General features: G+C 35.3%; 16 protein-coding genes, 1 long non-coding RNA gene and 3 pseudogenes across 33 annotated transcripts in view; 9 read left to right on the top strand and 11 right to left on the bottom strand.

Annotated features, from left to right (window-relative positions):
* Positions 1–12,239: 12,239 nt before the first annotated feature.
* Positions 12,240–16,436, bottom strand: LOC121782091 (RNA polymerase sigma factor sigC-like). 2 transcript variants are annotated; one of them, XM_042179801.1, is made up of 7 exons: positions 16,178–16,436; positions 14,874–15,031; positions 14,196–14,748; positions 13,860–14,080; positions 13,085–13,225; positions 12,800–13,000; positions 12,240–12,609 (listed from the first exon to the last, which is right to left on the bottom strand). In XM_042179801.1, exons 1-7 carry the CDS (start codon positions 16,266–16,268, stop codon positions 12,322–12,324), a joined length of 1,653 nt encoding a protein of 550 aa, XP_042035735.1. In that variant the 5' UTR covers positions 16,269–16,436; the 3' UTR covers positions 12,240–12,321. The 2 variants fall into 2 exon arrangements, with proteins under 2 accessions (XP_042035735.1, XP_042035734.1); XM_042179800.1 differs by having other exon boundaries at positions 13,860–14,090; positions 14,185–14,748; positions 16,178–16,435.
* A 1,492-nt stretch (positions 16,437–17,928) lies between these two features.
* On the bottom strand, positions 17,929–18,675 carry LOC121782109 (leucine-rich repeat receptor-like kinase protein SUNN). The gene has a single exon (XM_042179825.1). It carries the CDS (start codon positions 18,673–18,675, stop codon positions 17,929–17,931), a length of 747 nt encoding a protein of 248 aa, XP_042035759.1.
* Positions 18,676–18,801: 126 nt separating this feature from the next.
* LOC121781642 (receptor-like protein 46) lies at positions 18,802–19,710 on the bottom strand. The gene is made up of 4 exons (XM_042179360.1): positions 19,702–19,710; positions 19,455–19,595; positions 19,234–19,377; positions 18,802–19,146 (listed from the first exon to the last, which is right to left on the bottom strand). The coding sequence occupies exons 1-4, from the start codon at positions 19,708–19,710 to the stop codon at positions 18,802–18,804; spliced, it is 639 nt and encodes a 212-aa protein (XP_042035294.1).
* Positions 19,711–20,300: 590 nt separating this feature from the next.
* LOC121782095 (amino acid permease 8-like) lies at positions 20,301–24,199 on the bottom strand. Its single transcript, XM_042179803.1, has 7 exons — positions 23,857–24,199; positions 22,095–22,322; positions 21,904–21,997; positions 21,597–21,814; positions 21,348–21,487; positions 21,032–21,259; positions 20,301–20,922 (listed from the first exon to the last, which is right to left on the bottom strand). The coding sequence occupies exons 1-7, from the start codon at positions 23,966–23,968 to the stop codon at positions 20,491–20,493; spliced, it is 1,452 nt and encodes a 483-aa protein (XP_042035737.1). The 5' UTR covers positions 23,969–24,199; the 3' UTR covers positions 20,301–20,490.
* A 1,313-nt stretch (positions 24,200–25,512) lies between these two features.
* Positions 25,513–28,087, top strand: LOC121782086 (putative pentatricopeptide repeat-containing protein At1g69350, mitochondrial). Its single transcript, XM_042179794.1, has one exon. It carries the CDS (start codon positions 25,757–25,759, stop codon positions 28,028–28,030), a length of 2,274 nt encoding a protein of 757 aa, XP_042035728.1. The 5' UTR covers positions 25,513–25,756; the 3' UTR covers positions 28,031–28,087.
* Positions 28,088–28,682: 595 nt separating this feature from the next.
* Positions 28,683–29,397, bottom strand: LOC121782114 (annotated as a pseudogene).
* A 2,199-nt stretch (positions 29,398–31,596) lies between these two features.
* LOC121782119 (signal recognition particle 19 kDa protein-like) lies at positions 31,597–33,726 on the bottom strand. 4 transcript variants are annotated; one of them, XR_006046248.1, is made up of 3 exons: positions 33,622–33,726; positions 32,790–32,957; positions 31,597–31,933 (listed from the first exon to the last, which is right to left on the bottom strand). XR_006046248.1 is itself a non-coding variant. In XM_042179839.1 (3 exons), exons 1-3 carry the CDS (start codon positions 33,282–33,284, stop codon positions 31,806–31,808), a joined length of 528 nt encoding a protein of 175 aa, XP_042035773.1. In that variant the 5' UTR covers positions 33,285–33,720; the 3' UTR covers positions 31,597–31,805. The 4 variants fall into 4 exon arrangements, 1 of the variants encoding a protein (XP_042035773.1); XR_006046247.1 differs by having other exon boundaries at positions 32,790–33,125; positions 33,622–33,720; XR_006046246.1 differs by having other exon boundaries at positions 32,790–32,887; positions 32,976–33,720.
* Positions 33,727–42,444: 8,718 nt separating this feature from the next.
* On the top strand, positions 42,445–46,008 carry LOC121782102 (cell division control protein 2 homolog A-like). Of its 3 annotated transcripts, none has more exons than XM_042179812.1 (9): positions 42,445–42,559; positions 43,282–43,290; positions 43,371–43,555; positions 43,814–43,934; positions 44,161–44,334; positions 44,700–44,863; positions 44,991–45,078; positions 45,158–45,211; positions 45,619–46,008. In XM_042179812.1, exons 1-9 carry the CDS (start codon positions 42,452–42,454, stop codon positions 45,706–45,708), a joined length of 993 nt encoding a protein of 330 aa, XP_042035746.1. In that variant the 5' UTR covers positions 42,445–42,451; the 3' UTR covers positions 45,709–46,008. The 3 variants fall into 3 exon arrangements, with proteins under 3 accessions (XP_042035746.1, XP_042035748.1, XP_042035747.1); XM_042179814.1 differs by lacking the exon at positions 42,445–42,559 and adding an exon at positions 42,589–42,798; XM_042179813.1 differs by lacking the exon at positions 42,445–42,559 and having other exon boundaries at positions 42,589–43,290.
* Positions 46,009–47,227: 1,219 nt separating this feature from the next.
* LOC121782118 (histidine-containing phosphotransfer protein 4-like) lies at positions 47,228–52,421 on the bottom strand. Of its 3 annotated transcripts, XM_042179838.1 has the most exons (8): positions 52,215–52,421; positions 49,546–51,387; positions 48,659–48,712; positions 48,017–48,147; positions 47,860–47,928; positions 47,709–47,780; positions 47,479–47,551; positions 47,228–47,406 (listed from the first exon to the last, which is right to left on the bottom strand). In XM_042179838.1, the coding sequence occupies exons 3-8, from the start codon at positions 48,680–48,682 to the stop codon at positions 47,386–47,388; spliced, it is 390 nt and encodes a 129-aa protein (XP_042035772.1). In that variant the 5' UTR covers positions 48,683–48,712; positions 49,546–51,387; positions 52,215–52,421; the 3' UTR covers positions 47,228–47,385. The 3 variants fall into 3 exon arrangements, with proteins under 3 accessions (XP_042035772.1, XP_042035771.1, XP_042035769.1); XM_042179837.1 differs by having other exon boundaries at positions 47,530–47,551; positions 48,659–51,387; XM_042179835.1 differs by having other exon boundaries at positions 48,659–51,387; positions 52,215–52,420.
* Positions 52,422–63,454: 11,033 nt separating this feature from the next.
* On the top strand, positions 63,455–66,480 carry LOC121782108 (protein SAWADEE HOMEODOMAIN HOMOLOG 1-like). Of its 4 annotated transcripts, none has more exons than XM_042179823.1 (9): positions 63,455–63,562; positions 64,144–64,229; positions 64,318–64,363; positions 64,463–64,598; positions 64,683–64,746; positions 65,108–65,159; positions 65,375–65,518; positions 65,966–66,085; positions 66,168–66,480. In XM_042179823.1, exons 1-9 carry the CDS (start codon positions 63,509–63,511, stop codon positions 66,219–66,221), a joined length of 756 nt encoding a protein of 251 aa, XP_042035757.1. In that variant the 5' UTR covers positions 63,455–63,508; the 3' UTR covers positions 66,222–66,480. The 4 variants fall into 4 exon arrangements, with proteins under 4 accessions (XP_042035757.1, XP_042035755.1, XP_042035756.1 ...); XM_042179824.1 differs by adding an exon at positions 63,665–63,731 and having other exon boundaries at positions 63,485–63,562; positions 65,966–66,480; XM_042179821.1 differs by having other exon boundaries at positions 65,966–66,480.
* Positions 66,481–66,894: 414 nt separating this feature from the next.
* On the top strand, positions 66,895–68,165 carry LOC121781643 (annotated as a pseudogene).
* A 3,231-nt stretch (positions 68,166–71,396) lies between these two features.
* Positions 71,397–80,384, top strand: LOC121782082 (ribosome biogenesis protein bms1-like). Of its 4 annotated transcripts, none has more exons than XM_042179786.1 (20): positions 71,397–71,523; positions 71,642–71,820; positions 71,923–72,069; positions 72,151–72,241; positions 72,350–72,468; positions 72,912–73,102; positions 73,196–73,406; positions 73,965–74,205; positions 74,334–74,585; positions 74,897–75,003; positions 76,107–76,209; positions 76,360–76,544; positions 76,695–77,038; positions 77,151–77,247; positions 77,317–77,535; positions 77,634–77,873; positions 78,561–78,770; positions 79,023–79,292; positions 79,420–79,623; positions 79,812–80,384. In XM_042179786.1, the coding sequence occupies exons 2-20, from the start codon at positions 71,674–71,676 to the stop codon at positions 79,974–79,976; spliced, it is 3,543 nt and encodes a 1,180-aa protein (XP_042035720.1). In that variant the 5' UTR covers positions 71,397–71,523; positions 71,642–71,673; the 3' UTR covers positions 79,977–80,384. The 4 variants fall into 4 exon arrangements, with proteins under 4 accessions (XP_042035720.1, XP_042035719.1, XP_042035721.1 ...); XM_042179785.1 differs by having other exon boundaries at positions 71,422–71,523; positions 71,627–71,820; XM_042179787.1 differs by having other exon boundaries at positions 71,426–71,526.
* A 7,720-nt stretch (positions 80,385–88,104) lies between these two features.
* On the top strand, positions 88,105–88,884 carry LOC121782117. Its single transcript, XM_042179834.1, has one exon. It carries the CDS (start codon positions 88,201–88,203, stop codon positions 88,786–88,788), a length of 588 nt encoding a protein of 195 aa, XP_042035768.1. The 5' UTR covers positions 88,105–88,200; the 3' UTR covers positions 88,789–88,884.
* A 12,174-nt stretch (positions 88,885–101,058) lies between these two features.
* LOC121782120 lies at positions 101,059–102,163 on the top strand. Its single transcript, XM_042179840.1, has 2 exons — positions 101,059–101,116; positions 101,635–102,163. Exons 1-2 carry the CDS (start codon positions 101,060–101,062, stop codon positions 102,082–102,084), a joined length of 507 nt encoding a protein of 168 aa, XP_042035774.1. The 5' UTR covers position 101,059; the 3' UTR covers positions 102,085–102,163.
* Positions 102,164–107,665: 5,502 nt separating this feature from the next.
* LOC121782107 (thioredoxin-related transmembrane protein 2 homolog) lies at positions 107,666–110,913 on the bottom strand. Of its 3 annotated transcripts, none has more exons than XM_042179820.1 (11): positions 110,704–110,913; positions 110,577–110,621; positions 110,053–110,109; positions 109,695–109,764; positions 109,569–109,610; positions 109,316–109,389; positions 108,645–108,715; positions 108,478–108,560; positions 108,209–108,318; positions 107,984–108,046; positions 107,666–107,873 (listed from the first exon to the last, which is right to left on the bottom strand). In XM_042179820.1, exons 1-10 carry the CDS (start codon positions 110,866–110,868, stop codon positions 107,984–107,986), a joined length of 780 nt encoding a protein of 259 aa, XP_042035754.1. In that variant the 5' UTR covers positions 110,869–110,913; the 3' UTR covers positions 107,666–107,873. The 3 variants fall into 3 exon arrangements, with proteins under 3 accessions (XP_042035754.1, XP_042035753.1, XP_042035752.1); XM_042179819.1 differs by having other exon boundaries at positions 107,666–107,887; XM_042179818.1 differs by having other exon boundaries at positions 107,666–108,046.
* A 3,182-nt stretch (positions 110,914–114,095) lies between these two features.
* Positions 114,096–115,831, top strand: LOC121782104 (GATA transcription factor 12-like). The gene is made up of 2 exons (XM_042179815.1): positions 114,096–114,396; positions 114,676–115,831. The coding sequence occupies exons 1-2, from the start codon at positions 114,151–114,153 to the stop codon at positions 115,357–115,359; spliced, it is 930 nt and encodes a 309-aa protein (XP_042035749.1). The 5' UTR covers positions 114,096–114,150; the 3' UTR covers positions 115,360–115,831.
* A 5,240-nt stretch (positions 115,832–121,071) lies between these two features.
* LOC121782113 (mitogen-activated protein kinase kinase kinase 1) lies at positions 121,072–122,201 on the top strand. The gene has a single exon (XM_042179828.1). The coding sequence runs from the start codon at positions 121,364–121,366 to the stop codon at positions 122,069–122,071; it is 708 nt and encodes a 235-aa protein (XP_042035762.1). The 5' UTR covers positions 121,072–121,363; the 3' UTR covers positions 122,072–122,201.
* Positions 122,202–122,257: 56 nt separating this feature from the next.
* LOC121782125 lies at positions 122,258–126,907 on the bottom strand (annotated as a pseudogene).
* Positions 126,908–128,062: 1,155 nt separating this feature from the next.
* On the bottom strand, positions 128,063–130,297 carry LOC121782127. The gene is made up of 2 exons (XR_006046251.1): positions 130,055–130,297; positions 128,063–128,643 (listed from the first exon to the last, which is right to left on the bottom strand). It is a non-coding gene; the product is annotated as an uncharacterized LOC121782127 (long non-coding RNA).
* Positions 130,298–141,749: 11,452 nt separating this feature from the next.
* LOC121781645 (carotenoid cleavage dioxygenase 8 homolog B, chloroplastic-like) overlaps positions 141,750–142,492 on the bottom strand; it is a 2,212-nt gene continuing 1,469 nt past the window's right edge. Inside the window, exons 3-6 of the mRNA XM_042179361.1 lie at positions 142,451–142,492; positions 142,173–142,362; positions 141,977–142,079; positions 141,750–141,895 (exon numbers count right to left, since the gene is read on the bottom strand). The exon at positions 142,451–142,492 is cut by the window's right edge and continues 152 nt beyond it. Of these exons, the coding sequence (XP_042035295.1) occupies positions 141,750–141,895; positions 141,977–142,079; positions 142,173–142,362; positions 142,451–142,492 (481 nt within the window). The remainder of the gene's footprint in view (positions 141,896–141,976; positions 142,080–142,172; positions 142,363–142,450) is intronic.

The raw sequence follows: 142,492 nt of genomic DNA on the forward strand, positions 1-142,492 counted from the left end.
AACAAAATGGGGTAGCCGAACGGAAAAATAGGACAATCCTAGAAATAGCCCGAGCATTAATGATCGAATCCAAAGTTCCACAATATTTTTGGCCAGAAGCAATCGCAACATCTGTCTACCTCATGAATCGCCTACCAACAAAAATCCTGAACAAAAAAACCCCTCTAGATATTTTATCCTCCTTATCCAAAATCCCTCCACACCTTAACCTTCAGCCTAGAGTCTTTGGTTGCACCGTCTATGTCCACATTGCCAAACACGAAAGAACCAAACTATCCCCATGCGCTACCAAATGTGTCTTTGTCGGGTACGGTATTAACCAGAAGGGCTATCGATGCTATGATCCGATCACCAAAAAGGTCACCACCACCATGAACTGTAATTTCCTAGAAACCGAATTCTTCTACCATACCCACCTTAGTAGTCAGGGGGAGAGTGATCCCGGAAATACTTCCGTGGACTATCTAAGTTGGGTCGTGCCACTTCCAAACTCTTCGATTGAGGATCTAACAGAACCAGTTGTCACTACCGCCGAGCATGTCTCGCCGCAAAGTGAGTCATCTCACCCACATTCCGACGATCCTCTTCCACCGATATCCGAGGTAACTACTGAACCCATCCTTCATACAGTTTCTACTGACCCAGTAGATGCAGAATCATCGGAAGAGATCAATACGATAGACAGTGACACTGGGAGATACATTCTACCACCCGGAGCACAAGAGGAATCCCTCCGAAGAGGTACTCCCCCAAGAAGATTGGAAGAAAGAGCAGGTATGGATAGGGCTGGCAAATCGTGCGGATTGGGTCATTATCGGGTCAACCTGATAATGACCCAACCCAATAAGGCCTAACCTGAACCCGACCTGTTAAGGAAACTGTAAATCCGAACACGAACCCGACCTGCTACCTTCAAATCCGAACACGACCCGCACCCGACACGAACCCGTCATCGACACGATATAATATGGGTTGACATGACACGATAACAACCCGAACCTGATATTACACGATTAAAACCTAATATTACACGATTAAACCTTAATTTTAAACCTAATTTACACAATTAAAATTCATTTTATACTATTTAAACCTAATTTATAAGAAATTAAAAAATTAAAGTAATATATATTTCTTTAAATAATAATAAAAATAATAATATTATTTCTTAATGGGTTACTTGTATCCGACCCGCATCCGACCCGAACCCAACCCGAAATTATCGGGTTCTTAATGGGTCAACCCGATAAGGACACGGATCCAATAAGACTTGACCCCAACCCAATAATTTCGTGCGGATTCGTGTCGGATTATCGTGTCGTGTCGAAAATTGCCGGCCCTAGGTATGGAGTAGCAAACTTTGTACAGGGAAATCTATCAAAGATGGCAAGAGCATTTGAAGCTGCTCTATATGAAGAAGAAGAGATCCCGCAATCAGCCGAGGAGGCAATGAAATACAAACACTGGAAGGAGGCTATGCTCACCGAAATGAAAGCACTATTGAGGAACAACACTTGGGTCAAAGACAAGCTGCCCGAAGGGGTAAGGACTGTTGGGTGTAGATGGGTGTTCACGATAAAGAGAAGACCAGACGGGACGATTGAGAGATATAAAGCCAGGCTGGTGGCGAAGGGATATACCCAAACCTATGGGGTCGATTATGCGGAGACTTTTTCACCCGTCGCAAAGATTAACACTGTAAGGGTGCTGTTCTCAATTGCTGCAAACAAGGATTGGCCGCTTCACCAATTCGATGTTACGAATGCCTTCCTACATGGAGAATTACCGAAACCAGTCTTCATGGAGGCTCCACCTGGATTCACCGACGAGTTTCAAGAAGGTGAGGTATGCAAATTGCAGAAGACTTTGTATGGACTGAAGCAGTCTCCTAGAGCTTGGTTCTGAAGGTTCAAAGAGGTAATGAAGAAGTATGGATACATGCAGAGTAATTCAGACCACACGCTATTCATCAAAAGGAGAGGAGATAAAATTACGTGTCTGATCATATATGTGGATGACATGATTCTTACGGGAGATGATACAGAAGAAATGGCTGAATTAAGGAAGAATTTATTTAGTGAGTTCGAGATGAAAGACTTGGGACCATTAAAGTATTTCTTGGGAATCGAAGTACTACGATCGAAAAAGGGAATCTTCATTAATCAGAAAAAGTATGTGCTTGATTTGCTAGCTGAAGTCGGGATGGTAGATTGTAAGCCAGCAGACACTCCAATGATCCAAAATCATGGGCTGCAGATGAAGGAAGAAGGGAAGCAGACCGACAGAGGCAGGTACCAGCGATTAGTCGGGAAGTTGATTTACCTATCGCATACAAGGCCAGATATTGCATATGCTGTAGGGATTGTAAGCCAGTTTATGCACGCTCCCCAAGAAGAGTATTGGGAGGCAGTTTTGCGAATTGTGAGATATTTGAAGGGAACAGTTGAACATGGGCTTCTATTTGAGAGTCATGGGCATCTACAGATACATGGGTTCACTGACGTCGATTGGGCTGGCAACCCAAATGATAGAAAGTCCACAGCAGGATACTTTACCTTCGTGGGAGGCAATCTTGTGACTTGGAGAAGCAAGAAACAGAAGGTAGTAGCCCTTTCAAGTGCAGAAGCAGAGTTCCGGGGGATTAAGAGTGGACTCACAGAACTTCTATGGCTACGGAAGCTTATGAGGGAACTAGGACTCTCTTCGTCCCAAACATGTAAGCTATTTTGTGATAATAAGGCAGCTATAAGCATTTCAGAGAATCCAGTTCAACACGATCGAACTAAGCATGTGGAGGTGGATAGGCACTTCATAAAAGTCAATATTGAGGCAAAGATAGTCGAGATGCCCTATGTCAAATCTGAGGATCAGCTGGCAGATATTTTGACCAAGGCAGTAAACTCGAAGTCATTCCGGGAAGTCTTATGCAAGTTAAATATCGGGAATCCCGTTACTTAACTTGAGGGGGAGTGTTGGAGAAGATTGAGGAGATCACGAGATATTCTCCTAATTACACAAGAGATATGCTCAAGATTATACCTTACCATACATAGGAGATAGCAATCAATTAGAGTAATTAGAGAATATTTACCTTGTATATTCCTTATACTATAAAGTGGTGCCTAATGTGTAATGAAAATTAATCCAGTGAATAAGAAATTCCCTTACTATTCAATTCAGCCGTGTTTAACACTTTACAACCAAAAAATGACAACAAAAATTCATTAATTGTTCTCGGCTCTCAACATGATGTTCTTGGTGTTCGAAACAACAATGTTTTAACTAATAATGAATCGAAGAAGACAAACAGAAACTTGAAGAAAGTAACTTAATCGAGCTGGACCTACCTCGCAAAATATGCCATAAAGCCATTTTGGGCAAGCTTTACCACTGATACTGCCATTTTCTCCCATGTGACCTTGTACGCCACCTAATCCACCCCTACGGAAAAGACATCCATTTGAACATTACTGGAAATAAGAAACCATACAACCGATGGTAGATGTGAAACCATATGCCTAGAGATGCAATGCGCATAAGTGAAAATACACATGGAAGATACTTTTAACACATTTAAATTAATATACATCTGGGAATCATTAAACTATGGACTAGTAGCAGGAGGAACACCAATTCTGGACTCAACATGGATACCAGAACCCCAGTGAGCATATATCCGGGGGGTAAAAATTGAAAACCTGTTGGTCTAGAGCACTAAAGCAAACCTACAGTGTCCAAACATCATAAAGAGCTAGTGAGAATAATAAAAGGGGTCTGTGTTAAGGATATAGTTCCTCAACGATAGGAAATTGCGTCGAACGTCGCGGGAGCTTTGCCCGTCGATCAATCCGGCGTCGAATTCTAGGGTTCGTGCTTTTGTGCACAAGAGAAAAAGATAAATTGCGTAAAAAGTAGTATTTTATTTCTTGAATGAATAATATGAATAACAATGTCCACTATTTATAATAGTGGATACTAACTTAATGGGCAAGACAAAAGATATGAAAAGGTATGCAAATTCATAATTAACTAACTAACTAAATAATAATAATAATAATAATAATAATAATAATAATAATAATAATAATAATAATAATAATAATAATAATAATAATCGTATCAACTTCCTCACAGTTGAAATCCACCTTGTCCTCAAGGTGGGAACCATGAAGCAACGATGAGCGTCGAGGAATCCTCCTGGGTCAAACATACACCGAATAGTTGGGCGTCTCCCTGCATCATCTCCATCAAAAATCACAAAGGGATGACCCTTATGGACATGATAATTCAGTTCTAAAATCTTGTGAATGTGTCCATGAATGCTCAAGCATAGAGTGTCATTTTGCGGAGGAATCAAACGGGCATCGACATCGAGTGATGTTAATCGATGATTCATATTTGCAATATTCTTAGCATGTGATGAATCACTCAATAATTCCATTGACGCGTTGCACCTCATGGAATTACCAAAATCAACCTTAGCTTGAAGAACCTTGATTGGAAAAGCATTCAGTTGCATCGAGCACTGAAACTGCCCTTGAACTTGTTCCTCCTCGCACTTGTGATCCTGACTGGGTTTCGTCTCATTCTCAGCCTTTTCAACACCACAAAAACCAGTAGAAGAATCAAGAATCTTCTCGGTGGAATAATCAAATCCATCCTCAATGGAGCAATCATCCTCGTCTATCACCTCAATCGGAGGCAATTCTTCTGTCCAAACCTCTTCCATGATCGGCATCTCTACGTCACTGGAATCGGAGATAGGTTCAGCGAAAATCTGAAATTGGGCATGCTCCGACGGACGCGGCAAATGTTGGATTTCAACAAACCCATTGGCAGGGGTTGAGATCGGGACAGCAGCAGTGGGCAGCGGCGTGGCTTTCGGCGGACACCAGCAGGATGGTGAGTGTTGCGGGGGTAGCTGTGGCCGCTGAGGCGGTTGATAAGGCTGATCATATGGTGAGTATCCCTGCTGCGTGCGCAACCTTGGCGGGTCCCAACAAGAGGGCGGTGGTGGCGAGTACAAATCTGGCTCGTAGGACGATGGTTGCTGATACGCAGTTTCCTGGCGCAGCCATGGCGGGTCCCAGGAAGTGGGCTGAGGGGCTTGGTAGGGATGGTGTGGTGGGTGGAGTCGCCAATCCTGTGGATATGGATATGATGGTTGTTGATCTAACGCTCTGATCGGATGGTACGGGGGTTGATATACGGGCTGCAACGGTGGCTGGTAGGGCGCGTGAGGTGGTTGTGCGGCGGTGTACAGCCGGGGTTGGTCGGGTGGATCAGGTTCGGGTTGCAACGGAGGGAGCGTTGCTGCCACCCTGCGCTTATGCTCAACCAATCGGGTCTCGAGCCGGGCGAGCCTAGCGAGAATATTCTCCCACGTTGCTGCTGTTGAATTCAATTGCAAGCCTTCAGATGCTTGCGATATCTCCCACCATGAACGAAGATTGACTTCGGCCATGAGTTTGAGAATGAAAGCACCACTTGTTAAGGATATAGTTCCTCAACGATAGGAAATCGCGTCGAACGTCGCGGGAGCTTTGCCCGTCGATCAATCCGGCGTCGAATTCTAGGGTTTGTGCTTTTGTGCACAAGAGAAAAAGATAAATTGCGTAAAAAGTAGTATTTTATTTAGAATTGCAAAAGAAAGTAAAACATGATAAAAGGAAAATAAGATAATTTGATATTTCTTGAATGATGGAAAGGAATAACAATGTCCTTATTTATAATGCTAATACCTAACTTAGGGAATAAGAAATTAATTATATGGGAAAGATATGCTAATCAATAACTAAATAAATACTAGGGTAGAGGGAATATTTAGAGATATGCTCGTATCAGTCTGTCCGACATATTTTAGATCCAAAATTCTGGGTTGGTGAGTTCAAAGCTGAAATATACTTGAGTTAATTCACAGTTTTAACAATGTTCACACATTATGCATAATCGCCACAAAATCTCATTCACTGTCATGAGCAAATTCATCTGTTATTAACATCGACTATAATGCTCACTTTATTCTCAAGTTTCCACAAATCATGATTTATATAAAATACCAAGTCGAGTATTTATCTCAAATATCAAATACATGGAGTATTACAAGTCAAACAAATGTTAAAATAATGAACATTACTAATACTCTAAAGAATGACTGGCATGATGATCCCAGCCTAGATATATCATATACATATAGAAACATAATAAGATGTTTCAGTGTTATTGCTCCAAAGAATGTACATAATACATTCCCACCTTTATTTACCCAGGACAGCAGTTTCCTGGACTATTTTGCCATATATAAAGATAATATTACTTATATTGCGATTTGCAAAGTATTTTCAATTTATGTCCCAAACTTTGACAGATAATAAAAATTGACAATAATTAGTATGGCACTATGGCTGATCTGATAATGTGACATCAGTGGTACATTTAACGCAAGGAGAAACAAAATTAAGGCACACTGCATACAGATCACGATAGTCAAATAGAGAATTGAACATGTAAGATGGGCCACCAACCAAAACATTTTTCTTTCCTTCACACAAAATATCAGAAACTAAAAAACAATAAAAGTGCAAAGAATGCAAAACATGGAACATTGGAAGCAAGACATCACACGAAAAAGTTTTGTTTGTACTAACATTGTATGTATTGTTCCATTTACTGTAGCTATTGGCCAATAAACATCTCAAGTAGAAATATCTGACCAATGAAAATGAATCCTTCCACCACCACCGGTAAGGCTACCATGACCTCCAGCACTAGATAAATTGCCAGATTCGCGAAGATCCAAATTGTGCAAAAATAACAATATAGTGCAAGCAGAACCACCTCTGGGACCAACAAACTTATCAATAGAAGCACTATTCTTTTGGAGCCCCATGAAGCTGTCTCCATCTGCACCTTCAACATATAAATTTATCAAGGGGTGCTCCAAGGAACCCATCACTGCATAAGACAGGAAACTGAATTCAGAAGCATCCTACTTAAATATGGACGCTAGCAAATAATCAGATTTTCATGATAGGTGCCAATCGGAAAGGTTAGTTTAGAAAATGAGAGCATTGAAGAACATCAAAACAACACAATGTGCACTGACTCAATAATGCAATATCTAATCTAATGTCAAGAACACAAAGGTAAAAATGTCTTGACGTGCAATTGATTCTTAAGCCCTAAACAGAGAAAGAACATTAATTTATGTGGTTCAATAATCGGTTCTCACCTAAAGTACCGCCACCAGCAGTTGATATTTCCAAGCTATCATTTCCACTTCCACGGCCCATATGATATGCCACCATCAACACAGATGTCATCGTAACAGCCCATTCCACCCCTACCACCATGTCCACCACCACTACCAAGACCATTGCTCAAGACATCTCCTTGACCTAAACCACCATGGCAGCCTACAGAAATATCAAATCCTGGAATGTTAAGATAGATGGGTAGCCTGGCTTAATCACATGCATCTTAATGCAATTCTTCAAGCACAATAATTTATTAACTCCAGAATGGTGAAGAACATCAAATATTTTGTATATGGAGAGAATTTCCTCGGGCGCTCGTGATATAGAGGACATTTTGCATGACAGTAAGAATATTACCCATTTCGGATGTGCTTATAACTCCACTAGGCTGGACGTTGATGGTTCTGGCTCTATGGAAATGGACAACAGAGCCTTCAACAAATCCCTCAACAAGGATATCCTCAACACGACATATCTAAGTAACAATACAAAATCATTAAAAAAATCTATACCAGCAGAAAAATAACCTCATGACACCAAAGCAGAAGATAATGCAGTGGGTTTCAAAGTTCAAACTAATAGTATTAAAATCTTTTTACGCTCTTATCGGTAAAGATCAAAGAAGAGTTCAGGTTACAATCTTCAGGTGGATAAAGCAGCTCACTGGGACAATCTTGTGAGTGACAATAAAGTTTTGGCGCCCTGAAGAACAAAAGCTTTTATTTTTCAATCAAAATGTAACACCATGCCTAATGTTACTTGAATAGGAAGAGCCAGAACTTACACGGCCTCATCTGAGGAATTCTTCATGGGACCACGCGGAACAGATCCAGGTCCAATCTTCATCACAACATGAGAGAAAGGTTAGTTTGCATTACAAGTGAAGGATAAAGATTATCAAGCAATGTTATAGCGTCAAACAGCATAGAGGACAACTTTTTTATATTTCTATTGAGACAGTCTCATACTAAGAATCAGGACGACAACCCATCTAGACCATTAGCTTTTCGAGTTCAGAACATGAGTAACAAAATGAGTAGATGAATAAAATACTCCATACATTGATGCTATAAAATAGTGATAAAACTAGCCGTTGAGCTTCTATGCAGTCACCTGGTCCAGTCAAATTCAATAAACCTTGGCCATGAACTCCTAAGTTTGCATTTGAATGAATAACAGATGAGTTCTGTCAAACAAAGAGTAGAAAAGTAATCCATGCATGGATATCAAGACCATGACACTATAAGTAATGGACAGAGTACTCACCCTGAGGACTATGAGATTACTAGCCTCAAGTGACGATGTCTCGACAGTCTCATCCCCACCACCATCTATTAACATCTTTGAGTTCCACATTAGAAACATTTTAACTGACATGCGAAGAGCCCCATAAACCTAGAAAGGAGTTAGACATTCAAGTATACATTTAATATCAAATGTAGAAACTCAATTACAAGAGAATGAAAATTTTCACCATAAGCTATGCATTCCTCCATGATATGGTGGTAGAGGTGGCTGCTAAATATTTCAAAAACTTTTATCTCGGAAATACATGGAAGCAGCAGCACCTGCATTTTCAGGGCAACCAACACTGCTTCCACCTGCACCATAAGATATTAAAGAGAAATTAAACAGGATCGATTCTCAGTGCTTAAAGACAAATATGGTTGTAGAGCATACCATATACAGAAATGACAGGGTCATCATGCCTGCTAAAAATATCTACAGAAATTCTGCCACCACCACCTCCAGCAAAACCACTACCCCCACAAGCACTTATGATGCCACTTCCGGTCCTGCACTTTCCAAGGAATAACATGGTTAAGTCGACTGAGATCCAGGTCTTCCTGTTAGCCTGAGACAAAGCATAAAGCTATCTAAAGTAGAGAAGACTACAGGTTCATGAATATTTTTTTGATTTCCTTCCATTATAAGACTATTAATATTATTAAATTATTACAAAACTTAAGGACAGAAAGAATGCAGTATTTGCAACAGCTAGATGGAAAATATTAGGCTTGTGATAAACAATCTTGAATAACCACCCAGGTGCGTGATCCGTTGCTAACTTTTCTTAACTCATCAATGCAATCTATTAAAAATGTAAACACGATGATAGTGAAATGTCAGCATAAACTTAAGTTGATATTTTAATACATTATGTTGACATTGATATTAAAATATCAACATAGTTTATTAAAATGTCAATACAAATATGTGTTGATATTTTAATGTGATCTTGTTTACATTTTTAATACATTACATTGATAAGTTAACAATTTAAGAAAAGTTAGCATTTTAACACACTCCTAAACACTCATCATCTATCTTCTACGTCTGGGCATTTAACTTTCACAAATAAAGAAAAAAAGGGTGGAAAGAAAATGGATCTTGTACAAACTTAGTAGAACGGATATCGTATAAACTTAGTAATATATGTTACCCCATTCACCCATAAAAAACAATCTAATAAATGATTGATAAAGATTTTAATTAAAATTGGTAAAAATATGAGAAAGAAAACCATAAAAAAAAGTTCAATAGATGGAAGGTAAAGATTTTAATTAAATTTGATAAATATATGAGAGAAAAATAGATTAAGTAGGTAAGTATGAGTGAGAAATATAATATATGAATAAAAATGAGTAATTAATTAGAGATAATTTTTTATTTTTATTATGAGACTAATTTCGGTGGACGGAAGAAGAAGTATTACACTATACTGCTTCTGTCAACCATGTAAGGGTGTCCACAATAAGAAGACCATGCCCAAACCCAAGCCACAAAAACTTGTCTACGGTCACAAAAACTTATCCATTGCCACAAAAAAACTTGTCCACCCTAATAGTGGACAAGCTACAACCACAAATCTAATTATTTTTTCAATTGTTGGTATATTTTAATTTAATTAGAATAAAAATTATCGGACTATAATAATTAGAAAAGACGCATAATTTATAAAAAAAAATATACAAAGTGAAAATTAGGGTGTAAAATGTGTGTGAGGTGAAAATGTATTTATAAAATTTTTTCAAAAATATTAAAAAAAATTAAATTAAAACTTGGGCAGAGCTGTGGGTCTCGACCGCCACAATAGGGCGCCGCCCTCGCCAGCCGAGTCCGAGCCAACTAGTTGGCGCGCCCATGGTCGCCCCCCCCCCCCACGCGGCCCTCCGTGTCCTCAGCTATAGGGAGTCGCTGCCCGGCCAAGCCCCCGCGGCTCCCTATTGTGGACACTCTAAAGAGTAATTTTGTCATTTTGAGTTGTCTACGATTTAAAAAATTATATTGTACTGTTTTTTTTACTTTTGGTATGCAGACCTCATATTCCATTTTTTTTTATTCACAGTCCATTATAAAACTAATACTATTAAAAATGGGTACCACATTTCACTTATTTTCTTCATTTACTTTTTATTTTTATAAAGTTAAACAATTTCTAAAAACTCATACCAAGTTAAAGTAACTCTTTAAATGGTGAACATAGGGAAGAGAGTATATAATATCAAAATGAAGGTCGAGATTAAACAAAAACAAATGGATAGTGTAGATCTAGGTTTTTATGTGTTCATTATACACGTTTGGGGATGTGATCAATTGCTAACTCTCCCTAAATTGCTAACTACAACTAATTAGAGATCATATGATGAGACAGAGGGAGTATTTGAGGGACGGAGGGAGTATATGTTATGTTGACATATTATGAAAGCTATATTGACATTTACTTTTTTATGAAAAATATGGAAATTCAAGAATTTTTTTCAAATTTTGACATCAAAACATATGCAAGTGAGATCTCGCTAGATCCTTATAAAATTATCTTTAATTTAATATATGTTGTGTGAAAAATAATTTAAATTGAGATAGTTATATGCATTGAAAATTGTGAGATATTTTTTAAAGGTTAGTTACAACTATTTTGTTGTTAATTGACATAAATACCCTAATTGACATTTTTTGTTCGCTATTTTGATATCTGGAATTGAATGATCAAACTCTTGATTTGAGGATCTAATGTCTATCATTTAGTTGCAGTTAGCAATTTATGGGTGAGTTAGCAATATAACACACCCCTATACGCATGAATATGGCATTGAGAGTATATGATGATCCGACTAACAATTACTAGTACTATATTAGTATTAATTATATATACACTTAAAAATCTCAAAAAAATTCAAAAAACAAAAATCTTATATAACTCTCTCGATTTTAATAATTTTTTCACATACTATAGTATCAAATTTCAATTGCATACATTCGGAGAAAGAAATTTCTATGAAATGTAGTTTGCATATACTAATAACGACATTCGGTATAATGTTCTTCATCGCATTGTCAATGTGCACAATGACCTAAATGCAATGTGTATAATACAAAAAATGTGAAGTGTTTTCGAATCTGCAAGCAATTGTGATTTAATAAAATTTGTTGTAATAAAAAAATTTAAAAAATTTAAAAAATAAAATAAAATTTGTTGTAATAGTGTAATGAACCAAATGCATGTCATGAGTATATGCCCAAAAAAATTTGTATTTTCGAATTGAAAGTGACATGTGTCATTAAAGATTTGAAAAATCAACATCATTAACAATGTATCGAACTCATTATCTATAGGCTCCGATATGTAGATCCATATACAATTTGAAAAGGTTTGCATTTTGAATGGGCCCATAGCTAAAAAAATTGTGTTTGGTCGATTTCAGTCTGGCTTAATCTGATTTGGTCACTGGAAGAAGATACAAGTAGAAGTAAGAAGGGACTTAAATTTCATGTTATCATGTTTTTGGACCATATTTGGTAGTAGTATAAATTTTATTTGTAGATCGCAAGTCATGGTGGAAACAAAGAGAAAATAGTTATTCCTTTCCTTTTCAAACACGAAATAGAACAAAAAACCATAGAATCCCCTCTGTCATTAAGAATGGTTATGTGGTGGTGGAGTTTCTATTATTAGAATGGCAGCAAACAAAACACCCACCATAAACATAATTTCTTCTATAATCATCCTTTTTATACAAGAAATATATAAATCTTCAACAAACTCATATATTTATGACAAGAACTAACTACTAAGATATACATAGTAGTCCAAAATTTTGAGAGATTCCTCATTCCTCAGCTTTGTAAGAGCAGCCCTCTCTATTCTTCTTATCCACTCTTTGCTCACACTGAAACGCCTCCCTATTTCCTCCAGAGATTTGCATTGACTCTTACCTAGTCCGAATCTTAGGATTATTACCTCTCTCTCTCTTGAATCCAACCCATGGAGAAGTGTGTGCACATCCTTGATCATATGCTGTCTGAAAACCGCTTCTTCGGGGGTCATTGTCGATGTATCTGGTATGATCTCCTGCAAGATAGCCACGAAAAGATGTCAGAGAACCAATAATCGATGTCAACTGAGCCAATTGGGTTCTTTTCTTCGAGCCAACTTTGTCTGGCTAGATCGATATCGTTAAAAGTAACAAACTGGCTCATCCACGAATGAAATGTATGGCGATAAACATGAACGAACCAAGATTACGAGCTTTGGCCATTACCATATACTTAGTGCTGGTGGATTCCCCTATTTTTTCATTGATTGATCCCACAACCCTGAGGCATTTGCTAGCTGAGACGATTTTAGCTACGGTGAGACCAGTGAACTTGGCGATTTCACAGTCATCTGGATACTTTCCATTGCTCGTACGAAGGGACTTCCTTGCTTTCTGTACTTGATTTATGGCCTTGCTCAAAGTGCACTGCAACAGAAATATAAAGAAGTGAAATTATGGATTCTGCTCAACATAGAATGGATGAAAACGTAGTCAACTAACGGGACATACAGGGATACGGACTCCTCTAGCATGTCTCGCCACCAATGTTGACATCGATTTCCTGATCCAATACTGGACGTAGGTCGAGAATTTGTAGCCTCTTGATTGATCAAATCTCTCTGCACCTTGCAAGACACCTATTCTCCCTGCCTGTAGACCAACACGATTACAGAGTCAAAGTTGGATACGACAATGAAAACCAATTCCATGACCTAGCATTCGCTATATGTTTCTCATCAGCATATCAGATAAAGCACAAAAAAATTGAATTCTACAAGTAGTTATAGCATGTATACTTTCAAGGTGCAACAAAGCCTTGACATTAACAGAGAAGATAGTAATCCATCACCAATAATAATCACATTCAATAGCAATGGTTTACATATCGGTAAATAAGTCTGACAACCTTTCCTTATGTTCGGTTTCTTGTGTTATACACGAATGTTCTCTGATAAAAATAAGGATAAATAGTCAAATCTATCCCAAACGATCACATTTATTTTCAAATCTATCAACCAATCATCGACTTTGGCCCATTAATACCCAAACTATGAGAAAAGAAATTATGCAGATCTATCTTCGAACAATTATTCTACTTCCAAGCTAAGTAGGATCATTGAGCATATTCGCCACCACAGCAAGAATTTCGGATAACTTTTGTGCAACTATTAATCCATACTCAGTTCGCGAAGATTCCACTTGGCTTTCAAGTACATCGGCATAGTTTCCCATAGATTCGACTATTTACCTAAAAATTATAAAGAAGAAAGTGAAAAGGAGGAACCTGAATCAGATCTTCAAATGCTACTCCAAGTCCCCAGTAATTTCTTGCAATAAACAAAACCAAGGAGCGCGTGCTTCTTAAAAGCTCGTCTCTACAAAGCCATCCATAATGCAACTGACGTTGCAGCTCGCTCTTCTCAACTCCGGCAGCTTCGGCCCAGCTACTCATGCTAGGGATTTTACCGGTATCCTTTTCCAGTATCACCCTCAGCTTTTCCAATTCTGCAACCATCTATAATATAATAACATTAACTTAACTATGAGACAAATATTTTTTTTCTCAAATGAGCCGAAAGCGCTTCTTGCAAAACAGAAATTGAAACAACCTTAACTCCACCTGACATCTCTGCCTCGTTCCTAGCAATCTTGAGCTTTTTGTTTTTGGATCTCGAGTTTCTTCTAGCAGGGGCAAATTTAGCTTTATGGAGATCATTTGAAGGCAATTCTTGCAAAATAGCACTTTCCTTCTCCAACGATCTGTTTCTTCTCAATTTTCTGAGTTCTTTTTTCCCAGATTGAACAATCACCTTCCCTGTACGATTCTCCACAGAGTCATTTACCTTGGACTCGTCAACATTCTCAGTTGGAGCCTTAGACAAATCAAAAGAGGTTGAGGATTTTATGGTCCTTGATAGAAACGAACTGAATAATCTTAGAGCACCGAGTCTTTCTAATTGCTCCAGAATATCTCGTTCCAACCTTACCACGTCAGAATCAGCAAACATGTACTCCAACACATCGAGATTCTTCATCAACAATCTGTACTGTGATGTTTGCATTGCTCGTGCGGTGGTAAGGGAGACAGACTCATCCTCTTTCCTAGAAATCTGAGTGTCGTTATCAAGTAACCTGTATACACTACTATCTCCGGAGCCCTTTCCAAGTCCCACCTGAGTGAATAGATACGAAAGTGAGCAAAAGAGTGTTAAAGACAACAATGGACACAAATCTGTAAAAACATGTGTAAGATATTGCTTGGTTATGCAAAAAGGACTAAAAGCAAACAAAAAACAACCTTTAATTCTCTAGTTTCCAAGAAATACTTCTCCAAGAGCTGATGGGAAGACAAGGAAGCTTGTGCCTTGGAAGTATCGTTTTGAGTTTCGGCCTCGCCATATAGGACAGAAGCTGCAGACACTCTCGCCATAATATATGAATTATCCCTGCCTCTAACTGCATTATAGGACAAGGAGAAGAGTTTAGAACTTCATGATTATTGTGTGTTTATGCATGCTGGCATGTAACGCCCTCAGTAAAAAGAGAGGGGAGAAAAATAGGAAAGCGAAACGAGTTTTAGATGCATAGATTTAAGCCTGTCGTGAAAAGTGTAAATGATACTATTTCAGCCCCAAGAAAGTGACAGATTTATTCTGCTCTAAACAACCCAAACCAAAGTAGTTCGGGTTCCCTCTTACTATTATAAAGGGTAGAATTACTCAGGTGTTATGTCTAAAGTAATTTAATTTCAGGAAAAAAATAATAACTTAGTGATAATATTGACATCACTTGAAGTTTCTTTCCATTTCTTCTACTTTTATGAGGTGATTAAAGTGAGCCTTATCAGCTCAGAGAGTCATAAACATTAACAGAAGAAAGAAATGCTTCTTGCAGCATAGAATCAAAACAAAAGCATGAGAGCAGAGCAGCTTATCAGAATCTCAGGGATAAACCCTCACTGAATGACTAAGGGATAGAAAACAGACTATTTTTCAGGATACGGGATACACATTTTGAGAAAACAAGATGTCTCCTATATAAGAGCGTTGGAACTAGAAAATCACGTTGGAAGGGCTCCACTGTCCTTCTAAACTGAGACGGCAGTTATTGCAAAATAGTTCGACACCCCTACATGAATATATAACAGTTTTTGTGTTTAGGGAGCTTCAGCCTGCCCTACCATTGTCATAACCACTACAAGCTATGACCTGAATAGCCCTTTGCCGAGTCGAAAACAAGAAGTTCAGCTAATGTCACAATCTTGTCATCACAATTCACAAAGAGGTAAAGCCTTCTTCATACACAATCTTGAACCTAGAATGCAGTGCATTAGTCTATGAATCAATCTTAACCCAACAAAATTATTTCAGTTTATAGCCTTGATCCTCTTGGAAATATTACTTGTGTTTTTCTCATTAATCATGTCATAAATGAACAATTTATCCCAAGCCGTCGCATAAACTACCTAAGCTCATCTTTTCCAATTATAATAATAAAAACATTTGTTGAAGCAGAATCACTAAACATAAGACAAACCAAACCAATATAAATCAATAGTAATATATAAAAATAAATCTAAATTGGAGAAGTGATGAGACTCACAAGAATATGAAGAAGGCAAAGATGAAGAACTTGTGGAGAGAGGCGACTGAACTGAGAGACCGCCCCATTTGATGTTTAGCCTAAAACCCATCAGCACAAATCGTTTCTTGAAAGCAAGAAACAGAGGGGAAATAGAGTAAGCATCAAATATTTATTTATTGATAATGAAAAATGATGAGTAGCAGAGAGAGAGATCAGAGATGTCTCAGCCACTGGTTCCCCATCTCAAGCATGGGGCAGTTCCATTTCACACGTTTACTTCCGCTTTTACAAAAAATAGTCAGAATTTAAATAATACTCGTACTCACAAAAGAATAACGTTTGATATTTAATTTAGGGATTTGGGCGATCAAATTTTAAGTGTTTCGGTTATTTTGGTTAAAGCAGCTCGAAGGTCTGACCAAATTATTTTTATACAATGGAGTTAAAGTAAATTTAAAGTTATGAGAGGAACGAGAGATATTTTGTAGAGCAAATGGATTAATTAATATGCTAACAAAAATATATTCGCAGAAATTATAAATTGATTATAAAGATATAGAGCATAGATATAAGATACCATCCCTTTCACTAGAGCCAGAGGTATCAAAGTCATTGGAATGAGTACTAACCCACCCCTCCTATTATTTTTTTGCCGGCCTATTTTCTTTCCAGTTACTCGCAATTCTATTTTCCGATCCCTCCCAAATTATTCATACTATTTCATTGTAAATACTACTCTCCCGTCCCCAAAGAATATACACTTTGAGTTCAGCATGAGTTTTAATACAAAACTCTTTGCATGTGCTTGAATTGATGCTCTTGTTTTGGGATGTCAATAGATGAGGAATTGGGATTTCAATTTCAACATCAAGCATTCATTCATATGGAATTTGATCGCATCAACAGCAGTTCTCTTCGCGTGTGCTTGAATTGGTGCTCTTGATTTGGGATGTCGATGGATGAGGAATGGGGATTTCAATTTCAACATCAAGCATTCATTCATAGGCACAAACAACATCATCAACTAATTCTTCTTTCAGGTAAATTTTCACAATACTTCATCTGGTCCTGTTACTACTACAAGTTTGACGCTTCATTAAACAATGCTCAAGTTCAGGTATAGGCATGATTTGATACATATGACCTAGAATCTTTTACAATTAGATAGCTAGAAATTATTTGGACTAGAAGATCAAGAATATGTAGATTTGATACATTTATGCAATTATGTAGATTGTAGAATATGCTGGCAATCCTTCATGGATGGCCTATTTGAAGGTGACTTAGCAGTGTACAAAACAACCCTAGACGAAAAACAGTTATGATTTGGTTCAAGTAGGTGGAGTCCTTGATCTCATCATCCAGTGCTTCAATAATGGCGTTTGTATCTCTTGACTGCAGGTGTGCCCTTTGTGCTAGGTTCATATGATCTCCATAAGTAACAGCCTCTCTTCTTGTAGTCAGTTCGAGTAGAACCACTCCGAAGCTATAAACATCTGTCTTTCTGTTCACTTTTGTTGTGTAGGAATACTCTGCGAATAATGGTTCACAAGTTTTGTCAATGTGTTTAAAACAAGAAGTCACATAAGGGACAGTTTGGTAGAGAAGAGAAATAAACGAAACATGGTTTACAAGTTTTGTCAATGTATTAAGAGCATGGTTTACAAGTTGGTAGGGAAGATAAATAAACAAGAAATCACTTACGGGGCAGTTTGTCAATGTATAGATATGTTATCTGTCTTACCAAACTGTCCTAAAGATAATGAGGGTTAGTAAGTATAATTCATGCCGGGGGCAATGTAGCCAAATGTTCCTGCTATACTTGATGCTATTTCTGTATCTCCGTGCCTGCTAAGCAATTTTGATAGTCCGAAATCTGCTATTTTTGCATTGAATTCTGAGTCCAGTAGTATATTCCTCGACTTGATATCCCGGTGAATGATAGTTGTGGAACAATCATGGTGCATATAGGAAAGTCCTTGTGCCACTCCAATGGCAATATGCAGCCGCATCGGCCATTCCAGTTTCGTGACTGAACTAGTACCAACTGGTGATATTTCCCTGTTTTTTCCATGCAGCCAGTGATGAAGGCTCTTGTTCTCGACATATTGGTACACAAGAAGCTTCAAGTCGTTGCTCGAGAGATAGCAGAAAAGCTTTACTATATTGTTGTGCCATATAGTCCCCAGTGTCTTGATCTCTGCCAGGAATTCCTTCTCAAGCCCACAGTCTGATTTTCTGGGATTTACAATACTCTCGACAGCAACGTGATTGCTTCCTTCGTTCATGGACACTCGATACACTTTTCCTGCTCCCCCATACCCGATGAGATTTTCATCTGTCAAACTTGACAATATTTCTGTTTTATTGAACTTCAGCCTATCAAATATAATCATCTTCCATTCGTCTTCTTCATTCGTCTCCCATTCGTACCCTTTCTTAGGCCAACATTTTCTTACCAAGTAGTAAAGTATTGCAAATCCTACAACCACACAACAAACTACCATTGCTATCATTATTGCAAATTGGCTCTTTGATGGACATTGCAGATATTCCCGAATTTGATTACCAGAGCACAAGCTTGGAGTGCAACTTGGTAGACCCTCGATCCGGTTATCAGAACATAGATTGAAAGAGTCAAATCAATTCTCATGAAAGAACTCATTCACAATCTCATATCCCACCTTCCCAGAGAATTTGTTAGAGCAGAGGCGGACTGCTGTCATGGACCTCAGATGAACCACGCTTTCCACATCTCCAGATAACTCGTTATCAGACAAATCAAAGGTATGTATCCTCGTTAGATCAGTTATACTTTTCGGAACTGTGCCATGTAGGTTGTTGTGAGTAAGATTTAGCACTTCCAGTCTGTAAACTTGCACTTGTTCTGGCAGTTTCCCAGAGAGGGCATTGTAACCAAGAGACAAATACTCAAGCAAACGCAATTGGAACAAATCTGTTGGGATTGTCCCATTTAGAAAATTCTCCTAAAAATCCAAGAATTTGAGCCTGGACAACTTTATTATATCATCAGGGATCGATCCATTCAAGTTATTGTGAGAGAGATCAAGAACCTCTAACCTTAATGCTTCTATTTGTGTTGGTATCGTCCCGACCAATCTGTTTCCATGCAGCCATAATGGCTGAGCAGCTCGACTGGGATTATCCCAGACAGTTCTTTCATGGACAAGTCCAAGCTCACTAGTTTTGAGCAGTTGCTGAGGCAGACAGGTATGTCTCCATACAAGAAATTTCGAGAAATATCGAATGAAACGATGTTTTTGAGCAAACAAACCTTAGGTGGAATTGTTCCTCTAATGTTCTTCTCTGCTAATGTCAGACCGGTGACTGAACCAAACACACAATCAACTTCAGGCCAGGCGCACATAAATGAAGTCGAATTCCACAGTTGAAGTGATGGGGGACTGCCCCAATGCTGTTTCAATCAACTTTAATGTGTTAAGATCATTGTAACCACTTGCTTAAGTTTAAGTAAAGAACTCAAGTCAATGAAAAAAGAAGCAATGCAAGTGCAGTCCTACCCCAGTCATCAGTTAAGATTTTTTTTCTTTCTTATTCATATTCAAATGGTTTTAATTTTCTTCATATTTTTTTCAAAATTCTACCACTCCTCTCAATTTGTTATATCCCCCCAAATTCAAATACTATGGATGTGAACAACTAAGTACTAACTCAGAGAAGTTGAGTATCGTAAACAATCCACCCTTCTTTAAAGTGTCTATTGACTAGGCCCACTTGACGTTTGTCAGTTCTAATAGTTGATTGCGAATTACGCGCACAATACACCAAAGAAGAAATCATACAGATATTCAGAGTCTATATGGATATCAACAAAGTTCTGATCATCGTCGACAACCAACAAAATCGAAGATGTTTTGTGAAAAAATTGATAATGGGTACAACAAGGTACGCCTAAAAATTGAAGGTATCCATCGTGATTTATGAACAAAATATCGTCTTTTAGTACTGTTAAAAAATAATAATATTTTAATAAAATAAGAAAATAAAAGAATTTAAAGGATAATACTAAATTTATTTTAATAAAATAGTCATTTTGAACATAATTAAAAGACACATTTTGTAAATCGATGAGACTACCGAGAAAAATTAAACTTCATGATTTAATATTCTAATTTTAAAGGTCATCATGAGATAATCAAAATTTGACCAAACTTCGTTATTTAAATGACTATTATCCCCAATCTAGATTACAAAATTAAGGATAGAGCAAAGTTACCTAAAGTTGGTCAAGTACCATCTCAGCTAACGATAGTTCTTAAAAATCCATCACAATTCACAAGATGGACTTCCTAGTCCTTAACCTTGAAAGGCTCGTAGGTCATGAGCGCCTTACCGAGCCCTTGTAGCGAGCCACAGGTCGCGGCCACGGCAACGAGAAAGCACATTGAGTTGATGAGTTGGAGGCCGAGCCACCTCCGGGTCCACCTCCCAACCCTATTCTTGGCAATGTACATTTCTATGGGGAAATACACTGTCAAAGGCCAATACCCTAATGCTCCTAGCAAAGCTAATACATCATTGAAAAAGGGCATTAACAACGCAATAAACGTTGCAAATATCACAAACAAACTTCTCCATATCAATCTAAAAAGGTTGAGGCTAATCACAAGCCTTTGCTTTTTGTCAAGGCTTATGGTGTACTCTCTCGTCACCACCTCCGACTCCGGCCACTTCCTCCTCGCCCACGACTCCACAACGCTGTAAATCGGTTGAGCAAATACCTAACATGAAAAGGGATAAATATGCGTAAATGAAAAACCATTATTAATCCTCTTTGAAAAAAAATAAACATTTTAGAAAGGAGAATGATCATATTTCATATTATTGTACCTGATATGCTCCAATTAGGTGTAGCACAATGCAGGCGTTGGCGATGTCTACGAGCCAGAAGGGCTCGTAGAATCCGAAGCCCGTTAGTAGATTCCCGGGTGCATCGGTGCCAAATGCAGCGTAACCGAAGCAGCCACACATCATGTAGAAAGCTGTAGTAGTTGCCACAGCAACAAGATTGGCCTTCTTCATCACTTGGTTTTCAGGAGGGCTTTCTTTTAGTGTATCCTATATAATTAATTATGCAAACATTTTTATTTCAATGTTGAGTTGTCTTAATCTCTGATATAATGAAACATATCCTTTTCTAATATACCTGAATTTCAACCAAGATTTGTGAATAAGTGTAAGCAAAAGCAATATCACCAAAGGCTCTAAACATCCTCCAAATCTTCTCAGCTGCTGTTAGACCGGCCCCGATTTCTACACCAGTGAGCAAGGTTCTTCCCCCATGCCCTGCTCGTGCCAAGAAACTCCATTAACATAATATTTTCAAATAAACGAGGCGCTAATCAACGATCAATATCAAAGTTTTAGTTCATTCACTAGAAAACAGAACTATCACCTGAAACAACTTTTGCAAAGGCGAGGCCAGCGCCTATAGACGCGTAAGCAAAGGACATGACAGCTGCAACGACAGAGAGCATCGACAGCTTATGGAAGTTGGGGATTTGAGACAAGAAAATCTCAAGAACTCCCATTCCTATCATGTATGGATTGTGAGAAACACTGCAAGAAGCCTCATGGCCTCGGCTATGAAAGCAATCCGATTTCTGGATAGCACTGAAACACGCCAAAACATTAAAACATCGTCTAATGAAGATCAACACCATCTCACGACAGATTTTAGATGAACTTTTAAGCATACTTACGCCATGCTTATCGATGCAGTGATGGTGTATCCGACCACCATCCCCATTAAGTTCACATATTGAACCGTTGCACAAAACATATACATCACCCGGCCTAAAAAATCATCAAACATAATGTAAGTTTGAAGAGTTTCAAAATAAAACAAGAATTAAACTATATATAGTGTTGTGATTATCGTTGTTTTCGTTACCAAGGTTGTTCTTGACGACTTCCTTGTAAGTATAGTTGCGTTTCCCGGTAAGTGGGGATCGATAGCAATCTGCAAGGAGGCTAGAGGTGTATATTGTGATACCGGAGAAGATGACAAGAGTCGCAACGCCGATAATCCACCCAAGCTGTGCAACACCCCATGCTAGTGACAGAACTCCAGAACCTATGATTCCTGTAATAATATGTGCACTTGCAGTCCAAACGTTTCCTATTTCGACATCACAAAGGTATGTTATTCCAACTGTTATGTATAAAGCATATGTAATAATATGTGTACTTACAGTCCAAGTTATTCCTATTTAGACAACACAAAAGTGTAATTTCAAGTCTTATGCATTTGCAAACTTCTTTTTGAATCTTGAATCTTGAATCTTGAATTTTGAGTAAAATTCAAAATTAGTCAATGGAAAATGAGGTTCGCAAGTTTTAAGTCTATGAATTTAGAAAAAATATCACGAAGTCTCTGGAAAATCATTAAACACATTAGGTCCTTTTTCACTTATTTTTCCCATTTTACCCCTGAACTCCAATAGGGCATACTTTATCTTACTTTTTTGATATTTTAGGAATTCAAATATACCATTATATATTATTTTTAGTTTTAATTTATATAAAAATACAATGTGCATATAAAAAGATAATAAGTAAAAAATAAGCATTACATTTTTAAAGAATACTACTACATATATTTATATATTATATATTATGTACATAATATTTCTATAATATAGAAAACATAATTTCTTTAAAATTGTATAACAGACTAAAATTTTAAAAAAAAATTATAATATTATTTTAATAGACTAAAAATTAAGTTATTTATTGGTTAAAATATTAAAAAATTACATATAATACTATTATTGTAGTATTTTATATATGTCCAAATAATAATAATAAAAATAAATATATTGCATTAATTGTGTATATATATCAATATATTAGCAAAAGTAACAATTATAATATAATAATAACAACAACAACACTACTACTAATAATTTCTTATTATTAGTATAAATTTGTTGTTTATACGCCTAAAAATATGTAAATAAATATAGGAATAGTTTCTAAAAATGTAATGTGTATTATCTATGTATATTATATTTTATATAAATTATAAATTTAAAAAATAATATGTACTGTGAGATTTGAATTCTTAAAATATCAATGAATTTAGATTAAATAAGCTCTCAAGGAATTAGGAACAAATTGAGAAAAAATAAGTTTAGAAGGACCTAAAATGTGATTAATGATTTTGAAGAGATATGCGGTGATATATTTTTCAAATTCAAAGACCTAAAACGTGCGAACCTCATTTTCTAGGGACCAATTTTGAAGTTCACTCTTAAATCTTTCATAATTTACAGGCATCATGGATTAGTAGACTTCTTTTTTATTCTTGCATTTTATGGAAGACTTTGAGGCATGCAGTCTGAATTTTGAGATTTAACACACAGCAGAAAATAAATACACTACTAAATTTGCAATCTAATCTACTGATATGTCACATTACATAAAAATTAGGCAGCCATCTTCACTTATCCTAAATAAACATATGAATCTAAAAAAATGTGCTGAAAGCCAATAAATGAAGAAAGTAACAACATAAACTCAAACAGATATAGCAACATATCAAACTATTCCCACTTTTTCTTACTATCATTAATTCATTTAAATGTGAAGATCTTCATGAAAACAGTTCAAGCAAGCAAGCAAATGTAATTCATTTTGATAATGATTTTGACCTGTTCTCTTAGGCTTCCCATCATCATCAAACTCTTTATTTCCATCTTTCTGAATTCCCAAACCAGATTCAGAGCTCTCAACTTGAAAAATCTGATCTCCAAATCCCTGCATTATAAACTTCTAACCTGCACTAAATTAACTAAGCTTTTTTAGTATGCTTTTGCTATAAATTTGGATACAAGATCACTAAATCATGCTGGTTTAAATCTGAATGAAGGCAAGAGTTAAAGAGGTGGCTTTCTTATTATAAACTTCACTTTGTTTTACAAGGGGAAGCTCAATAGTTGACTAACTTCTCTGCTGTTGTTTGATTATAATTTATGACTGCAGAGTCAAAGGTGTGGTGAGACAAGTGTGAAAAGCACATATGATATTTACTGATCATTTCCTTATTTTAAAAGAGGAAAAGAGTTTTAAATGTACTCCAACTACCTATATTTATTAACTAACTCCAGAGAAAAGAAGTGGACTATATATTTTAATAATTACCTGCATTAAATACTGCATAATGACATTCTTTTCTTATATATTTTCAGCCATACAAGTTTAATATTCGTATAGGTGCAACTGTAAACCATTTCCAAGAAAGCTAATGAAAATAAATGCTAAATTTTGATTCTCAGTATATCTAGAGCAAATATTATATTTCCTGGTTTCCTAAATATAAAAATTCTTTTTTTAAGTCTTTTTTTTAAATAGATTTTTAAAAAAAAAAATTCTTTCTATTTAATAACGTGAGAATACTCTCTAATAATACACTTTTTTTCTATCTCTCATACTTTATTAATTTTATATTAGAACTTATACAGTATTACTTTTAAAAAATTCTATTTTTAAGAAATGAAAAGAGTGACTGAGTAAAACTATCTTTACACCTGTGGATGTTCCTTCCTTGGATTTCTTGCATTATTTTTTCTTATTCTTCTGTAATTTTTTGGTTCATCCATCTTTTGCACCCAAAGGACTATTTACTTTCTTTCAGACAGTGAAAATACCTTAAAATGTGGATATGAGATCATAAAAAAACTTCCAAGGGGAAGCAACAAAATAACCTTATCAAACACTAATCTCATATAAACTATTTTACTAATCAAAAAGTTAGATGAGAATAACTCAATAATTGATTAATCTATTTTGTGATATTAGAATGTAACTACATTAAAATTGTTTTTCAGTCAAGCACTAATGTAATTTGAATTTTTTCCTAATCAAATAGTTGGACGAGGACAATTAAATATTGGTCTATCTAATTTATGATATTAGAACTTAACCACAATCAAATATTTATACTCAAACACTATCTCTCGTTAGAAATTTTTTATCAATAAAATAATTGGATGAGAATATTTAAGCGATTGATCTATCTATTTTGTGATATTAGAAATTAACCACATTCAAATGATTGTGAAATACTAATGTCATTAGATACTTTCTCCATCTTAATATAATTATTAAGTCGTATTCATTTTTGGATCGTCCAAAAGTAGCCGAGCTGTTTCTTTTTTTGACATAAATTTTGTTCTGTTTTTCTCTCTTATACAATTAATTCATTTGGCATATCTCATATTTGGAAATTTTAATACTGAAAGCATATTTTTAAAAAGATTATTAGCCCAACTATGACTTGGTTAGTGAAGCCCATTTACACCTTCAGCCCGATTTCCAGCCCGATTCACCAACGACGGATCTTCATCCTTCCCGCTTCAACTCTAAAATCAGACAACTCTCCTCCTTTCTTCTCCATGTTTTCTCGCCGGTTCACAGCGCTGCCGTCGCCGCTGCCTCGCTGAAAGCGGTCGCCGGTGTTCTCTCATGCTTGACTTCCATTGGGAAACGTATTGTTATTTTTTGGCTTTTCTGGAATGAGCCAGCAACTCTCTTTTTCGACTCTAATCGAGAATGACTCAGTACATGCCCCTTTTCAAGGCTTGCACCAGCTTAAGATCACTCACACAATTGCACGCACATCTAATCGTGACGGGTCTCCACAGGGATGTTCTCGCGTCGACTAAACTCATTGAGGCATATTCACAAACAGGTTCGATGCAGCCTTCAACGCTGCTATTCGACTCCTTCCCTAACCCGGATGCGTTCATGTGGGGAGTTATGATCAAATGCAATGTGTGGAACGGTTTATTTCGAGAAGCTATTTATGTCTATCAGCGTATGCTGGATAGTTGGGTGAAGCTGAACCACTTCATTTTCCCTTCCGTTTTGAGGGCTTGCTCGGGTATGAATGATTTGAGAACGGGGGAGAAGGTCCATGGAAGGATCTTGAAATCAGGGTGTGAGTCTGATCCTGTGATTGAGACCTCACTATTGAGTGTTTACGGTGAATTGGGGTGTTTGTCCAGTGCAAGGAAGGTGTTTGATGAAATGCCGATTAGAGATTCGGTGTCGTGGAGCTCGATTATGTCTAACCACGTACGTAATGGGGAGGCAAGTGAGGGACTGGGGATTTTTAGGGAGATGGTGAGTGAGGGCGTGGAGATTGATTCTGTGACCATGCTAAGTGTAGTTGAGGCTTGTGGTGAGTTGGGATTATGGAGATTCGGTAAATCATGTCATAGTTTTGTGGTGAGAAGGGATATAGGAAGTGATCGTGAAGCATTGTGGAGCTCCCTGGTTTCAATGTATGGGAAATTCGGGGACTTATATAGCGCTGACAGGTTGTTCTTTTGCAGTGAATTTCATCGAGGTGTTATTCAGTGGACGGCTCTGATGTCGTGCTACAATCAGAACGGATACTATTTGGAAGCATTGTGGACTTTTGTTCAAATGTTGCAGTCTGGAGTGGACGGTAACCATGTTTCTTTCATGAATGCCGTGTGTTCTTGTTCTCGACTAGGATGGCTTAGAGAAGGGAAATCAGTTCATGGATATGTTTTGAGGAATAATATTGAGCTTGATAGAGATTTTCTTAGGTCCTCAGTGATTGATCTGTATGCTAGCTGTGGCAACTTAGCTTATGCTTGTCGGGTCTTTGATACTGCTCGATATAAGCATTTGGTCTTGTGGAATATTCTCATATCAGGTTTTGTCAGGGAGCACAAGGCAGAGAAGGCTCTATCACTTTTTGTTGGAATGTTGGTTCAAGGAATATTACCAGATTCGTTTTCCTTGTCCCCTGCTCTGTCGGCTTGTGGAATGATCGAGCTCTCAGAAATGGGATGTCAGATTCATTGTCTTATCATCAAGAGTTACCTCCCAGATGAGTTTGTTGAGAATGCCTTGATTGACATGTATTCCAAATGTGGGTTCATAAACTCCGCATTTAAAATATTCTGCGACGTTCAACAAGAAAGTGTTGTAGCTTGGAATTCTATGATGTGTGGGTTCTCTCAAAATGGTTGCTCTAATGAGGCTCTAACTCTCTTTGATGAAATGTATGCAACGTATCATGACATGGATGAAGTGACCTTTTTGAGCGCGGTTCAAGCTTGCTCGAATCTTGGTTACATTGATAAGGGGAGATGGATTCATCATAAGCTCATTACTTTTGGTGTTGATAAAGATATGTATGTTGATACGGCATTGGTGAACATGTATGCTCGCTGTGGAGACCTTCATATGGCTCGGAGAGTTTTTGATAGCATGACTGAGTGGAGTGTTGTGTCTTGGAGTTCCATGATCGGGGGTTATGCAATGCACGGCCATGTTGATGATTCGATACTGTTGGTTAATAGAATGGTGGAATTGGGAATAAAACCAAATGAAATCACTTTTATGAATATTCTCTCAGCTTGCAGTCACGCTGGATATGTCGAAAAGGGGAAGTTTTACTTTAACTCAATGGTTAGGGATTTTGGAATCACGCCTAGTTCTGAGCATTACGGTGTTTTGGTTGATCTGCTGAGTCGAGGTGGCGATCTTAGTGGAGCGTATGAGGTCATTCGCTCCATGCCCTTCCCTGCAGATGCTAGCATTTGGGGTGCGTTGGTGAACGGGTGTAGGATCCATCGACGGATGGATTTTCTGGATAGCATTAAAGAAGACGTTTTGGAGATGGATTCGGATGATTCGGGGTTTTACACACTGTTGTCTAATGTATGTCAAGAAGAGGGTAAATGGGATGATAGCTCAATGGTGAAGGCAAAAATGAGAAATCTAGCTGTTAAAAAGGTCCATGGCTATAGCATGATTGAGATTGATCCTCGCTTGTACAGTACTTGAGAAATTTTAATTCTTATAGGTTGCAACTGTAAACCATTTCCAAGAAAGCTAATGAAAATAAAATCCCAATTTTGATTGTTAGTAGTAGGGGTGGCGAAATGGGTTACCCGTACCCGATTTCAGCTAAATTTGTTGTCCCAATGCCCGCCCTGCAATATAACGGGATTACCCGATACCCGTGTCGGGTTTCCCGTATCCGACATTGCGGGTACCCGTACCCAACCCGAAACTAGTGCTTCTAACTATAATCATGCAGAAAGTGTTTCGAACCAAAAGTTGAGTTCATAAAATTAATTTTATATTTATGCTTCAAGTTTTCGTCAGTACTTGCTGCGTCAATGCAACTCCGTAAGTCTTCTTCTACTATTGCAATTTTATACAAGTGGATGAATTTTGAGATTGTTGGTGACTTGCTGTAATGTGATTTAATTTGCTCTTCAATCTTCAATTCTTGATGTAAAATTTCTAACTATGAACTATTCAAAAGAAGGTGATTTCTAATCTCTCTTGAAAATGTTTCAAAAGAATTCTTAAATTCTATAAAGTATTAAAAGACGGGTATTATCGGGACTAACGGGTATACCCGTGCGGGTAGCGGGGCGGGATACCCTGCGGGTATCAGATCGAGATGGAAATTACCCATTACCCGCTACCCATTTTGCCACCCCTAGTTAGTAGCATATACATTATACAGTATCTCTTTTGCCAAATCCCTTCATCATTTGTACTCGAAGGATGGAGGAGTTGGAGAATCAAAGCTCTCCAACACCTTCGTCTTACTTGCATCGCTAGGCGCCGTCTCTTCCTTCTTACTTCCAAGCCATGAAGAAGAAGATGGTTATGACGACGACGAAGAAGATCCCTCACCCAAGCCACCAACGCTCACTGAAGGTCGACCAGGCGTTTTCCCGGGGTATCCAGCCAAAATCGGAACAGGCTCCTCCATGGGAGGTAAGTTCTGCGGTGCACTCATCACCTTGTTCAAGCTCCCACAATCAAAGCAAGTAAACAATGCTGACCGAGAGGCAGCACCCATTCCCTGGCGCATCTGCAGGAATCCCCCCGTTGCTGCACCTGCTATGATCGAGTTCCAAGGATCCTCCTTCTGCCGCATGTACACCACTGTGCAGTCGAAGGTGGAAAAGAGCCCACCCCACACTTCGAAACTGCCACCAACACGAGGAGCATTCATGCGAACTTCTTGAGAGCCCCCGGCCAGACGCTCGCCTTTAGGAGAGTTGTAGGCTCCCTTCAAGAAATGGAAGGCTGCGCCACCAACCGCCCCCATCCCAAATGCCCCACCTATGTCATCCAGGTCCCAGGATATGATCCGGACAAGGCTCTCTAGATGTTTCCGGCGTTCCCATGGATCAAACCTCGTGGGGCAAAGGCACACAAATAAACTATTCCTGGTGAATCAAATGAACTTGATCACATCCCCTAACACAAATTAACAACTCCCAAGAATAATGCATATATGCTTGATTCAATAATTGAATTATATGTAAATATCAATTCTACACAACAAAGATCCAGCTACTATTCCATTAAAATTCATTAATCACCATTCACCACACACATACACAGATTATGGTATAAATTACTTGAGTTACAATTCAATTGGTGATCGATTGAGTGAATCCCCAAACAAAGTACTCCCTCCGTCCCCGATTAATTGTCACTCTTTTCCATTTCGGTCTGTCCCTCAACTTCATTTTTACCATAAATGGTAAGTAGGTCTCATATTCCACTAACTACCTCCACTCACATTTTATTATAAAGCCAATATAAAAAAGTGGGTCCACATTCCATTAATTTTTTCAACCAACTTTGCTTTACATTTCTTAAAACCCGTGACCGGTCAAAGAGTGATAATTAATCGGGGGACGGAGGGAGTAATACATATCCAGTTCGGTAAAATCATGGCATTCAAAGTAGTATGGTATCCATTTCTCTCGAAATCTTTCAGCAATATTGAAACACATAACGAGCTGAAGAAACAACTACATAAGAAAAACCTAAACACTAATATTGTGGAGTGAAGAAATCCAACATATTTGATAGTATCACAGAGAAATTCCAGTCTACCGATTAATTCTCCGAGAATTTATTCTAAAAAAATGCAGCAAAAGATAAATAACACGTCGTGAACTAAAACAGAATGCATTTGTTAAATTCTCTAAATTCTGTCTCACGTCGACTTGGTGAAGATCTCATTATCTACCTCACGAGTGGAAGACCGATGTCCTTTCCGGCCCGCACGTGAGGGGGCGTGTTAAATTCTTAAATTCTGTCCCACATCAACTTGGTGAAGATCCCATTTAATCTATATAAGTGTGGATAACCCTCCCCTTATGAGACCTTTTAAGGGGTGAGTGGTCCATTTCTAATATGGTATTAGAGCGGACCCAAGTCGATGATAGATTATATCTCTTTATATCCTAGCTCACCTATATAAGTGTGGACCGATGTCCTTTCCGGCCTGTCTCTTCTGTCTCACATCGACTTGGTGAAGATCTCATCTAATCTTCACCTAATCTATATAAGTGTGGACAGATGTCCTTTTCGGCCCACATCGATGATGGGGCGTGTTAAATTCTCTAAATTCTGTTATCACATCTAATCTATATAAGTGTGGATAACCCTCCCCCTCTGTCATCCCATCTAATTTATATAAGTGTGGATAACCCTCCCTCTGTCATTCCATTTAATTTAAATAAGTGTGGATAACCCTCCCCATTTAAGGGGTGTGTGACTCATTTCTAATAGTATTTTTAAATTATGCACCGGTGATTGAAGAGCGAGAAAAACAAAAGAAAGAGCTGGAACTATGATTTACCTTCGTTTCCTGGGTTTTTGTGGATGACACTAGAAAGAGGGAAATCCGATGTGACTTGTCAGTTGCGAGAGAGGAGATTTTGTAACTAATTTCTTTTAAATAATTGGGTTTAACTGTAATTGGAATTGGGCTCTACAAATAATAATTGAGTTATTATTGTGCTTCTCCATCCCTTTTAAGTTGCTTTGTTTATTTATTTAGGCGGTGTTCGGTTTCTTAGATAAAATAGTACTAAGATACTAGGATAGGGTTAGTGATATTATTTTAATCATATAGGGTTAGCTATGACTAATTATCTCATGATTATCATCTACGAATGAGTTGTAGTATTGAATCTCATTAACCAAACACACTACATATTTAATCTCGGGATACAATTTTACAAACCGAACATTAGCGTCAGTAAATACTGATTTTAAGCGTTAAGTCAGTAATACAAACCTTATTACTTAAGAGTTAAGACTATAAAATACTATGTTGAGTACACAAGGAAAAAATAATACTATCAATGATTATTAAACTTATAGCATATTTATGTAATTGGTTGGCTTAAAAACATCTTGTGACAAAATGTGAATAATAAATCATAATCATTGGTTATATGTTATGAATAATATAAAGTCAATATTTTAGGTACTAAAATGGCCAAGATAATACAGGGAGTAGTATTTTAGGTCAGTATGAAAGCCAAAAAGAAAGACAGTAAAATGAGAGACAAAATAATCTGTTGGCGCTCATAAATATATTTGGAAACATATCAAAAGTCAAAATATTGGCAATGTACAAGTGCAACAATTACTATATATTTTTAGAAAAAAAAATGTACTAATAAACAACTACTTTAGTTAGAGCAGCTACAAATTCACATTTCAACAATCCACCATTAAGATGTACAAGATCATCTCCAACAATGTCTCGTAACAGCCATACCACGTCCTACCGCTTCTTCTTTCCACCCTTTCCATATTTAGAACCGGCGGCAGCAGACGTGGCGGGCTCCTGTTTCTTCGTCCGACCCGGATGTTGGCGAACCAGCTCGGCAACGTGAAGCATTAGTTGCTTCCCTACAACACATCAAATGACTGATTAGCAAGTCAAGGACTGAGCAGATCAAGGTAGCAATGCAAGTAATCAATCACCCAGAAATAAACACACTCATTGACAACATAATTCGAGGCATTAATTCGAAATTCCACTAGATGGAAACCTAAGGCAAGTACTCTGCACAACAGTGGTTGAATACGCACACGAGCAAGAACAAACACCAATCATCTATTCATAAAGGGGAGAAACTGCTTTTGCATTTAAAATCGCTTTAAAATTATGTTGAAAACTTGAAATAGCTGTGGTTGATTAAGAATTTTCACAGCAACTACTTTGGATTATGAAGAAAATTGGTTTGTCAATTTCACTAACTCAATCAAGCACCAGTCAGTCATGGGTAAAATAATACTCCAAACACGCAACTACATATTCCAAATGAAAACAGGTAGCCACATAAACCTCAAAAAAGCAATTCATCGTTAGAGCTAGATAAACAATACAATCCCTGTAAACATGTCTAGCATCCTTTTCATTGTCTGCCTGAGACAAGCACTATCAGCAAGAGTTTTCTGTCTCAAAAGCAACTGAACACAATCAACCCTGTTGTGCTGAGCACACACATGATCAGTGAGCTAGTGACACGCTAAATTCCCCGTGAATGGTAATGAAGTAGGGCCGACTGAAAGATTACTCCCAAGTCCTTTAATATACAGTTCCAAGTTCATAATTATCGAACGTATCATAGACCTCTACCATGCTATCATTAATCACTGACAAATGAACTCGAAATCTAAAAGAGACAGCCATACCAAATCCATATTAGACAGAAAACACGAGATTGCTGCAAACACACAGCATACTGAAGGGGCTACTTACTCGAAGAAATAGCTGGATTGTAGAAGCTCCCGTCTTCCTTTTTCAACATCACTCTCACTCTACCTCTTTGCATAAAATCTCGAGGGTATGCCTTCTCACTCCAATGTGAAAATAAAATCCATTTAAACCATCTCGAAACCAATCCAATTTAAATCCCAATACAACAGCCTAAACATATCAAGATACCTCAATCACACGGGGAATTTTCAAGTGAGCACAGCAATCATAAACCTCGGTGCATGTAGGATTTTCACATGCTTTGCTGGCATTGATTCTCCGTCCCTCGGCTAGGGTTTTTTTCGAATTTATGTAAATTGGGTACACGATCACCCATTTCTTTATATTCGACAAATCGACATCCATAATGTTGCCATAAAATAAATGAAAGTAAATCAATTCAATATACCCCTTACAATTTTGTATAGATGACAATCCAAACTGATCAACGGCAGTTGCTAAATATAGTATGCCTCTTTGATGTAGGATAAAATGCATGTCGATTCTGAGCTTTTTATATCCCCCATCAAAATCTAAGTAGATTTAAAAAATCGAGTTCTACACAACTGAATAACAGATCAACCAATCAAATCCACGTTCAACGGTTTCTAAATCATCTCAACTATGTGGTGTAAATTGCCAGAAATTTCGACAGCGCGATACTCCACTCAATTATTATTAATCACACCTTATTGATTTAATGTCGCGAGATAGAACGGAAAACGAAAAATTCGAAGATCAAAGAAATAATTTTTTGAAGAATGCAATAATAAAATCGTAGATTGTTCACTGATCGGTCCTTAAAAAACAAGGATAAAATGAATTGGTATTTTACCTCAGGCGGCGGCGCAACGGTGCAATTTGAGAAATCTGGGGAGGAACTCTAAGAAGATTACAGAGAGAATTGGTAGTCTTTTGCGTTGATGGGCCTCGGCCATTTATCTTGAAATCACTCGTTCTTATTTTTGGTAATGAACTCACTAATTAGAGCATCCACAATGGCTTTCGCTCAGCAATAGCTCAGTCATAGCCCAGCCACAAACTCCTCCTACAACATTATCACCACTAAAAATCCTCATGCCACATCATCACGACAACCAAATAGCCCAGCAATAGCCTAGCAATAACACTCAAAATTATATAAGTTGACAATCACACAAAATACGGAATTAAATTGACAACACAGATACGGGAAAATCCAATAATTTTATTTAAATTTAAAAAAAAGTACATTTAAAAAAATTACATAATAAAAAAAAAACTAACGTCGTGCAGTCCTCCGCGCCCACAACTCTTCAATTAAATCCTTTTGGAGTCGAATATGAGCATCCGTTTGGCGCATGTCGGCATGTGCTTGGAGGACGTCGGCTTCATCGTGCGGGACCCCATGTCGTACGTTGGGGGCGGCTATGTCGTGGCTTGGACCGGCTTCATTATCGTCGTTGGCCCAACTAGTCAGTCGTACACCTTCATCTTCGACAATCATGTTGTGCATGATAATACAGACGTACATTATATCAGCTATGCAGTCGATATGCCACAAACGCGTTGGACCCCTAATTGCCGCCCATCGAGACTGTAGCATACCAGATGCGCGCTCCACGTCCTTGCGCGCCGACTCCAGGCGTTCCGCAAAGTAGGCCTTCCTCTCATCCGATGCGCATCTGATCGTCTTCACAAAGACGGGCCACCTAGGGTATATCTCATCCGCTAAGTAGTAGCCCATATCATGCTGGGTCCCGTTGGCGACAAAACTGATGGCCGGACCGACGCCCTGGCACTGCTCGTTGAAAAGGGGCGACGAGTTGAGGACGTTGAGGTCGTTGTTCGACCCGGCTATCCCAAAATAAGCGGTGCGAATGAAAATGACGTGCAAAACGCGTATATATAGTGTTTTGAAAATTAAAAAAAAATTGTTCGTCTGTCCGGAGCCTACAATGGCGGCAAGCGGACAGGCGAGCGCATCGCCAGCGCTCGAGGATCGGCGTGCGCTCGCCGATTTTTCGCCGAAATGGCGCTCGCCGGTTACAATGGTTCGGCGAGCGAACTGGCGAGCGCCGAAGATCGGCTAGCCGGTCCGCTCGCCACCATTGTGGATGCTCTTATTAATTCATCTCACTCATATTTTATTCTAAAACTAGTATCATCCCCGTGCGTTGCACGACCTACGGAATTTTCTTCATATAAAATTGAAAATGTAAATTAAATAAATTATGATCAAAAGTAAAATTATATAAAGTTTTTTAAATCACTAATACAATACAAACCAATAACACTAATTATGAAGCAATCTTGATTATGTTAAGTAATTGTATTAATAATAATTTAATGTAAATTTTAAAACACTATAATTGCTCTTGATTATGCTATTAATATTTTTTGGTAATGTTGAAAAATTAAAATATCTTTCCATATTGTGTTATGGAATTTTTTAAATAATATTAAATTTTTAATCTTATACTTATGTTTGAATTAATTACATGGTTCATCAATCCGTTTAATTATTAATCATATAACATTAAATAATTTCACTAATAGAAAAATTGATTAACAATAGAAAATTAATCAACTTCATTAATAAAAAATAATACTCCAGAAATGAAGTCGTATTTATCCTCCAGAAATGGAGTATATTAGAATGCAAGCAAGAAACAAAGAAATCAATAAAAAAAATTAGCAGACTCAAGAATCATTTATGCTCATGTAGCTCTGGCCCACCGCCCATCGACCTCCATCTATCCCCAATAGCCATTATCTTATCTGCTCATCGTCTCCAACACTTTCATCGTCCTGCATCGACACCATCTCATCAGGCCAGTTTGCTCTCATATGTAGATAAGAACTTCAGACATAAGTCAACTACAGACCCCCCATATTGCAATTTCGAGAAATATTTTTATTCGTGAACAATGCGAACACAACTTTGCGTTTGTACTATAAAATTTCATAAAATACTTACCAATTTCAAAACCAAATTTGGCAAGGGGAATGCTTCCATGATTTCAACCTTTGATTGATAAAGTTATGGTAGTTTGTAGATCATTAAGAGAGATTAGTTCCATTTTTATGGTTTCCAACCATCCTTTCTGGTAAGAACACAACAACAAATATTAATAACATAACAATAACATAAAAGAATGCGCAAAGTGGTTAAATATGAAATGATACTATTGATGAAAAGCAAGAACCATACTGAAAACAAATTCTTTTTACAGAAAATTCAGTGATGAAATAGATTATAGGTGATGGTAATGAGAAAGTGAGTAATAAGCTAGCGAATGACACGTATATATAGGCAAAAAAACATAAAGAAATTATAGTGTTTTAAAATTTACATTAAATTATTATTAATACAATTACTAATAATATGTAATAATGTGGCGGTTACAAAGTTAATCTCTTATTATTGAAATATTGAGATTAATTCACAATTATTAAAAATATGTAACTGCCAAAAATTTATAATCCTTTATGAAGGAAATTGCATGCCACATTTATCACTCTAATTAGTGTAACCGCCTATTCTATTTCTACCGATGAAATATAACTAGTGTATGAGACTGAATTGATTTAAATGATGTTTATAATCGGTGAATTATAACAGTAATTGAATTAATTTTTTGGTAGGCCAATCAAAATATCTAAATTTTACAATACAATCCTAAACTTATAAATATTTACAATAAAAGTCAAAACTCGGATTTTATATATGTATAAATTAAGAATAGGATATATAATTAATTTATTTTTCTATTCATTTTTTATTATATTTTCTAAAATTCGTGAGTCAATTTACAACACTTAAACATGGGCGAGAGAGTACATTTTGTAAATTTAAATATTGACATTTTTTTAAAAATGATATACACATAATTTATTTATCTATCTGATTAAGGACATGATTAAAGACATGGGGTCAATATTTTTGTAATTCACATGATTAAAGACATAGGGTTGCGTTAAAGATAGAACCATTCTTAAGTGTAGAACCTAGAACTCTACATATTTTATTCATTGGATGAGGAAAAAATGACGGTCAAGATTAAAAATCATACATATTAGACTATGTTTTCACGACATTCCGGACTCAACATGTGAAAAAACTCACATGTTGATGGAATAATGAATGAAACGAAGAAGAGTCCATGCATGCTTTATTTTTTCACTTCTCTGCATTCACCCATTAATAATAGTTTTGGTTGTAATGGGAAGTTGCTGTGCAAATCAACACCATTGGATTAAAAGATCTAACGACCTCCGTTTGGCATTTGTTCTACGTTTAAGAATGGTTCTACGTTTAAGAATGGTTCTATTTTGATCACAATCCTATATATATATATATATATTTAGATCAATTATCTATTAATATTATTTTAATTATGAATTAAAATTCTAAAATTATCGTTTTCTATATAGAATAGATGGAGTATCTAGATACTCCCAATTTTGTTATGGTATAGATATATTGATTTAGTTAAAATGGAGTATTAAATATTTATGAAACTCAAATTAATTTTTAAATATAATTAATTATACTTATATGCTCGTATATAGGGATGCCATTACAGTCCACAACTTGTGGATTGACCCGAATAGACCATTACATTTACATGGTTAGGATTGGAAATTTATGGCTTGATAAAATTACAACTCGTGTAAGGCTAGCCCAAAATCCGGAGGGTTGGACACAGATGCAACTATTGTCTATTGTTCCGTCTATTTGACACCTAATTCAAAACTTTATTGATAATTTTTATAATATAAATAAATACTCTCTCCGTCCAAACTTAAGAGTCTTATTTTGCCATTTCCGTCTGTTCCAACTTAAGAGTCCTATTTCACTTTTACCATAAATGTTAAGTACGTTCCACATTCCACCAACTTATTCTACTCACATTCTATTATAAAAGTAATATATATAAGTGGGACTCATATCCTCTAGCTTATTCAACCCATTTTTCTTTACGTTTCTTAAAACTCGTGCCCTAACTAATTATGACTCCGAAGTTGGGATGGAAGGAGTATAAAATAACCATCAAAGTATTAAAATATAAATATATTTTAGATTTTTATTAACATAATAATAAATTAATTAATTAAGCATCCAAATTCACTATAAATAATATTTTTAATTTCTAAACATGATTTAAAAATTCTCGAAATATATGTATTCGTATATTTTATTCTACAAAGCGATATAAAGAAAATTTCGGTTTAATTCGAACGAGCTTAATCACATCTAGAAACATATTGGAATACCATATGATTAGTTTCTTGTTTTAGGATTATTGTCACTCTTTTTGGAAAAGATGACATCATAAGATATAATAATGTTTAAGAAATAATTTCCCAATTTTTCTTATCAAATACTCCTATAACAAAGTAACTTCAACTTCTTTAATGTATCATTTACTTTTTGAAACGGAAACAACCTTCATTAATGTATAACAAAAAGTCCCTCATTTTCGGATCATCTCTACCCTATATATAGAACAAAATGGTTTTAGTTTCCACATTCATATTATTTCCAATTCCAATACTTCATATCACAACAAATGAAATCAGAAATGAAGCGTTCAATTCCCGCAGCTCTTCTCCTTATGCTTGTTGTCTGTTCATGTAATACTTTTCAATCTCAATCTCACAACATATGTACCTTTTTTCTTTAAATTTCAAATCATTTTATATTTTAGAAATATGTTTTGAATTTGTTTTTTTTTGACAAAAATATATTATGCAGTTATTTGTGCAGAAAGCCAAAATATGAAAGGTAAAAGTAGATGTGATGAAGAACTCCCTTCAAATGGAGAACTGTGTAATGAATATAAATGTCAAATGGATTGTAGGAGGCAACGTGGATTAACTGGCACAGGACGTTGTAATAGGATAAGACAAGTTTGTGGCTGTCGATACACTTGCTGAATGAATAAAAATGTACGTGAATAATAATAATAATAATAATAATAATAATAATAATATCATTAAATTTTATAAAAGGGATATTGTGTCCAAATCCACTTTTTATTACATTTAATGCTAATAAAATTGTTCTTGTTAGGTTGTGCCCTAATATCAATATTGTACGCTCTCTTTGATAGTAGTATTTTATTATCAAAATCGATGTCTACTTGTCAAAACAAATTCTTTATGATTTCAAGTTAAGGATGTGATCGGTTAAATGAATTAGCACAATATATCTTTTGAGTATTGACGCACATATTATTAATAATATCAGGGACGGTTCGGTTTGCAATATTTTATTTCGATATTATATATTGTGTTATGGATAATCATGTGATAACTAGTCATACCCATTTCATTTAACTAAAATAATTTCACCTTAATTCTAAAGTTTATAATCTCTTAAATGAAAACGATGCATCTTATAAGTTTTAAAAACATCTTATAAACTCCCTCAAAATTGAAGTCTATAAGTTTTTTAATTAAGATCCACTTAATTCAATTCCACACTAGCACGATAGCACCCGGGCTTACATATATGTGTGTACACACAAGTATAAAAAGACATAATACAAGAATGTTGGCTTGTGAGCTTAATTCATATCATCTCTTAGATCAGACACCAAAAACATAGTTGGATCGGATGCCAAAAACATTGTTGGAAATTCAAAATTGTATACTCATAATGAATTTAACCTAACTAAAATATAGCTGCTACAAGTTCACCTCTACAAACTGGGATAATAGCTCAACAAATAAATAGTACTATTATTAAATAAAAGAGTGAACTGCCTCATGTACCTAACATTTTGGATGGTGACATTATATATCCCTAAAAAAAATAATGTCAGATGACCTTAACGTTTAATATAATTACGAATGCGGTTTTTTTAGTCACTTTTCGGACGAAAATGCCTAAATGGCTTGAATGACAATTTAGTCAAATAACCACCAACCTGTACACCTACCCTGCATACTTATGTTAAATCAAACAAGAGATTAGAGTTGATATTTCTAGTGCTACACGAAAAAAACAACTAGTATCTCCTAAAATCACGTGTCATAACTCACGCGTACCATCTACTTTTGGACGAAGATAGTAATATATACAAATCGGACTTTTATGAGTAACGCTGCATGGCAACTTATTATACTCACACCGTCCCTGAAAAATATGAACATTGGTTTGACACGATTTTTAATTATAATTGGTAAAGTAAAAGAGATGAATATAAATGGTAGTGTAGGTATTGTTAGTGGAGAGTAGATTCCACATAATTAATAGTGTAGTGTAATGATATAAGTTGTAAATAAAATGATGCAAACTAAGAATTTTGTCAATTAATGCAAAATCCACTATAGAAACAATGTGATTCTCGAGATATATGGCTTGATTCATACCTTTACCTTAAGGTATATACCGTAAAATATGAATATAATAATATATAAAGTATTTTATATATTTTTAAATTATAAAATTTATTGTGAAACATAATATAATATGAATAAAATATATTAGTATTTAATACCCCGTATATTATTTAAATTATTATAAAATATAAATATTATTCTAAAAACTCAAATATTCAATTTTCATTGATATTGAAAGTAATGTATACCGCAAAAGTATGGTATACCGAACTTTGGTACGGCATACCAAAAATGAGGTACGATATCGGTATGAAAATTCTCCATACCGAAAATAAGGTATACCGAAGTTCGGTATACCGAAAATTTTGGTAAGATAAATGTATGATTTTTTCGCATACCGAATTTACGGTAAGGTATACGGTATGGTGGTTTCGGTAAGGTATACCGTACCTACCCACCCCTAATTTTGACGTTGGAGGATCAAATTTCACTACTATATAATAATTTTTAAGGCAATATTAGATTAATTGAGAAAAATATAAGTGTAGATAAAGTTATATGTGATTCTTTGAATATTACCCGATGTGAAAAATGGTTTACATGATCATCATGTTGTAATTATATATGATTCGGGAATCCGTTTTGTAAAATTGTTACGTAAATGATATGAACTGAAGATTATTAAACGATACTTTTAATTTAATTTAGTAGATTATACATTACTCCACTATTTTTCACTTTTAAGGCATATTTGGGTTTAAACAAAATCTTTATTCTCTCCGTCCTCCATTAATTGTCCACTTTTGTCATTTTCGGTCATTCCCTATCAATTGTCCATTTTCACTTTTTATCATAAATGGTAAGTAAGTCACACATTCAACCAACTCATTAAGTCATTCTAGTCGCATTTTATTATAAAACTAATAGTATATAAAAGTGAGACACATATTCTACTAACTTTTTCAACCCACTTTCTTCTACATTTCTTAAAATCCATGCTCAAATCAAAGCAGACAATCAGTAGGGGACGGAGGGAGTATTAAGTATTTAGGAAGACGGACAACGGGCAGTTTTAGTTTCCTTCGGACAACAGGCAGTCTTAATAATACCTTAAAATGTCAATATCATTTTTAGTATATTAGAATCAAACTAAATATGTAAAATGAAGAAATGAACAAATAAATAATATTAACCGGACAATGAATATGTATTTTTCTACCAATAGTATGGCACCTCATAATGAATGAATTCTCATTTTTAACGACAAAGCCAAAGCCCACCTCAGTTGGTATTTATTTTGTAAAATTAGGATTCAAATATGATTCCATACGAAAAATAACTCACTATTGTTAATTATGGAAATAACTATTAAGAACCTTGGCCACCAATTACTTGTAATGGGCCTTGCGCAGGCCTGTTATTGATTATTCATTGAATCTTTGTCCAAACTTTTCAAGGTGAACTTTGGCCTTTTTATATAAAATTGGACTAACCCTCTACCAATTTGCTCAAATTTATTGAATTCGCTCAAATTTAAAGTTCAAATATAGTCTCATAAAAATATTTTTTCTTTTTAATTAGAGGAGTCTCATTCTTGACTAGTAATAATATAATTAATTTTTTCTTACTTTACTAATTATATATTAAAATTTGTGTTGTTCCAAATATCTACTATTTTATTATGGGACATGAAGAATGCTATTTAATCGGATATCAATTTCGATACCATAATAATTCATCTACTTAAATTTTAAAATTAATTGATGATATAAAAAGTGGTTCAGACTTCAATTATCTTTTATAATAATAGAAAATATTATTATATTTAATTTTCTTTTATTTGTCAGCATAATTAACATCACATCATATTTTAAGCACACACTGTCTCTATACGGTAAAGTGAAAACAAACTAAGACTAGAATATAAAAACATATTGATATAAATAAAAATAACAGTCACTAATTTTGATGGGAAACAAAAACAGAAAAAATGAGAATATATTTTGTTAAAAAATGAAATATTTATATTAAGAGAACAATAAAAAAGCTTAATTTGAAAGTTATGATGATCTATGCATGATCTTCAGTCTGATTTTCAAATAATTATGCGTACATCTAATTAATGTTATACAGATACGTATTCAAATTTTCAAAATTAATCTTTTTATTTAAAATTATTAAAGTATTTATAAATAAATTTTAAATATATAAAATTGATAGAAATGAAAAAAAGGAAAAGCAAAGAAAGTGACTTGACTTACCTGTGGTCAAATCGTTCAACCAATGGATGAACTGTAAAATGGAGAAAAGATGAATAAATAAAGACCAACCCTATGCGATATGAATGCTCTCTTTCGGTGAAACTGCTTTGCGCTAAACTAACTCAACCCATTCCCTCCTTTTTTTTACTCTTCTCTCTCTCCGCAATTCATCGATCTCTGGTATGTACTAGCGCCATCATTTCTCTAGTTTTTTTCTGCTTGATTTTGCATCATTTGCATTTAATCAAAATGCAACTCAGTTAACTGTGTTTTTTTGTCATCATATGATTTTTTTAATGCTCCTGTGTTTTTTATATATTTTTTTATTGACTTGCTTTTTGACTGATTAGTTCTGATTGATCTTGTCTGTGTATCTTAACCGGAGAATCGGTGGATGCGACGGTGATTCATACCAATCGGTTGTTGTTTACTGAATTGCGTATTGATTTGCGGTTGATTTGTGCAGTTACTCTAATTTTTGTGTCAATTTCTCGAAACGGGGAGAATGCATGTTGATTTTACTCATTTTTGTGCTATTTCGGTAGTTTCTATGCCGGAATTTCACTTGTGGCGTGCGTCGATGCCGTATCTGTTTGTTTTTTTGCTGGCATTGTATTCTGGATGTCTGCATTGGATATGGAATTTGTTTCACGATGGTGTATGTGTGATTGCTGTTTGTCAATTGATTTAGATCACAGATCTAGTTAAATTTTTTGAAGAGTTGAATGTAGTTTACCATAGTGCTTTCATCAATGTTTTCCTAAGAATTGTATGATACTCCTATTTACTAAACTTTGTGGAACAAATAGAATTTGTAGATACAGTGCTTCGTGTCCTGACATTTCTTTTTGTCCTTCCTTACATTTTCGGCGACTGACTGTGGGTCAAATTAACGGTGACAGATGGAGCAGGTAAATATCGTTCTCCCTAATTTCTGTGTAATAATGTAGTGTGTGTAATGAGTTCTGATATTTTAAGATTAACGGCGCAGTATGAAAAAGTGGAGAAGATTGGCGAGGGAACATACGGAGTGGTATACAAAGCCCGTGATCGTGTAACTAATGAAACCATTGCTCTGAAGAAAATCAGGCTGGAGCAAGAGGATGAGGGGGTGCCAAGCACTGCCATCAGAGAGATTTCTCTTTTGAAAGAGATGCAGCACGGAAATATCGTAAGGTGTGATTAAAACACAAATGGTTTATCTTCTTAGCAAATTAGTGTCACAAAAGAATATTGCAAAGAAGAAAATGTGACACTAGGAAACTAGATGCACACATGTATGCCATTATCTTGTTTAGGTAACCTCATTGAAAGTTCTGTTTCATCCGTATGACATTATACTCCAGATAACCTTATTTTTGCTTCATTATACAATGTAGCTATCTCTGATTACCAAAAGTCATGCATTAAACTTCCTCGAATGCTTGGTTGCAGATTGCATGATGTGGTTCACAGTGAGAAGCGTTTGTATTTGGTTTTTGAATACCTGGACTTGGATTTGAAGAAACACATGGATTCTTGTCCAGAGTTCTCACAGGATCCTCGTCTGATAAAAGTGAGTGACTTCAGTCTGCCTTATCTTTTATCTATGGAAGACTGCTAGATCTAAAAGTTGAATTTCGAACCATGCAAGCATCTGGAGGAGAAATTTATCACATAGAGATTTAGAAAGAAATAACAATATGTGTGTTTATTCATAAATTATAATAATTCTTACAGTTTCGTGAATACTTTTCCTGTAAGTTGTAATCACTAAGTGGACTTCACCCTTACTCTTACAGGCGTTTCTGTACCAAATACTATGTGGACTTGCCTATTGTCATTCTCATCGTGTGCTTCATCGAGACTTGAAACCTCAAAACTTACTAATAGATCGTCGGACCAATGCACTGAAACTTGCAGACTTCGGACTGGCCAGAGCATTTGGTATTCCTGTTAGGACATTTACACATGAGGTAAATGCTTCACAACCTGATATTATATTTGCAGGGTTTTCTACCTGAATAATAACTTCTATTCTAGCAGCCTTGACTGTGAGTCTATTTGTGACTTGTGAGAATTTTTTCCGATCTTCTAAAACATGACTACAAGAAAAACCTGATCTTCTAAAACATGACTACAAGACAAACCAGACCTTTGCAAACTGCCTCCTATTCTATCTATGGTCCTGTAATGACCTTATTCCTTTCCAAAGTCACTGGCTGTGGATATCTCTAACAAAACTGGTCTAGAAGTTTTGCATTATACGACCATCTTATAACCGACTCGAGAAAGGATCTCTTATCCTTTTCTTTCCCTCAACCATCAATCTCTTTTGCAGGTTGTGACTTTATGGTACAGAGCTCCAGAGATACTCCTTGGTTCGCGGCACTATTCTACTCCTGTTGATGTGTGGTCCGTAGGCTGTATATTTGCTGAGATGGTAAACAAGCATGCATTGTTTCCTGGAGACTCTGAAATTGACGAACTCTTCAAAATTTTTAGGTGATACATCTAAAACAACAAATTATTTTTCACAATCATCAAATTTTCCTTTTTTGTTCCGCCTTTCATTTTTATAATTAAGATTCATACCAGAGTTGCCTATTTATTATGTGTTAACATAATGAAGGGTCATGGGTACCCCAACTGAAGACACATGGCCTGGAGTAACATCCCTACCTGATTTTAAATCATCATTTCCAAAGTGGCCATCCAAGGTATATTGTTTGCAGTTTTTACCTTTTCAGTGTCTTTCTCCCAATCTATCAGTATATTCAAGGATATCTCTATTTGCAGGATCTGGCAACTGTCGTACCAAATCTTGATTCATCTGGTCTTGACCTCCTTCGTGTAAGTTCATTTCCATTGAAGATGTTTCTTGAGTCATCTAGAGTTTAGGATGATTCTTGTAAAGATGTTCTGCATTTCTCGTTGAGTTGCGTAGAATGATATTAATGTAAACTTTCTTATTTCTTCATATAGTATTAGAACTTTAAATAAAGATTACATCACTAAATCCTTCCTTTTTAGTTTCTACCATAAATTTGTTTTGCAATATACTAGTGGTTTGCCTTTAGATATCACCGGCATGAATTCTTGTACATTCATTTTTCATTTTGAATTTAATTTTCACCTAGATTACGTACGAGACAGGCATCCTGATTTTACGTCCACGAAGACTAGCAGCATGCATGTTTTACAAACAAAGAAAAGATAATTGATGTTAAGACAACTCATGCATTGTTTCTCTCTTGCAGAAAATGCTCTGCTTGGATCCTAGCAAAAGAATCACCGCAAGAACTGCTCTTGCGCACGAGTACTTCAAGGATATCGACTTTGTCCCTTAATAAGGCAGTATCCTCATCCCGGTGCAAATGTATATTTATTAAGTGCATGATATCCGGGTAATGTTACCTGTTTTCAATTTCTTGGGTTGTTCGGGGCAAAGCCACTCTGGACTTAACAGTAGCTCGCTTTTTCACTTGCTTATCGCTCTCCTTGTGTGGTTGTGATTGCTTCATTTTTGTTGGGTTGGTTGTAGGATCGGTTGTTAAGACGTTTTAGATTTTGCCTTGCTCTGTAGTAGATATTATGGTTTGCTTTTGGTTGCTTCAAGTTTTATCTTATGCATTGGTTCTTTATCTTAAGAAATATGCCATTTTTCACTATAGTATGTTCAAAACCTGCTTTATTGGGAATCATGATATCATGGATTTAATAAGGTCGACATATATACTAGTTTTTGTGCTACATTTATCTTGTGGATGTTTCAAAATTTTAAACTTGAATAATAAAATTGCAACTCAATAATAAATTTATTGATTTTGGTTGCATGAATTGGTGTTATATTTCTGTTTGAGATCGGCAACTCTTGTTCTAAGTCATGCCCTCCCTCTATATTCAACTATATTTGAGTCATTTTTTCATTTTTAAACGTTCCATAGTTAAATCGTTTTCATATATGGAGTTATAATAAACAATTTTATATATATATATATATATATTGTTCTCTTTCTTATTTTATTATCTTTTCACTTTTCATCTTTGTGTATTGTGGAGCAGATTTAAAATTATTTAAACTCTATTCATTGATTCATCTCTCTAAAATTCAATTATTCTTCCTTTTTCCAGTAATGTTGAGGTTGGGCCTTCACAAAAAATGCCTTAAAAGTCTCTTTCTTTTATTATTGAAAGAAACTTTTTCTTCATGCGGAATGGAATATGTGACATGGGCCATCTTAGATATTAATCGAATAGTGAAGTTTCTAGTGTCCAAGAATCTTCATACTTCTATTAAAATTTGTTTTGCCCATGAAAGTAGGATCTTTATAAAGCTGATGCCGGACAAGACTCTAAATTGTTTAAAGATTCATTGCTATTTCAATTATGTAAGAGCATCTCCAATGGCGGACGTCCGGTCGGACATCCGGTCGGACGTCGCGACGGGCGACCGGGACGTCCGCCATTGTGGCGTTTAGGGTCGGATACGGACGTCCCGTGAGGACGTCGGGTGTCCTCGGACGTCGGCGCGACGGGCGGGCGGACGTCCGCCATTGTGGCGTCCAGTCGGACGTCCGGTCGGACGTCCCGTTTTTTAATTTTTAATTTTTTAAACTCTATATATACAGCTCGTCGAATTTTATTTCCGTAAATGTAAATTGTTTTATTTGTAAATGTATGATTTTTTTTTATTGCGGGATGTCCTAGTGGGAAGGGCAGACATAGGAGGGGATGTCCTAGTGACATGGCAGTGGGATGGGAAGTCCTAGTGACGTGGCAGGAGGTGTTTTTGGGATGTCCTAGTGGATGTCCGCCCACTGGAGATGCTCTTAAAGACGAGCAAAATTTGGAACGGACACAAGAATGTACGGAAACTGATCATCCGTATTCGACTGGTCAAAAGTTACTTCATTCTACAGAAAGCAACATTCTCTTATTTAGTCAAAAGTTTTCCATTCTACAAGTAATAACAGTCATTCACTTATTAGGCATCATCATCTTCGCAACGTCGTTCCTCCAGCGAGTTATCGAGCTTCTCTTACAAGCTGAAATTACGACAAGAAAACACATTTAATAGATATATACATATACATACACAAACCCACAATGAGGAAGACCTGAAAATAGTTCTCAAGCTTCCTCTTCAGAGATGCATGCTCTTGTTTTACCTCTTGGAATGTTCTCATGCACCTACAAATCACAATAGTTATAAAATTTATAACTGCAAATCAGAATAGTAAGTAACACTAAATAAATGAAAACCCTGTAATCTGTATTATTATAAAATATGGCCATACATTTAAAGTTGGCATGTATACATGGGAAGGCCTAAGGGAAACAAAAATACCCATCAATGTTCTCAACTTTGCAGTATTCTTGAAATTGTGTGAATTCCTTCTTGACTTTTTTGGCACCAATGCTGCAGATTCGGGCAGAGTATGATCATATAGACACCATAAATGAATAGGAAAAATAAGGTAATAGTATCATGTACGTACCTAGAGCTGCTACCCTTATACTGATGCATGATATTATCCAGTTTCTCGAAGTCCCAGGGAGTATTTTCTCTGAACGAAAGATAAACGATGTAAAATAACTGTTTCAATGACGAACAGTTAAGGTAGAATCTGAAAATGATATAATTTTTCAACTTACAGTGTCAGTTCTATGTTCTGAATAAGGCGGGCTGAGTCTGAGTAAAATAGCTTGACCACTTCTTCCACACAGTTAGGATTACCTTCATCTTGCAAATCTTCCAATTGAAGGAACTGATCATCGAGATATCCCTGAGAGAGAAGCAACACTTAGCTAAGGAGGCAGCAATGATATTGATAATGAGAAATGGAAGGAATATAAATGCAACACCTTTGAAGTTATTGATCGATTAAATAATATCTTTAAAAGGTAGTTACTTAATGCTGGGAATTCGGATAATAGCACCACAGTTCTTCAATATTGTATTAGGAGAAAAATCTTATGGGGATGGTTTCCACTTTTAGGAATTTTATATGAAAGGCCAAATAAAATAAAGGTTGATTAACGTGAAAATATGCAACAACAATTCATTTGAATAGTAACTTCATATGGTTCAAATATGACAGGCTAAAAACATTGCCAAACTTCTTTAGAAGGAAAATATATTTGCCATTTTAAAGGAGATAATTAACCTAACTGAATACAGCATTCCCAATGTAGGAAGCTCCAAATAAGTTCATATATGTTCCAAATATGGCAGGCTAAAAAAATTACCAAACTTCGTTAAAGAAAATATTTTACTACCATACAGGAGAAACTAACCTGACTGAATAGAGCATTTCTCATGTAGGAAGCTTGGCATGGCAGTTGATTACCCTCCATTGTAATGAAAAAGAAACAGCAAGAAGCAAGTGAAAGATAAAAAAAAAAGATTGTATTTCTGGATTCAATAGGAAAAGAGCATATGGTTGCATGCGTTATATATAGGTGAAAAAATTGATGCATAAATGGAGAAAAAGATCCAAGGAAGGTCCCCCCATTTCCATGTGTAGTTTTAGAGTGTGGGTTATCTTGGTTTCAAAACTGTGTAACATCTTGCAGTTGTTTTGAGATGTCCAAAAAAAGCATTTGAAATTATATTGAAAAAAATATGCAAAATACACCATCACTCTAAGCGATTTGGAAACATATTTACTTAACAAGTTCAGGAAACATGGCTTGAATGTGTTAAAGAGAAAGTACAATTTTTACATGTTAAATAGTGAGACATAATTTAATGAAGAGCTACCCTATGGCATGGATATGGGGACACTGAGGTCAATAATGACTATTTTTTTCATAAACAAACCACATACATACTATATAAGATACATAAGCTATAGTTTCCATATCGGATAATTTTATATTTTAGCAATTTAATCTGGAATAATATTAATAAGAAAACTTAATTAGTTATACTTATATTACTAGTATTTATTGACTGGACTATTTGAAAGATTAGATGATCAAAAAAGTTTGGAATTAATCAATCTATCAAAGTTAATGGTAGCTTAACTTATATTTTTCTCATCAAATCCTATCAGCGAAAGTGAACGCCCCCAAAATATCAAAGTAGGTGTGTCAGACTTGGAAACAAAGAAACTGTGCGAGTGAGACACATACAAAGTCATGCACACACAATATTCTTACAGCTGAGGTTTTTGTCATACCAGCAGATTCTAGCAATATGTGTCCCTTCAGAGTTAAAAAGTTTCCGTATCCTGGTCCCCTCTTGCTCCCCCTCCAAAATCCCAATGATACCACACAACACCCACACCACATTTGAAGAAAAATTCAGCATTAATCTCTCTTCTAAACTCACTGGATTAGTATCAAGTTCATGTCTTTCTTGCATAGAACTAATTACATATAATTGGTGAATTCAACTAATAGTTGTTTTGGCAGGAAAAAGATCAATGTATCCAACTGTACTAAATGATGCTTTGAGGCAGCCAAGACAAGACCAAAAATAACAAGGTGTTAAGGATAACTATATAAGGACATTTCAGCATAATAAGTGTGCTACTAGTGAATTATATGCTAGAGCGATCATTCTGCTCAACAATCAAATCATAGTGGATGCCTTAAGAGAAACTAGCGAAAAAAAACCTCAAGTCGCTCATATTCAGACGCTTGTGTGTTGTGTCACAAGGAGTTCTTATCCACATCAAACTTTTGTTACTCAGGTGTTTGTTAATAATTGGGATACAACTTTTAGCTGATATGACTTTTTATAACTTTTTCCACAAAATTATTATACCTTGTGTGCCACTTCCAAGGGATCAATGAAAATATCACAATTTCTTAGTTGTGTCGCCTAATTCCCTTGCTAAATTAAGCAAAAACATAGTATTCTTACTCTTATTGCAATCATTTAACAGCAAGCCTTCAAAAGATTTGTCAGTATCCACTGGCACTATTAGTACCATTTGGTAAACTTAAATGTGTTGCAGCTTATGCACATTCATGTGAATGTAAAATACAACGTCGAGACTGAAATAAATAAGAGTGGTTATATGTATGGCTCCACGAAAAAGCTTGTTGATCTTCAAAACCAGCACAGAATTATCCCTAGCAATTGATGGGCAGTGCAGATATGAAAAAAACTCTAAGAGGTAAACCTGCCTAACCCACAGTCAATGATAAGTGAAGACAGCTCACAGTCAATAATAAGTGAAGACAGTCCACATTTGTCTATTCTATTAAACTCCCCAAAAAGATTCTGTATATGGCTAGGGTAGTGGTAGCATAGATATTTCTAAGCAAGTATGACGAATAGATAATTGAAACACATCAGATATCATTGTCAAGGTACTAGATGAAATTAAAATAAGCAAAAATGTTTCAAATTCAAAGAGTTAGGCAAATGAACCAACAATTAACTGGAGGAATAAACATCTAATAATGAGGAATTCAGGAGAGAGGGATTCTGAAAGAATAATAAAAAAAAAGCTCACTAATCTAATGATTAGAAAGAGAGTGAATTTACCTTTGGATAAGCTTCCTGTAATACTCACCATAAGGTGCAAAGTGAAAGTGGAGTTGAGAGATGTTCCATGAATAATTAGCCCATCTGCAGACTCTGTCCACGTGTTGATGTGAATGAGTGGTCACAAAAGCAGGTTTTTTAAAGAAAAAAATGCTTTAAGGCATCCATAAGAATGTGGTTTTGATTCAGTAGAGACAGATGGATTCCGTTTTCCTGTGTGTTGTTGATAAGAAACCGTGGAGGATGTGATAATCTTCACGAATGTTCAAAAGTAAATGTGTAAAAAATATTCCTTTGCATCCAATAAGCTTCCAAATTCCAAAACTTTACTCCCCCAAGCTACTGTACGAGATGTTTCTTTGGAGCCATACTCAAACCTACTTCTGTCTCGGTGCATACAAAGGAAAATCAGTTCCATCGTATTTGGGCTTTGGGTTTTTGGGACTGAAATCTAATTATTTGCTTGCAGAACTCCTGCAGATTCATCATACCAAAATATAGGCTGGAAAAAATATCATCTCTTCTGCAAGTCAAATTTGAGATGAATTATAGGCTGGCCAAAAACTCAATTCGATTCTTTAAATCTATGAGATTAAATCACAATGAACCAACGAATCAAATTCACGAGAAAAATTTACAGAAGGAAGACAGCATAATCCTCTTGAACTTAACCAATTACACACAAAACACGTCCCCCAAAAACCTACTAAAGAATAACATCCATGCAATAAGGGGTGAACATGAGCATATTTGACTTCATATAACCTCAATCTCATTCAAAATATTAAAATTTCTCTTTCCCCATTCTCATCATCAACAATCTCATCGTTGCAAACCAAAACCCAGCTATATAGAAATCGCGTCGCCCAGTCTCCCATTGAACTATAATAATCACTTACCATTTAAGCCGCGATATTCAGAATTACTATTTTCCCCTTCTCATCAGCAACAATCTCATCGCTGTAAACCAAAATTCAGCTAAAAAAAGCGTGTCACCTACTGTTGAACTAGAATAGTCACTTACAGTTTAATCCACAACATTCAGATTTACTGCTTTCCCCTTCTCATCAACAACAATCTCACCCAAAATTCAGCTTGAAAAATCGTGATGTCTGCTGTTGAACAACAGTAAACACTAACGCTAATTATTATTTCCCCCTTCTCATCAACAACAATGCCATCGTTGCAAACCAAATTCAGCTAAAAAGTCGAGTCGCCTACAACTGAACTACAATAATCACTTACCTGTACTTCTCATCAACAACAATCTCATCGTTGTATACCAAAATTCAGCTAAACAAAAAGCGTGTCGCCAACTATTGAGCTACAAAGCCTACAATAATCGCATACCGTTTAACAGTCGTCTCCGCAGAAACATCAGCTCCTCGGCGAAAATCTTAGCATGAAAACCTAAAGAGTTGCAGATTCTACGGGGATGATGATAATCGATTACAATAAAAGGCGAAATTAGGCCGATTATTTCAATCTGATGAAGAGCAATCGACTGTTGTTACTAATCGAGAAATCGTTGATAATGTAACTTTTATAAATCGTGTTATGTTGATAATGTAACTTTTATCATACCACTACTATGAATTATAGTAAGTAACTCATAATTAAATTAATTTATAAATACTGGAGTAAATTTTTATTAGAACGAGAAATTACATAATTGAAAAAATATTCTACTCATCCAGGTGACTTTGAAGCAAAAAAGAATAGTACTGCGATTAAGTTAAATTATCACTATATTTTGCCTCGATGACTTTGTCACACAGACCTTCCCAGAGCCCTATACCTAGACGAGTGTCTTTTTCACACTATATTACTTTATCACGTGTGTCAAGTTTTTCTCTGCTGCTCATGACATTAGTTAAATGAATTGATTGGGTCATATGTTAAAATTCTATATTTAATCTATTATTTTATTAGGATATTGACCTCTAATATTATGAAACTTTCAAGAAGTTAGATTTCTCTCATTAACTTTCAAATTAGTAAGTAATATCACGAACTTTACCTTAATTTGTTATTTCCCAACGACAAAAAAATTTCGGCAAATAATATCACTGCGGATTTTTTTTTGTAATTTCTCGACAAAAACTTTGAGAGTTCAGTTCTTCAATCTTTGAGGGTAGTTTTTCTTGAAACACACCCTCCAAAAATTGTTCTTAAATCCATTAATATAGCCAAAATTTATTAACTGGTGGAAAATAACAAACTCGGGTAAAGTTTGTGATATTATTTGCCAATTTGAAAGTTCGTGGGAAAAACTCAACTTTTTGAAAATTCCATGCTATTAAAGGTCAATATCCTATTTTGTTTTACATCTATGAATCAATTTTCATTTGCTATTTTGTGAGAAATAGTACTACACATTTTCTAGTAATAGTATATTTTTACCTTAAAAATTAAATGGTGAACTTGTGGATTTTATATTGTTTGGGCATATTTGTGATAGAATGTTTGAAGTTAAATTATAAGTTACTATGCTTAGTAAGAGTATAGTTTGATGAGATTATGTTATGTGTTCTGCTGATCATAAGAGCATTCACATTCATGCTCTTTGGCAAGAGCATGGATATGGGCCCGAACCCACTTTTATTAATTTTTTACCTCTTACTATTTCCCAAGAGCACAATACCCACATTCATGCTCTTCCGCAAGGACATGCTCAAGGGTCCCACCATTCCATTATTTAATTTAAATACTTCAATTACTAGAAATACATTAAAATATAAAAATTACATAATTAGATCCTAAAAAATAAAAATTACAAACTTAAAATCCTAAAAAATAAAATTACATAATTAAAATCCTTAAAAATAAAAAATACATAATTAAAATCTAAAAAATAAAAAATACATAATTAAATCCCTACAAATTAAAAATTACATAATTAAAGGCTAAAAAATACCCCCGTGGAAGACTAGTCCGCTGGCCCTATCTCCAATGTTTTTCGAAGACCTCGTATCATTGCCAAATGTAAATCAAATTGCTCGGGAGTCATCCGAGACGTATCGCCCAAATTGAGTTGAGCCAAAAGGGTCCACAACGATTTGGTGAGGGGTTGAGGTGGCACAAAGGGAGAGGGAGCGAGGGCAGATGGAGTTGCGGCGCGACGGCGGTTGGCCGTCGCCTTCTTCCTTCCTTGCGGCCGGTGTTGGAAACTGCTCGGGCCGGCGTCGGGGCTACCCGAGTTAGCTCCGGCAAGCTGGCTAGCCACCTCATCCTCGCCGGCGTCGGATAGGGATACCGACCTCGACCGTTTGCTGGAGGAGGATGATACGCCTTCCTTATACTTCGGATGATGGCGAACCTCATGTCAAGCGCTGAGGTACTTGAACGGTTTGTAATGTTGGGATTGGTAGGTGAGAGGTCGAGATTTTGCACGCGTGTCGTAGGCGCGTGTCCCTTTCTATTCAACAAGATTTATACGTTCCCACTTCCCAAAATACTATTAATTAGTATGTGGTAAGTTGGGTGTCGATCCCACGAGGAACGGTCGTATCCGTTATGTATTTCAACACTTGAGAGTTTGTTTTGGCGATGCCGCCACGCTCTAAATTGGGTGTGGGAACTAAACTACGAAATGCAGATAAAACCTAAGCTAAGATTGGGAACTAAAAGTGAAAATAACATGCAAGTAAAAGAAAGCATTTAAACTGGAACGCAGACTGGGCAAGTTGATAAACTGGGCAGTTTAGCAGCAAGATCAGAACAGTGGCGAGAACTTTGTAAAATAACATTTTCGAAAATAAAAGGAACAAGAGGAAAGAAACCAGCTTTTGTCACGAAATTTACTAAGTAAAAGGAGCAACATAAACTAAGCTAAAAGGCTTTCTAAAGTGAAAAGCTAAGTGATGGAAAAGGTGTACATCTTGTCTCCTAACTCCTATTACCCAAAAGTGTAAAACCATTGGATAAAGGCTACAACTAATGGTTCTTTCACTTGACTTCTAAAAGCTGATTTTAACCACTAATCCTACACTAAAGGCACGAAAATTAAGTGAGAGGAATGACTAATTGGCTGCTACACAACTACCAAGCAAGAGAAACAACAAATCATCAATTAAATTACCTAAACATGCATTGAAAATACCAAATGAAAAGCTGAAAATTAAAGCACTTAAACATGATGAAAGAAGCTTCAAGAACACTTAAACATGGTGAAAAGAAAATGCTTGAGAAACTGATTTTCAAAGCTTGAAAGAAGTTTTAACTAAACAAGAACATAACCAACACTAGAACTAAACAATAAGCTAAAACCGAAATTCAAACAAAAGCTAAACTTAAAGCACATTAAACACAAACACTTAGAGAAATTACTACTTGAAATGAGCTTTTAAAACAAGAACAACAACAATAACTAAGAGTGAGATTGATGCAAAAGAACTACAAAGTTAAGAACAAGCAACTAGAGAAAAATAAACACAACAACTAAATTACTACTACTTCAACCCATGGTGAACAAAGATCTTGGCAGCCTTGAAGTTGAAATCTCTCTTCTTAAGGAAGAGAGGAAAGTTTCCTAGAGAGAGAATAAACTAAAACTAAACTAAAGCTAAGTGGTAAAGTGACTAGTGGTTCTTGTCCTTCGAAAGTTAAGTATTTTTAATACATATATCCAATAAAAGATATTTCCTTTCTTTTTTTACTTTCCAAGGGAAGAAATGGGCGTGTGTAGCAAGTGGGATACATCCTTCATAAGTGTGTGGAAGTGGCTTTAGTCATTTTCCCGTCAGGTTCAAACTGGCCAGTCCAACAGCTTGGGCAGTTTGAGTCTTCTTTGCCTTCTTCCTACACTTTCTTCCATTTTTTCACATTTTGCCCTCTTTCTTGCATGTTTTCCTTTTCACGCCTTCATTAAGCAGCTTCCGAACTTAATGATCCATACCCTGCCAAAAAACATCTTTTTTCATGCAAATATTCAACTAATAAGTGCGAAAAGTGATCGTTTCCGAGTGACGAAAACTAGCCTATCAAACCTCCTCACACTTGGATCATACTTGTCCCAAGTATGTAGTTGGACATTTTACTCAATTGCTAGTTTAAGTCACTCCCCTCTACTTTCTAGACAAACACACACACACTAACTAAAACAAAATATAACACAAAGACATTTACTAAACACAAACAAACACAACGACTCGAGAAACACATGATAGACAAACCAAGCAAGTTGTATGAAAAACGTAATGATACCCCCAAGAACCAAGCTCAAAACAGATTTTTAAAACATAATTTTTTTAAAACATAATTTTCTTCATCGAACAATGTGGTTCCAACCGTCGGTCTCATCAAGATAGTTAAGCACATATCACAAGCAAAATATTCACTCCCTATCCCTCTCAAAATGTAAGGACAATTCTCTCAATAATAATGACGAAGATGCAATCAAGGAGATATCACTTTATCACATGTAGCTCAAGAGGTCTTGCACGGGATGTAATGGGGCTTGGGACCATTTAAATATTATCGGTTAGATCCTAGGGGTCTTAAGCTAGTGAGTGTAGTACAACAAAAAACTTGTGCTTATTCTCCAAAGGGATACTTAGAAACTCCAAACATAATCACCCACAATCAAACCAACAGTAGAGATGCACTTCATTTTCTTCTTCTTCTTTTTCATCTTTTTTTTTTCTTTTTCTTCTTCGATCTACCTTCCCACTCTTTCCTTGCCATTTTCTCTTTGTTTAGCTTCCTTCATTTTTTTCCCTTCTTTTTTCTGTTTTTTCTTTTTCTTTCTTTCTTCCTCTTTTTCTTTTCATGATAGCGACTTTTTTTTTCTTTTTTTGGTGAGTGGAGGTAGATTTGTTTTTTTTCACATTCACAATTGATATCTCTTTCCCAAAAGGTGGTGATTATGTAGGAGCAACTAAGCACATTTATTTTGCACAAGAGGGAAACCATTTTCGAACTTGAAAAGAAATTTAGGCTCAAAGTTTCAAAGTGGCAACTAGGGGTAACTCTTTTTGGTTGATGTAATCACAAAGAATAAGGCTCAATTTGGCTTTTCCTAGTGCCCTCTATCTGCCATAGTGACCAAGCGATATCAACTATCATGCAATGCAATGTCATTTCACGCTCGAAAACATGTAGAAAGTGTTCTACTTTGAGGCTTTGAACCTTACCATTTATGGGCTTTTATGCAAGTGGTAGTGCTTCACATTTCCATCGTACTCAACTTCATTCAATCAAATCCACAAGTTCTTGAATAAATTTTTCAGAACAAAGCAATTCGTTTTTTTTTTTGCTACAATTCAACAAGTCAATTTTTTTTTCTCAATAGGGGATCATTACCAAATAATACATCAAGGCTTGGGAAAAAGATAAAACAAAACACTTTACGAAAACGACACAACACCAACACGGTCGAACAACAAAACAAACCCCCTCCTCACACTTAGACCTTGCTTGCCCTCAAGCAAGTTTGGTTAAAATGTTGGAAAAGGAAACACATCACATAAAACTTAGAAAACCAAGAAAAACACAAAACAAACCCCCTCCTCACACTTGGGCGTTGCTTGCTCGAGAGCAAGTAGACCAAATGTTTAGAGAGAGATTACTAACAACACAAAACATTCACAAGGGCCGGCAAGGCCACAAAACATGCAAAACATGGCCGACAAGGCCACGACACCAAAAAACTTTAAGTAAACACATACATCACACATTCCACAAATATATACAACAAATAAAAGAGAGGGTTGGATGGAAATCACCTTCCCCGCACAAAGCGGGGGGTATGGGCTGATGCGATAGGTGGTGGCGGAGCTGGTGCAGCTGCCTCCTTGGGTTTCGATCCTAGGCTCATGTGCTGGCTTGGCGGTTCCTTCAGGTTCGACTACTTTACCCACTATGGCATCCAGACTGCCCAGCTCAACAAACTGGGCAGGATACATGTGTTCTTCCAAAAAATCGTCATCAAATCTTGCTTTCCAATCCTTCCAAGTAGAAGCATTCAACTTCCTTTTAGGATCACTGTAGAGTTTGGAACCCTTCTCTGAACTCATGTAAAACACACAAACATCGGGGCTTATACATATGATGTCGTCGGCCGAAGTCCAACCGGTCACCTCCTTATGCCACTTCAAAACCTTGATTGGCTCTTTTTCTTGACTCTTGTGTAAGCTACTGTTGATGATCATGAGAATGGTCTCATTTTTTTTCCAAATATTTGAGTTTGGAAGGAAATGGGTTTGGCTCCAATTTAGATGGATGCATCTCCAACGGTAGCAACTCTTCTTCCACTCTTGGACTGGGCAGTTCCTTAGGATCGAAGAGTTTACATCTCTCGGGTGGGTTTGTGTGATCCCTCTTTTTGCACCAAGTCATTATTTCAGTCTCTATCTCCTCATCTCCAAGCCCTTCAGTATTGAACAACTTGCATTCACTAAGTCCTTCGAGCTCAAATTGTTCTTCAATGGAGGGAAACAGATACATATCTTGGAAAAACTCGGCTTCAAGAAAGTCGAGACCTTTCAACTCTTTGATCAACTTCTCACATTTGCCATTTTCCAACTCACTATTGATAATGATTGGGATAGTCTCATTTCCACCAAAGTAGGCAAACTTGAGGTTTTCGGGTGGCTTCAACTCCAATTTCTGTGGTCGAACTTCTGATAGCCCCAATTCATCCTCTGCCCTCAGACTGGGCAGTTCACCTAGATTGGGCAGCTTGCTGGAAGACTTTGCATGCTCCAATTTGTTGCACCACTTTGTGATAGCCTCTTCTGGTCTCAAAGGTATGGGTGTAGGCCCATCAGGTTGAATGATGAAATTCTCTTCAATCTCCTCATCGCTATCCTCTTCATCTTCAAACCAAGTTGTCTCCTGACTTGAGCAGTGTGCTGCACTTGGCAAGCTGAGCCCCTGTTCCAATGTTTCACCCGGTCCGTTGTTTGAGTTATTGTTGAATGAAGCTTTCAACTCTTTCCCGGACCTAAGGGTAATGTGATCAATATTCTCCTCTTTTGGTGGTTGCACTTGAGCCGGAATTCCTCCACCATTCCCACGCATATCATTGATGCAAGTCACCAATTGTGTCATTTGGCGTGCAAGATGATCAAGACTAATCATTTGCTCATATTGTTCGTCATGCATCTCATGCACCACATTGTAATTGGCTTGCAAATTGTTTTGCATGAGTTGTTGGGATGTGATTAGATCCTCCATCATTTCTTCTAAGCACTTGTGCGGCATTGGCGGATGATTTGATTGATATTGGCTGAATTCTTGAGGTTGGAAACACGGAGAAAAATCACTTTGATCCGGAGGCCAATAAACATGATTTCCATCTGACTCTTGGAAAGTTTGGTGATGTACTTGTGGTGTTGGACCTTCATATTGTTGGTTCGGATTGGTCCATTCAAAGTAATCACCCCATCCATGATCGTAAGGATCTGTGAAATAATCCATGTTGCCCTTTAATGGCTCACCACTCTCATCATTGTCTCTTGAATTGATTTCCTCCAAACCTTCTGACTCTTCAAACTGGCCATTCTGTGGAACTGGACAATTCGAAGAACTGCCCAGCTTATCTTCTCAAACCACCTTCCTCACGTAGTCTCTTCGTCGTCTTCACAATTTCAATATTGAACAGAAAGTTTAGGGAAGAGGACCTGCTTGAAACTAAAAAATAAAACAAGAAAAAGAGAAAAAACAACAACAACAAAAACAAGTCAAAAACTATATACACTAAGTGTAGAAAAACATAACAAGACAACAACACCGTTCCCCGGCAACAGCGCCATTTGAGAGGACGGGGTTTCGCACGCGTGTCGTAGGCGCGTGTCCCTTCCTATTCAACAAGATTTATACGTTCCCACTTCCCAAAATACTATTAATTAGTATGTGGTAAGTCGGATGTCGATCCCACGAGGAACGGTCGTATCCGTTATGTATTTCAACACTTGAGAGTTTGTTTTGGCGATGCCGCCACGCTCTAAATTGGGTGTGGGAACTAAACTACGAAATGCAGATAAAACCTAAGCTAAGATTGGGAACTAAAAGTGAAAATAACATGCAAGTAAAAGAAAGCATTTAAACTGGAACGCAGACTGGGCAAGTTGATAAACTGGGCAGTTTAGCAGCAAGATCAGAACAGTGGCGAGAACTTTGTAAAATAACATTTTCGAAAATAAAAGGAACAAGAGGAAAGAAACCAGCTTTTGTCACGAAATTTACTAAGTAAAAGGAGCAACATAAACTAAGCTAAAAGGCTTTCTAAAGTGAAAGCTAAGTGATGGAAAAGGTGTACATCTTGTCTCCTAACTCCTATTACCCAAAAGTGTAAAACCATTGGATAAAAGGCTACAACTAATGGTTCTTTCACTTGACTTCTAAAAGCTGATTTTAACCACTAATCCTACACTAAAGGCACGAAAATTAAGTGAGAGGAATGACTAATTGGCTGCTACACAACTACCAAGCAAGAGAAACAACAAATCATCAATTAAATTACCTAAACATGCATTGAAAATACCAAATGAAAAGCTGAAAATTAAAGCACTTAAACATGATGAAAGAAGCTTCAAGAACACTTAAACATGGTGAAAAGAAAATGCTTGAGAAACTGATTTTCAAAGCTTGAAAGAAGTTTTAACTAAACAAGAACATAACCAACACTAGAACTAAACAACAAGCTAAAACCGAAATTCAAACAAAAGCTAAACTTAAAGCACATTAAACACAAACACTTAGAGAAATTACTACTTGAAATGAGCTTTTAAAACAAGAACAACAACAATAACTAAGAGTGAGATTGATGCAAAAGAACTACAAAGTTAAGAACAAGCAACTAGAGAAAAATAAACACAACAACTAAATTACTACTACTTCAACCCATGGTGAACAAAGATCTTGGCAGCCTTGAAGTTGAAATCTCTCTTCTTAAGGAAGAGAGGAAAGTTTCCTAGAGAGAGAATAAACTAAAACTAAACTAAAGCTAAGTGGTAAAGTGACTAGTGGTTCTTGTCCTTCGAAAGTTAAGTATTTTTAATACATATATCCAATAAAAGATATTTCCTTTCTTTTTTACTTTCCAAGGGAAGAAATGGGCGTGTGTAGCAAGTGGGATACATCCTTCATAAGTGTGTGGAAGTGGCTTTAGTCATTTTCCCGTCAGGTTCAAACTGGCCAGTCCAACAGCTTGGGCAGTTTGAGTCTTCTTTGCCTTCTTTCTTCCATTTTTTCACATTTTGCCCTCTTTCTTGCATGTTTTCCTTTTCACGCCTTCATTAAGCAGCTTCCGAACTTAATGATCCATACCCTGCCAAAAAACATCTTTTTTCATGCAAATATTCAACTAATAAGTGCGAAAAGTGATCGTTTCCGAGTGACGAAAACTAGCCTATCAGTAGGTCGCCAACGCGGCACTGATGATGTCGAACTCACTTCTGCCGCTCCCCGCCGACCGTTCTTCCTGGAGGTAATACCTCTGGAACTTTTGGATTTCTTCGTTGGCTCTGAAGATGGCATTGCGCACCATACTCTCATTGCGCTCGATGGTTCCATCTGGGCGGTTTTCATTGTACCGGCGAGAGACGCGCCACCAAAACCTATTCCCGCTTGGTTCGTGCCAACCTGCGGATCTTCGGAGATAATCAAATAGTCTTTGAATAACTGATTCATCTTTGCAGGAGTGTACGGGGTGTGGACTCCACAAGGAGTAGGAGTAAGAGGAGTTTGAGAGCCGCCGCTCCCCTCCCGATCCGGGTTCGGGTGCCCACCCGTATCGCCCATCTGGGGCATCTTGGTCGTCCATCGGGTAAGGCCGGTAGCCACCCGGAACTTGAGAACCTTTGGTTTGAGAAGGGGCCGAGAATTGCGTTTCCGGACTAGGGAATGGTTGTGAGCCGAACCATTCGTGGTTCCAACCGCGGGAGTCGGAGGGGTGATCGCCGGAGCTGGATATTTTTTTTGTAAGAGTGAAAGATTGAGAATTGATAAGAGAATTAGATGAGAATTGTGTAGTGTGGTGGAAATTTTTTTTGTGGAAGTGAGAGTATTTATAGATGAAAATGTGAATTTTGGGGAAAAAATTGAAAAATAAATTAAATGTGGAGAGAAACGGATATAATTTATTCGGAAGTGGGAAAATAATTTTTTATTTAAAAAAGATTTTTTAAATTAAATTCCAATTTTTAAAAAAATGAAAATGCCAACGGCTTTGCCGTTGGCCAATCCCGTCACGCTACGTCAGCCTGCTCAGTGGCACGGACGTGCTTGATGCATCGAGCAAAGCCGTGCCAGCGGCAAGAGCATAGCGGCGGACAGGGGAGTATCGTGTCAACGGCACGGACTCCGTCCTCTGCATCGCGCACCGATGCGGATGCTTTAAGAATTATCATTTTTGAGAAATTAGTTTAATGTTTATTGTGCTTGAGGGAATGTTATTCTAATGAGTAGGACTATTTGCTTATGATCGTCTAGCTTTGATTTCATAATTTTGAAACTATGTTCGGCACGTTTAGAGCAGAAAAATACACTATCCCGAATACTCACTCCGTCCCATCTTAGAATCCCGATTACTTTTGCACACCCATTTTATAAAAATCATAATAAATAGTAAAAGTGGATAAATGGTAAAGTAAGAGAGATAATAATGTAGACAAGATTCTTCTTTATATTATTTTCTCTCTTACTTTACCATTTCTCCACTTTAACTATTTATTACTCCCTCCGTCCCTAAAGAATATGCATTTTGGGTTCGACACGGATTTTAATGTAAAATTGGAAAAGTATGAGATAGGTAGAGAGAAAAAGTAATTAAAGTATTGTTAGTGGATAATAGGTCCCACCTCATTAGAGTGAAAACAATTTTCAAAATTGGAAAGTGCATATTCTTCAATTCTTATGGGACGGACTAAAAAGGAAAAAATGCATATTCTTGTGGGACGAAGAGAGTATGATTTTTACAAAACGAATGTGCAAAAGTGACGAGACTCTTAAAATAGGATGGAGGGAGTAACATATAGAGTCGGATATAGAATTGATATAATTACGATTCATCTAAATAATGTCAGGAGCAATAGTATATCTTTTGAATTTCTCTAATTCCATTGCAGCAAAAAAGGCGATTCCGTCACCTTGACGGTCCCCATACTCCGGCCCGACATCATGTGGGGGGTTCAATCAAGGTAAGCAGTAGCCCGTTAAGGGGGAAGCCTTAACTCACTTGCTGTCAGAAGCCCATCTTCCAAGGGCTCACACTTGTGGCTGAGAGATGGAAGCAACTACACGACAGCAGTGAGATTCGACATCATGTGAGGGGGTTCAATCAAGGTAAGCAGTAGCCCGTTAAGGGGGATGCCTTAACTCACTTGCTGTCAGAAGCTCATCTCCCAAGGCCTCACAATTGTGGCTGAGAGATGGAAGTAAGAGATGGAAGTAACTACACGACAGCAGTGGGATTCGAACCCACAGTGAGATTCGAACCCAGGTTCATTGCAGCAAGATCTGCCACTCCGTTGCCAACTGTGCTACGCTTTATTCATTGTGGAGTATTTAGTTTTTAGCTGATTTTACTCACACCATAATCCCAATTTATTGTTTTAATAAGCTTTGTTAAATAAAGTATACTCTTTAAATGGCTGTTTACAAAGAGTGAAACCCCTTTTCGTGGATATTTTAAGCGGCAAATGGACCTCAGGCCGAGGCTTCGACAATCCTTCTCCGGCTTCACCAAATCCGAGGTTTTTGACCTATAATTTTCTCAAGTTATATGTGCCATCCTATATCATCCCCAAATATGTATTCACTACTCATGATCTTTGTTATCGGTGAAATTTTTAAAGTTGATTTGTTACCAAGGCGTTGAAGCTTTTTTATCTGGCCAATAATTCTTCGGTTCTTCCTGTTTAGGTATTCAATTAGCTCAAATTATTTGTATTCTGGAAAACTTTCTTTGATGAATAAGGGTATATAACTGTTTGTACATTAGATACATTTTCTTAGCGTAAGGAGACTATAATTTCAGGACGGAAGGATAGGTGTATATTGTAGTTGGATGGTTTTGATTGAAAACCATTTGACTCATGTTTGTATAATTTGGCACAAATCAACCAAGTAGAAGTAATGGTGGTGCTGAGCCAATTTATTTGTAATTTTTATGCCAATTTGGTCTCAAAAGCCCTAACTTTTTAGGGATGCTAGAATGCTTGAGTGGCTTCAGATTGTGTGATAAGGTGTGATTGAAGTATTGGCTAGTAAGATTGTTTATGTCGAATTATGCTCAGTCTCTTATTTGGGGAACTCATATTATGCCTTTGATCAGGTTCAGAAAATGGAGTGGTTACTTGATAGTCATAAAGAGCAAACTTTGGAAGATGAGTTCTGTAAGAAATTAGCAAGACTTTTCAAGTGAGTAATCGTTTCTAAAATTTCTTTAAAGATTGCCTGTTTTAAAGAATTGTGTGGGGTAGGCCTCACTGCTTTGGCATTTATGCAGTCGTGTGAAAGGCCGTGCTGGAAAACCAGTTGTAAAGTGGATTGAGGTTTAATCATTTCCTTTTCCTTGATGGTTTCTATCATAAGTTGATTTCTTAGACTTGAATGAAATTTTGTAACACTTTTGTCATTCCGCAATATGAAAGGTTCAGAGTTGGTTTCAGAAAAATCAGCAGCAGGGCCACTATAGAGAGGCTTCGTTTAATGAAGCTAATAAGTTACCTGTTGTCCCAGAAACTCTCACTCAGAACAAAGCAAATGGAAATGCGAAGATGCCTGAGGGTGTGTTTTGGTTACAAAATGTCTAATACCAACTAAATGACTAGTTGACATGTTATATCCTGGCTGACAATGTAACTGTGGCAGGAGTCGAGGATGCAGATTTATCTAGGTTGGAGTTTGAAGCGAGGTCCTCAAAGGATAGAGCATGGTAGGCCTAAATTTAACGTTTGACGGGTCTCTTTGTGCATTTCTGCATTTGAATTTTTCATCAGTCACTGGGGCGCATTATTTGCATATTGAATTAGGGTAGGGTATTACAGGAATGAAGGTCAGAAGTTGTTGAATCTTCTAGTTCAGCACTCTTTTCCTGGCTCTTTATGATATGAAAATGAAACTGAGAGCATAGACTGCATTAATTTAGAGCTAGAGTTTCTCAATACAGTATCCATTTCAAGAGAGAAAGTAGCAACATCTTTCCTATTTAACCAACACCTGGATATGTACATACAATTATTCATCACTTATTTTCAATTGCCTTATTTACCATTTTCTTCCGATGTTATTTACAGGTATGACGTTGATACATTTCTTTCCCACAGATTTTTCAGTTCTGGGGAACCTGTGAGTTACTTTTATCTTGCAATCGTTCTTACCAGTCTTTTTCTTTAGATGGATGCTGTTAATTTCTGAAGCTGATATCAACCATTCTGTTACACGTATCTCTTTTATATTTGGCCGAGCCTTTTCTGCTCACCCTTGAATGCATATAAGTAGAGGGAAAAAAGTATTTGTATGTATGTATCAACTCAAAGTCTGATATCATTAACTAACTACAGGAAGTCCTTGTAAGGTTTGTTGGGTTTGGATCTGAGGAAGATGAATGGGTGAATGCACGAGATTCTGTGAGGGTGCGGTCTGTTGCTTTGGAGCATACGGAATGCCAAAACGTAAAGGCTGGGGATCTAGTAGTGTGCTTCCAGGTATGTTTTCTCGTATATTTTCGGACTTTATTGGAGTTTGTTCCTTCAGAAGTCATATCAGTCAGCAAGATTACAAATAGAATGCTTGGAAGGTATGAGTGATACGGATAGCAATATAGATAGAGGTATAGTGAGAAATGAGAAGTATGCACTGTTCAGTCAGTTTACCTCATTTTACAGTAAGGCTCTAGGATAAAAACACGACCCAGAATTTACTGGCAGAAAACCTGTGAAAACCCATGTCTATAGTCTGTGGTTGCTGATTTGTTCCATCAGAGTATTGGAATGCAATACAAGACTGCATGTAGTCCAAATACATATGTAAATATCCTGATAAACCTATTTCTGTCGCGGCCTTTTCAAATTTCCAACACCTTAAAACTCACTGAATTGAACAAGTCATTTCTGGTTTAGAAGGCATGCACTCATATATATGTTTGGAACCAGGAGAGACAGGATCAAGCAAGATATTATGATGCTCGTGTACTCGAAATTCAAAGAAGATGGCATGATATAAGAGGTTGCAGATGTCTTTTTTTGATTAGATACGAACATGATAATGCAGAGGTGAATGCTTTCCACTTTTGGATCATACTCAAGTTAAACTTTGGTGCATTCAATCTGATATGATACAGTCTCCATTTTATAGGAAAGGGTCCGTTTGAGGAGACTATGTTGCCGGCCTACCATAGTGGCGAAGTAGAAGTAATAGTAGCTCCCGTGAGATCGAAAATTTTAAGTCTTTGTGCATTCCACCTGTTTTGTTTTCTTCATGTTCGTGTTCTTGGCTGCACTTTCTATCGCGTCCCGGGCTCGTATTAGTTCAACTTGATAGTGATGATTTTGATCTTTGCTTATGTGACGCCTTTACAAGTTGGTTCACAGAATTCTAAAGAAAATGTAGAATGAATGAACAGAATTTACATCGTTTAGTTTGGAATTCAGTCTCATCGATTGTGTTAGGATTGTTGCATATATTTACTCACGAGCAAACTCTTGTGTCTTTTCCTATGTCGATGTATAATTAAACTCCAGGATTTTAAAATTGGGGGTGCGAAATATATTACAGTAGATAGAAATATGATAATAAAGAGTCTAATTGTGAAAAATCCAATGATAGAAAAATGCTATTCCATATGTATCACCCTAAACTGCAAAGCTAGGAATCGAACACTGGCCTGCAACTAAAAACACCGACCCTTCCACCACTAGGTCACATAAACTACAGCACTTAGATATCTAAATTGTATATTAAGTATGTATATTTTGGGGTACAGTTGGACCCCTTGTTATATGCTGCATACGCCAGTGGCCGTTGCCACTATACCGCCATGAGCCAACTACTTTTATTTCACGTGAAATCCACCTCATTAATCATGCAGGTTTGCTCTACCTCCATCATTGCATTTATGTCTCTAAATATCAGTAAGTGTATCTCAAAAATTTAGTACCCTGTCTCATTCAAAAAGAAGCATTTTTTGCATATTCATTTGTTGTGTAATAGTAAATTGAGAAAAAATAAAGTCAATAACCCAAATTTGAGAATATACCGTTCCTATTAAAATATGTTCATACATCCCATGAAGAGAGAGTGGTGCTTTCATTTTTTAAGATGCACGTGTCATTTTAAGACGGAGGAAAAATAATTGATAAATTTGTTGTGATACACTATTAAATTACTGTTACTAATATTATTAGAGGTCATTTCGATTCAAATAAAACTCGATTAGATAATTTGCTAATACGTAATTCAGTAAAATATTTAGCTCATCTAAAAATATACTACTAACTAAAGTCAAATTATTAATCATTATCTTTCTTGTTTTAGTTAATAAGTTCAGGGATAGAGTCGCTTTGAGTACGTTGGTTAAGTTTGTAGTAAGAAAAAGTTAAAAAAAAACATTCATTATAATTTTCCTTCATTTTTTTAGTTAATACTTTTACTAAAGATTACAGGTCCCAGCCTACTATAAATATACATACAATTGTCATCTCTACAAATCCCAACTCAAAGTGGACCAAAACTTCACACAACAAAAATGGGAGGCAAAAGTTTGCACTAGTCTTGAAAAGGCGGAGCCCGACCAAATCTAGCTCTTTTTCCAAGACTTTTTTGGGCTCCACAAATGGTTTTCTGGGCTCCCTAATTGCCACGGGATTCATGGAACCAATGGGGAGCCCGGGTGCATTCGCTACTGCTCAGGCTTCGGGCTCAGGCAGGAAGCGAATGAGATGAAATGGTCCAAGGAAAGGTTGGTGGCAATAGATCATGCCCAAAAAACATTTACTTACGAGATGGTGGATTCGAACATAGGGTTCAAGTCCTATGTTTCGACCATTAAGGTTGTTGCCGGTGGAGGCGGCGGCGGCGGCATGGTGGAGTGGTGGATCAGCCTTGAGCCGGTGGAGGGTGCAAAGTTGGAGGATTTGGTGGCCAAGTATCAAGTGGCTTTGCAGCTTATGGTGAAGAAAATGGAGGAGGATGCTGTTTCTGGATCTTCATGAATTTTATTATATTAAATCACAATTTTTGTGAGTGTGTGTGTCTTTTAATTTGACTAAAATTTATTTTTGTTTTTGTTGTTGTTGTTTAATTTGATCTTCGTGTGTTGTTTATTTTATGAATGAAGGTTTATTTTGGTTGTGGTTTAATGTATTTGTTGGCGGCGACTTGTGTTGGTTGGGTCGTTATCGGGTCAATATAGTAGTAATCCAATTCAAATAAGGCTAATTTGAATTCAATTTGTTAAGAAAACTCTCATACTGGACACAAGTATGAACCCGATCTACTACTTTGAAATCACGTTAACGACCTGAACCTGATTTATATGATTAAAATATACTATTATATGATTAAACCCGAGTTATATAATAAATTTTTTTTTCATGATGTAAATCTTATTTACACGAACCTATAGAATAAAACTAAAGTATAATTTTTTTAAAAATATAATAAAATAACTTAAATAAAACTAAGAAGTTAGATAAGTTAAATCATATTTATCGTACTAAAGTAATATTTGATCAGGTATAGTCTAGATTTGATGTAAATATTGCATGTTTGAGTAATCACTAATTAAAAGTTAATGTAAAAACAATTAATGAGTAATGACGACGACTTAACAGTTAACAATTTATTTAATTTAAAAGAAACAGACATGAAATATTTTATTTTAAACAACCTATATATTTCGTTACGAGTAATTTATGCATACATATATACGCCATAATATAAATGGCAAACGAGGTTAGCATGGAAAGATGCGACACATAATTGTGACACACACACCAACCTAAAATTTGGTTGATTCTTGCAGCAAGATCTGACCATCTGTTGCCAACTGCGCTACGCCCTTGCAGGCAAATTTGGCTGATTCTTATATAAGGACAACTCCAAAATGTAGGATACAGGTCAGCAAATTTTGCTCAATTTATTAATTATTAAAGCGTATTCTGAATTTACAATGAAGGCAAGGCTGTATGCTATAACGTTGAATCGTTTGTGCCATTCAAAATATCTCCGTTACATAGAATACTTGGCCACTTAAGGATTCCTTACATATTAATGCCACCCGATTTGTATATTAAGTGGGGGCTCCAAATTTATTCCTTGAATGAGATTTGCATCTTCTAAATTTATGGAAAATTAAAAATATTACCACGAATTTCTATTAAATGAAAAATATTACTTACAAGTCCTTTTATTTACTGAACTTAAGGACATATCTTTTTATTCTCCAATTATTTCATATTCAAAGTTGCAATAAGATTTTATTTTCAATTGAAAAAGTAAATACATTTTGACTTATTTTATAATTATACTCCATAAGTTATTTAATTAAGTGATATTGTTTCGAATTAGTTCGATGTTTGAAGCTATTGATTCGAAAAAATTGGCTTGAACTAAGACTGATGCACCAGACTTCAATTTTTACTTTTTTTTAATCTTTTAAAAGTATTTTTCTATAGTTTCTTAACAAACACGTGAAAATACCAAAAATGTAGAAATAAATGAAATAATGGATATATTATGCATGGTTCATATTTTAAACGAGCCAAATCTAGACCTTAAAATCATGCATGCAAAATCTGCATCAACTATTTTTGAAAATAAATACTCTAAGCTATATTTTAATTTCTGAAATGTATATATTTATATAGAAATAAAATCATGCAATATTCAATTAATTTGTGATACAAGTAAAAATAATATTTTTGATTAATATTATACTTAGATTTGAATTTTATTTATTAATCAATTTATTCGAGATTAACTCATACTCCGTATAAACAATTTGGAGTATTTTAATGTAGAAATACATAAATAAAATTTGGTATCACATCTTAGTTGATAATAGTTTAATGACCAATCAATCAATAAATAAATGGGAACTTGAAATTGGGACTTAAAATTGCATTGCAAAATATAGGTAATTAAGGACCGAATTCAGAAATTATGACTGTTAGGTATATGACGTAATTCATGATTGGCGAATAATGATATATTGGTCTAAAATATTAAAATGATAAAAGAAACTTAAGAAATAAATATGGAGTTCATTTGTTATGCATCCCAATATTTGCTATTTTGTGAGCAATGAAAGAGAAAATGAAAAGTTAATAATATCCTTTTTTTATAGATAAATAAATTTAAATTTAAAGTTTTCATCACGAAAAAACTAGAACCAGAGTAGAATATGATTTTTTTGGAACCTTAGATAGTTCTTCCTGGTGTCACTGTTTATGGCCTTACTTTGTTGAGGGAATATCTTTTTTAGTACACCAACTATATCAAAATGAGCAAATTTGGTCCGTAACATTTCATAATATCTTTTGAGTTCCATTAACTATAAGTTAATATCAATTCAACTACTTTTTGACTATTTCCAATATTTTCATGACTAAAGTACCCTTAAGGCCATGAAGGGCAATTCAATCTATTTATTCATTCATTTTTTTTCTTTCTTCTAATTTATTTGGGATTAAGTTTAATAGATCTTATACTATTATTACTAATATATAGCATACATTAATTGAATATTATGATATTAGTTTCTAGTGCTAGTTAATACTTTTATATGGTTACATTCTCAATTATTTAGATAACACTAAGATAAATATTTTATTTAAATGAATCTAGTAATTTTATTAAACTGAAAATTTAAATTAATCATACTTACATTGAAATAAAAATTTAATAAAGTAGAAAAAATATGATTCACGAATAGTCAAGGGAATATATATATATGTGAGAATTATGAACAATTTCGTAATGTTGTAAATGGCCTAATGATAATATTCAACTAAGAATATCATTGTCTTTTTTTTATTAAATTGATTATTGATAATTTCAACAATTTTTTTAGACTACAATTATTACATAAGAGTAGATAAAATAAAACTTACCTCTTTGAATTATTTAAGATTCTATGCATGTTAATAAATTTTATTTTATTTTTAATCATCAATTTTGTATTGTACTTAAAAATAACATATTCTATGTATAACTTTAAGATTGAAAAATTAATATTCCATCTAATAAATTGAACTACTTTTATATACAAATATTGTATAAGCATAATGTTTACATATATTTATATCTAAGTTATTTCACTATTAATATTAAATATATTACAATGATTTAAAATATTACAAATAAGTAAAACTAAACGTAAATAATTAATAGTAATAGAATATTAATATCATTAAGATATTTTTATATTGAAATTAAAATTAGAGGGAACATCTTTTTTGGTACATCAACTATCCCAAATTACATACTACTTTATTAATATAATATAATTTAATTATTTATCGGTGGATTTTTCTATTTAGAAAAGAAGTATTGGGCCTTAGTGAAATAAATATGAAAATTTAAATAAAACCAACCAAAGCCCTAGTAAGAAAGTTTAATCAAAAGCCCTACAAAATTGATTTCTCTCCATCACATTGGCGCCACCCCTACACCACGCCGATTTCTTCTCCAACGCCGCCGTTCACACCAGGTGGTTGTAATTTGGCTTGAAACTTTCAGTTGCTCGAAATTTGTGACAGCAGATTAATGTATATGCTAGTTAAAATTTGGTTTATTTGCTTGCATATTTAAAGCATCAAGCATTTCAGCCCTCCGCACTCTGTGATAAACTGCCGAGAGCATGGGGAAGGACGGGGAAGGCGGCGAGCAGCCGCACAAGTCTCATAGGGTTCGAAAATCTGGAGCTTCCGCCAAGAAGAAATCCAAGTCGAAGCCGAATTCAACCGAAGGCCTTTCTAAGGAGCTGCAGAAGATAAACAACCCTAAGGTATCTAATTCGTGTGTGAGTAGCCTTAATGATGCTCTGTGAGATTCAGGTTGTGATTTGTGTACAATTTTCTGTTTTTCATTAATGCATTCCCTTCCTTAGGCATTTGCATTCACTTCTTCTAAGAAAGCCAAGCGGCTCCAATCACGAGCTACAGAGAAGGAACAGAAAAGGCTTCATTTACCAACAATTGATCGGAATATAGGAGAACCCGCTCCATTTGTTGTTGTAGTCCAGGGACCTCCACAGGTTTGTGCTACTGATGATTTACTGACCCTTGGCTACATATCTATTTTGAATTTTCATTGGTTAACTTTCGGTTTGTTGTAGGTGGGGAAGTCATTGTTGATCAAGTGTCTGGTAAAACATTACACAAAGCACGACTTACCTGAAGTCCAAGGACCAATTACTATCGTGTCAGGTTGATTTGTTTGTCTAATAGTCGTTTCTGTTGAAAACTCAAATTAAGTTTTCTGACTGTCATTGCTGTCATATGGTTATTGATTGATAAATTGACTTTATGATGTAGGCAAACAACGGAGGTTGCAGTTCGTGGAGTGTCCAAATGATATCAATGGGATGATAGATTGTGCCAAATTTGCTGATTTAGCTTTGCTACTTATTGATGGGAGCTATGGCTTTGAGATGGTAAGCCCCAATATCCTCCTTTTCCTTTTGTAGAGTGAATCCTGTTTGAGGGAAGCGTGTACAAAATTCAAATTCTACGAGGATGCTAGCATGATGCGTAAAATCTCTTTTTGGTGCCTAGCTATTCTATTCCTGTCTCTTTGGGATTATTTTGAAATAGGAAATAAGCATATTGCTTTGCTAAACAAGAAGATTTTGAGTTTTAAACACTACCGGGAATCCTGTTTGGACATAGGGTCAGCTAATAACTGATATGCATATGCTAATATGTTCCTCATTATTTTGGATTATTTAGAGGGACCTAATATTAGAATTATATAGTTACTCCATGGTCTTATGTTTAACATTTTCTTCTGGATTAGCTAATATTCCATTTTATGGCTGTTCCCTTTGGTGAATTGATTGTTTCCATTTTCATATCATTTGTTAAACTTTGCTTGCAGGAAACATTTGAGTTTCTTAACATATTACAAAACCATGGATTTCCCAGAGTAATGGGTGTTCTTACTCACCTGGACAAGTTTGAGGATGTAAAAAAACTTAAGAAAACAAAACAACGACTCAAGCACCGTTTTTGGACTGAGATCTATGATGGAGCAAAATTATTTTACTTATCTGGCCTTATTCATGGAAAGTAAGTAACTTCCTGTTTCGTGTTGCTAATTGATAGTTTGACAGTTGATATCTGGCATCTCATAGTTCTTTATTCTTGCTTATCTGTGAGCAGGTACACCAAACGTGAAGTACATAACCTAGCAAGGTTTATTTCTGTAATGAAATTCCCCCCCTTGTCATGGAGAGCTTCTCACCCTTACATCTTAGTAGATCGTTTTGAAGATGTCACACCCCCAGAGAAGGTTCACATGAATAGCAAATGTGACAGAAATGTTACGTTGTATGGATACTTACGAGGCTGCAATCTGAAGAAGGGTACACGGGTACATAGTTTGGTCACCCTTCCATCTTAATGCTTATAAATAGTTTCTGTCCAAGTGCGTGTGCAATTTCAATATCTAGATTGTGTGCTGGTCTCTAGCCATGTTTTTTTTTCTATTTTAATATCAGTTGTGTGCGACTATATATTTTGTTGCAGCGTGTAGTTTATATCTAATTTATGTTATTATGTTTGATTTTATAATTTATATGCACAGGTTCTTTTTCTATTCCACTCTTCACTTCTCGTGTATTCTCTATACAGTGCAAGAAATACTATTAAAAGCTTGTTCATTACACTATGATGGTTGTTGCAAGACAGTTATCGTTGTATCCCCCATAAAAAAAGATGTTTCTGATTTGCACGTATGAGATACTATTGCTTAAATTGTCTCTCAAAATTTTCATGTCTCCAATGCTTGTATCTTAATTCATTTGTTATTGTTATTTTGTTCATGTATCGACATGCTCTGGTTTCTAATTGTTGCGTTTTTGGATAACTGAGCCCGCCATTTATTTTGACTTTATACTTTCACATATTACTAATCAATAATTTGAAATAGGCACATATTGCTGGCGTGGGTGATTATCATTTGTCTGGAGTTACAGCATTGGCCGATCCTTGCCCTCTTCCCTCAGTTGCCAAAAAGAAGGGGCTGCGTGATAAGGAAAAGCTATTTTATGCCCCTATGTCTGGATTAGGGGAACTACTTTATGACAAAGATGCTGTCTATATAAACATAAATGATCACTTTGTACAGTTTTCTAAAGATGACGGAGCTAATCCAGAAGGGACAGAAAAAGGTTAACTTTTTAGTTGGTTTGATTTGGCAAAATTGTGAATATCATGTTTGTGCCTTTTGTAATCTATCCAATGCTTCGTATCTTGAATATTTCCTTTCTCATCTAACGGCTTGCTTTTTCTCTTGTAGGAAAACAACGTGATGTTGGTGTTGAATTGGTTAAATCATTGCAGAACACTAAATATTCTGTCGATGAGAAGTTGGAAAAAAGTAATATCTCAGTTTTTGGGAAAAAGCCTCACATATCTGAGGCTCCAGAAGCGGTTGGTCGGGATGTGCTATTGGAGCCTGTAGATCACTATGAATCTGACATTAAAGATGAAGATAGTGATTCAGATGAAGAGGATGATACTGATGATGAAAATGATCCGGAATCCTTAGGTAGAGATATAGTTCAACCATCCTTAAAATCTAGTACTCCCCCTGTCCCACTATAAGTGGGGTGTTTCTTTTCAGCCGTTGTTTCGCGAAGATGATAATAAATAGTCAAAGTGGAGAGAAAGTAAAGCAAGAGAGAAAATAATATAGAAGAGAGTCATATCTACATCATTCTCTTACTTTACTTTCTCTCCACTCTAACTATTTATTAATATCATTTTTGCAAAACAACCACCAAATAGAAACGCCTCACTTATAGTGGGACGGAGGGAGTTTATGTTATGGTTCTAATGTGGAAACCTTCAATGCACCAGAGAAAGATCATTCGACACAAAGCAACTATAAGGAAGAGTTTGATTTGGATAGGGGAAGGGTGAGGAGAAAAGCTGTTTTTGAAAATGAAATGGATATTGATAATAAGGTAATTTTTTTGCTAGTAACTATACATTCAGATCTGTTGAGTCTTTTAAATTTCCTTTGCTATTAACCAGGGAAATGAAAAATATGCAATCTGGGGTGCATCAATTAGAAAACTCAATATAAAGCAATGAAACATCTGAGCATCTAATCAATTCAGGACTTCTTTCTAGTGCATAAGTCTGGATCTGGTTCATTGCTAGTCACGAGTCAAGTGAGTGTATCAAAGTACTTGGATATGGGTCTTATAATTTGTGATTGAAATAAGGTCACATATTGCACAATCTGACTATGTTGTATAGTTACTTATGAGGCTAACTACACTTGGTAAAGTATTTGTTATATGCTTTTGAATTGTAGTTATTGGAACATGGTTCTTTTGAATCAAGCTAGTTAAGCTCTCTATGACAGGTTGCCACTTATAGGTTGCTAGCACATTCAAGAAGTTTCTCCTTTTGAGGACTGCCAGACATAATGACGCCGTGTCTCTGACACTTATTAACTATTGCCTTGTGACAGCTATGTATTTCATGCTAGACCTAAATGAAGAACGGAAACATACATGTGTGGGATTCATTATGCAACTCTGATCTTTGTATATGTACCATGGATTGTAATGTTTTTATATGCTTTATTTGTCTTATTTGGTGCTTTATCTGTATAAATTCAGTGAATAATATTGGAATGGATATTTTAAATATCTGGGCTGCAGTATATAATTCTTTGTGGTTGAATGCAGCATCTATTTGTGAATGACATCGGTGGAATTCAATGTTTTAACATACATTTTGCATGTCTAGTAATTTGTTGGATGCTTGTGACCTTTATTATGGTTATTTAGTACACTCTCTTTGTCCCACTACAAGTGATTGATTTCTTTTGGAAGTAAATGATATTTATTATGTTAAGTGGAGAGAATAAAACAGGAGAGATAAAAAGAAAGTATACTAGGAGAGGGAATAAAGTAAGAGAATAAATGTATTGTTTTTTGCTAAAAACAGTAATCAATCACTTGCAGTGAGACAGCCAAAAAAGGAAAAACAAATCACTTGTAATGGGACGGATGGAGTTACATATTTTGTTTCTCATAAAAAATGGTGACTTCAGGATTCTGGTGAAGATGATGACTCAGATTCAAATGACAGTGATGAAACAGAAAAAGGCGATGAAGACATGCTTTCTGATTCTGGTTCTTCAGAAGATAAAGAAGGTAACTATATATTTGCTTTTGGTTAGGATCATGAGTTTGGTGGTTTATGAATTATGGTCTTCATATTATATCCGTTTACCAAAAAATTACCTCTCTTTTAAAAATTGATTCTGTATGCTTATTTGTGTATGGATGATGCTGTCACCGAAGATGAGATGGGGAACATTTCCAAATGGAAGGAGTCCTTGTTAGAACGAACCTCCTCTAGACGGAATATTAATCTTGAGCAACTTGTTTATGGGACGTCTGGATCAAAATCTTCAGATGATATGAAGGATGCTGTTGAGGAGGAAAGTGATGAAGAATTTTTTAAGCCCAAAGGGGAAGGAAAAAAGGTTCACGTTTATATGTTATTTCAGTTCTCTATTTTCTGAACTGCTCATAAATAACTGTATCAATTTGTTTGAACCTTTTGTGTCAGTGTGGTTCAATAGTCCCCAAGTTTCTTTTCTTTCTTTTAATTGCTCTTATTATTTGGTTTATAGAAATCAAATGAAGGAATAAATGACAACGATGTTGACATCGATGACTGTTCAAAATTTGTAAGTACTGGAAGCCTCAAGGATTGGAAGAATGAGGACTTAATTGAAAGTATTCGTGATCGTTTTGTCACCGGAAACTGGTCGAATGCAAAAGCGAGAAATGAACTCTCCGAAGGAACAGTTGGTGATGATGGTGAAGTTCTTGGTGATTTTGAAGACTTGGAAACAGGTCAAAAGTACGAGGGAGATCATACAGATGATGTTGGTATCTCCAACAAGGATGATGCATTGGCTGCTGAGGAACGGAAGCTGAAAAAGTTGGCTCTTCGTGCAAAATTTGATGCTCAATATCCTTTCTTGCAGTTAGATACTTAGTGCATGTTTGGTAGGGTAGATAACTCATCCAGGGATGGAAATCTATGAACAAAAATGACATTTGTGTCCTTAATTCTACCTCACATACAATGGTTCAGAAGCTCCTGATGAAGAAGAAGATGGCAAAGATGACACCAAGACTAATCGTGGTCAAAGCAATGGAGATGGATACTCTGACACGGTAAATCTCCTCTTGTGCTTATTTATATGACCATCTCCAAGTGGGTACTTACACTCTCTATTCATGTAGTTAAAGGAGAAAATGGAACTGCAGAAGCAAACAAACATTGCTGAGCTTGCCGATGTTGATGAAGATAAACGTGTTGAGATAGAAGGTTTCAGAACTGGGACTTACCTTAGAATTGAAGTTCGTGACGTGCCCTATGAAATGGTTGATAATTTCAATCCTTTTCATCCGATTCTTGTTGGTGGCCTTGCTTTGGGGGAGGACAGTGTTGGATATATGCAGGTAGGGATTAGGGGATATACTGAATATTACCCGTTTGATGCCATGTGTCTTATAAGTATTTCTTTATCTTATTTTGGCTTCAACATTTATGCCTAAAGGTACGGTTGAAGCGGCATAGATGGCACAAGAAAGTATTGAAGACTAGAGACCCTATAATCATGTCTATTGGGTGGAGACGCTACCAAACTGTACCAATATATTCTATTGAGGACCGTAATGGTCGACTTCGAATGCTCAAATACACTCCAGAGCATATGCATTGTCTGGCAATGTTTTGGGGCCCACTTGCTCCTCCTCATACTGGGGTTGTTGCTATACAGAACTTATCAAATAATCAGGTAACTAGTAATTTTTGGGGGCTTATTCTGAAACGAGTATCAGTGTAGGCATGTTAAAGAAAATTCTCCTATTTCTTCTGCATGTAATACCTACAGATAACATCAGAATCAGTGTGTTGGAACTTGGGTAAATTTCACATGTGCTGGTATTCATGTTTCAATGTTGTGGTGCTCAAATGAGCCACACTTTAATGATTACGGGATTTTTTTGCCACTGGAGCATGACTTCGTTCTTCACAATTTAAAGATAGGAAAATCTTTGAAAATCAGACTGAAAAGTTTTCATGTTTTTTCAGTTCTCGACGAGATAGAGTTGTTGGGATATTAACTAGTTTCCTTACTAGATTTGCTTGAAATTTGTTTGTGTGGATTACTGGCTTGCGTTTTAGATTCAATTCTAATTCTAATGTTTCTCAACGTATTCTGGTATCAATATAAACAATTATACAGAACTTGCAATGGGCTGTGTTTTGAAGTTTGTATATTACCTCAGTGCTGTGGATTTGATTCATTTACCTCATTTTGAGTTAATATGAAGAGCATGTTTGTATCTCCCCTAATGATCACTCAAGTAGTGTAACTTGCCTTTTACTTGCCATATAAGAGGATTTTAAATTTATTGATATTTGATTCAGTTCATATTTCTAGTTTGTAGCAATAATTATTTATTTGGTACCCTGCCTTCAGGCATCATTTAGGATTACTGCTACTGCTACAGTCCTAGAGTTCAACCATGCTGCAAAGATAATGAAGAAGCTCAAGCTAGTCGGTACTCCCTGTAAAATCTTCAAGAAGACGGCATTCATTCAGGACATGTTTACTTCAGATCTTGAAATAGCTAGGTTTGAAGGTGCTTCTGTTCGAACTGTTAGTGGAATTCGCGGTCAAGTGAAGAAGGTATTTTTTTCTCCATATCAGATACCTAGGCTAGTAATTGAAATAATACGTAGAGGATGAAAGAATCAAAGACTAGGAAGGAAGGCTTTTCTCTAAAAAAGTTTTGTATGGCTGCAGGTGGATTATGTCTTTTTTGCTATTTATTACTTTTATCTCTTTGTCAGGAAATTCATAATTTTTCTCTTCCATGCTTCATGCTCTGTTTACCTTATTCTGAAAGATGTTCTCTTTTGGATTTGAATTTCATTCTAGGCTGCTAAAGGAGAGATTTCGAACAAGCCCTCTAAGAAGGGTGGAGGTAAGGAGGGTGCCATCGTCAGATGCACATTCGAGGATAAAATTAAAATGGGCGACACTGTTTTCTTGCGTGCATGGATTCAGGTGGAAGTCCCTCGCTTTTACAACCCTCTGACAACAGCCTTGCAGCCGCGTGATAAGACGTGGCAGGGAATGAAAACAGTTGCCGAGTTGAGGAGGGAACATAACCTTCAAGTGCCAGTTAACAAGGATTCTCTCTACAGGGTGAGAATTTCTTCTTGCTACACTCGTCACAATCCTACTCCATCAGAAATTGATACTGCATAGCCGATACTTGGAGATTGATTTCACTTGCCTGACTATTTACTTACCCCCTTCATTGTGATTATAGCCTGTTGAAAGGAGGCCGAGGAAGTTCAATCCATTGGTTATCCCCAAGTCATTACAAGCAGCTCTGCCGTTCGCATCAAAACCGAAGGACTTAGCTCCACGAAAACGGCCATTGCTTGAGAACCGGAGAGCTGTGGTCATGGAGCCTCATGAAAGGAAAGTGCACGCACTTGTCCAACACCTTCAACTCCTTAATACCGAGAAGGTAATAGCTTTATGAAATCACAAATATTTCACTGCAGTTGTTTTTTAGCTAGATTTTCATAATCTTCTATCAATCCTATCACTCAAGTAAATGTCCACTTAGAAAACTTCTCTTCAACATAGGCAACTTGTTAAATTTTCAGTCATATAATTTTATTAATTTGGGATTTGGGGATATCCTTTCTGCAGACAAGAAAACGGAAACGAAAGGAGGCGGAAAAGAGAGAGGTGCTAGCAGTAGAGAAATCAAAGGAAGAGCAGATCTCGAAGAAGCGACAGCGGGAGGAACGAAGGGTAAGGTATCGAGAAGAGGACAAAATGAAGAAGAAAATCCGCAGGAACCCACAATCATGATCATGGATGGGTTGAGTAACCAGATTTTTGCTGGCTTCATGTGTTTTACTGAAATGCATTGTCGCAAAACCTCTTTTAGTGTCGTTCACTCGGCAGTGTGAAGTCGAAAGCCCCCTTCATCGAGAATCAGGCGGACAGGTAAGGCTAAAAGCAACGTTATAGAAGGCCGGTTACGCTCTCTGTCATTCTCATCTGTCTAGATATTTGATGGATGATGATCCATATTTCGGTGCACTCTTGTATACATAGCGTGATAGGTCTGGAGATGAAGGATTTTTTGTAGAAGCTATTTTTGAAGACTTAATTTGGAACCTATCATTTTCATTAGATGGAGTACCAAATTATAAACCTTTGTAGTTTGTACTACTTTTGTAGAGTGCAATTATTTGACTACTTTGACTTTTGATACTTACCTTTTTTTACAAAAGGAATGTTGTACTAGCATTTATGACTTGCCTCTCCTTGATAAAGTAGACATGGTGGATTTGTTTTAACTATGCTATTACTCACTCTATCTCGTGTCATTGGAGGTATTTCTTTTGAACACGAAATTTAAAGATCAAGTGAAAGAGAAGAATAAAAATTGATCAGCCTTTACTAACCGGTTTCTTTGAACAAGATATGGTGCTTTTGTTTCTTATAGAACCACAATTGTTATTCCAAAATCAGATGAAAGCTCCAATCAAAACCTCTGGTGTCGTTACTCGTATCACCACGAGAAAAATTAGGAACTGATCTGATGGTGAAATTACGCGTTATCAATATTCGATGGTGCTGGTACGGTTCTGGTTTTACATGTATATCCGGTTCGAATGTCTTAGGAAATAAATAAATACTATTTATTTGCGAAATTGACGGCTTTGTGCCACATTTTATTTTAAAAATATCAACGTCTCTAGACATTGATATAATATCAATGGAAGAACTTTTGCGCTTTTAAGACTTTACGTCTATTCCATGAGAGAGAACCATCATTTCGGTTACACTTTGTTTATTCATTTCTATTGTATTTCTCCAAGAGAAATCATTAAAGTATGTGGCAAATACTTGTCACGACACACACACATGAAAAAATGAAGGAACTAAAATGACAATTCTCTCTCAATGAAATAAACATAAATAATCCTTATACCTTGAAGGGTATTTTTATCCCAAAAAGTCTTAAAAATACAAAAGTGCTTTCAACGATATTATATCAATGTCTACAAACGTCTAATAATATTTTTACAGAATAGAGATCGTGAATGTTTTAGTGCAAACACAAAAACTAAAAACGCTATTCTCTATATTTTTAAAGTGATATTGGTCTTAATAACCATACACTTTGAGCGAATTTTGATATTTTCTACAAACTTTTAAAAGTGTATAATTTTTCCAACCCAAACTAAATGGAGAAATAATTTTGGTAGATTTTGATTTTTACGTGGCTAACCGTGAATTATATGTTCCTTATTCCGAATTATACATGAAATGACGTCGTCTCTATTCCCTAATTCTTAATTTCGACGATGAATAATATGAGCCTAATATGATAAGTAAAATATGTCTCGTAAATCTGTGAGTTTGAAGAATGACCTGCCATTGGAAATTGACACCAATCTTAAATTTTTTATTTTTAACAAATTTATAAATCTAAGCACATTGTTCATACTTTTTCCGTCCACGAAAAATAGTCTCATTTTGACTGAGATGTCCACAAAAAATAATCCAATTTCTAAAAATGGAATTTTTCTCTCTTATCTCTCTTATTTTACCCACTTTTGTCTCCTAATCTCTTTTACCTTAACAATTTTTCATTAAAACTTGTGTCAACCACAAATAAGGCTGTTAGAGGAAGTATTATTTTTTACCTTTGAAATTTGTCTTTTTACTAATGGTGGTATTCGTAGTACTAGTTTAATACTGTCTATGAATGATAGCGTTTTGTTTATAAAAAAACTAAAATTCAGAAAATAGGCAACCTATTTTTTATTACTCGCCTTTGCCACCATTAATATATAAGTATATTGATTTTATTGGTGGCAGATTAAATGTGAGATATTTTTTAGCAAATGATAGGATAATAGGTTAAAATCACCCAAAAATGTTTACTCCTACTGAAATAGACTGTTTTACGAGGTCGAGACTTGTAGTATGAATATTTCTATGGCTCTATTTATATATTACTCCCTCCATCCCACTTTAGAAGTCCCTGTCATTTTTCTGCACTCGTTTTATAAGAATGATAATAAATAGTTAACGTGGAGAAGACTTACTTTACCACTTCTCCACGTTAACTATACCACTTCTTCACGTTAACTATTTATTATCATTCTTATAAAATGAGTGCAGAAAATGACCGGGACTTCTAAAGTGGAATGAAGGGAGTAGTATTTAATCAAGGTGGGCATGTGGGCGGTACTTAGAGTGTGGTCCATTATTTTCTTGAATTAACCACCCGTGTTTCTATTTTTTAAAGTAGAAATTATTTCTTTTTTTGTAATAGAAATATTTCATTTTAAGAAATGAACTTCACAATCCACTAACACTAATTTTACTATTTTACTAATTTTTTATTAAAATTCGTGTTGATTCCCAAGTTCCTATTTTCAGGAAATGGAGTAATAAAAATTCATTTCACAATTGGTTAATGATCATTTAATTACCATCAAAATACAGGCTTAAATGGAATTGTATTATTCCAAACCCTAAATTGGCCGGATTAAGAAAAATGGGCAAAATAATTTGATATAAAAAATAGTACTAGTAATTATAAATATTGAATTTTAGTAGCCTTAATTGTTGATATTTATGGTAATATAATTGGGTTAGGGCTCCGGTAAAAACCCACATAGAATTGGTCCATAGGTAAAAGAAAAACATACTATAAAACTCTCTTTTGTGTAGAATCTATCCATAATTGAGGAAGACGTCTAGAAGGAAAGAAAAAAATTGTACTCTTCAGTTTCCGCGCAATCTCGGTTTCTTTTAATCAAAATAGGTAGGGATGTCAATTTAGCCCGCAACCCGTGGGCTGGCCCGAATAGCCCGCCAAATTTATAGGGTTAGGGTTGAAAATTTCCAGCCCGATAAAATTACAGCCCAATTAGCCCGCACCCCGATTAACCCGCAACCCGTTAGGGCCAGACCCGAAAACCCGATGGGCTGGCCCGGAAACCCTATAAAATTTCTATTGTTCTATTTGTTTGACTCTAATTCGACACTTCATTGATTATTTTATAATATAGATTACTAAAAAAAATAAATTTCCATTTTATATATTAAATATATAAATTATATATATTAAGTTTTTATTAATATAATAATAGATAAATGGATTAGAAACTTCAAATTCACTAAAAAAATATTTAAATTTCTAAACATGCTTTAAAATTTCTTAATGTTTATGTTTTATTTTGCATAAATCTCAAATATTAGTATTTGATCATGTATATGTTTGAGTTTAAGCATATATCTCAAATTTATCATAATTAAATATTTTACATTTTATAAATATAACTAATTTTCATAATTATTTATTGGATTGAGCGCATGTTAATTTTATCGGTAGCAACCCGATTAACCCGATGGGCTAGCCCGAAACCCGAACTTTTAGGGTTAGGGTTGAACTTTTATAATCCGGAAAAATCACAGCCCGACTAGCCCGCACCCGATTGACCCGCAACCCTAATAGGGTTGGCCCGAAACCCGGTGGACTGGCCCGATTGACATCCCTAAAAATAGGAGTTTCAACATTCGATTAGATCTTTAGTTATTAATTTTTGAACCTATGTTTCTTGAGTCGTTTATTTATCTGTTTTGTCTTATAGTATTAATTATCTAATGTCTTTCTTGTCTTGTTAAGAACTATATATCATTATAAACTTTTTTATTGTATTATCTCCTATGTGATATTAGGTGATAGTAGTGGATTTTGTTATCTTTTCTGATTGAAGAAAATATTCCACGTAAAAATCATGATATTTATTTTCTATTATCCCTTCTCATTTTGATCTCATTGATTCACGTTAAGTACCAGCCACTCCTCCAAACAGAGCTACAATTATAATTTTTATTTACTAGAATTATGGACGCAATTGTGATATTACCTAGCCTATATTTATTTCACTTGCATGAATATTTTACTTACCCCCTTTATTGTGATTATAGCCTATTGAAAGGAAGTCCAATGGTTATCCCTAAGTCATCAAAGGCAACTCCACCGTTCCCATCAAAACAAAAGGACTTAGCTCCACGAAAACAGCCATTGCTTAAGACTCCTCATGAGAGGAATGTGCACACACTTGTCCAAGACCTTCAACTCCTTAATATTGAGAAGGTAATATCTTTATGAAAATTATCAAAGATTTTACTGCAGTTGTTTTTTAGCTAGATTTTAATAGTTATGCAATACTTGTTGGAATATGATAAGCATACATGTTAAGGATGTTTAACTTAAACAAAAATCATAGTCAAAGATAAATCAAAAGCCTGGTGGCAAAACCCAAAGCTATGGGCCCACCATCCATTTGTAGCCCCTTGGGCCCACATCTTTGGTGGCACCCCTTTGGGTAGCCCCATTTAGGATATCCATATATAGCACTAACTTAACTCGAAACCATGATCAAACGTAAATGATTGACTCGCTTATATGCCATTCCATATTTTCAACCGATGAGGGATTCATATTAAAATAGTTCCCGAAGTCATTACAGGAAGCTCAGCCGTCCGCATCAGAACCGATGGACTTAACTCCGTGTAAACGGCCGTTGCTTGAGGACTGGAGAGGTGTGGTCATGGAGTCTCCTGGAAGGACATTGTACAAATTTGTCCAACACCTTCGACTCATTCAAGCTGAGGAGGTAATATCTTTATGAAATTATCAGTTATCAAAGATTTTAATGAATGTGTATTTAGGCATTTAGCTATATTTTAGTGGTCTTATGTTACTTTTGGTAATCTACAAGAATAAAAGTTAGGTTTTAATCTATTTATAAAACTGAGAATGTAATAACTTTATGAAATTTATAAAAGATTTTACCCTTTGTTTTTAAGCTAGATTTTAATTGTCTTATAATACTTGTGGTACTATGATAAACATAGGAGTCCTGAATCCTGATTTTACCCTTTGTTCCTAGTTCTCTGTTGCTTGTCACAAGAGATCACCTATAACGTCTCCTACTACACACTGCTTACTTGTTAGCTTCAATAAGCAAAACATATTGGCTCGAGTCATTTAGGAGGCATTTATTTGAGCGATATGATAGATTGATAAAACACGACATTTTGACTATTTGAAGGATAAGATGTTTCAAATTTTCAATAACTTCAAAATCAACTAATCCAACAAAGTAAATGGTAGATGAGCTTGGATTGTTTTCACCTATCAATCCTATCACTAAATGTCCACTAAGAAAACTCTTCTCTAATTCAACATAGGAGGCTAGTTGTTCAATTTTCAATCATCTTGTGCAGTATAGAAAACGGAAACTAAAGGAGTTGGAAGAGAGAAAGGTGGTTTTAGTGGAGACTGGTGTGTGTTTACTGGGATTGATTTGCTATAGATTCAGTTTACTAAATGCTATTTTATTCGTTTCATTTCTATAGGTCCTATCAATGTCACATTTCAACATGTGACATTGTTACTATTTTAAATTAAAATTGACTATATAATAATCACCTAAATAAAATTTATTATTCAAATAATATGCTGATCAATTTGACGTAGCTAATTCTCTTTTTGATTTAATTGAATTAATTTTTATTTTTCCTACATTTAATAAATATATTCCAAACAAAAAATATTTTCTCAGTATTTTTTATCACCGTTTTTTACTTTCACATGGATGAATGGTGAGGTGCCACTTTAGTATTTGGATTATGGAAAATGTTCTGCTTGATATTTTTGTGGAAACGATGCAAATAATAGGAAAAAATTGATTATTTATCCAAAAATATAATGATGTGTAATATTAGATGCCACGTTAGTATTTGGATCATGGAAAATGTTTTGTGTAATATTTTTGAGTAAATGATCCATATAATAAAATAAAATTGACTATTTACTCAAAAATACTATACCACTAATTAAAAAAGGCCATGTTTTGTGGATATGTACGAGGTTGTGGTTTGGATAAATCTATGACTCTTCATAAGTTTAAATTGTAATTTGTGGATTTCTGTTACATATGTCACTTTAATACTTCCAACTTCCAAGGCTCAAACTCATTTCTTGATGTAGAATTTGAGGCTGAAAAACTAGCACACCCTTTAATTCAAATTTTGAGTTTATTGTTCTATCAAGAGTGTGACTGTGTGACTAGAGTGTCGTACATCCACTAATTAATTATTTTGCTCGTGATCTAGTTGTATGTTTTTAAAGAACATTTTCCATATCGAGATTGTGGACATGAAATTTTTTGATAGGTTATTTTGGATTGTACATGATGATATTTGATTGGATGAAATTATGCTAGAAATTAAAGTTAAAGTAGAAGATTAAAATGTCTAACGTAACATAGTTTTATGTTAGATTAATTTATTGTATACAAATTAAAATGTAAGGTAAAATAAGGAGTAATGATAAACTAAAGGGAGCTCAAAATCTTTTCTAAGTGACATTGGTGGAATCTTGCACGTCACAAATGGACTACATATTTGGTATAGCTCTAAGAATAGAAAAAAAAGGAAACGAAAAATAAAAAGGATAAATTGGTTTTCTCACTTCTTTAGCTGGAAATTTGAATTTTTTTTTTCTGAATACAAGCATCAAATCTTGAATACCTCCCGATTTTGAATTTTCTCCAAACCTTGACTAGATATATTTATTATTTTGTCGATGTTTATGCTTCTTAACTATTTTAAATTAGTTTTTGATAAGAAAGCTTGTTGATTAGGTACATGATAATACATGGTTAATGCCAATTGAACTTGATAGAATGCCAATTTTTTTTTAAAAAAAATCTCTTATAAGAAACCGGGCCAAGATTATGGGCCCGGGCCATTTCAGCTGAATTAACGCATCTGTGGGCCTACATGTATGAGAGGCAATGACCTTTCCAATATTGACACATTTTCTTTATTCTATTTCCGCTTTATATTTTATTTTGTTAGTATTATAATATCATTTTCACGGACAAATTAATTATAGGAGCTCACAAAATTAATTGCATGCCCATAACTTTTTGCTTACTTTCTTGAACCTTTTGATTGTTGTTCATATACAAAGTATATTTACTAGAGTTCATTGAGCTTGAGCATCAACTAAAGCTTATTCGTTTTGAAGTGATCAACTAATAAAGCTCGAGCACAACGTCGGTTTAGCTTGGCTCGAAGTGTTCATTTGTTTACCGAGCATAATGATGTGCTCGGAAACTTGGTGACTCGGTGCTTGGTAAATTAGCGTTGATCTTAATACCAAAAACTATTAGTGCCCGGCCCAGTAATGTTGTTTTACCAAACAATTTGGACAGTATAACGAGTACCTCGCTGAAGTACTCACTATAGAGAGCCAGTAACTACTTTTGGCTAAACATCAAGAATCATGTGCATGAGTTGAATTGAAGCTAAAGCAAAATTTTATTTTCATTACAAGTTATGCCATAAATTTTGTTTGATTACTTACTTTCTCGTGATGGGTCTTTGCAATTGCACTTCATGTCTCATATTATACCTATATATGTCAAAATCCCAATAGATAAAAGAATACAAAAAGGGACCTTAGAAAATTAACACTACTAAAAAAATATGATGCAAATGCAATGGTTTCATGACATTGTGTGTTCATCAACAAAAGCAACAGTGCATGGCTACAATACAATGTCCGTGAAACAACACTAGTTCACGGAAACATAAACTATTAATTAGATTTAAATTAAAAGAAGTGGACATTGAATTAAGGTAATTCTTTACATTTCCATAGACATATTCATGAAAAATACAGTTGATTCTATGTCTCTATCTAACCACAGACATATTCTAGCTCTAATCATGTCCACAAAAACTTCTAACAATCACTCTTTATAGCTTGGGTTATACCTTCTCACATCACTAATTTACACATCTTAGTTTTGTGTTTGAATTTCCACAATATTATACTTTCACAATTCTTTATGCTTCTTGCCATCAATGTCAACCTAACCAAGCCCTTTCTACACTAGAAAAAATCCAACACAACTCTCTATATAAACATTTGAAATTTAACAAGCCCTAGCCACTCACCCATCAATTTTCATTTTATACCAAAATGGCACCCAATAGTGACACCACCTTTCTCCAAGGTTACACTAAGAGCAACAACAACAACAACGACGTCAGCCAGAAGCCTTCGAAGCTCTCGATGGAAACCCTCCAACGCACAATCTCAGACATCTCGTTCGAGCTCATGAGCCAGGAAGCCTTAACAGGCTCAGAGAAGGCCACTTTGCCCTTGCCTCCTATCTCAGAGGTCGAGGACGCAAAGTGTGAGTGCTGTGGGATGTCAGAGGAGTGCACCCCACAGTACGTGAAGAAAGTGCGCGGGACCTACGGCCAGATGATATGTGGGCTCTGCTCAGAGGCCGTGAAGGAGGAGATGGAGAAAAACGGAGGGAAAAGGGAGGAGGCCATGCGTGCGCACGTGAGCGCGTGCGCTAGGTTTAACCGCCTAGGCAGAGCATACCCGGTGCTCTGCCAGGCGGAGGCCATGAGAGACATTTTGAGGAAAAATAGAGCGAACTCACTTAGCCCTAGAGATAAAGGAAGTATGAATCGAACGGTTAGAGGAGGAATTGCTAGGAGTTCGAGCTGCATACCGGCAATTACTAAGGAGATTAATCATCGCAACAAGGCGTAAATTAACTTTAATTAATAATATGTAATTAATCTTAATTAATGCTTGTTAGATCATGTCAATAATTAATGTTTGTTTTTTCAATTAATGCATGTTTGATTTAGTATTGTAATTTTCTGACTTTATAAGTTGTTTTTTTCTTTTCAAGTTTTGGAAAAACTGTAATTAATATATAGGCGCTTTTGTCATGTTGTGAGCAAACCGTGTATGATGTATACGCATAATAAAAATTTGTGCATGAGAGAACTAACTAATAAACGTGTATATTTTTTTAAGGAAGATAATCAAAGTATAACGGCGGAACAAATCTCAGCCATTTTGATCTAGTTCACTATATAGGCGTTTTAGTTCACAATATGAATTTGAAAATAAGGAGTGAACCAAAACACCATTATAGTGAAGTGTTTACTCCGTAAATGATTTAGTTCATTGTAATGACGTTTTGGTTCACTCTTATAGTGAACTAAATCACTTTGAATGATTTCTAATTTATTGTCCTTGCGATTGATATGTACCCAATAATATTTGCTTAACATAATGCATCGAATCTGAAACATGTCTAATTCGAATCCAGATTGTTGAACACTAAGGCCACCCGCAACGCGTCACGCAGGTGGCTCGTAACCCGTCACGGCGAGACGAGACGGTGGCGAGACGCGTTGCAGCGTCCCCAGCCTGCCGAGCGTCCCGTCTCGCCGAGACGGATGACGAGCCGTCTCGCCAAGCGCCCGTGCGACGTGGCGCGCTCCGGCGCCATGCGTGACGCCCACTCGCCGGCCCGCGAGTGGGCATCGTCACGCTAACGCAATAAATCATTTTTTTAAAATTCGAATTAAAAAAAAAATTGAAAAACGGTAATATTACCGTTAGTATTACCGTTATTTATTTATTTATTTATTTTATTTTTTGTACTCTATAAATACTCCTAATTCATCCTTATTTCACACACAAATACACATCTATTCTTCCCAAATCATCTCCATTTCCTCTCCAATTTTCATCTAACCTCTTATCACAAAATGTCCGGCAACGGAAACTCTGGTGGTGGCGGCTCCGGTGGGTTTGACATCAACGCGTTCGGTGACTGGGGGGCATGTACAATGTCCTGGGTGGTGGTTTCGGTTCGTCGACGCCGGGCACCCAGGGTTCGTCGACGCCGGGGGTACCAACCACCCCATTTTGATGTGGATGCATACGCCCGTCCCTCCGCCCCGAGGTATTCGCAGGGATTATCCCAAATTCGGGAGGATTATTCGGTTGAACCCACTCCGGAAGGAGGCTGAGGCGCTGGAAGCTCCAGGGCGGAGGCAAACGAGGAGGAGGAGGAGGATCTAGGCCGGCATCCGTACAGCCCCAAGGAAACGCTGGTTGTGTACAACGCCTGGATCAGCATCTCGTACGATGGGGGGATCAACAATCCCGGAAGTGCTTCTGGGAAAAGGTCACCGAGGCCTACCACGAGATTAAGCCGAAGGGGTCCCGCCGCCGCACATTTAAGATGCTCCGCGCTCACTTTGACCGAGTCGACAGAGAGGTCAAAAAATTCTGCGCCATCTACAAGAGTGAAGCGGCTCATTACCAAAGCGGAGCCACGAGAGTCGACATTCTAAGGTCGGCTTTGCGAGTCTACTTCGACGACACCGACAAAAAATTCAAACATGTCGATGTTTGGGAGGTCGTCAAAGACGAGGAAAGGTGGACCGACGGTGTCCGGTCCAGCCCCGCTCGACCTCGAAGCGCACGAAGCACACGGCTGGTGGCCATTACTCGTCTAGTGAGGGCGGTTCGGGCAGCGTCGCACAAGAGTTTGCCTCGCAGGAGGTTGAGGGCACGACAGACGATGCCGGGGGGTCCTCCAATGGGCGCCGTCGGCCGCAAGGGAGAAATGCGGCGAAGCGGCTAAAGGGAGGAGGGGCCGAGCCGAATCAAGTCAGGCGGGCTCAGGGGCACCCTCGAACTCCCTAATGTCCATGTACATGACCGCCACAATGGCGGACACTTCCCGCATGACGCCTCCCCAATACCAAGCCTATCTTGTCGGAATTGAGTTTATGGCAAGACAACTTGATATTCCACCTCCAGGTGGCTTCAGTGCACCTCCACCGCCTTCGGGGGATGATTCGCCGACGGAGTAGTTTTTTTTATTTTCTATAAAATTGAATTATAAATTATGTAATTTTTATTTTTTTAGGATTTTAATTATGTGTTTTTTTTTATTTTTTTTGAATTTTAAGTTGTATTTTTATTTTATGTTGTAATTTTATTTTATTTAATGAAGTGTGTTTTTATTAATTGAATTTGTTGGAAATAAAAATAAAAAATGAAATTGAATGAATAGTAATTTAAGAGACGGTTAAGGGACGGATAAGAGATGGGGGGTTGCAGGTTCCGTCCCTTAGTTAAGAGATAGAGCAAAAAGTAAAGTGGGGCCCAAGAATAGTAATTTAAGAGACGGTTAAGGGACGGATAAGAGACAGCGTTGCAGATGACCTAATTAACTCTCAACCGACATTTTGTAAGGGGACCTGCAACGTTGAGGGGTGTGGCCGTTGCAACGTGAGCCACGAGTGCAGCGCGGTTGTACCGCTAAGCTTTGATGTCGCACACGAGTCTCAGCCGTGCGTGTATCCCCACTCGTGGAGACTCGTGCGCGCAGTGGCGGATGCAAGATTTTTATTTCGGGGGTGCGAATAGTAAGGTACATAACAAAGTAAAAAAAAATATTGCTAAAGTATTAATACTCCATTCGTCCCACTCTAAGTGAATTATTTTCCTTTTTGGGATGTTCCACTCTAAATAACACATTTTAAAATAAAAACATCACTCTCTATTTTTTCATTCTCTCTTACTTTATTCTCCTCCACTTAACTTACAAAACAACCCTACATAAAATCTCGTGATAGAATAAAATTACTCCACTTAGAGTAAGACGGGGAAGTATATTAATTAAAAAAATCACATAATATTTAATTTATTATTCGACGAATCTCATTTCTTTTAAAGCGAGTAACTAAATTGTCATTGGAAACATATAAAAACATTTCTCAATGGAAACAAATTGTCAAAGATCAAACTCTTTATTCATTCCTTTTAATATATTTTTGCATATGCATCCAAAATCATAACAAAACAAAATTATATAGTACTAAGTTCTAAGTTTTTACCAAACTAATAAATAATTAATTAAACATTGAGTGTAAAATTTAATAACACAAGCAATAATATAAACTATTACTAGAATAGAAAAAATACTCATGTATTAAAAATTATATAACAATAACAATAAATAAGGGCACAAATTTTTATGACTATAACAAGAATTAAAAAAATATATAGTGCGAATATTAATTAAATGATGCAGTATCATATTCATAATTAGATAATAAAACTAAAATGAGGCGCCATATATATCATATACTCCATATCATCACCATATCACTATTTTCTAGGCAGCTTAATTTAGGTTAAATATCTTCTTTAAATTAGATGTGAGATTGCTTCATAATTTTAATTAGAGATATAGTATAAAATTATAAACAATTAAACAAGAATGTAGGTATTATAGTAGTAAAAAAGAAAAAAAAATGGGGGTACAACCGTACCCCTAGTTCTACATTCTGTCCGCCACTGCGTGCGCACATCCCACTCGCGGGTCGGGAGCATGGTGTTCCATTTGATTTTTTTTAAAATTTCAGATTCTAAATTATTTTATAATTTTATCATCGTTGTCACTTTTTCTATTTCACATTGTTATTATTCCGTTGCCAATGGATCTTTACCTTTTTAATGAACTAGTATCACGCCCGTGCGATACACGGGTCATTTTAATTTCTCCGTATTTATTTTATTATGTATAAACAAAAAAATATTCGACATCCTCTTATTTTGGATTATACTTTTTCAATCACATTAACCTCACATAGCCACAAGAGTGTGTTTAAATGCTAACTGTTCTTAAAAATGTCAATACAATCACATTAAAATTTCGACACATATTTGTGTTGACATTTTAATAAACAGTCTTGACATTTAAATATCAGACTTAAAATTAAAAAGCATTTTAATTATGTGAAAATACGAATTAACTGTTGAGTTATAACTGCACGAGCAAGTTTACTTTGCAATAATTTAATATTGCACTGGTGAGACACTTCCTAGTCGAGATTCATTTCATTTCAATATAGTGACCCTATACACTAAAAACCCAAACTTTGAAACCTAAATCCTAAACCCTTAACTTTAAAATATATTCATCATGACCAACAAATGAGCCAAATATTAATAAAATTCTCCTCCGCCCCAGTTCAGTTTTACTTTGTTGATCACTTATTCTATTTTTGGGTTTTAGATATGTATTCGATATATACTTTATTGTTTAATGAAAGAAAACAAAAAATTATTGACATATATATGCAATGGGGCATGATTGACATGTGCAAAACCAAGTTAAAATATCATTTGTTTAAACTCATTCAATAAATTTATTAATAAAGAAAATTATGTTTAATATAAATATTGTATAGAATATTTTTGATTTTTTATATTTCACAACAAATTGGATTAAATTAGTGAATTCAATTATAACAATGGTGGGACATTTAAACTCAAAATATGATTTTGATATATGTTAAATTTTAGTATTCATATTAAAAAAATATTATTTTTTAGTATTTTAAAAATTTATTCAAATCAAAGGAAGATCCTGCCTTGTTAATATTCTTGAGAATTTTGTATGCATGTTTATAATGATAGATTGTAATTAAAGTAGGGGAAAAATTGAATCTTTATTTCATTACACTTGTAAATTTATTTGGAGATTTTGTTTATAAGACCAATTATTACTACTATTGGTCTAAATAGCAAAAAATAATCAATAAGTAACTTCATTTTATCATTAACCACGATTATGGGATAAATTCTGAATATATGTAATCAAAATAATCCATAAATATATATTAAAACATACCTAAAGATCAACATCATCGTCAACAACAAAAATAATATGATACTTGATAACATGCTAACCAAAATATAAAATTGAATAGTGTGATGGACGAATTACCGATGACAAAAAATAATGAACAATCAAGAAACCAATTAGTAAATGAACAAATCAAGAAACCAATTATTATTACTATTGGTCTAAACACTAAAACAATAATTAATAGGAAATACCTTTATTTGACCTTTCCATAACCATTAGCAACAATTTTGTGACGAGACCTCGAATATATATCATCAAAATAATCTATAAAATAAAAATACCAAAAATTCAAACTATAAGTCTAGTTGTGGAAAACCATCTTTCCATGATACTCGTGTAACGACTAATGCTCTCGGATAAACGCGTTGTTCACGTAGACGACTTCCTCCGAGTGTGTAAAAGCATCTCAAAACTTTTAAGCACTAACGAACTTGATAGAGCTTGAGTAATACAGTGCTCTTAAAATGTATAGGGCATAAGAAAGAGAGGGAGAAAGGTTTGGTATGTAATCGGCCTACAATTCTATTCTTTTTATATAGATAAAATAAAGATGTGAAAAGTCATAAAATTAAAACATCATAAATCATTAAATTATAGTGATAGAGGTCAGAAGAGATAGAAAGTCAAAGGCCAAAAACGGTCATTTCATTCCTTCTATAAATGCAACCGTTTCTGTTCCTGTATAATTTAAACTGGTTTTTCTAGTACGTATCATACATTTCGTAATTTAATAGATTAAATATTCTAGTAACAGGGGCATTGACAATATTTATATTTATAGTCTATACAAATTGCCAGATAAGATGATGTAGTGTAAATTAATTAACATAATCAGTTTGATCTAAATTATAATATTTAAATTTAAAATGGCATTTCCTAAATACCCCACAATCTCCTTATACTCCACAATGGCATTTTTGTTGGCATACGTTTTATTACTGTAATTAGTTTTGGATCAACAAATTATTTGCTTAATAAAATAATTGATCATAACTGTTATGTCTCTTGAAACTCTTAACATTGTCTATAACTTTTCCACTTCCACTCCCGTAAATTATTAATTTATTATAACAACAATAAAAACCTTACACATTGTAATTTCATTTAAATATTTATAATGACACATTATAATCACAAACAAAAATAATAAATTTATAATTTGGACTAATTACTTAAAATTGAATAAAATTTAAAAATAATAGATATGTAAATACAATTTAAATATATAATCCAAAACATAAAATTAAACAACTTTAAAAATCTACCAAACCTATACACATATTTAAGTATATAAAGTTGCATTATTTGTAAAATTAATCAAAGCTTCTAATAACCACTTTCTTATCTCTTAACACAATAACAATCACAGTTCTATATTAGTATTAATGGACAACCTAAACACTCAGATAAAAATAAAAAAATTAATACTACTACACAACAATAATCATTAATATTAATATGAAAGAATTACAAGTACCATCAACCATATAAATATCAATTTAAATTTTCAAACAGTCACACATCATCTCTAATGTTTTGGTAAAAAAAGATATATTGCTTCAATAATTGTGCATGAAAATTATATCCAAGACCAAGCCGAAACTTATAACCCTAAGCCGAAACTTATTAATTTATTATAACAACAATAAAAACCTTACACATTATAATTTCATTTAAATATTTATAATGACACATTATAATCCCAAACAAAAAAAATAATTTTATAATTTGAACTAATTACTTAAAATTGAATAAAATTTAAAAATAATAAATATGTAAATACAATTTAAATATATAATCCAAAACATAAAATTAAACAACTTTAAAAATCTACCAAACCTATACACATATTTAAGTATATAAAGTTGCATTATTTGTAAAATTAATCAAAGCTTCTAATAACCACTTTCTTATCTCTTAACACAATAACAATCACAGTTCTATATTAGTATTAATGGACAACCTAAACACTCAGATAAAAATAAAAAAATTAATACTACTACACAACAATAATCATTAATATTAATATGAAAGAATCACAAGTACCATCAACCATATAAATATCAATTTAAATTTTCAAACAGTCACACATCCTCTCTAATGTTTTGATAAAAAAAAATATATTGCTTCAATAATTGTGCATGAAAATTATATCCAAGACCAAGCCGAAACTTATAACCCTAAGCACAAACCTAAAATAGTTACAAATTAAATAAATAAAAGAAATTGTGACCATGTATAAAGACATTGTCAATCTTCTTCTTCACTCATTCGTTCATTTCTTCTACAATCTACGGTTGTCGCAACCTATGCCTCAGCCCATTTCTTCTACAATCTACGGCTGCCGCAACCTATGCCTCAGCCCATTTCTTCCTCACCATCGACAAATTGACGATTCAACATCAAATTTCATTATCTCAAAAGACACATTATTTTAATTTGTATATTTATAGTTGAAATGAAAGCTAATATCAATTCTAAAAAATAAACTACAAATCTTATACTTACATAAACAATTGCATTCAACACCATAACTGCCGAAGTGTGTTATAGTTCCTGCAATTACATAAACAGTGAGAGTTAAATCAAAACTATTCAATCACGCTTATAGAAAACGTAGGATAAAGTTTCATCGGAAGATGAAACCGCCGAATAAAGTTTGTAAGAAAAGTGACCAGTGCAATAGAGATAGAGAATAAGATAGTGAGTGAGTGAGTGAAATAATCGCTACCATGTGTCATATATTTATAGTCCAACAAAAAGAATTAAATACTTATTCTTAAACCTTTCATTTGCCGATAATATTTAAAGACATTTTAACTTCTCTAAGTATAATTAATCAATAACGGTTTCTATGCATATAAATTTGTACGTTACTAATTAGAGTGAATATAACCTTGTATTCAATTGATATAGTCTGAATCAATTTATTTGATGCTTTGTTGGTGCTATATGAAATTATAATGAAGAAAACGTGCACATAACTTACAAATGTTGTAATCCTTCATTAAATCTATTGAAATATAACATTAATCTACATATGTATACATCATGAATTGTATTAAAGAATAGTAACTGTCATATTATTATTGCTGCAAAACTTTATGCATAATTGGTAGTAAATGTTACGGTTTTAATTACAAATGATTAGTGTAAATATTTAAATTAGTTTCATCTTATAAATATTTCAGAATGAGGACAGAACTTATAAATATTTCAAAATAATGCCAAAACTTAATTACATTCATTCTGCATCTATACATATAAATCATTTGAATCGATAATTTTTTTGTCAAAGTGGTCGTTTATAAATGCCACATTATAAATTAATTGCATAACTTTAATACATACACATGATTCAAACAAATTAATTGGGTGGTAAATTGCACTAATTATTTAATCTCAATAATGACTATATATTAAGAATAAATATTGTGAATAGAATAAAGTTAATTCATACTCATTAATTTTAATTTTTTACGTTTCAAATTACGACTATATATTAAGAATAAATATTGTGAATAGAATAAAGTTAATTCATGCTCATTATAACTGCCACATTATAAATTAATAATTGTATAACTTTAATTCATACACATGATTCAAAAAAGTTAATTGGGTGGTAGTGGTGGTAAATTGCACTAATTATTTAATCTCAATAATGAATTGGTAATGGTAATTAATATGTTTTAGTGATACAAGGGTGTCTAATGATTTTAATCTCCCGCACCATATTGTTTAGCCAAAATAATTTTAAGAAATGCCTAAAAATAGTGACAGTTACGAAAATTAAATGGGTTAAAAATGAAAGGCCATTTAATAATTTTTCTTAATTGCATTTACATCCTTTACATAAAATAGCTATTCAAAACGTCCCAAAACTCAACTTTTATATATCATTTAATAATTTTTCTTAATTGCATTTACATCCTTTACATAAAATAGCTATTCAAAACGTCCAAAAACTCAACTTTTATATATGTATAGATTCACTCTCTCTAAATTAAATACCTCTTATATCTTTGCATATCTAACATTATCTCAATTCATCCATTCTCCTTCCTAGTCTTCTAATTTCTTCAATTTCTTCACATATACTAACCTTTCAGAATTCCTGGATCCCCACTGAATTTAATTAAAATGCACAAATTTTAATTTATTTCAACTATCTAACCTTTTTCATTTCAATAATCAAAATTTTGAATTTTTAATCTTTATAATTTAATTTTAGAGATATCACGTTGTAAATGAATACTACTAGTAAGAAATTGAAGATTAATAAAAAAAATGTAGGTGTGTAGTCGAGTTTTTGTGACTGGTGTTTTGGAGAGGTGAGGAAATATATGGTTGGATTATTGATATTCTAAATAATATGAGGTCAAAATACATCTACCATATTATACTATTTAAATAAGACTGTGACTAATGTTATTGTACAACATGCCCATGTAGGGTTGCGTTAGTATGCTAACTAATTTACAGTAATAACTAATAACTTTCAATTATGTGTATTAAAATTATCAACACAAAGACATAATTATACCAATACAAACATGTAAATTTAAATATCAATATAAAGACATAATTTATCAACACAAGAAAGATTGATAAATTTATGTCTTTGTGTTGATATTTTTAACATACAAAATTGATATTTAGTTATTAGTTATTACTGTAAAAAGTTAGTATTTAATATATATGAACATACAAGTTAATTTTAATTTGTGTATGTCAGTATGTGCCTAAAGAGTGATTAATATAAGATGTGCCTAGCGATAATAGTGATTAATAAGATTAAAGTTATCCGATTTTCGAGTTCATGTAACCTTTTAAATGTCTCTGAACTCACACTAACTATGACTAAAGAGTTAATTTTGGAAATTTCCATTGACCAATGAAACATATCCTATTTTATGTAACAAAATATATACAGCTAGTACATTTAATTTATATTGGTATCGTATATTTACCCACAATTTTTGGATTGGGCTTTCGTCGGCCCAACTGTTACTCTTTCCGAAACCAGTCTATCTGGTTTTTCTTACTATGAAGTATGAACGACACATTGGGCCATTTTTTGAATACATATATTTTTACCATCTTTCTGTCCGATTTTTTTGTTGCCATAACTAGGCTGTGATCCAATACTTTTCATTTTCAGGGTGTTTTATATTTTTAAATTATTTGAACGTGGTCATAAAAATGTGAAGAATAATACTTTTCTAGTCCATGGGAAAATTTCCACAATTTCCATTCTATTCATCTATGATAAATATCATTCATCACATAAAAAATAGACACTTTTTCATTTTGGTATGTACAATAAAAGTAGTCCATTTTTATTTTAGGTAACTTTTTTACTCTATAATAAGATGGGATATATTTTTAACTAACAATAATTTAATTACTTTTTCTTTCTATATCTCTTATACTTTACTAATTATACAATATCAAAACTTGTGTCATTTCAAAAATATCTATTTCTATAAAACGATGGAGTATCAGTTTTCATTTATATTAGTATGATCTTCACAACTTACATTACTACTACTATAATTTAATTCAAAACAATATGATAGTTATTCTATATACATATTCTGTGGACACCACTTATGAACGCCACTCTAGTTTAGTCCACATTATTTATTTTGTCCATACATTTAATTTGATTCTAGTACTTTAAAAGTGATTACTGAGATTATTAATTTTACACATCACATAAAATTAAAGCACAATATAATCAAAATAAACGTATTAATGGATTAAAAACATGTTACATTAAATTTGACCTAAAACGGAAAATTTTAATTGTTTGGGGTTTCTGACAAGATACAATATTGTTGAATCACAGATTCACAACGATTATCCATTTAGAACAAGTGGGTTTCAAGTGGAGCGAGCAGTTCACGGTAATCTCAACAACTATTCATGCAAGTATTAACTTCCCTAGAAAAACCCTAGTTTATTTTGACACTCAAACCATAGGGCTTTTCTTGCAATTTGAGAGTCTGATTCTAAATGAAGTCCTTCCCTATTTCACATGACCCTCAAGTTATTCCAATACTAGCCCAAATACTCATTGCAAATAGCCTTAGTTAATTATATAGAAAATTCATTGACAATAATATATGCATATTTCTGTAAATTTGTAAATGAGACAAACTCTTTACATGTCGACTTTGTAAATTTGTTAAAACTTGTTCAGTGAAGCTCGTTAACTACATAAGTAAAGCTTTTGAGTTTAACGATACTCGGAGATTGACTCGTGAAGAAAGTCGTTGGACTGAGTTAGATTTTAAAGCAACAAAATATGTTTGTGCAATAATTAAAAATAAGGTATTACTAACTTATTACACTTTGATTTTGCTATAGATTAAAAAGTCGCATAATCAAGTAAAAATGTTATATTTATGTGAATATATAGATCAATTTAATTTTAAAAGAAAATAATGAACATTTTAATTTAGAGAAAGCTATATATTGTTTAGACTCGATGGAGCTCATAAGTCTTGAAGTGTTTAATAAATAAAGTTTGAGCTTAAATTAAAGAGAGTGAAGACTTGGAAATAATCGACTTTGAACTAAATTATGGAGTTCTCTTAAGTAGTCAACGATTGGACGTAACAAAGAGAAGTCACAAATACATACATACTATACTAATGTTTCAATTACAACAAAATTAAACTTTGTATCTAACTTATCAACTTAATTGTGCATTAAATCAAAGGATTTAGGGTTTAGTATCTTGGATTTATTAGCATATACTTGTATAGTGCTACAATATTATACACACGCTGTTAATGTCGTAATTGCTTCCAGTGAATAAACGCCGAAAAATACTCCATAACTATTAACAGTGATTTGGGCCTTCTAAGGTCGAAACCCTGGCTACGTCACTGCACACACATCCCTTCATTAAACAATTAAACATTCACCAACTTGTCTGAGCTAGCATTTCATGATTCATCACCCTACGACACGTAAATATCTAATGCAAATTGCAAGTTGCAATGTAGATTCATTAATGGCTATGACACTATGCCAAGAAAGCAACTCTTATCTGCTCAAATACACAGACTTTAACCTGTAAAGGGCCCTATCTTGGAATAGGAAAAGTAACTTCAAATTTGAAAGCAATGTTGATATCTCATGTTTCTTCTGTTGATGATGATCATCAATCCCTTTCTTCATCACCATCTCATTGTTCCACCTTCCTTCACCCACTATATATACCATACCACCATTTCCCATTCTAGTTCTATATATAGTCTTTTTATTCATCTCAAAGAGATGCTAGTGAGACCTCAAGAAGAAGAAGAAGAAGAAAGCAATATTCTTCCAATCATGGTATGCAACCTAGCTTCACTTCATCAATATATAAAATATGTATGTGTGTATTATAACCTTCTTGTTGTAACAGGATTCAATAATTTGTTAATTCAGTGCAATAAATTATTGCACAATTCCTATAATTTATTACATTGACGCATAAGTTAGTGCAATTGAACGAAACCCTAAATATGTTTCCATATTGATATCTATGTATGTTGGTTAAGTTGCATATGGACCTCCTATTTCAACGAATTTATGTGCAATTTCTAGGAGATGGTTTCTATTAGAACTTTTTTTCAAGTATGAATACAGAACTATATCAGTTCACAAATACATTAATTCATGACTCAATACCAGTTCGCTGATTCATGAACATCAGTTCATGACTCAATATCAGAAATTGATATTTTGCGATGCCAACTGATATTAATGTACCAAAGAACTGATATGATTTTCAATTCTCAAACTTTTCATTTTAAAAAGTTCTCACTATAACTGCCTCCTATATTGATACTGTCATATTATATTTGCAGAGTGATCATCAATATCTACGAAAAACGGTATCGGACGTGACAAATGAAATAAACAAAATAGGCAAAGAATTGGAAACCATTGCTGAAATGGAAGAAACAATAATCTTGCAAGCGGAATGCGAGTGTTGTGGCCTCAAAGAAGACTACACAAAGGAATACATAACTCGGATCCGGACCTCGTTTTCGGGAAAATGGGTTTGCGGGCTTTGCACAGAAGCGGTGAAGGAGAGATTACAGCGTTGCCCCATAGCTATGGAAGATGCCATAAAGTTTGTGCAAGATTTCAATACTACAACTAGGGTTAATCCCAAGTTGTCAATGGCATGGATGATGAGAGATATTGCCAAGCGAAATTGCTCCAAGAGAAACAATTTATCAGGTGGGAAAAAAATTATCAGGACATCTAGCTGTGCTGGAAGGATTGATTATAACTCGAACCAAGAGCATTAGATTTTAGAAATGGACTTGTAATGTTTATGATATATGTATGGTTGTTCTGGAATACATCAAATAAGTATATTATTGGATACATGAATAATAGCAGTAGTAATTGCTATTAAAAGTATTATTATATGTAAATCATTTGAATAATTGTCTGTGAAACTTATAGAAATCCTTAAAAAACCCTAATTTCTATAGATTTCATTTTATTATCAAAATCGAAGTTTTACCGTGAAAACAATTATGAGATCTAGAAACCCTAATAAGTAAAAAGGAAATAAAAGAAAATTACGGAAATTAAAATATAATTTGAAAAAAATAAAAAATGATCCTTTTACCTCTTAAAACAATCTCTGTTGGCTAAATTCCATCATGCATGTTCGATTTCTCATACCTTTTCGAAAGTCTCTGGTAATAGTGTCATTCTGAAGTTGTGACCTTTTCAACTTCATAGGCTATAACTACATTATGTTTTGTATAATGGAACTGGAGTTGTGTTGCAATTGTGATTTTAAGGAAATAAATTTGAATTTTTAATACTCTAATTTACTTCCAAATTCTTTATTTGACAAAATTAAGTAATAGAAATAAAATTGTATTTTAGTTTCAATTTTTTTATTTGAAGTAAAAAAGTTAACTAGAGATTGACATTAACTTTTATTTGAATTTTTTTTTTCAATTTTTAGTTAGGTACATTATGTATGTAACTCTATATAGTAATTCCTCCATTCCCAAAGAGTATGAACATTTGGTTTGACACAGGTTTTAATGCATAATTGGAAAAGTAAGAGAGATAGAAAAAAAAAGGTTTTAAATTATTATTAATGGAGAATGGATTCCACTCTTTAGAGAGAAAAGAGTTTCCTAAATTAGAAAGTTCATACTTTTCAGGGACAGACTAAAAAGGAAATAGTTCATACTCTTCAGGGACGAAGGGAGTACGTATTACCTCCGTCTCACAAGAGTGCACTTTTGATTGAGCACGAGTGTTAATGCTCTATTGGTAAAGTAAGAGATAGAGGTAGAAAAAAAGTAATTAAAGTATTGTTAGTAGAGAATGAGTCTCACCTCATAGAGAAAAAAAAGTTTCCAAAATTAGAAAAAACATACTACTATTGTGGGACGGACTCAAAAGGAAATATTGCAACTTTTATCGGACAAGGGGAATATATATTTTAATTTTTGTCTACGAGTAGTGTGTGTAATATCGTGTTTGTGACTTGTGTATATATTATGTATGAAGTGTTTCGGGAAGGTATTCAATTTTACAATTATTTAGGATTCCAAATATGTACTCTGGCTAAATAATTCAAATTATAGAATTACAAATTTAGAGTTAAAAAATAAATTTCAAATCTAAAGATTTCATAATACCAAACAATTGATTTTAAAATGAAGCTCCAATTCCAAAATATGTTGTAATCCACGCTACATCAAAGTAATTAATTATACAAGTGTATTTGTAAAGAATATTCAGGGAAAAAAGTCAGTAGAATGAATATATATCTCAATTCTAATATATTAATTTTATAAAAAAATATAAATTTAATTATTTAGCAAAATGTAAAGTATAATTACCAAAAAGAAAAAAGAAGTAAATAGGTATATTAATTAGACGCTCAAAAGTGGCTAAAAACTTATCTTTATTAATTTGTGGACGGGGAGGAGGAAGTATCACTTTAAGCATCACTTTATGGCTACTACAAATAAATATTTCCGTTGAATTCGAGCTTTCATTTAGTGCTATTTGTTTCGAGCATTGGTCCCTAGTTAGAGATAGCTATCTATCTACATTCATTAATGGTCATGTTATAGAAAATGACAACCACACTTGTATCTTTTCTTTTTCACAAAGAATCTAGATATTAATTGGATGAAGATACAATCCGAGGATAAAAATCAAGACTACAATCAATAAGGTTATACTCGAAATTTGAAAAAGAGCGTAAACGTTTTTTTAGTCTAGGACGTGTTAAGGTAATGAAGGTTTTGCGAGTTATAGTATATAACGTTAATGAAATTTTGAAATAACATATATGTATTTAATTATCTGAACAGTATCGACGGAAAAAAAAATATATGAAAATGGTCTTGTAATTAGGTTACAAGTAGGGCTAGCAAATCGTGCGGATTGGGTCATTATCGGGTCAACCTGATAATGACCCAACCCAATAAGGCATAACCTGAACCCGACCTGTTAAGGAAACTGTAAATCCGAACACGAACCCAACCTGCTACCTTAAAATCCGAACACGACCCGCACCCGACACGAACCCGTTATCGACACGATATAATATGGGTTGACACGACACGATAACAACCCGAACCTGATATTACACGATTAAAACCTAATATTACACGATTAAACCTTAATTTTTAACCTAATTTACACAATTAAAATTCGTTTTATACTATTTAAACCTAATTTATAAGAAATTAAAAAATTAAAGTAATATATATTTTTTTAAATAATAATAAAAATAATAATATTATTTCTTAATGGGTTACCCGTATCCGACCCGCATCCGACCCGAACCCAACCCGAAATTATCGGGTTCTTAATGGGTCAACCCGATAAGGACACGGATCCAATAAGACTTGACCCCAACCCAATAATTTTGTGCGGATTCGTGTCGGATTATCGTGTCGTGTCGAAAATTGCCGGCCCTAGTTACAAGCTCGTACTTATTTTACGATTGATAAAACTCTTTTCTTCTCACATTTTATTTTAAAAGAATCCATTATTTTTCAAACTAGTTAATGTGCATGGTTCATTGATAAAAATATACTCCAAAGTTCGTACTCTTTGGGACGGAGAGAGTAAAATAAAAGATGTAAATCTAATTTATTTCATGTTCATCATCTATTTCTTTGTTTATCAATAGATGATGATTTTTGGTAACGTTACTTGTCCTAACATCTTGGATAAAATACTCCACTTTGCTCCCTAAAATTAGAAACTTGGAGACGATACATGTTAATTATGAAATTGGTGAACTTTGAGAGAGAAAGAGAAAATTAATTGAAGTAGTGTTAATGGATACCGAGACTGACTTTATTAATAGTGTAATGTGCAGCGAAAAGGTTTGGTTTCTAAAACCAGAAAGTGAACTAATTTTGTAAGAAAAACTAAAATGATAAAATAAGACTATTTTATCATGAACGTGGAGAGTAGTAATTGAGGAAGTAGTAATTGCTGACAAGATGTGCTAGCATTCTTATTACATTGGATTGTGTCGTGATCAAGTTCAATTTGATATACTGTGTGACGATATGAGTTTCATTTTTCCATTTCAGTGTGTTCGGCAATATGCGTCTTATTTCACTTTTACTATATATATGAAGTAGGTCTTATATTCCACTAATATATAAAATGAGACATTTTCACTGTCTTTTCCAAGTCATATATATTTATTTGTTTTTCTTAAAACTCGAGCTGAAATAAATTGAGATCTCGAATAGGAGGGTGAGTGAAGTACTTTATCAAGGATCAACAACTTTCAATTTCATGTTATAAAATAATTTTTACAGTAATTAACCCAACAAATGTAAGTGAGATATGGTCCCATGCTTCTCAATAACAAAAGCTTTGCCACCCCATTATGGAAGGTAAGACAAAGTAGATTCAGATTCAACGTTCTAACCCTCGAATTCAGTCTCACACGTGCACCTTCTATTTGCTTTGGGGTTTTGAATGTGAAAATAATGGACCACTCTGCCTCGTTTTTTCAAAAAGTTGCATGTGAATTCAATCATAAGACTTGAAAAGGTTAGGGTTAAATCAATACAAAGGGCAAGGATAAAATAGACCGATTTGTAATCACCACAGGAACATTTGATTTTTTTTTGTCTAACTAATTCAACAGCTAAATTTAGATATTTTTTCCAGGCAAAACCAATATTATTGCGAAGTGATATGCTTCATATGAAAATCACCAGCAACGTACATTACATTCTCCTGAAGTTCTAATTCATAAAACAAACTTCTAAGAGAACAAGAAAATTGAGAATATGTTGAAAATAATTTAAATTTATATTGTAATTGAGATTTCAATTACATTGAAAATCCGCATGGGTGAGACATAGTTGGTGGATAAGCATGATAATTTTGAGTAGGGCTTGGGCACGAGCCATGCACAATTCTTACATGCAAAGCCAAAACCAAAGTTTCAGGTGCGGGGCAATGAAGGGAATTATCTCATGTGGTATCAGCCGGTGGTGTTATTAGAAACGATGTCGAGGTCTAATTTAAAGGATACACCAGAAGCTTAAGTCGTGGATCAATACTTGTGGCTGAGTAATGAGCCATATATGATGTTTGCAGCTTGCTTGGGACAATGACATACGAAGTATTGAAGTCGAAAGTGACAATCAAGTTGTGGCCTTTATGACCAACTTAGATAGAGAAGATGGAAGTTGTTTCAATCTCAATGAAATATTGGAGGTATGTGTGGCAAAAATTGCTCTATAATAGTGAAACACGTATTATGAGGCTAATTCAACTGCATATTATTTAGCAAGTTGGTCGTCGAGTCAAGAAACATAGTTGTATTTGCATGAGGAGCCACTGATTGGTGTACGAAACTTGTTATCGAGCAATCAATTGGAAATTGCATATGTTCGAACTGGATAGACTGTAGTATTTTATTCTTGCTCTACCATCTCTTGTAATACAAAAAATCTGCGACTATTTATACTAGCATTTGATATCTTTCTCATCTAAAGAGAAGTGGCTTTTAATATCAAGTGAGATTTCAAGATGATCAAATCCGACTTACCAAACACTTGGCCCATTTTTATGACATGAATTAATGTTGTTGAACAACATGATTTCTAATAAATATTTATTTCACATATATTTATCAATGAAAATGTTTAGTACAATATTATAAATTTATATTGGTAATGACATAACGAGAAATGATATGTTACATACCTTATGTGAGCTCCTTATATGAGCATCACTCTTGTTTAACGTTCGTTGCGATTTATATATTTAGTTTGATTCTAATACATTAAAAAATGTTATTGAAGTTTTTAATTTCACAAAATTCATAAAAAATCAAAACTCGCTCGTTTATTAATTTATTTAAAGTTATAGAGAAAACGAGCAAATCGAGCTTTGATTTTTATGAATTTTGTGAAATTAAAAACTTCAATAACATTTTTTAATGTATTAGAATCAAACTAAATATAAATCGAAACGAACAACGTGCATTAAGCGAGGATGGTGCTCACATAAAGAGCTCAAATAAGGTATATAACATATCAATCCTGTTGACGTATAATTAACTAATAAATATTAGTAGTTAAATATAATTAACTAATGACAAAATAAGAATTAAAGTTCTACAACACAACGCATGATTATAGTTCTACAACTTTAAAAGGGATTTTGATACGGTATATATGACACAAGAGATACGTACAAATACACATTACCTTATATTGTGTGTTCTTTTTCAATACTCCACTTCTGAACTTTGACTTTATTAAATTGCGTAAAAGGATTAGGAGAAACAAAAAATAAACGGGCGATATTCAGATATATGACCAATCAAAAGAGCAAATGAGTGTGTTGAAAACCATATGACAGAAAAAAGAAAAAATATTTCAAAATTTCATATTAAAATAGAAAATTTGACAATCAAATAAGGTAGATAGCACAATTTCAAAACGGTACCTCCAGCAGCAATGTTTCCAGTACTAACAGATTTTGCCTCATTATTCAAGTTTCGATCAACCAAAGTTTAGCAAATGGCAGGATATCACAACACACGCCTACTTCGTATATATAACTGACAGACGATTGCTAGCTTATCAGAAAATCATGAATATGGGGTCAGGTGGTAAGAGCAAAGAGGGGAAAATCTGTTGAGTTTACGACGTGCAGAGCTTTGTTGCTTACCTATTTACCATTTATGTAGTCGAGGAGCATTTTATCGAGCCCAAAATGCCGGCAAAGAAATTTCTGCAACAACGGTTCGACAAGTATGATTATCAACAGAACAGTTGGATAAAGAATCAATGACATTGTATACTCCACTTCAGAAAAGACATGCTTTGATAGGCAAAGACATCGATAAACCATCTCTTTTGACATAGGAGAATGTAATCGGTTTGTGGAAATAACCTTGGACACAGGAGCCTCAAAAAACTTGGCTTCATAATCCGTCTCAGGTAATCGTATTATCCCGGTTCCATCATGGAACAATACGTATGCAGGAAGTTGGTGCAGACTTCCTGTTATTAGTTAGCCCATCAAATGATCATGAATAGGAATATTATACTAAAGAAATGAATACTATATCGTTATATTATAAACTTAATACTCAAAGAGTTCAAAAAAGCTGATTCCAAACTTCTCAACAACTATGGTCTTTTAATGAAAACGGCTCCTACCAAGGCTGATTCCAAACTTCTCAGCAGCATTTGGAAACAGTCCAAGATCAACAGTTACAAATGATAAATTTTTATTTGAGAATCTGCAAAAGAAATCAGTCAATGTATTAGGGAATAAGCTAAGAAAATTAATGAAACCTGATGGATAAGGAAATCTAGGAACTCACGTAACCGAGAGTTCAGGAATAAAGGAGCTTGCTCGAACGCAACTGGAAGTAGACAGAGAACGAAATTCCACCTAGAAAAATTGAACAAAGTAAATTGAGTAGGTCTATTCCGGGAAGAAAAGAACCAGCAACATTTTAAAATAATTTGTAGCAGTAGAATGCCACAGATGATCAAAGTACTAGGAAATAATCAAGCAGTAGTAGATAAAATGAAATTTAACAAGTTCCACCTAAATTAGAATATTAACTCGATATAACAGTAGCATCAACACGAACTTCACGACACTTTATAGTTTATACTAGAACCAACAAGTCTCTTATGATACATGGATTGAAGTCCACAAATATAGGCCCCAATATGCTTACTTCAGCAGAAGTAACAGTTCAGTTTATGGAAGTGATATGATTGTAACTAAAAGTATTGTTCTTCGTATGAAGATGATTCTAACAAGCTTTTCCCCCTTAAGGCTAGAATTATATTTCTTGACCCGTCATTTCGAGAAATAACGGAGTTGTCAATCAGTATCATGTTTTCTGATTGTCTTCAGTATACTAGCTCACTAGACCCCCTCATCAACACCCATCCTTTGTTCTTACACATACCGACATAAAACCATAGTAGTGCTGCCGTTACAAGTAGTGGGCGAGAGAGAGAGAGAGAACACACCAACCATCCAAAATTTTGACGTGTTCACTTCAGTAAGCACAGTTTCCAACTGGAGCGGTGTCAAAGGACTTGATGCACCTAGTTAAAGTTAAAAAAAACAAAGAAAAAATATATGAATAGATGAATTGGAGATATTTATGCTATGCATATTCACAACCTTGAAAGTCCCAAAGGAATTATAAACTTAATGGCAGAGAAACAAAATCAAAATAGAAGAGAAAAGAATGAACTTCATTTGGGTTCTGCAATAAGTTTACCAAATCCTTCATATGCAGGTTGTTGGGCAATGATATATATAACTGTCATAAAGAAGCGAGATAAATGCATTAGGAGTTGAGAGACTTTTAGGAAGAACCAATTAAAGCTGATGACTGCAGACATACCTAAAAATGCTATGGCATACCACAAGGCCAAGTGATAGTCCAGCACCAAAGCAATAGCAGCAAGGAAAATCTGAAGACACACTCAAGTTAATTCCCTTAAATAAAGAGGATAGCATATAAATGAAGCAAAGCAGGCCTACAATACACAGAGTCAAAACTATATGTAATATAAAGATTATTTCACATGATCCTCAATTCTATTCCTCTTGCCCGTGTGTAGCTAAGGAAAATGTGTACTATTTACAAGTAATTCGTGCAGAATGCATGCGACTGTATTCGTATTCTTTCAAGATCTGCTCGTTTAGAATGTCACAATAACACATCAAATCCAAGACAAAAGAAGAAATCAATTTGATACCTTTGCATAAAATAAAGTATCTGATATAAATGCCTCCCAAGATTCCGTTCTCACCACCTGCAAGTTAGCATCGAGAAAATTAAAATCAGCCAGTTAAGAAATGATGATATCCTTAATATTCAAAATTTAAACAATAATGTTGTGACGGAATAGAGCCATTGTGTAATCGATACAAAACAGAAACGTAAAGAGACACAAAATTTAAGTGGTTCACCAACGTTGTATTGGCTATGTCCTCGGGCAGGAGACGGAGATCAGATTGTATTCAGATTACAGAGTTGTGTGCCCTACTTCTATATAAATAGACATGCAGATTCAAGGCATACTAACAAATAACAACAGCATCAGTCAGCTCCTATCATTTCCCCACACAAATATACCAAAAGCATGACAACTCCAAACCAAATTTCCAACAGCTAAAACAGAGATGCTTAGATCGACACGAACCCTAACTGTATACCATAAATCAAACAATTCGATCGTAACTAACAAAAAATTAGGAGCCAAAAAAGGAATAATTGTACCTTGATAGCAGCTAAAACACCAAAGGAAAGGAAAGCTTGAATCTCCTGCAATAAACAGCCAAATCAATAAAAAAAATTCCGGAAAATAATATTGAATCAAATAATCATAAAGTTGAAATCAAATTACTCGGTGAAGAAGATGAGCTGAGCTGCGAGACGAGAGGACTTGCGCGGCGGCGCAACGAACAGGAATGTAGGAGAAGAAAGCCAAGCAATGCAGCAAATAATAGGATTCCGAAACCATACGGTTCATCCAGTGAACTGGATTGGCGTTCTGGCCGATCGACGACATTTCCAAATCCGCAGATCTCTGCTAAATCGGAGATTTTTCGCTTTAGATTTTCTCCTTCGATATTTCTGAACAATGTTTCGGGCTGCAAACGGGCCGGTTTATTAGGCCCATATCAAATACAATGGGTCCAATTAATTCCTTATACGTGGATCGTAACATATATAAACGGGCCTTATATTACCTTCAAAAAATGGATTTCTGTTACAAATTACTGATATTTATACATAACAAAGCTATTCGTATTTTTCAACATAAAATTCGAGTAACTATATAGACATGACTAAACAAATCATATTTCCTCAAGTACGTGTAATTCTTATAAGCGTGTATTTGGGAACATGGAATTGGAATTGGAGGCTTCAATTTCAATTCCATTGTTTGGTATCACAAAAATGTATAGTATAGAATTGAAATTGAATTATAATTCCAAAATTTACAATTCCATAATTTGAATTCCATATTAAAAAGTAGAAAATTGGAATTACAAATAGTCGTAAAAGTAGATAGTCTCACTACCCACTACACACATTTCACACACACAAACATTTCACACGTTTCACACACTACACACACTACATGCAATTCACACACTACACAAATTTCACACACTACACACATTTCACACACTACAAAAATTTCACACATTTCACACACTATACAAATTTCACACATTTCACACACAACACACATTTCACACACTACATAAATTTCACACATTTCACACACTACACACATTTCACACACTACACAAATTTCACATATTTCCCGCACTACACACATTTCACACTCTACACACATTTCACACAAATTTCACAAATTTCACACATTACACAAATTTCACAAATTTCACACATTACACAAATTTCACACATTACTCAAATTTCACAAATTTCACACATTTCACACACTACACAAATTTCACACACTACACACATTTCACACAGTACACACATTTCACACACTTCACACTACACAAATTTCACATTTTACACACTACACACATTTCACACTTTCACACTTTACACACTACACACATTTCACACACTACACACACTACACAAATTTCACACACTACACACACTACACACATTTCACACATTTCACATACTACAAACACTACACAAATTTCACATATTTCACACTATACACACACTACACAAAATACACACGCTACATGCACTATACACAAAATACACATACTACACACATTACACACAAAATACATACACGACACAAATTTTACACAAAATACACACATTACACACTATACCCAAAATATACACACTATTCACATACCAAAACTTCAAATTTAGTTCAGTTTAAACTTTTGTAAAATTTCAATTTTTTTATTCATATCGGAAAAAAAAATCTAAACCTGCAAAAAAAATTCGAAAATTGGATGCTTGAAATGTGTAAAATATGTGTAAAGTGTGAACTTTGTATAGTGTGTGTAATGTGTGTAGTGCGAGAAATATGTGAAATTTGTGTAGTGTGTGAAATGTGTGTTTTGTGTGTGAAATGTGTGTAGTGTGTGAAATGTGTGTAGTGCGAGAAATGTGTGAAATGTGTGAAATTTGTGTAGTGTGTGAAGTGTGTGAAATTTGTGTAGTGTGTGAAGTGTGTGAAATTTGTGTAGTGTGTGAAATGTGTGTAGTGTGTGCGGTGTGTGTATAGTATGTGTATTTTGTGTGAACTGTGTGTGAGTGTGTATTTTGTGTATAGTGTGTGTGCACAAATTTTTCAAATTCAATTTCATATTAATTACTACTTCACTTTACCAAACATAGGATTCGGAATTGAATAAGAATTCAATTTCTTCCGATTCAATTTCATAAAATTCCAATTCAATTCCAATTCCGTGTACCAAACGGAGCCTAAATGTATTTCTCAAACATTAGCTTATAATCTCCCCCTAAATATGTTTATTTCAACCATCTATCATATGATGCTACGTGTTGAAATTAAACATAAGTCATTAACTTTTTCGATTTTTGTGATGCTCTACGTGATGAAATTAACATGATTAATTAGCCCATTTCCCACTAGTCTAAATTATAAGGTTACTAATTGTAAAATCCACGAGGAAAAGAAAGGATAGGTAGGGATGGTATCCCTTCCCTTACATGTGACTTGTTAATCCGCACGTGTGAAGGGGAGGCAGATTCTGATATGTTATTGCGAGTTGCGAAGCATAAAATAATAAAGACGAAACTGTAAAATGTCATCTTAATGTAAGGAAGTTTCTGGATTTGAGAGGATTAAAAAACTCTTGAATCAGTAGTTTTTATCATTTTTGAGTATTTGTGACTTTGTTGATCATCAACATCTTCATTGTCACGAAGAACATATGTTGTATAAAAATCTTCCACTTTTGATGTTTATTCGTAATTTCATTAAACACAATTAAATCTTTAAAATTGTTACTACTTGCTTTGTAGATGTTATTGAGTTTTCTTCTCAACATCCTAATCACTTATTCCACTCATCTTTTGAGTATTTGCTTCCCTGCAATCAATTACCCATTTATTTGCATTTTCATTAAGCCGTTTCCATCAACACTTCAAAGATTAATTTTTTTTGAGAGATCTCATTTGAATTGTCTGCTTTCTCGTGATACCATTTATACACACGTGCCTACAACGTTTAACCCTTCTATTTTTTATTTTTACCACGGATACTGTCTTCACTTACATAAACTAGACATGCCTACTTTTTCTTTAGGATTGACAAAAGATCTGCATAATTGTTTTGGAGAAGAAATTTTTAATACTTGCATTATAAAATTATAGTTCGGCCCCTCAATAAATTGAACACTCTATAGTGCACATCGGTATGCAAACCATTTCCACTCAATCCGCTATAAAAGAAATTATGTATTGAATTCGTCACTATACACCTAAACACAACGTTATGACATGGATCAAAACTCAAAAACAATATCATTTTAATATAGTATCAAAATTATAATTACACTAAATAGTATTAATACAGTATGGTGTATAATAAGATAGGAGTCGAGAACACAAAAATGATTAGAGGAAAGGAATATTGTGTGAATTTCATAAAGACACAATAGTCTCGAAAAAAACAAACTAAGCGAAAACTCATTTCCAAGCCATAATTTCCCTATTCATATTCCAAATTTATAGGCAAGCTTGTCCCCATAGAAGCGCAAATAAACCCCTCCCCTCCCCTCCCCTCGCTTCTCTCACTCCTATTCTCCCTAAAATTAACACTCTCCTATTTCTATTTCCCTCTTTCTCTCCATCCCCATATTCCCCCATGGAAACCCCCCAATTCTTCCAATCCGACTACCACTCCTCCCCCTTCCCGCCGGAGAAGCGCCTCTCCGACGCCAAAACCATCGACCATTTCGTCATCGACGACCTCCTCGACTTCTCCAACCACGACGCCATTGGCCCCGACGCCGATGACTCCTCCACCGCCACCCCTCTCCACACCTCCTCCACCCCGTTTGTTCACCCCACCGACGTCGCCGCCCAATTCTCTAATGACCTTTGCGTCCCGGTGCGTTTTTTCGGATTTCATTTAAGCTCATGCAACCTAAAATTCACAATGTTGTTTCTTCGAAAATAGTTTCATCGAAATACTAGTATAATTATATTACTTCTAATTTCAAAAATGTGTTACTTTTAATGAAATGTAGTAGTAGTAACTTTTGTTAATGGTTTTTGAGAATTACTATGGTGCCGTCTTGCTTTTTTTTAATTCTTGTCTCTTTGCTTATAATTAGCATAAGTTTAATTACTTCATTTTGTAAATTTTTTGTGACATTAAAATTTACAGTATGAAGATATGGCTGAGCTGGAGTGGCTATCGAGCTTCGCTGACGAATCATTTTCAAGTGAGGATTTGCAAAAGCTACAGCTGATTCAAGGCGTGAAGGCCCGAACCAACGAGGCCCCGCAGCCCGAACCGGCTGCGGTGGTCCTCTCGGTCCCGGCCAAGGCGCGGAGCAAGCGCTCCCGCGCGGCCCCGGGCAACTGGACCTCCCGCCTCATGATGGTGTCACCGCCAGTGACATCAGAAGCCCCTGCCATGTCGTCCTCTTCGGAGTCGAGCGGGGGCAACAAGAGGTCCCCGAAGCCACCGGGGGCCAGGCAGCGGAGGAAGGATGCCCCCGAGAGCTCCGGGGAGGGGCGTAGGTGCCTCCACTGCGCCACTGACAAGACGCCGCAGTGGAGGACTGGGCCCATGGGCCCAAAGACGCTCTGCAATGCCTGCGGCGTCAGGTACAAGTCTGGCCGGCTGGTGCCCGAGTATCGGCCCGCGGCCAGCCCGACTTTCGTGATGATGAAGCACTCGAACTCGCACCGAAAGGTGATGGAGCTGCGGCGGCAAAAGGAGATGGTGCAGGCGCAGCAGCAGTTCCTGCACCACCAGCACCAGGGCGTTATGTTCGACGCTGCCGCTGCCGACGATTACTTGATCCATCAACAAATTGGGCCGGATTTTCGCCAGCTGATTTAGCGCTAATTAAAATCTTTTTTATTTTATTTATTGGTAGAGTTCTTCGTTGAGAGGATTTTTGGAATTTAGATTTTTTTAGCTCGTTAATTTTTTAGGACAATTGAATCCTAACTCCTCGAATTTTGTCGGGTTTTAGATTTTTAGATTTGTGAGGACTAATTAAAAGTGAAAAAAGATAGAAGAAGACCGAATAGGAAAGGAGGAAAAAATTAGCGAGAGAAAAGGGGCATGTCCTAAATTGAATTGTATTTGAGCAATAATAATTGAATAAATTTTCGTAATTCGATTTTTCATTATGCTATTTCTGTCTAATATTTGTGGCAAACAATTACTTTTTCCATGCGTTTTTTCAAACTACGATTCATTCATGTCGAAAGCGTCGTGTTGGAATATATAAGATATATGTTGGAGGAGTAATTTAGTTTGAAAGAAGTATTTGAGAGGAGAATGAGTGGAATATATGGAAAATAATTTTGGAGTGATGATGTGGGGAAAGTAAGACACACTCTTTATTTCTCAAACTTCTCAACTTCTCAACTTTTTCAACTTATCTAAAATGTTACAACTCACTCCTATTTATAGGCATTCTCTTCCTATTTCTAGAATTTACCTAATAATTTTATATTCTAAATATCTAGATTTTTATCTATAATATCTATAATCTAGATTATTCTCCTAAAATATCTATAATATCTATAATCTAGATTATTCTCCTAAAATATCTATAATCTAGATTATTCTCAAACTTATTTATAGACAATTCTACAATATCTAGATATTTCCATTACAAAATAAAGTTTAATAATATTCCAACACGTTTGGTCCTCAATTTTTTGCCTTTACCTACAAAAGAAAAAAACATTATAAAAAAAGTTATATCAATATAAAGTGACAAGACCATCGATATGTTGAAAGCATACATATTAAATGAACAAAATATGTGCATATGGCCATATAAATCAATCAAAGAAGAAATTTTAAATTAGATTGAAAAATACTTACGAAAATTTCAGTGAGGATGATATGTCTTGTGGTGAATTTGCAAAGAGAAATTTACAGAGAATGTTAGTAAATGAAAGTACAGATTGCTTTATTGTTTTATTCACTCTGGTTAGTTATGAAAAAGAATTTGAATTGGTGATTATATTCATATAGACAGGTGTCTTTGTGTAGATATTTGACAATGATTTCTTTAAGCACGGAATTCAATTCTACCACCAAAGATGCATTGATTTTCGAGAAAGAATAAATAAAATTTGAAAAGGTGGAGTTTTTTGAGTCAGACGTGCCTACTTTCATGCAATTGCATGTGAGTATCCATAATCTTCACTACTATTTTAATTTTTATATTTTAATTACTTTTAAAAATGTCCACATCCATTTTAAGTTTCAATATTGGACCAGTGATATAATCTCCACTCCAAACATGTGATGAAAAATAGGAAGTATATACCACTTCATTTTTACCATGAAATTATGGTGTAATATGTAGTTGAATATGTTTGGTTTTGTAATTATTTATAATTTTAATTAGTTTATGGTATGTGTACTGCAATTCGTTATTAATTTTTATAGTAATGTAATGTGCGATCCAAGGCTACACTGATCCATAGGCCTAGCTACTACTTTAATTTAATGGAATCTTAGTATATTTAACTTATATCTTCTGACTATTACTCTGATTAAATACATTACATTTCTGAAACCATGTACTGTAATTAATGTCCTCTGCACCAAGGTTTAATATATTTTTTGAGTAACAATATGTAGATTATATATTAACTCTATTGATAAAAAAATTTAGAGTGCCTGAGAGCTGAAAAGAGTGGCGGATCAAAGAATAGTTTTGCGTATATACGTTGTTTAACATTAATTGTGAGGTGCAGCATTTATTCAGCAATCAATATGATATATTCGTTCCATATATGTAATTTATCATTTTTTTTCCACATAGTTAGTATCAAAATAAATAACTCTTTCCTTTTTCTTTTAATTGTAAACCACATATATGCAATACAATGTTCATTGTAAAAAGTCTGTATACACACTCCAGTGTCCACCATGCTACTGACAAACACATTTGATCTAGTTTTGTTGTTGTTTTTTTTCTAGCATTGATTTTTCCCAATTTTGTAATTGTAAATTAAATACAAACTGCGTGTATTAAATACTGTCATTTTTGTACGCGAGCCAACCACATGTTCTTAGAAATTGACAATATCGGACCCATAAAATTTTACTACTTAATTTAGTTATTAATTATTCAATAGAATTCAATTTAAATCGTTTTATTCATGTCTGGATCTAAAACAAGAGATTTTTTACACAAACACATAGATGAGAAAAAGGAAATGATAATGGATTGCTTTCAGCATCTACAACCTTTTTTTTTTGCCAATTATTATTGAAAAAAAATTAAAATTCTTGAATTGGGACAAGGGTGCGAAGGAGAAGAGGAGACAGAGGAACACTGTATCATAATCCTATCAACTAAAGCACGTGCTTCTCACGTTGCACAAACATTACAAATTTAGGACTTTATAAATTGAATAAACAAAAGCGAAGCCCACCACTTGAAGAGAAGAAGCCCAAGAAAGTTGGGCTTCGGCTTAGTCTCAGTTTAATGGGCCAATCTCGGTGGTTTAAGCGAATATCTTAGATTATTGGATCAATTTTTATTTATTTATTTTTTTCATTTGAGGATATTGCTATCGCAAACACAAAAACAATGTAATCGTTACAATGTTTTACACAATTATTTAGCAACTGTAAAACTTGAATTATACTACTATTATATTATATTCCCTCCGTTCCACTACTAGTAGTGGAGTTATTTTGTCATTTTGATACGTTCCATAATAGTGGAATTATTTCCCTTTTTAATAAAAGTCAACACATTTTTTCTCATTTACTTTGCTCTCCTTCTTTATTCTCTTTTCATCCTTCTAACTTTTTCATTTCATATTGTATTCTTCATTTACTTAACTCACTTAACACATTTTTCTTAAGTCACGTGCCGAAAAGAAACGCCCCTATTACTGTTGAATGGAAGAAGTAATAATTAACCACGTGTTAAGATACTAGGTTGATTTTACATACTCCGTACTATTTTATTAGCATTACATAGTACTCCATTTGTTACGCAACAAAGTTGTCATTCTATCATTCTATGCAACAATAGCAATATAACATAAATTAATGGTGGTGGATTTGTTACGCAACAAAGTTGTTATTCTATACATATTCACATACCACGATCATATAAATGGTGGTAGTATATTTAACGCTCTATGTGTGTCATGTTATTTGCACTTTTCTATTTCGGTCTATTACAAACTATTTATATTATTTTCATTTTAAATAAGAATTAGAGTATGTATATACTACCTCCGTCCCTGAAAGTTTATCTCATTTCTCTATTTCCGTCCGTCCCTCAAAGTTTGTCCAATTTCACTTTTTACCATTTTTGGTAGTGGACCCCATATTCAACTAACTTATTTCTACTCACATTTTATTATAAAACTAATATATAAAAGTAGGACTCACAATCCACTAACTTTTTCAACTCACTTTCCATTACATTTCTTAAAATCCGTGTCATGTCAAAGTGAGACAATATTTGGGGGACAGAGGTAATAATATATTAGGCATAATCAAGTGCATTTTCATTAAGTGATCACATATTACACTTAAAATAACAAATTAGGTACATTAAAATAAATCTCAAATTTACGAGATAAAGTAAAAAATACAAATTTACGAGATAGTAAAAAGTGCGGGCAATAAAAGACGTAGACAGTATATTAGTATAGATAAAAAAAGTTGATGATAATATTTAAAATTTGTGTTCCAATATTAGAGTAAATTGTTTATGGCCAAGTGGTTATAAGGGCATCCGCAATGGGCGGACGATGACACGCCCGATGGCGCGCATCGTCCGCGCTATCCATCGTCCGCACCCATTGCGGGTGCGCGCCATAGGGCGCGGACGATAGTCGCGCCCTGTACTTCGGTCGTGGAGGATAGCGCGGACGATGGCCATCGTCCGCCCCATTGCGGCTGTCGCGGACGATGGCCGCGGACGATGACCATCGTCCACCCCATTGTGGAGGTCGCGGACGATCAACCGCGGACGATGGCACGCGGTTTCGTTTTTTTATAAATACCGTTCATTTGTAACATTTCATTTCACTCGATTTCATTTTCGAAACTTACAATTACATAATTACTACGAAATGGATTCAAGCCCCAATAGTCCTACGTTTAGCGCAGGGGCGCATTGGCCGGGTACATAACCCGGCGATTATCGTTCGTTCGACACCAACGCCCATTACGATCCCGATTTCAGTACGGAATCGTATGGGTTGTCTGACATGGAGCCGTATCCGCACCGCCCAACCGCAGTGGCCGATCCCGACCCCGCCGCGACCGCGACCGCTTCCGCCCCCGCCAGAAAGAAGCGGAACCGGCAGCGGGCGCAGAAGTTGCCGCCTCCCGGTGATTGCGATGAGTACGCCCCCGGCCGTACGAACTACAACGACGACGAAACTCTCACCTTGGCCCGGTGTTGGGTAGATATATCGGAAGATCCGATATTCGAGAACAACCAGCGACAGATTGCGTACTGGGAACGCATCGCGGATCTCTACAATTCGGTGAAGCCGCCGACCGCGTACAAGCGCAAGCGTGAGCAACTCCGCAAGCACTGGGATCAAGTCAAGAAGCAAGTGAACTTGTACGCGGCGGAGTTCAAGAAGTTCACGCGGTCACAGGGGATCGGCGAGAGCGCAAGCGACGTGCGCGCTAAAGCGCTGTTGTCGTACCGGTCGATGTACGGCGACTTCAAGCACGAGGCCATCTGGGCGCTCTTGAGGGACAAGCAGAAGTTCCAAGGTGGAATTCTGCACACTGGTGCGCCGAAGAGGACGAAGACCACTGAAGCTGGTGATTACACGAGCAGCGGCAGCGGCAACCACCCGGTTGACCTCAACCGGACGTACGTGGATGAAGGGAGTTCCGGCACACCGGTGTCCTTCCGGCGTCCTCCCCGCGTCAAGGCTGCGAAGGCCAAGGGGAAGGCGACCGCGACCTCATCGTCGACCGCTGCAACCCAAGCTCCGGTCCCGGTAGAGCTCCCGACCCAGACGGCCACCGCGTTTGAGTCGTTAGCAACAACGTCGATGGCAAGGACGATGTTGCAGACGCACAGGGCCCTCAAGAAGTGTACCGACCCCGACGAAGCCTAATATCTCCGGGCGTTACTCGATGAGCTGCGTCGGAAGTTGGGAATTGGTCCGACTTAGTTTTTTTTTTTTATTAGTTCAATGATGTAACTTTTTTTATTAAAACTTCGCCGTTTGTTATTTAGACCGTTTTTTATTTACTCGTTACTTGTTATTTGAAAACAGTTAAATTAATTAAACAAAACAATAAAATGATGATGTGACGCGCCATAGGGCGCACCTTAGGGCGCCCCACTGCAGGTGGAGAGGTAGAAGGATAAAACTGCTGACGTGGCGCACCATAGGGCGCGCCTTAGAGCGCCCCATTGCTAATGCTCTAACATTTTTATATTATGTTCAAGCAGGTGGAGAGGTAGAAGGATAAAACTGCTGACGTGGCGCGCCATAGGGCGCGCCTTAGAGCGCCCCATTGCTAATGCTCTAACATTTTTATATTATGTTCAAGCAATCAAATTCAAATCCCAGTAAATATACTTTTTTCCAAAAGAATATGGCTTTGAACCGATTCAACTGGTCAACGGTTAAATGCTAATCATATAGAATTAAGCATCGATTCATAGTCGAACCGGTCAATCCGATGTGCCATACAAACGTAAGTTGTTTCCTCTATGGGTCGACCGTACAAGTTAACGTGCCCAACCAACTTTGGTGAAATTCCTCACACAATCCCTATCGTGTCCCCTCAAACTCTCCAAAGCATCTCTCATCCACTATTTCCACAACCAATAACAATCCCCAAATCTCTCTCCTCGTAACCGTCAATGGAGTCCGTCGCCTCCAGTTCCACCCCCCATCCCCACCACCACCACCGCCCCCGCCTCACCGCCGCCCAGTCCTTCTCCGACCGCATCATCCGCGCCGTCCGCCACCGCCTCCGCCTCCTCCACCGCTCGGGCTCCCTCTTCTTCGTCCTCGGCGCCACAGGCAACGTCTACACCGTCAACCTCTCCGCCGCCGTCTCCTGCTCCTGCCCCGACCGCGCCACCCCCTGCAAGCACATCATCTTCGTCTTCATCCGCGCCCTCGCCCTCCCCCTCGACGACCCCTGCCTCTCCCGCCGCACCCTCCGCCCCTGCCAGCTCCGCCGCCTCCTCTCCCTCCCCACCGCCGCCGACTCCCTCGCAACCGCCACCCTCAGGGACCGCTTCCACCAAATCTCCGCCCAGGCGAGGGCCGGCGGCGGCAGAATCCCTCGGCCGCCGACGGTGGTGCCGGAGGAGGGCGCCGCCTGCCCGGTTTGCCTGGAGGAGATGGGGAGGGAGGAGAGGGTGGTGTCGTGTGGAGCGTGCAAGAATGTGATACACGAGGAGTGCTTCTTGGCTTGGAAGAGGAGCTGCCGGAGGAGGTCCGCCACGTGCGTGCTCTGCCGCGCGCGGTGGCGGAGCGGCGGCGATGATCCGGACAAGTATTTGAACCTCTCGGCGTATGTGAATGAAGAAGACATGGTGGAGGATGGAGGATGCACTTGATTAATTACTTTAGCCTATCATTCATTTAGATTTCATTAGACTTAATTTAGATTTTATTTCATTTGTAAATACATGACTGAATTTAATCCTTGTCACAAAGGAAGATTTATGTTAGCCTTAGTTAAGATTTGATTTCATTTGTAAAACAAAACACATACTTCATATATAGACAAACACAAAAAAAACAACCATTAAAGAACAAATGAATATAGGCTCAATTCAATCAAACAATATTGCAGTCAATCTAATGCCTAGATATACAATAAATATGTAGATGAATAAATGCCATCATACAACATACCGTGGAATATTGCTCCTTCCGTTTTTTCAGACTCCAAATCTGTACAAATGCTGCAACCTTAGGCATCTGAGTTGCAGCAGCTGCTGGGGTGAAGGTTGCATACGACGCTAACCCGATACAAAAGTCCACGCTGGCAGCTGCAACGGAGCTGTTTTCCGACTTGGTAATGCAGATTTGATGTATCTGCTACAGCTTCTTGGGCAGATTGTAGGTTTTCTTGAGAAATCTTGTCGCAGCTTCGTCATTCCTGTAGCACAGAACTCGTAGCAATGTGTTGGGTTCAGTAGGGCCCCATTGCCCCGACGTGGCAGGTAAGGGAAGCCGAGCTTTAGCAGAGGGGCCGTATGCATCCAAGGTCAGGCGTCTGAATCGCTCGATAAGGCTCTCTGTGTCTGTTCGGAAGAGTGGAAGGACGTCTCTCACCTTGGCTGAGAATTTATCGAGTATATCATCAGGCAAACCATCCCCATCGGCCGAGAAGAGGTCTCTGAGGGCCTTGAAGTCATCCTCAATTACCGTTGAGTCCTGTTTGGAGAAGGCGCGTGACGGACCTCCAGCAAGCAGCACTAATAAAAACCCATCGAAGGAAGCTCTCATCACATCGGCTATGATGCATGTCCGGACTCTCTCATTGACAGTGTCAGCCACGATGGTCAGGTTACGCTCGAGTTCGTGAAGGAAAGGCTCGATTCTTGATGATGAAACATCGCCAACATATAATGAATCCCAGAGAACAAGGCTTAGATCGTGGAAGACAACTTTATAGGCAAGGCTCTCGGACAATTGTTGGACTGCTTCGATGCAAGTAGGCGGAGTGAGTTCAAACTTTTTCCCCAACCCGTTCGAGAAGTCTTCTATGTCGGCAGATTCCAAGTTCCTCAACAGGGTAATTATTCTTTTCTCAACAACTTCCAACTCCGATTGTATTTTATGCAACGTGTTAATACGTACACATAGCTGTGGTACCCCAGTGGAGCTATCTCCGTTAACAGTAGCCACCTGAGGATTCCTCTTCTGCAAGGAGGTCGACTTCTCTTTATTCTTCCAATTGAATGATGAGCCCGTGGTGCATCTTGTTAAGGCTGGCATTGTAGGGATATGCACATTTTTTGATCCTGCACATGGACAGTTTCATTTCATTCATTGATTACTAAAAGTTACTCCACTTTATACATCAGGAAAGAGATTTTTATGTAGAGTAATGCAATGTTACCACAGCCCGATTTTGCTTTAGTCACATAATACTGAAGACATTTATCAAGGCCAGCCACTAAGTCAGGAAGTATTGCAGGATGCATCGGTATTGGCAGCTCAAAGAAAGCCTCTAACATCTCATCAACTATTCGTAGAACCTCCACTGCTGAAGCAGCAAATCCCTCTTGATTCACTTGTGGATTCCAATCCTATCAAGTAAAAAGGATTGGCATGTGAAACTCAAGTAACAATTTAAAATAGTGTTGAAAAGCTAGAATTTCAAGTAAGAAGAGCTTGCTCGTATCTGTATCTGTACGCCTCTAGCTCAATGCATAAACTGTTGAGTTCATCAGATGACGGTAATACAGATCATAGAAAATACCTCTTGTTGAAGATTTCTATCAACCCATTCCTTTAGCCTGTCTATCCTCATCTTTATCCAAGCTTTTACCAAATTGGCTATTGCACCTTCAGCTTCATAAGGAGGCATCTCGCGAATAATGGCCTTCCCACCATCATCACTATCCACCGAGTCTTCAACTGCGATTTGGACGAGATTTTTTCCAACTTATCTGCAGCTCTCAATATTTGCACTGCATCCGGTGTCAATTCTGTAATGCCTGAAATGAATTGTTTCAGCTCGTTCCCATAGCAAACATGTACAGTGGCAACAGCAACCCCTGCGGCAAAGGGGTGCCATATCTTCAAGATAGGACTAAACGTATCCTTCTCTTCGACTGCAAGCTCACCCACATCCTTGGCCAGGATGGCAAGGACAGGAAGGGAATTCAGCTGGTTTCTCGATGCTCTCCTTCTAGAATCAGCCTTTTCCATCATCTGTACATCAGAAATATAATACACATTGTTCAATTTCGCATGCTGCATAACTAAAGAAACTGGGAAACCAGAACCACAAAGAAATACTGAAGTTCAGGAAATGTCAGATAGCATAAAATGTTTGGTGGTTTTGTATAATGCAGTAATCATTAAGCTAGTTTCATGAAAGTGAAGATGGCCTCGAATTCACTTTCGTGTCAGCTATACCTCAAATTAACAATCACATCTTCAACTTCCCTGAGCAAATGCAGTGCGAAGGGACGACCTAATGTAAGTGTCAATCCTGCTAAGAGCCACATCAACTTCATTTCTCCTTCTTCGGCGGTACTCATTTGAGATATCCTCAACCAATATTTTAGCAGCCACTACCCCAATGGACACGATAGCTTGCATGGTATAAATATTCGCACTGTCGAATGTTTCGTGATAAGCCAGGAGTCTTTTCTCGGCCCAACCTAACATGGCCGTTAAAGCAGAACTCAACATCTTAGCATACACTGGATCTTTGGTCTTTTTGGAATCTTTGGAGACATCACCAAGTTGACTGTCGGCAGCACATAATAGATCATTTTCAACTTGCCCGGTTGCAACATATCGATTGAACAAAACCCACGTAAAGCATAAATTGTGCAGCATTTGATTCAGCCCAAGGACTCCCCATGTTTTCTTTATGAGCTCCATGAGCTCATCAACTTCCTCTATTAAGGATGTCTCCTCATTAAGATCAAAACATACTTCCAGAAGTATTTCATAAGGGCGGAGATTCAACGGGAAGCCATCTGCCCAGTGGCTGGATTCAAGTGGGGCTCCATCAGACATCCTGTTTGCCAGCCCAATTACTGTAGTATGCAAAATTTGCATAGACTCGTTGTTTCTCCCAGTTTCTATTGGCCTACCCAAGGCTGCCTGAATTATCTGGCGCAGTCTTTGAGCAGCAGTATTACCCCTTTCAAGCGGAAAGTGAAGGTGCAGCAGAAGACCAGCCTCCAGCATTCTAAGGTTTCTCTTCTGCCATGCTTCGTATTCATCTTGATCAGTAAAATCCGAGGCTTTGAATTGTTGTAATAGCTCCAGAGGAAGAATCATCGACTCATTTCTTCTCCCAACCTACACGATACGAGGAATTAACTACTTCTCCACACTGACCACGCGCAACCAATCAAAATCATTTTTCACAAGATTTCATTAGAAGTTAAAAATATTCTTATCTGATTCCAGATATCAGCCTAACTTCTAGGTGACACTAAACATCATGAACTTCGGCAGGTTCAATTCAGCATTAGATATCGTTTTAACAGTAAAGATTAGGTTGAAAGTCAGCATCAAAATAGTGTAAAAAATGAAGATATATGTCACGGTTAGAAAACAAAACGAGAATCTTTAATCGGTAGTTAACAATAGGTTACAATAATCCAACTAGTAGATACCAAAAAACACAAATTAAACATCTTCTGCTGCTGCTGCATGATCAAATGCAGGCGGTAAGGCTACTTCACCGATTACTTCAAACCTAATAAATTTTCAAAACCAAGGTCTAGCTTATGCTTTGAAACACAGTTAGAACCTCATTTTATAGCAAAAATCCAGCCTCTCTTAATCAAAACAAAATCGAATAAACATCCATAGTTATAAACCATAAATAGGTAAAAATATTGGCAACATTAACTCAAAGATGAAAATAACTTCCACTTCCATTTACCAAGCACAATAAGTAGATCGCAAAAATCTAATTTTAACATGCATTAACTATCAAATTTTGGCTACCGCACACCTAGATCAAGAGCTCAATCTATTGGAAAATACCAAAAATTAGAAAAAGCACAATTGAAGTGTAGATACTAAAATTGAATCTCGTTTCCCAATTCCAGACCTGAGAAAACATGTGTTCCTAACCTGTGAAGCAGAAATCCTCGACAAACCCCTACAAATCCTCGAATCAGCGGCCTCGGAAATCCTCATCTGAATCCTCATCAGCTCTCCAATTGTGACCGGCTTCTTCACCTTCCCTCCGGAGCCCGAATTGCCCGAATCGGAGCTCTTCTTCGAACTGGTGGATGTCATCCCCAGCGCCTTCTTCATAGACGTCAGAGACCTCTGCAGATTAGAATTCGAGCCGCCGTTGGAGCTGCTGCTGTTGGGGGAATCAGTGTGGCCGTTGCTGGCAATGTAGGTGAGTGGCAATGTAGGTGAGTGGTTTGGAGGAGGAGGAGCGGTTGGCGGAGACGAAGATCTCGTAGGCGGTGGCGCGGAGGTCGGAATCGGAGAGAGTAGGCGTTAGGTCGCCGAATGGGAAGGGGAGAGGGGTTAGGGCGGCGGAATTGGCGGGATGGGTAAAGCGGGAGGTGGCGGAGGAAGGAGAGGCGGCGGATATGGTGATAGAAGAGGAGGAGGAAGAGAAGGAGTCTCTCTTGGAGTGGCCGAGCCGAGGGTTCGGTCTCTGAAGAGAGACGCCATTGTCGTTCTGTGCAGAGAGAGGGAGGGGTGAGTCAGAGATAGTAAAGGAGAAGAAGATAGATTTATTTCCCGTTTCAAATAAAACTTTTTTCAGTAAATTTAAAGGATACACTTACCATAATTTCTTTTAAGATATATTTAAACAAAGATTTTTGTTTACACTTTCAGTTGGTGAGAAATATAACAACATACTACTACTATGTATTTTATCTTTACATAAATTTGGGTATTAAACGTATAATATCGGTAATTGTCGTCTAATTTGTTGTTACGTCGATATGTCGATCAGTGCAAAATTTATTGCAGAACATGGTATTATCGAAAATGAAATGATGAATTAAATAGGGAGTAGTATTTTATTCGTCCCTTGTTATCTGAGGGATTTCATTTCGGTTGAGATTTTAAAAAGTTTGTTTAATAGATTAAATTGAGATAAAATAAAATAAGAGAGATAAATTAAATTGGGACAACATAAAATAAGAGAAAAAAAGAAATTAATTAAATATTGAGAATAATGATAAAGTAGAGTGAGATTTGATATTTTATTATTTATCAAAAAGGAAAATAACTCAAATAATTTGGGAATCTAAAATGGAATACTACCCAAATAATTTAGGATAGAGAAAATAATTACTTAAATAGTGGGATATTTTTTTATAAACGGTTAAACGAGGAGACACCAATTGTTAAAAATTATACTCTCTATTTCCCTTTGTAACTGAGTCGTATTCCTTTTTGGATTGTCCTATTGTAGCTAAGTCCACTACTAGAAAATAGGCTTATAATCACACCTGGAACTGTCAACATAAATATGTTCTTATTACACTTTATCTATAGTGGCATTTGGTGCAAGTGTGATATTAGTAGATGTAATAATAGGTGACGTGTAGCAATAAAGTCTCTATTACCACACCTAAGACCGTAAAGACAAAGCCCGTCTAATGTCACTTAAGTGTAACAAAACGCAAATATAGATTACACTCATTTTACAACAGGTGAAAATTACAAAAGCTTCCCTTTAAATAATTGAAATTACATTTTTTCCTACAAATATTCATAATTTACATTTTCCACCTTTAATTATTTATATTTTTTGATAATTTAAATATTAAAATTTTTCTTTAGATATCAACATACTCTTAGTCACTTTTATAATAGAATGTTAACTTAAATACATAACCATAAATTAAATATAATATTTAAAATGCCTCAAATATAAAAGGACTGTTACATAAAAAATTTGCATAATAATTTTAAAATAATCAATATATACAATGTAAAATGAAAATCAATGTATACAAATATAAAATTCTAGATCTAACATTCATCTAGCATTTTTTATTTTCCTTTGAGCTCCTTTTGACAAACATCACATCTTCATGTCCACAATAACATCATCTGTTCCTGTTAATGCAATAGAAATGCAATATATTATTTAACATATCAAAACAAAATTTGATACTATGCTCAAGATAAATACTCCACTAAGCTAGAAAAATTGATAATATAAAGTCTACAAAAGAACTAAGGCTTTACCTGCTCAAAGCTCAAATTATGAACGAATTTACCATCACCCTTTTCCTTGTCTATTTCCAAACAGAATTCAAACATTCATACTTAAAAAACATGAGAAATATTTGACAAGGGATGTATCACTAATTCTACAGCTAAAAGCACTAGGAAGATAGTATTACCTCAAACGCGTTCTTCAAATGATCGAGTTCCTTGTCAATCTGATAGCCTGATTAAATGCCCGCATTAGCAAAGATTGGCTTGTGGTTTGGACCTGCAAATCGGTCGGACAACCATAATAAACACAAGAAAATCTGAGACTAGCCAAACTTGTGAAGTAACCAATCACAAACAAGTTGAGACTCGAGAGCGAAGTACTCAAACTGATAGAAATAATATGCACTTCAATAAATGGAAAAAGTTTCAGAATTACAGTAATAACAATTTTAGATATATACTTTAACATATGAAGCCATTAATCCACAAAACCCATATTTTTAGACCCCAAAGAAGGAACACAATGTTCTTCAAACTGAAATTGCAAAGCTTAATTCGTATGCTCTGATGCAAAATAAGAAAAAATGGAATCTTATTAAATATTTCAAAATGAACAACTGAGAGAAAGACAATATCAGATTCTACTTACATAAACTACCCCTCAACCCAGTAGCAAGGACATTGCACTTTTATTGCTGACTTGGTTAAAAACTTGCATCTCTACGGCATTCCTAACTAGTGAAGAAAAAAACAGAGCTTGCAACATGTGACTATGTCTGCACAATTAATTGGCTAAATAACAATAATCAGAGCAATACTCGCGAAGTGGAACAAACCAAAACTCTCAAGAAGGGTATGTTTCTGTCAAACTAATAAGTTCCAAAGAGTCAACTAGTCGAGAAGAAGAATTACACTTTAAGCACGAATAAATTCACATAAAGGCATCAAGTGATTTTGGTCACTGGTAATCATATCAGGCAACAGTAATTCATTAATACTATCATTCATTATCACATGTATCCATATGAACTAACATGCAAACGTAAAATCATCTTACGAGTAGATTCAATACATTCATCTTATGCAACAAGTTTAAATTTGCTATAGGATAAATTACAAGAGACAGATTACCTAGTGTGGTGTGTGAACCTTTCATTGAGTGAATTTTGTTATTTCATTGGCCTCACTATTGTTATAACATAATAAGCACATCAATCAAGCAGTGCATCATAGAACCTTAATACTTTATTCCAACCTGAACAAACTAAAATATAGTATCTCATCACACCCATGGCTAAACTCACACAATTTCTAGGAAGAAGGTTTCAATGTAAAATTCAATTATGCTCAAGCCAGAAACATAAATCAAACATTGAAATCTTAAATGTGCAATAGGACGTACAATTATTAAGAAATTCAAGATACCCAACTAACAAATACTAAAAGCAAAGACATTCAAATAAAACTAAAACAAATGAGGGGCTGGGGTAGCATTCTAACGACAATCCACATGAAAATAACCAAAGTTTGGGAATGTAAATGAATAAATTGTAGTTTCAGTTTTGGATGAGAGAATCTGGAGGAAATTGCAGTATATCAACACTTAATAAAATCAAAATGACCATATACTAACTACAAAATTGATGGAACAAGAGATATAAATATTTCTTGAATCACAAAATTTCAACCTGGAATTTTCTGCTTCTAAATTCTATCCTCCGAAAACCCAAAGGTGTTTCTCTGCAACAAAACCTGTTAGCAATGAAAATCCAATCTCCTGCTCGGATTGAGAGAATTAGGGAAAGGATGTTGTTGAAGGGATTTTTAAAATTGAGAAGTAGGGAACGTGAATTTTGGGGGATTTGAATAGAAGGGTTTTGGGGGATTTGAAACTGAGAGAGAGACGTGAATTAGGGACGGGGGGAAGTGAATTAATCAAATAGTTGTGGTGTGTGGTAAAAGCTTTACATTTTCTATTAATTTAGTTTTTATATTTTATTATTTAAATATACAGAAATAGGATTATTATTATTATAAAATTTTAAAACACTTCAATAAGTGTAAGGAAATGCATCTCGTTGTTACATTCATTTGAAGTGCAGTATTAGCATTTGATAAAAATGTGACCAAAGATGGGTGTAATGATTGACTATATATAATGATACCTTTAGATAAGTGTGATAAACTAGGTGTAATAATAGGCAATTTTTTTAGTAGTGTCGTTTATTTTTTTGGCAAAAAGCAACAACTTTTCTTCTCTCTTACTTTACTCTCGTATTTTATTCTCTCTTCACATTTCTACCTTTTTTTCTTTTCTACTTTATTATTCATTATTTAACATAACTTTTCTTAAATCTTGTGCCGAAACAAAACGCCTCTACTACAGAATGACTAAGAGAGTACTATCATGTTATAATATATGCATATATTACGTGAGGAACTAGTAATATTTTTCCCCCGGTCGTCTTGTTGGATAGATGATATTTTTTAGTTGGATTTTGAAGAAATTCAAGGCAAATTGCAAAAGACACCATGGCAAGAGGGATAGAAGTACATAAAACACACCATCTCTAATAGATACCCAAAGTCATAACCTATTTTGTAACAAAAAAAACTCAAATTATGCATTACAATCAAACTCAAAAACGTAAATAGTATGCGCAATTGCATGCAAGAGCATCTATTTTAAGTTATATTTTGAAACAAAAGAAGATGAATGTACCTTAAGTAACAGATATGATAAACTGTGCAAGAAGGAAGAAGACAACATATTTACATTTGTTTAGGTTTAGTATGGATATAGTTTAGATTTGAATAAAAGGTTATGGCATGTAAATAACCGAACTTTCAATATTTTCTAGTCTTTCATCAAATTTTTTGTGTTATAAATATATAACATAGTAGAAATTTTCTTACTTTTCTCAATAAACAATTCTGATCAAATTAAAGTCAATCTGGACTACACATGACATATTACTATCTATGTGGTCAGTGACGGACGCAAGATTTTAACTCTAAGGATTCCAAATTACTAATTCCTCTGTCCCATTCAAGATGATGATATTTTCTTTTTTGTTTGTCTCAATCAAGATGACCACTATCCAATAACCTCATCTCTCTTCTCTCCTCATTAAAATATCCAACTACATTTTTTCTCTCTACTTTATTCCACCTAACAACACTTTCTAAAATCCCGTGTAACTCAAGAATATGGCCATCTTGAGTGGGACGGAGGGAGTAATTATTAGCAGTTGCAAAGTTTTATTGATATTTACCACATCACAAGTAGTTATGGCATGAGTGAACTTGTAAGATATATAGATTATAATGAATGACAAATAATAAAAAGGATGATAACAATAACTAGAGATACTTATGCTCACTGTTGTTAAAAGTAGCGCCGATATTGAAAGAGCCTCTATGAATATTTATAATACTATCAACTAGTACTATGCACGTATGATATTATTTCTTTTCATAATAATTAAAAAAATTAGAATGATTTATTTTGAATAATAGTACTAATAAAGACAATAGCTATTGGGAGATTTTTGTATTGCATAGTGTGTCTAATTTCAAATTAGACAATAAAACCGTGTTTGATGGGAAACAGAATTTTGTCAATAATAAAAAAAACACTAATGTATTAGCCCCTTAAGAATATGGTCATCTTGAATGGGACGGAATGAATACTTATTAGCAGTTGCAAAGTTTTATTGATATTTACCGCATCACAAGTAGTTGTGGCATGAGTGAACTTGTAAGATAAATAGATTATAATGAATGACAAATAATAAAAAGGATGATAACAATAACTAGAGATACTTATGATCACTGTTGTTAAAATTAGCGCCGATATTGAAAGAGCCGCTATGAATATTTATAATACTATCAACTAGTACTATGCACATATGATATTATTTGTTTTCATAATAATAAAAAAAATTAGAATGATTTATTTTGAATAATAGTACTAATAAAGACAATAGCTATTGGGAGATTTTTGTATTGCATAGTGTGTCTAATTTCAAGTTAGACAATAAAACCGTGTTTGATGGGAAATAGAATTTTGTCAATAATAAAAAAAACACTAATGTATTAGCCCCTTAAAAATATGGTCATCTTGAATGGGACGGAAGGAGTACTTATTAGCAGTTGCAAAGTTTTATTGATATTTACCGCATCACAAGTAGTTGTGGCATGAGTGAACTTGTAAGATATATAGATTATAATGAGTGACAAATAATAAAAAGGATGATAACAATAACTAGAGATACTTATGATCACTGTTGTTAAAAGTAGCGCCGATATTGAAAGAGCCTCTATGAATATTTATAATACTATCAACTAGTTCTATGCACATATGATATTATTTCTTTTCATAATAATCAAAAAAATTAGAATGATTTATTTTGAATAATAGTACTAATAAAGACAATAGCTATTGGGAGATATTTTTATTGCATAGTGTGTCTAATTTCAAATTAGACAATAAAACCGTGTATGATGGGAAACAGAATTTTTGTCAATAATAAAAAAACACTAATGTATTAGCCGCTTAAGAATATGGTCATCTTGAGTGGGACGGAGGGAGTACTTATTAGCAGTTGCAAAGTTTTATTGATATTTACCGCATCACAAGTAGTTGTGGCATGAGTGAACTTGTAAGATATATAGATTATAATGAATGACAAATAATAAAAAGGATGATAACAATAACTAGAGATACTTATGATCAATGTTGTTAAAATTAGCGCCGATATTGAAAGAGCCGCTATGAATATTTATAATACTATCAACTAGTACTATGCACATATGATATTATTTGTTTTCATAATAATCAAAAAAATTAGAATGATTTATTTTGAATAATAGTACTAATAAAGACAATAGCTATTGGGAGATTTTTTTATTGCATAGTGTGTCTAATTTCAAATTAGACAATAAAACCGTGTATGATGGGAAACCGAATTTTTGTCAATAATAAAACAAACACTAATGTATTAGCCGCTTAAGAATATGGTCATCTTGAATGGGACGGAGGGAGTACTTATTAGGAGTTGCAAAGTTTTATTGATATTTACCGCATCACAAGTAGTCGTGGCATGGGTGAACTTGTAAGATATATAGATTATAATGAATGGCAAATAATAAAAAGGATGATAACAATAACTAGAGATACTTATGATCACTGTTGTTAAAAGTAGCGCCGATATTGAAAGAGCCTCTATGAATATTTATAATACTATCAACTAGTTCTATGCACAGATGATATTATTTCTTTTCATAATAATCAAAAAAAATTAGAATGATTTATTTTGAATAATAGTACTAATAAAGACAATAGCTATTGGGAGATTTTTTTATTGCATAGTGTGTCTAATTTCAAATTAGACAATAAAACCGTGTATGATGGGAAACAGAATTTTTGTCAATAATAAAAAAAACACTAATGTATTAGCCGCTTAAGAATATGGTTATCTTGAGTGGGACGGAGGGAGTACTTATTAGCAGTTGCAAAGTTTTATTGATATTTACCGCATCACAAGTAGTTGTGGCATGAGTGAACTTGTAAGATATATAGATTATAATGAATGACAAATAATAAAAAGGATGATAACAATAACTAGATATACTTATGATCAATGTTGTTAAAATTAGCGCCGATATTGAAAGAGCCGCTATGAATATTTATAATACTATCAACTAGTACTATGCACATATGATATTATTTGTTTTCATAATAATCAAAAAAATTAGAATGATTTATTTTGAATAATAGTACTAATAAAGACAATAGCTATTTGGAGGTTTTTTTATTGCATAGTGTGTCTAATTTTAAATTAGACAATAAAACCGTGTATGATGGGAAACAGAATTTTTGTCTATAATAAAAAAAACACCAATGTATTAGCCGCTTGCATTACCATATCAATATATGTATTTTGTGAAACTAATATATATATAGGGGTGCATTATAATGATTACCCCAATTTCCGTAATAACCTTGTAATCAAATATGGACCACACATTTTTAATATCACGCGGTTGATATTCAAACTTAGATTTACTTCATAAAAAAAGCGCGGGGGTAAATATGTTATTTCGCTCATGATAAAATTTACGTATCCAAATTTCGCTCATTTAATTTCTGAATTTCGCTCATTTTATCATTTTATCAGTCAGTCAAAAGTATCATTTTATCAACTTAGAGTATCATTCTATCCGGGAAAACTATCATTCTATGCAATAAACCTAACATATATCATTTTTTATCATTTTATCATTCAGTCAAAAGTATCATTTTATCAACTCAGAGTATCATTCTATCTGGCAAAACTATCATTTTATCAGTTTTATGTCATTTTGTCACGTTAAAGTATCATTTTATCAGCTTATATGCAATTTCTTCAGCTAAACTATCATTTTTATAAGGTTACTGTCATTTTATCCGCTTAGATTATCATTTTATCAGGTAAAAGTATCATTTTATTAAACAAAAATGTCATTTTATACACCAAAAATACATATCATTCTATCGGCTGAAAGTATCATTCTACCCGACAAAACTATCATTCTATCGGCTGAAAGTATCATTCTATCCGGAAAAACTATCATTTTATCAGTTTTATGTCATTTTGTCACGTTAAAGTATCATTTTATCAGCTTATATGCAATTTCTTCAGCTAAACTATCATTTTTATAAGGTTACTGTCATTTTATCCGCTTAGATTATCCTTTTATTAGGTAAAAGTATCATTTTATTAAACAAAAAATGTCATTTTATACACCAAAAATACATGTCATTCTATCGGCTGAAAGTATCATTCTACCCGGCAAAACTATCATTCTATTGGCTGAAAGTATCATTCTATCCGGCAAAACTATCATTTTATGCAGTAAACCTAACATTTATAAGCTAAAAGTATCATTTTATCAACTCAGAGTATCATTCTATCCGGAAAAACTATCATTTTTATAAGGTTTCTGTAATTTTATCCGCTTAGATTATCATTTTATCAGGTAAAAGTATCGTTTTATTAAACAAAAATGTCATTGTATACACCAAAAATACATATCATTCTATCGGTTGAAAGTATCATTCTATCAGGCAAAACTATCATTCTATCCGGCAAAACTATCATTTTATGCAGTAAACCTAACATTTATAAGCTAAAAGTATCATTTTATCAACTCAGAGTATCATTCTATCCGGCAAAACTATCATTCTATGCAATAAACCTATCATTTTATCATTTTATCAGTCGGTCAAAAGTATCATTTTATCAACTCAGAGTATCATTCTATCCGGCAAAACTATTATTCTATGCAATAACCTATCATTTTATCAGTCGGTCAAAAGTATCATGTTATCAACTCAGAGTATCATTCTATCCGGCAAAACTATCATTCTATGCAATAAACCTATCATTTTATCATTTTATCAGTCAGTCAAAAGTATCATTTTATCAACTCAGAGTATCATTCTATCCGGCAAAACTATCATTCTATGCAATAAACCTATCATTTTATCAGTCAGTTAAAAGTATCATTTTATCAAGTCAGAGTATCATTCTATCCGGCAAAACTATCATTCTATGCAATAAACTTATCATTTTATCATTTTACGTGATATTTGTCAAAATTCAGAAATTAAATGAGGAAAATGACAGTTTTACCCCCCGCGCTTTTTTTTTATGAAGTAAATCTAAGTTTGAATCTCAACCGCATGATTAGAAATATGTGTGGTCCAGATTTAGTTATAGGGTTATTACGATATTTATGGGTTATCATCTGATCACGACTATATATATATATATATATATATATATATATATATATTCATTTCTTTTTTATATCTTTTGTTCTATTGTTCTTTTTAATCTCAGCCCCACGATTTTATCATCTGACGGTTAGATTGATGCCACATGTCATTTAATAATGCAGATTTTCAGTTGAATAATGCACACCGACTAATAATGCACCATTATAGTGTAATAATGCAGATTTTCAGTTGAATAATGCACACCGACTAATAATGCACCATTATAGTGTAATATTGCAGATCATCACAACCATCCAATTCAAGGATCCAAGGGCCGTGATCTGATTGAAGATTGGACTGAAAAGCTGCGAATGACCTTAACACACCCCTACACGGGACCCCAAGACACCATGTAGGTTTGCCGCAAGTGTATGTGGTGAAACGTGCAAACCAATATGATGAGTTATTTGCATGCTAGCCTGTACATAAACAGAGTCATGGTGAGTTTGAGCTTATTCCCATAACATGTGGCGTTGAGGAAAGCCAAAAAGGATTCTTAATTTGTAACCGTAGAATAATAACAATATTCCCTCTGTTTTATAGCAATGGAGTCATTTAGTCATTTTCATATGTTTCATAGTAATGAAATCATTTTTATTTTTAGTAAATGTATCAAACAATCTCATGTACAATATCAATAAAACCGTGTTGATATTTTCTGGTACTTTTGTTGAGATTCGCATGTCAATGTATTGATATTTGTAATACACCATGTTGATATAAAAAAACCGTGAAAATTATTATGTTATAACACATTGACTATTTTACCCTTGTGTTGATATTTTATCAATTATTTATTGAAATAAGTGAGTTTTAATCTCATCCACTCACTTTAAGATCTAATGGTGTAGGATTGATCTTAGTTTTGATTTGAATACTATATGCATTTTAACATGACCCCCTATATTCCAGTTTCTTCCCAACAAATATAGAGGTAATATTTATATACTACTCCTGGTATATAATTATATCATATACTCCCCCGTTCTATAGAAATAGACCAAATTTCCTTTTTCGCTCGTCCATAGAAATAGTCTATATCCATTTATGTTAACTTTTTTCTTCTTTTTTTTACTTAATTATTTATGAGTCACACTTCCACTGCACAATTTCAACTATGTTAACATAAAACTATTTCAAAATGATTTGTATTTAACTTTTAAGTACTATATTTTAAGAATGATTTCCGTCTTGTTAACGGTTATAAATTTATGATGGGTTAAAAACAATTTCCGAGTTCCAATTTGTTTTTCATGTTGTTTCTCTCTTCTTTTTTCTTTAGAGCATCCACAACCGTGCTCTTGCCAACGAGCACGGATGTGGGTCCGGCCCCACTTTTTCTGTCTGCTCTTAGGCAAGAGCACAACACCCACATCCGTGCTCTTCCGCAAGGACGAGCACAAGGGTCCCACCATTCCATTACTCAATTTAAATAAAAACATTTCCACAAAATTAGAATACATTAAAAATACCCGGAATAATATTACAAAATACATTAAAAATTAAAAATTACATAACTAAAATCCTAAAAAATAAAAATTGCATAATTAAAATCCTAAAAATTAAAAATTACATAATTAAACTCCTACAAAATAAAAATTACATAATTAAACTCCTAAAAATTAAAAATTACATAATTAAAGGCTAAAAATACCCCCGTGGAAGACTATTCATCCGACGGCACTACCCCCAATTGTTTTTAGAGGCCCAATATCATGGCCTCATGCGATCAAAGTTGCGCCGGGGTCATAGTTGACCTATCGGCCATGTTGAGTTGGGCCAAAATCCCCCACAACGAGTTGGTGGGGGGTGGAGGTGGCGCATAGGGAACAGGAACGGGAACGGGTTCGGGAGCATCGCTGGATGGAGTCGCAGCGCGACGGCGGTTGGCCGCCAGCTTCTTCCTTCCTTGCGGTCGACGTTGGGAACCGCTCGGGCCGGCGTCGGGGCTACCCAAGTTAGCTCCGGCAAGTTGGCTAGCCAGGTCTTCGGAGCCGGCGTCGGATAGTTATACCGACCTTGTCCGTTTGGAGGAGCCGCTAGAGGAGGATGTTACGCCTCCCCTATAATTCGGATGCGACCGCGTCTCCTGCCAAATGTTGACGTACTTGAACGACTTGTAGTTAATAGATTGGTAGGTCGACAAGGCGGAATTGATGATGTCGACCTCACTCCGGCCGCTCCCCACCGACCGCTCTTCCTGGAGGTAATACCTCTGGAACTTTTGGATTTCTTCGTTGGCTCTGTATATGGCGTTGCGCACCATACTCTCGTTGCGCTCAATTGTTCCCGCCGACCGGTTTCATTGTACCGGCGACAGATGCGCCACCAATAATGATCGCCGGATTGGTTCGTGCCAACCTCCGGATCTTCGGAGATTGAAAAGAACACCTTGAACAATTGCTCCATCTCCGTCGGAGTGTACGGCGTGCGGACACCGCGAGTAGGAGGAGTCGGAGTTTGGGAGGGGCCTCTCGACCTCGCTCTAGGCTCGGGTGTCCACCCGTATTGCCCTTCAGGGGCATCTTGGTCGTCGATCGGGTAAGGCCGGTAGTCACCCGGAACTCCCGAACTTTGGGTTTGAGGAGGGGCCGCATATTTTGTTTCTGGACTGGGAAACGGTTGTGAACCGAACCAATCGGGATTCCAACCGTGGGAGCCCGGGGGTGATCGCCGTAGCCGGACATTATTATGTTGTAGGAGTGGAACAAAGATTGAGAATGGAAATCAGAGAATGTAGATGAGAATGTAAATGAGAGAATATAGATGAGAATTGTGTAGTGTGTGTGAATTTTTGGGTGTGAAAGTGGGGTATTTATAGATGAAAATGTGTATTTTTGGGGGAAAAAAATTGAAAAATAATTTAAAAGTGGGTAGAAAACGGATATAATTTTTTGGAAAGTGAGAAAATATATATTTTTTTATTTTTAATCGATTTTTTTAATAAAAACCAATTTTTTTTTAAAAAAATTAAATTGCCAATGACTATGCCGTTGCCAATCATCGCCTGCCATGTCGCCTGCTTGCTGGCACGGACGTGCTCGATGCATCGAGCAGCGCCGTGCCAGCGGCGCGAGTGCAGCGACGGACAGCGTCTCCGTGGCGCTGGCACAGACGGACGAACGAGCTGCAACTCGCCGTTGTGGAAGCTCTTAACCTCTTTACTTATAGATACAGTAGTTCTAGTATTTTTTTTCTTGAAAGAGGCGACCTATAAGTGAAGGTTGAATATGAGTATTTGGAGAAGATAAAAAATACAAGTCCCAGTAAATCAATAATTAATACTCCCTCCATCTTTGAAATACTCCCTCTATATCGCTTTAACAATCTTAATTACTTTTGAGCACTCGTTTTGTAAAAATGATAATAAATAGTTAAAATGCAGAAATGGTAAAATAAGAGAGAGAATAATGTAGATAAGACTTATCTACATTATTCTCTATCTTACTTTACCATTTCTCCACTTTAATTATTTATTATCAAGTTTACGAACTAACGAGTTCGTAAACTTGTAAACGAAATGATTAATAATTTCAGGACTCTGGCACTATTTGGATATATAATTAAATAAGAGTGAACTATATAAAATTTATAAAAATATGTAGCTATATATTTATTGCCTTGCCTTTTCGCTCGACTTCGGACAATGTCGAAGGATCCCAAAAAATGGTCTATATGTATGCTTGAAACAACATTGTTTGCCTTGCCCTTTCGCTCGACTTCGGACAATGTTGAAGCATCCCTAAAAATGGTCGATTTGTAAACGTGAAACAACATTGTTTCCAAACAAATTTCAAGCATAGGTTCTGCTCCAAGTGATTTTGCGCCCTCTACTTCTAATGTCACTTGAAAGCTGAATAGTACTTTGGTGAAGATGAATCATACAATTTGCTATACAGCATTTAATATAGTTACTCGTCAAACAATTACCTATACAAAATACTAGTAATTTTAATAATAGTAGTATCATTTTAATGATTCTTCTTTTTCAAGAATCGTGAAGTTCACGAGACGTAGAGTTAATTTATACTACCACTATTTTGATGAAGCTAGGCTTAGGAAACTACTCCTATAATCTTAAGCTTAAATGCTTAAATAGAGATTTCCAAGAAAATTAATATTTGAACACTAAAGAACTTTGACCGTTTTCAATTTCGAATTTTGTTTTTGAGCAAGCCGTAATTAAGGCTTTAGTAATTACTTCATATACTACTATTATAAGAATAAATACAAAGGTGTACTATTAGATTAATTTTGTTGCAAATAATATAGCAGTATATATTTATATTGCAAGATATCGGTATTAAGCATAAAGTAATTAAATTTTTTATAATTGGCGTGTGAAACTAGCAGAAAGAAGGGAATTTTATCTCTCTCCCAAACCTCCACCTCTATTTTTATCTCTCTCCCAACTCCAGATTTTGTCTATCACTTTGTTCTGCAGTGATCACACCGCCGTTGAAGAGCTTCTCCGACAGCAAATGTAAAATCAAGATCATCATCTCCGGCATTCACAACTAATTTAGGCGTACCCGACTTTTCCTCCCATTTAAATGGCACCACCGCATGTGTTGGTCAGAGGAATTTTGATTGAAAGAATTATTTTGTGAAGAGTATTTATAGATATTTTACTTTGTGGAGTACTCCACAAAGAGTCTTTTTGATTTAACTGACTTTTCATCCTTTTTATTTCAATGTTAATGAATATTGATTATAGAGTAAGGAAAAAATTAATGTGTTAATAAAATTAGCGTTAGAATGAAGACCAAACGATATTTCTTCTGTTATTACTTATTAGCTAGCTATTTTTATTTGATTTCATTATTCATAATGGCATTAAAAGTGACTGAGGTGTGCTAGTAACTAAAGCAACGGAAGTTTAATTGTACAAGTTCTTTAACAAAATCAGTTTTTATTAAATTTTAAATTAAAATGGCAGTTTTGTAAATATCTTCAAAACTCTCCTTTTATATATGTATAGATAGATAATAAAGGTGGGCGTAGTATTTTTCTCTCATATGTTTTTAAAAAATACTTCTTTATCTATATAATTAACATCATAAATAAATCTTAAATATTCACCCGTTCACCAACTTGGAGGAAATATGTATCTAGGTTATTTAAAAAGGGATATACAAATTTAAATATATAATTCAAGAGAGAAAAAATCAATAAAATTATTTAGTAGTAACTCTTAATATTTATTTAAGTTGGCATGCTGTGAATCCAATTAAACATATCTAACTAAAATCGTAGTATATATGATAAAAATATCACACTTCGCACGGCATATATCGCATAACCTATCTCTCCAGTCCCCACTCATTCGTATTTCATTCCTCCAATTGTATAAAACTAAGGTTTCTAATAAAATGAGAAGTTGAATTACTCTATATAATCAGAGAAACGACACAGAATCAACACAATTGACAAAATTCCATAAGTTTTTATTAAATCAGAAATGCATGCATGACAAACAACCTCACAACATACACAAGATTATAAGTAATCTCTTACAACATTGTGAAATCCAAATACAAGTACATAAGTAAAAAGAACTAATTCTTGGGAACCCAGCATCCATGGAGCCCATAAGGAAGACCATAGGGAAATTTAGCTCTAGCAATCTCTTCAAAAGTAGTTCCATCCAACACCAATGCAAATCCATCACCATTCTTCTGACTAACCATGGAGATCACAACACCTAAAAACCATAAATATGATATTAGTATACAACAATGAGATTGGATTGTCATAAAAAAAAGTAAGTACTAATTAAACTAACCATCATCTTCCTGAGCGGCACCAGGCCTAGCCACAAAGAAGGGCTCGGAGGGGATAGAGCCTTCCTCACACCAGCTCTTAGCCTTCTTGTCCACTAAATCAAGCTACACAACAAAATTATGGAGTATATTAAACACAAGAGAATATATTGTTATGCGAAATTAAATAGGGTAATTAACTAATGAATGAATGAATACCTTAGTAATGGTATTTGGGAAGTTGCAAGGCCTTTGTGCACCAGTAGCATAAGCATAGCGATATTTCTTCCCCAAAAAGTTAGGGTTAATGCTACACATATCCATGCCTCTGCCATGCTCATTTGGATCCAATGCTGCCTCTAACGTCCCATTTGGGCTCCCATCAATTGGAATCCTAAATCTCCCAACCCTTGATATATAAACAACACATTTTAATGTAGTAGTTAGTATAAACTCCATAAAACAACAAATTAATTAAAATAATTAAATAAACAGACTTTGCATCAGGCAACACATCTTGGCCGTGTAATGAGCGAAGA

This window comes from Salvia splendens, chromosome 20, assembly GCF_004379255.2.
Source record: "Salvia splendens isolate huo1 chromosome 20, SspV2, whole genome shotgun sequence".
Taxonomy (NCBI): Eukaryota; Viridiplantae; Streptophyta; class Magnoliopsida; order Lamiales; family Lamiaceae; genus Salvia; species Salvia splendens.

Coding starts and splice junctions, on each gene's coding strand:
- LOC121782091 (XM_042179800.1), bottom strand. CDS start 16,268: ATGGGTTTTAGGCTAAACATCAAATGGGGCGGTCTCTCAGTTCAGTCG. Junction 13,226..13,859: donor CATTTGAAGATCTGATTCAG/GTTCCTCCTTTT, acceptor GTTGGTCTACAG/GCAGGGAGAATAGGTGTCTT. Junction 12,610..12,799: donor CCACCAGCACTAAGTATATG/GTAATGGCCAAA, acceptor GCTATCTTGCAG/GAGATCATACCAGATACATC.
- LOC121782109 (XM_042179825.1), bottom strand. CDS start 18,675: ATGATAGCAATGGTAGTTTGTTGTGTGGTTGTAGGATTTGCAATACTT.
- LOC121781642 (XM_042179360.1), bottom strand. Junction 19,378..19,454: donor GAGGAACAATTCCACCTAAG/GTTTGTTTGCTC, acceptor TGTCTGCCTCAG/CAACTGCTCAAAACTAGTGA. Junction 19,147..19,233: donor TAGAAGCATTAAGGTTAGAG/GTTCTTGATCTC, acceptor TTGGATTTTTAG/GAGAATTTTCTAAATGGGAC.
- LOC121782095 (XM_042179803.1), bottom strand. CDS start 23,968: ATGCAGGGATTTGGAGATCAGATTTTTCAAGTTGAGAGCTCTGAATCT. Junction 22,323..23,856: donor TGGGAAGCCTAAGAGAACAG/GTCAAAATCATT, acceptor ATGTCGAAATAG/GAAACGTTTGGACTGCAAGT. Junction 21,815..21,903: donor ACTGCATCGATAAGCATGGC/GTAAGTATGCTT, acceptor GGCGTGTTTCAG/TGCTATCCAGAAATCGGATT.
- LOC121782086 (XM_042179794.1), top strand. CDS start 25,757: ATGACTCAGTACATGCCCCTTTTCAAGGCTTGCACCAGCTTAAGATCA.
- LOC121782119 (XM_042179839.1), bottom strand. CDS start 33,284: ATGCATTTTATCCTACATCAAAGAGGCATACTATATTTAGCAACTGCC. Junction 32,881..32,975: donor AAATTCCCCGTGTGATTGAG/GTATCTTGATAT, acceptor TGGAGTGAGAAG/GCATACCCTCGAGATTTTAT. Junction 31,934..32,789: donor CAATCCAGCTATTTCTTCGA/GTAAGTAGCCCC, acceptor GATGTGTTGTAG/GGAAGCAACTAATGCTTCAC.
- LOC121782102 (XM_042179812.1), top strand. CDS start 42,452: ATGCGATATGAATGCTCTCTTTCGGTGAAACTGCTTTGCGCTAAACTA. Junction 44,864..44,990: donor GAACTCTTCAAAATTTTTAG/GTGATACATCTA, acceptor AACATAATGAAG/GGTCATGGGTACCCCAACTG. Junction 45,079..45,157: donor TTCCAAAGTGGCCATCCAAG/GTATATTGTTTG, acceptor CTCTATTTGCAG/GATCTGGCAACTGTCGTACC.
- LOC121782118 (XM_042179835.1), bottom strand. CDS start 48,841: ATGCATCAATTTTTTCACCTATATATAACGCATGCAACCATATGCTCT. Junction 48,148..48,658: donor GAAATGCTCTATTCAGTCAG/GTTAGTTTCTCC, acceptor CTTCTCTCTCAG/GGATATCTCGATGATCAGTT. Junction 47,552..47,708: donor AAAGTTGAGAACATTGATGG/GTATTTTTGTTT, acceptor TGTGATTTGTAG/GTGCATGAGAACATTCCAAG.
- LOC121782108 (XM_042179821.1), top strand. CDS start 63,509: ATGGACCTCAGGCCGAGGCTTCGACAATCCTTCTCCGGCTTCACCAAA. Junction 64,230..64,317: donor AAATTAGCAAGACTTTTCAA/GTGAGTAATCGT, acceptor GCATTTATGCAG/TCGTGTGAAAGGCCGTGCTG. Junction 65,160..65,374: donor TTTTCAGTTCTGGGGAACCT/GTGAGTTACTTT, acceptor AACTAACTACAG/GAAGTCCTTGTAAGGTTTGT.
- LOC121782082 (XM_042179786.1), top strand. CDS start 71,674: ATGGGGAAGGACGGGGAAGGCGGCGAGCAGCCGCACAAGTCTCATAGG. Junction 77,248..77,316: donor GAGATGGATACTCTGACACG/GTAAATCTCCTC, acceptor CTATTCATGTAG/TTAAAGGAGAAAATGGAACT. Junction 77,874..78,560: donor AGAACTTATCAAATAATCAG/GTAACTAGTAAT, acceptor CCCTGCCTTCAG/GCATCATTTAGGATTACTGC.
- LOC121782117 (XM_042179834.1), top strand. CDS start 88,201: ATGGCACCCAATAGTGACACCACCTTTCTCCAAGGTTACACTAAGAGC.
- LOC121782120 (XM_042179840.1), top strand. CDS start 101,060: ATGCTAGTGAGACCTCAAGAAGAAGAAGAAGAAGAAAGCAATATTCTT. Junction 101,117..101,634: donor GCAATATTCTTCCAATCATG/GTATGCAACCTA, acceptor TTATATTTGCAG/AGTGATCATCAATATCTACG.
- LOC121782107 (XM_042179820.1), bottom strand. CDS start 110,868: ATGTCGTCGATCGGCCAGAACGCCAATCCAGTTCACTGGATGAACCGT. Junction 110,110..110,576: donor GTGTTTTAGCTGCTATCAAG/GTACAATTATTC, acceptor GCTAACTTGCAG/GTGGTGAGAACGGAATCTTG. Junction 108,561..108,644: donor ATTCCTGAACTCTCGGTTAC/GTGAGTTCCTAG, acceptor TTTCTTTTGCAG/ATTCTCAAATAAAAATTTAT.
- LOC121782104 (XM_042179815.1), top strand. CDS start 114,151: ATGGAAACCCCCCAATTCTTCCAATCCGACTACCACTCCTCCCCCTTC. Junction 114,397..114,675: donor CTAATGACCTTTGCGTCCCG/GTGCGTTTTTTC, acceptor TAAAATTTACAG/TATGAAGATATGGCTGAGCT.
- LOC121782113 (XM_042179828.1), top strand. CDS start 121,364: ATGGAGTCCGTCGCCTCCAGTTCCACCCCCCATCCCCACCACCACCAC.